Source organism: Bos indicus, chromosome 11 (assembly GCF_029378745.1).
Source record: "Bos indicus isolate NIAB-ARS_2022 breed Sahiwal x Tharparkar chromosome 11, NIAB-ARS_B.indTharparkar_mat_pri_1.0, whole genome shotgun sequence".
Lineage (NCBI taxonomy): Eukaryota > Metazoa > Chordata > Mammalia > Artiodactyla > Bovidae > Bos > Bos indicus.
In genome coordinates, this window is record NC_091770.1 from 14,077,086 (window position 1) to 14,221,264 (window position 144,179).

Genomic DNA, 144,179 nt, shown 5'->3' on the forward strand with positions numbered 1-144,179 from the left:
GGTGAAGAGTCTGGAGAGGGAGAATATCCGGAAGATGCAGGTAGCGGGGCGGGAGCCGACCCGGGGTTGGGGGGAGCGAGTACGGTGCGGGATTTTCTTCCCCTTGCCGCAGCCGCCTCAGGATCCTTACTCACTACTGCCTCCCAGCCTGCAGACCCGGGTCGGGGTGTCCCTGGGGTCGTCGCTGCGTCCTTGGAAGCACTGTTCACTCTTAGAACTGGGGCTTCGGCTGAGCGAATGAAATCTGAGCGCCCTCGGCACGCGCAAGGCCGTTTGCCCGCCCCCCACCCCCCAGGCCAGGCGGGGTAGGGGGTGTCCCCTCGCCAGGGTTGAGAAGCCCCCTGGAGTAAGGTTTCAGCCTCCCCCACCTTCCCGTCTTGTGCGGCCGCTTCGCAAGTGAGCAGCCAGAGCCCGCCCCAAGAGCACCGCCAAGGTGAAAGACGGTGCTCGGCCTCCTCAATGGCCTGGTCATACTCGGCTCACGCAGCGATGCCATATGCTGTTCCGCTTTGATCCCCAGAATGTTGTGCGGCTGTTGATCCCACGCTTGTCAAGGTGTCCCTGGAGTCAGTGGACCAGTTGCCCCTTGGTGGATGGTTACTAGATCGCTGACCTCTGAACCCTGTGGTTTAGGCACCTGGTTTTCAGAACTTGGCCCAGTCTCATCCTCCACCACCCTCCCCGTCCATCCAGCCTTCGGTTCAACAACTGTCAGTGAGCTAGCGGCAATGAAACACTCTGCTAGGCACCGAGGATAATATTTCCATTCGTGGTTTTAAGCTCTTGGTGTCTGTTCTAAGGAGAGGTGCAGGTGCGACGCGCCCCCTAGCCTCTGCTGCACTCGGTGGTGGTCATCTCTGCACGAAGGCTTTCCTGCCTCACCCGTCTCTGCCCTCCCCCCACAGGGCCTTATGTTCCGGTGCAGCGCTGCCTGTTGTGAGGAAAGCCAGGCGTCCATGCAGCAAGTGCACCAGTGCATTGAGCGCTGCCATGCACCTCTGGCTCAAGCTCAGGCCCTGGTGACCAGCGAGTTGGAGAAGTTCCAGGTGAGGAATACCCCAGCCAGACCACTCCAGCCCTAGATGTTGCTCTTTTGCAGATGACAAGCGTTGGTTCAGAATTCTTGGCTTTAGTGTCTTGTTTTTGTGTTAACATCTGTGACAGTCCTATGTCCGGCTAGTCTTTACAGGGTTTAAAATTCTGGAAAAGGTCCTAGAGGTTGAGTGCTGTAAGAATTTCCCATAGAAACAATGCAAAAGGGAGTTCATGACCAAGAGCCTTATGCTTTTTTTTTTCATAGACATCAAATATATGTCTACTGTACTGTATGAAGCTTTGTAAAATATGTTAGTTCATTCTTACAATAGCAGAATCCCCAGGAAAGTGGAATAAGCCAGTCTTTAAAAGGTACAGATTAGAGCAAGATCCTACCATCATTTCGTGGGTTTTCCCACCCAGGATGCCCCTACTTACTGTACCCAGAGGGCAGCTCCTGTGTCACTAAAGAGCAGTCATTTACATGAAGCATTATTTTGGTTGACTTATTGATGCCTGACTCATAAGCCTCTCTGAGGTCACTAAGAGCCTCCTCTCCCCCTGCCCTGCCCCATATTTCTTTCTGGAGCAGCAAAGGGTGTCCCCAGCTTCCTTTTACTCCCTTCCTCTGGGTATACTTTCCTGAAACTTGGGTGGAAGAGGGCCCACTTCTGAATCAGTATTTCATAGCCTGGGATTCTTTTCATGTGGACAAATTTATATCCAATGTGAAACATTTTTATATTCTATGTAAAATTCTTCACAATGACTGGCACTGTAAAAGGATAACTTCTCCAAGGTCATGAAACTCCAAAGGGTTTCTCTGTGTTTGACACTTTATTTTACAAGTCTTTCCAAGTTTGCTTCTTGAATTACTGTACAACGTTCTCTTCCATTCACTGTTCAGTCCTGCAATCAGACTTACTTTTCCATTGCACCAGAACCACTCTTTCCACTCCCTTCCATGGGGCTAAATCCAATGGTCATTTCTCATTCCTCATCTTACTCAGTCTGCCTGCATCATTGACACAGTGGATCACTCTCCCCCTTGTTTAAAAATCTTTATTCATTTGGCCACCAGGATAGGATAGCTCACTGTCCTGGTCACTCCCTGCCCCGCCCCTGCTCCTTTCTTGTTCTCATTTACTGTCTTTTTTACTCTCTCCAATCTCTGAAGAGCATTGGAGTGCCCAGGGTTATGCTTGGACCTCAATCTAGTTCTGTAGTCTCATAGCAAATATCTATATACTGACAACTCCTGCATTCATATCTTTAGACCAGCTTCACTCCTTATCCAGATTCATATATCCAGCTGTTTCCCCAACGTCTTCACTTACTTGTTTGTCCATCTCCCTCCACTGGAGTATCAGTTCAGTGAAAGAAAGAGTTTTATCTGTTTTACTCATCGCTGTATTCCCCAACAATAGGGTCCCTAGCACCTAGTAGAAGCTCAATAAATATTTGCTGAATTGAGTATTTTTCTGTAGTGATGCCAGACCTTATAAAATCAGGGTGTTTGAAAGTCTGTAGTTGAGTAACAGTAGCCTCTAGTTCCTTCTTACTTCCTGGAAGGCACTTCTTACAACTTATTCGGTCATTCAGCTGCTTTCTAGGAATGCTTTGTCTGGGCCCTCATGGTGCCACCGTCTGTTTTAATCAGGACAGTCTTGGTCAGTTCCACTATAGTGTCCCTTTAATTGATCAAGATAATACACGTCAAGCCAAAACACGTAGTATAGAACGTGGCACAGGATCAGCACTTGGTAAATGAAGGTCAGCCTTTCCGCTTCTCTACCCTTTCCCTTCTTGCCGCAGGACCGCCTGGCCCGGTGCACCATGTACTGCAATGACAAGGCCAAAGATTCAATAGACGCAGGGAGTAAGGAGCTTCATGTGAAGCGGCAGCTGGAGACCTGCGTGACCAAGTGTGTGGATGACCACATGAACCTCATCCCAACCATGACCAGGAAGATGAAGGAGTCTCTCTCTTCCATTGGGAAGTAGCTGTCTGCTAGTGGCCATCAGGGCTGAGGGCAGGAATCAGTTTAAAAAGACGAATGGGGATTTGGGTCTCCTTAATAAGGAGAGTTGATGAATGAGGAAATTAAGAATGGCAGCAAGTCTAAGGCCTGTGTTTCTTTCCTCTGGATGCTGGTTCCTTTGTGTTTCAATCCTAGAAAGTGAAATGGAGAAAGAGCGGTGCTAAAATTTGGGTCACAGATAGCACAGGAGGTTTGTTGTGAGCCTGAATTTCATGCGGCAAGTACTTCTCCTACCAATAGGGAGTCTCCCTTGTACCAAACCAGGGCCCTCCAAGGTACCAGATCCTCTTACTGCACAGATACCAAGAGGCTGGCAGGTTCACGTAACCAGCTTATGGTCTAATGGAGTGTGAAAGGTGTTCTATTTGGTGTCCACCTGCTGTTTACCAGAAGGATCACGACAACATTTTCCACAAACTAATAAAATCCATGCAATCACTAATGTAGAAGGGGGCAGGGGGCTTCCGGGGGTTGGTTTTGCTTGTTTTTCTTTTATAGACAAGGGCATGACATTAAAATGTAAAGTTGGGAGAGGCAGTTTGGATAAAAACTTTGAAAGGGTCCCTGCAGGTACTCATTTCTGACCATCAAGATGTGGATGTATGTTTCTTAAAATTCTCACACATTACATCATTCAGCCGGGAGACCCTGCAAAAATGTAAGAGACCTCACACTGGTAAGGGAAGCAGGTGCTCTCCCTCTCCCTGGCAGCCGTGGCGGGCCCTGAGGCTGCCTGCGGCAGAGTCAGCCAAGCAGCCAGACAATCTTACAGTGACACACAGCCTTGAGGGGAACGGGATTTTGACAGTATAATATGCTCATATTCAGGAATGAACAGTGAAAGAGGAACTATTAGCTGCTTAATTAAGAGGGCTGTGAAGGACGGGCTTTGGAAAAATCTGTCATGAAACAGGATGAAAGCCTAAGCCCAGTGTTGCTTACTTTGCCTCCTGAAATAACAGAGCTTTGTTGAGACAATCCCCTGGCAACAAAAAAAGTCGAGGGAGGAAAAGTAAGCAACTCAGGGATGAACTGTGGCCCTTTTAGAGCGATAAAGGGACCGCCCTCCATCACCAAATACCACTTTTGCCAGGGCCTTGGCTACATGCGTTCTTGCCCCAGTTCTGGCCCCTTATCATTTTGATAAGGACCTTGTCTTTTTACCAACTTACTTGAAATGACAATATTGTCTGCTGTTTCAACACTGTGATATATTTTCCTAGTGGTTTGGTTTTCGAAATAAATAAAGACTTAATTTTCTTCCACTATTGTGTTTTTTCCCTTATATCTGGACAGTGAATATATAACTTTGTCAGGATACTTCTCTTTGTAATGTGTGAAATAAATTTAAGATGTCCCAGGGAGTGAAAAGTAGTTACGTGTTTTAGTCCGGGTGCTTATAAATGAGAACTTTGAGGACATAACTCGAGCACTGTGAATGTTAGTCTGTTAATGTAAAAAGACAAACTGGAAGGCTGAAGAATTCAGTATCCACATCAGGTCTCTAGCTTCCACCGTGGAACTAGGCAGGCGGCCCTGCGCTTCCCACACCCCTCCGTCAGTTGTCTGTGTTTGCCTTGTTCTCATTCAGAGGCTGTTACTTGACCCAAGAGCTCGCACACATATCCTACCGTTCAGAAGACATGGTTACACCCCAGGAGAAAGGCTGGCTCCTTGCAGGTCGTCTCTGGCCTCCAAGGTTCATCCTTTCCATTTCCTCTGCCTGAAGAGCCCTCTGGCCAGGCCCAGCATATGTAACTTCTACCCATCAGAGGCAGGCAGGATAAGAGCTCTCCAAAGATGTGCTCGTCCTAATCCCTGGATCCTGTAAATACACTCCCTTGCAAGGCACAAGGGACTTCGCAGATGTTAGTTAGGTTACAGACCTGAAAATGGGTTGATGAGCCTGGATTACCTAAGTGGGCCTGATCCAATCAGTTTCCCTAGCTGAGGTCAGAAGAGATGAGGCAGAAGAAGTTCCAAAGCATGAGAGGATTCAACCCCCACTGCTGGGGGGTGGATATGGGGCACATGGAAAGTGTGAGGAGGGATGGGAGTGGCTGCTAGGAGCAAAAACTCCCAGCTTCCAGCCGGCAAGGAATCAGGACCTCAGTCCTGCCACAACAAGGAACTGAATCCAGCTGACAACTTGAATAAACTTGGAAGCAGATGCATTTAAAGAGCCTCCAGAAAGGAACACAGCCCCACCAACACCTTAACTGTGACCCCGTGCAACTAAGCAAAGGACCCTGCAGTGCCACAGACTTACAGAGCTGTGTGATCACAGTGCTCTTGGCAACTCCAGTATGTGGTACAGTATGATTAACTATTGTCACCACGCTGTACATTACCAAGTGTAGTTTTAACACACTAAATTTGTGGTAATTTGTTATGGAAGCAGTAGGAAACTAACATACCATCCTTTAGCACCATCATTCAGTACAAATGCCACCCCATGAAGCCTCTGGTTTCTCCATCTATTGGTGTGTCCCCTGTTAAGTCTCAAAGCATTCTGCCCCCAAGCCTCTTCAGCCATTGCCATGGTCCACCTGGGTTATATAATTACAGTTATTGACATACATCATATTTCTCCTACTAGATGATGTGATACTCAGGGCAGTCACTTCAGTCCTGTCCGACTCCTTGTGACTCTATGGATGACCCCGCCAGGTTCTGCCCATGGGATTCTCCAGGCAAGAATACTGGAGTGGGTTGCCATGCCTTCCTCCAGGGGATCTTCCCAACCCAGGGATTGAACCCACATCTTTTACGTCTCTGGCATTGACAGGTGGGTTCTTTACCACCAGTGCCACCTGTGAAGCCCACTCAGGGCAGCATCTGAGCCTTATTCATCTTTTATTTTCCTTGCAGGGCGTAGCACATATATGTAGACTGCTAAATTTTTCCTGGAAGGATGTTTCACAGCTTGTATGGCTGGTTATTGTTTAATAAGATGAATTGCTGTGACAATGAAGAATTGAAAAATGGACCTAGAAATATTTGTGACTATATAAAGGAAGGGCTGATTGATGATGGAGACTGACATCATAAGAAAATTAGAAGGGACAACAGTCAGGTAGACGAATCTGGGGATGGGGATGACAGAGGAGGAGACTGTTAGATGGCATCACCAAGTCAATGGACATGAGTTTGAGTAAATTCCAGGAGTTGGTGATGGACAAGGAGGCCTGGCATGCTGCATTCCATGGGGTTGCAAAGAGTCAGACATGACTAAGTGACTGAACTGAACTGAATCAGCATGAACAAGCAGAAAGTTATGTCACTGATGAAGGACAAGATAAAGCCCCAGAAAAACAACTGAAGTGGAGATAGGCAGCCTTCTAGAAAAAGAACTCAGAATACTGATAGTGAAGATGATTCAGTATCTTGGAAAAAGAACGGAGGCAAAGATTGAGAAGATGCAAGAAATATTGACCAAAGACCTAGAAGAACTAAAGAACAGAGATACGCTAGAAGGAATCAATAGCAGAATAACTGAGGCAGAAGAACGGACAAATGACATGGAGAACAGAATGGTGGAAATCACTGCCACAGAACAGAATATAGAAAAAAAAAGGAACAGAAATGGAAGACAACCTAAGAGCCTCTGGGACATTAAATGCATCAACATCTGCATCATAGGGGTCCCAGAAGGAGAAGAGAGAAAGGACCTGAGGACATATTCGAAGAGATAATAGCTGTAAACTTCCCTAACTGGGAAAGGAAATAGTCAACCAAGTCCAGGAAGCACAGAGAGTCCCAGGCAGGGTAAACCCAAGGAGGAACACACTGAAACACATAGTAAGTAAACTGACAAAAATTAAAGACAGAAATAAAATATTTAAAAGCAACAAGGGAAAAATGACAATATTCAAGGGAACTCCCATCAGGCTATCAGCTGATTTCTCAACAGAAACTCTACAAGCCGAACGGCATGATATATTTAAAGTGATGAAAGGGAAGAACCTACAACCAAGAATACCCTACCCAACAAGACTCATTCAGATTTGATGGAGCAATCAAAAGCTTTCCAGACAAGCTAAAGTTAAGAGAATTTAGCACCACCAAACCAGCTGTACAACAAATGCTAAAGGAACTTCTCTAGGCAGGAAACGAGAAGGAAAAGAGCTACCTACAGAAAATCCAGAACAATTAAGAAAACAGTAATAAGATCATATATATCTGTAATCACCTTAAATGTAAATGGTTAAATGCACCAACCAAAGGACATAGACCAGCTGAGCAGGTGAAAACGTGTGCATGTATGTACTTCCACTCGTCACATCAGTCTGCTTGACCCCCCAAACTGTATGTAATTATTTTATATTGTTAGGATAATCATGTTCCCACTATGGCGTGAAACTATAATTATCTTTTACTTTTTGTCTGGCTATTGATTGTGAAAACTGATAAACATCTTTTACTATTGTGATTATATAGCTATTACTCACTTAAAACCATTGTATCACGATTGGTCAACAGAAAAATAATAGAATTCTATATCACCAAAACTACCATTTAACAGAAAAACCTGTAATCACTTTTTAAAATCCAAATGCAAATCAGAATTATCTTGGAATTTTTTGAAAAATACTGATGCCCAGGTGTTGCTTTTTTTCTCCGGAGCTCCAGAGATGTTTCTAATGAGCAGCTCTCTTTAAAAACAACTGGCCCATGTGAGGGTTGTTTACTTTTATCTACTTTGCATCACTTCTGTCTCACATTCAGTGCTCCTATTTCATGTTTTCCAATTTCTTCGTATCTTCTTTTTTTTTTTTTTTGATGTTCTTTCTCATGTCTTTATCAAGCATAGTAGAAAAGCTCTTGTATACATATGTAAATAATATGTATAATATATATATTTTAGAAAACATGACTTTTTGCCTAACTAAAAAATTTATGACATTTTGATTCCACTTGTTTGACTTAGTGTGAATAGGATGCAAGATTTCTAATTTAAAAATAATTTCAAAAATAACATATGGTGTATGTATAACTAAATCACACAAAAAAATTATACTTTTTGAAATTTAGTGAGAGTCCCTTGGACTGCAAGGAGATCCAACCAGTCCATTCTGAAGGAGATGAGCACTGGGATTTCTTTGGAAGGAATGATGCTAAAGCTGAAACTTCAGTACTTTGGCCACCTCATGCGAAGAGTTGACTCATTGGAAAAAACTCTGATGCTGGGAGGGATTGGGGGCAGGAGAATAAGGGGACGACAGAGGATGAGATGGCTGGATGGCATCACTGACTCGATGGACGTGAGTTTGAGTGAACTCCGGGAGATGGTGATAGACAGGGAGGCCTGGCATGCTGCGATTCATGGGGTCGCAAAAAGTCAGACACGACTGAGCGACTGAACTGAACTGAATGTTTATATTATTTCCAGTTTTTCTAAATGTCCTATGGACATCTGATAATAACATATGAGATACAAAACTTTATATTTAGGTAGGATGTAAGATTAATATAAATTAATCTAAGTAGAAATATATTAATTTAAACTATTAATGCATCATTCAAGATGCTCCTATTATTTTCTATACACTTGATAAAATATTCTCAGAGAAATGTTAATATGTCTCACTATGATTGTATTTTTTTCTTTCTTCTGATTTTTGCTTTATGTATCTCTGTTTCTTTGTTGTTAGGTGTCAAATGGTTTTATGATTTCTATATTCTTTGTGAATTGTACCTTTTATCATTAAAAATATTCATCTTTGCCTCACTTAAAAATAAATTTAATTTTTGAAAAAGAGGCAAATAGTAATAGAATGGAGCACACGTCCATCTCCTCCTCCAGCCCTACAGTCGCCCTCTACTGCCCTCTACTGGCAGACTGTAGCAGAGGGAGCAGACAGAGCAAGAATGCCTTACACGGTTTCGCCCCAGCTTTATTGAGCAGATAGAAGAGATATTGTGGAGCCGAAGGAGTTGCTTAATAACTGGAACAAATATAAAGTAATGGGAATATCTATATTTAAATAAATAAGAGAACCATCTTAAATTTCAAATATCTGTTATGGGAAAAGAGTTTCACAGGCAGATAGATAACCAAATACTTATTTTAAATAGAAACCATTTTATTCTTCTTGAATAAGGGAACAAATGAATGGCTAAATGAGTGGATGAAGCGGGGTGGATGAATAATAGACAAAGCCCTCCTTGAGGTTTCCATCAGCCCATCATAGGAACTTATTTTCACAGAGTTTACACATAGAGTTTGTCTTGGTAAGATGTTAATGATAAATCTAGATTCTCAAATGCTTTAATCACCACAAGTAATTTCTATACACAGTATTTAGTTCTGGTTGCAGTCATGGAAAAGAAGAGCTATTTCATGAAAAGTGTTTTGGATATATCTGTGTTTTTCTCACAGAATCATAGGATGATACCTTGGTCTGGTCTATTAGTCATGTTTCGAGGGTTGTGTTTTTAATCAGATACACTTTTGTGTAATTGTCTCAATACATAGAAATGCTTTAAGAAACTATAGCATGAGATAATTATATTGGTTTGATAAAGGACTGGAAGCAGGTATTAAAGTTGAGTACCTTTTGGCAAAACTAATGCAATTATGTAAAGTTTAAAAATAAAACTTAAAAAAAAAAAAGAAAGAGCTTAAAATTATTAAAAAAAAAAAAAAAGTTGAGTACCTTCATTTATAATTTTGTTGCAGGAAGGGCAATTTCCCATGCTGAGATAGATACCTCATGGGTGTCCATTTGGAAACAATAATTTCTTGCAGGAGTGGTATGATTATCCAAGCTTATTTTACAGATGAAAAGATGAAGGTTCAGAGGAGCTAACTGGCCCGCCCACCCTCAATTCCTAAACAGCCAAGTGCTGCCTCAGGCATGTTGGTGCCACTGCCCAGGACAGGTGCTCAGTCCAGCCTCCCCCCAGCACAGCACACAGCTAGGAGGACCCCAGGGAATACACATCTCATGTGAAGAACACTGGGCACACGCATGGGTCAGTTCAATGCTGTTGATGACTAAAACAACTGGCTGCACAGAGGAAGGGCCCTGGTCTCCACTCCAGCTAGGCTCTGATGGGGGAGGCAGGGGGAGAGGGCAGCAAGCCACAGGCTGCCCGGATTTTCAGAAACACACTCTGTGCTCCTAGGCTGATGTTCTGAGCACATCAGAGTAAGCAGAGAAGCCTGCACACTGCTGCCCCTAAGCCTCCTCCCCCAACATTCAGGGCTCACTCTCAGGGAAGATTTCTGAGTGAGAGATTCCAGATATCGGGTGCCAGCCATCACAGAGGCACAGTGGAGAGCCCTGCCACGTTCTCCCTGGTGAAAGATCTGGGTGGGGAGTGAGGAGTGTGGTAGTGGAGGTCAGGCTGGAACAGAGGAGGCAGGCAGGGATGTGTAAGCATTTCTCATAGCCACTGGAGCAAGTTGATTCTGGGCATAAAATGGTCCCTCCCTCTGTTGGGATTACATCTCCCCATCCAGGCAGTCCTCACGGGTGGCTCCCTCCAGTGTGGCCACAACTGGTATTCTTGCCCGAACACTGGAGGATGTGTAACTCGCTCTCACCCCCTTCTTCTTGCTGCTCTGTGCCTCGGGCTGATCCAACCACAGCCACTCAAGCAGCTCTCAGGATTGGGTCTCTGAGTGTACCCCGTGAAGCTCCCCTCTCCTGGCCGAGTGAGGGGAAACCCTGCCTCATACACAATCTTCCTCTCTTTCCTCCTTCTTCCCTCCTTCCCTTCTCTTCAACAGAGAGGACATACATCTTGCCCTCTTCAAAGATCCTCAGACATCCTCTCCCTCCAGTCTCTCAAACTCTCTATTTCTTTATTCCCTGAGGTAGGTCATGAGCTAAAAGCGGCAAAGTCAGTTTCAGCTGTCCCTCCTGCAAGTCTCACATGGGTGACTTAGCCCTCATTTGGAACAAGGGGATGTTTCACAGTTACTGTTTGGTCTCACCTGAAGGGCTTCAGAAGGATTCCCATTGCAGCATCCTATCCTAGAGCACAGATGAGTGAGGTATTCCTCGGCTCCAAGCTCGCCCTATCTTCTTCCCACCCACATGACTAGATTTCTAGCATGTCCCCCACAATCTGAGGTTGCCTAAGAGAAGGCTCGCTCCACCAGTGGGTGTACAATTTAGTTTAAAGCACCTGGACCAGGATTCAGGCAGTCTTGTCATAAGCCTGTCTCTCTCACTAAAGGGCTGTGGACCCTAGACAAGTTAGTTACCCTCTCAGGGTTTATGATTCTCGGCTCTTAAACAAAAAGTTTGAGTCTGACAGTTCCCAGGGCCTTTCCAGTTCTAGGATGAAAATCAGTCTAGAGGACTATGCAGGGTCAGGGCCAGGCCTGTTCTAGGACAGAGACGAGGCCCAAACCCTCTGGGTAGTTCCTGACATTTCCATTCCCTCTGGTGGGCTGCTTTGTATCAGGTGACACGATTGTCCCGGGATCTGTCTCCTGCCTTGGGATCATGCTCTCCCGCAGTCCAGAACAGAGACAAGGGCAAGTCCCTGAGCCTGGGGGGCCCCAAGGTGACTTCAAGCCTCAGCAGATCAAGGAAGCTGTGTGTTCCAAAGAGCTTTGTCCCAGGACCTAAAACAGGCAGCAGTAGGAATGGTCTAGGATCCCCCTCCGCTAAAGATAAAAACATCATGGGCTCACGGATGTTCCCAGTTGTAAATCAATCAGCTAGGACGATTTCTGCCCTTATCCCTTGCCCGGAGTTCCTCCTACAACCTCCATCCATCCTGTCCTCCTGTCCTGGCTTCCCAGCCACCTTAACTGGAGTAGAAGGAAGTTTTCAGCTGCCTCTGACAACAGTCCACAACTTGGCCAAGTCATTGTGAGAATCCTAAGCTGCCCAAAGCGCAGGCGAATAGATAGGCATTCAGGGGCCTCCACCAACCTCTGGGGGCCAGGGTAGCATGGGTGCACTCCGACAAGCAGACCGACACCGTATTCGCCAGGTTCCCCACCCGCATGGCCCAGTCGCAGCCTGTTTTCCAGGAGTCAATGCCCATGAGTAATCCCTCTGCACAGCTATGGATAGGATTTCTTTCTCATGTTGTTACAGAGATGAAAGTGCTACCTCCTAAGGCCACTGGGATGATTAAATGAGATTTCATTAGTAAAAGGGCTTCCCAGGTGGTTCAGAGGTAAAGAATCCACCTACCAATTCAGAAGGTGCAGGAGACTCAGGTTCAATCCTGGGTCCAGATGATCCCCTGTTGCAGGAAATGGCAATCCACTCCAGTACTCTTGCCTGGAAAATCCCACGCAGAGAGGAGCCTGCGGTCCACGGGGTCACAAAGAATCAGACACAACTGAGCACACACATACAAGTAAAATGTGAAAACTGGCACCGCACAAGCTGCAGATACTAAGAAAGTAAGACCTGCCTTCCCCCGCCAGCTGTTTACCTGAAGCTCAGACTCCCACAGCTGATCCCCGTCTTCTGAGCTCCTTTGAGATTTTTGTCAGTCTGAAACCCTAAGTCAGCTTCAAATCCGGCTCTTGAAGAGAACTTTGAAGGTGTCGGGTCTACAAACTCCGAGACACTAAATAAGCTGCCTAGAATCTAACCCATAGCAGATGGCCATGCTGCTGGGCCCGCTGCAGAGGACGGTCTCACGTCTGGGCTTCCACCGCCCCCTGCCGGCTTCAGTGTGATACTGCAGGCAATGCTGGCATCCCAAGCCCAAGGACCCTCAAGTTGAAGCAGGCTACAGAGGAAGACAGCAAGCCAAGGCCAGGTGTCTGAGAAGGGCAACAGCTTGGAACTGCACAGTGACTTATGGCTCACAGAGCACTTGCCTGTTGGATTTTCACGACCACCCTGCCTTGCCTCTGTTCCTAAGCTCAGAAGGGAATTCACAGTCATTGTTCAGCCCTGATAGCCTCACTATTAACAGCTGACCTGTCTCAGCTTCAGGCCATGTCCTATACCCTAACCATACCCTAATAGAATATTCCAGAAAACCAATGAAACAGACCTGTGCAGATCTCAATGCAAATACTGGTGTTATTTCTAAAGCGCTTCAGTTTTAACCATGCTGTAAACAATCCAGAATATTCTGAGGAAAGGAATTTTGTAGGGAAATGCATCTGTGTATGTGTGTGCACCTGTGAGTTTGGTGTGTGGATTCCCTAGCAATGCAGACTGGTTAATATATGGTAGATGTCAGCATTTGTCATGATTATGATGATTAATAAGCATTTCTCACGTGCCAACCAGCTGACCGTTTCATTTATTAGTAACATCAAGAACCGGGGTCAAATGCATGGTTTCCACAGTCCTTCTGGGCCAGAACCGTGGACCCCATCCAGTAGAATTTGGATATTTACACAGTGAAGGCACATGACCTGGCGACACTGTCCACCAGCACCAGATAGTGATGAGATCTCCCGTCAGAGCCAGCAGAGGGAATACCTGCCTTTCTCCTGTTCTCTTTTCAACTGGGGGGAATCTAAACCCAGACAGCACGTCATAATAAAGGAGTCATGTCTTTGAGCCCTGCAGATCTCTTAAATAACTGGAGTTTTCAGGTCATATATTTATAGACTTTCAGATCCAAAGAAGACCTTAAGAGAGTATTCCAGTCCCATCCTTTCATTTTGCAGTACAATGAATCACAGAATAGGGAAGTGACAGTCTAAGGTCACAGAGAAACAGCTGGGATGAGAACTCAGGGTCCTTGGCCGTTTTTTCTCCAGCTGACCTTAATTCGAGTAGCCTCATTTCTAGATGGGAACTACTGGCTTCAATTGAAGATTTTTAAGCCCGATCTTTTCTTAATGCACAGAGGAAGAGGAAGAAACTGGCACATTGTAGGTACTGAGTAATTGGGTTCGTTGGCTTTTGCTTTTATGGATTAATCTTACTTCATGCAACTTAAGAAGGTTAAACTCATGGGACTTCCCTGGTAGTCCAGTGGCTAAGACTGCACTCTCAATGCAGGGAACCTGGGTTCGATCCCCAGTCAGGGAACTAGAGCCCACACACAGCAACTAAAAGATCCTGTGTATCACAACTAAGACTCGGCGCAGCCAAATAAGTAAATTAAAAAAAAAAAAATTTTTTTAAAGAAGACAATTCAAGTAATGAATTTCTCTCTTTATTCTCTCCAATGAAGTGATCAGAGGTTTGAATTGCACCCCACTGTCCCATTGCAAATCTAAGTGTGCATCTGAGGTTATAATATGATGTTTATTGAATCAAAGGAAAGGCTTTTTGAGGAAGACACCCAGGCTTAGAGTAACTCTGTTTTAAGCTTCTGGAGGCATGTTAGAATCTTCTTTGAAGGAGAGACGCTGTTAGCACTTGAGCGAATACAAGCTGTTTAGGGAGTTAGGACATAGCACGAATACTTCCTACACCTATTTCAAATACGTGATTAAAACAGACATGAAATGATACTAATTGCCTATTAGCCATTCAGGCCTAGTAGTTTTGAATTTGCTTATCATCATGATTATAAATCATATTTTTATCAAAATCTTCCAATCCATTCAATGTTCTTCCAACCATCATCCTGAAGAATAACACCTCTGTCATCCTGAAACTTTCAGAGATTCATGTTCTGCAGGGCAAGTTCCATCTTCCACGGAATCCCCAGGGTAGCATAAGAAGACTCCTATGGGGCTTCTTCTTCAGACCCTCAGAGACCAGGGTTTACAGTTTCCTGGTGCACCAGTGACACACTAGGAAGAACGACAGAGAACTGGTTGAAGGGTCTTCCTCCAGCTCAGGACGCTGCGCCACATCCCCGCACCGCCAACCACCACCCCCAGACCAAACACCACTCTGCAGTCCCAGCTGGGGGGATGCCTCCGGGGCAGGACCCCATCCCATCCTGGCCATTCGTTAATTTTCACTGTGCATGCCCCATGTGTCAAGCACTGCGGCAGACTCTGGAGATACTGGGATGACCAGATACAGAAGTGGTCCTTTCTCACATGGCGCTCACAGCTTTTCAAAAGCCCAGCTGGCTCATGGATCAGCTGCTCATGAAAATCCATAGCAGGGATTTTTAAATCACTTCTGTGTTGCAGCATAGCCAAGGCACTTGGGTTAGAATCTCTGCTTGAGTCCGGGGACTCAGAGGGAGGGGCTCATCAGATGACTGACTTCTGCATTAGATCACTGACTTCTGCATCAGACGGTTTGCACGGAGCTAATTTTACAATCTCTGTGAGCTTTACTGGGAGCCAGGCAGCAGCTCTGCTCTCAGAGAAGGTGGGTTTGGATTACTGTCAGCCCTGAGGCCATGGTGGGAAGGTTCTGGGCTACAGCGAGGTTGCTGTACATTTGTAGGCATCCTTGCTGCCTGGGAGCCCTGCACATGGTCTGTGTGTGTTTCACCCTGAGGCTAAAGCTATTGCAAAACTTGAAGGGCCGCCTGACTGGAGACCCATCTGCCTCCCTCACCCTCTGTGCTGACTGCAGATCTGCCTGTCTCCAGGGCCTCTCCTGTACCTTCCCCCTCTGAAACCCAAAATGTCTATCAAATTTCCTATCAAATACCCAGGAGGAGATATGACTTGGGTATCAGGAAGAATCTGGTTCTGCTAACTCAAAAGAGGCTGCAACAGCCTTTGGAGAGTGAGTGCAAGGCCCACTCGGCCCAACTCAGAGACTGGGCTGCTTCTGAGGCTCCGACAGTGGACGAATCTGTCCTGGCATGGTCTCCTTTCACCAGGCATTGTTCCCCACAAGTATCACACAGGGACTTCCCCAAATGATTCCAGAGACCATGGAGTTCTCTGCTACACACACCTCCAAGGCAGTAACCAGTCACCACACAGGGCAATCAACTGGTGTCTGAAAAGGTTGCGATGCCTTCCAGGGCACCTACACATCCCCGGAATCAGCATGGCACAGGGTGACCACAGGACAAATGTGCTCTGTCTCACAGATTCATTTTTTTCCCTGTCTCCTTAGTACCGCACACAGTGTCTTTAACAAAGAAGGGTCTCAAAAATGCCACTGCTGGACACTAAAGATCAGGCTCTTCTGGAGTTTTATCCATTACCCTCATCTTTATGCAAATAATGGAATCAGTGGGTGATAAGGGCATCACACAGCCCTCCTTCCTCTCAGGAGACCCAGCCCAAGCTGCAGCTTTAAGGGGATTCTTGTTATCTTCCTGCACGTTGGAGGCGGTGCCTCATGGCAGAAGGCGGTGTGGACCCATGGCTTCCCAGCCAAAAATACAGGAAGGCTGAGAGACAGCCTAACATCTCAGCCCTCCCTCTGCAGCAGAACTTTCCCCAGCCTGTGGCCCCACCTCCCTGGACTGCGGGGCCCTCGTACCAGAGTGGTGAACTTGTCCACGCAGGCATTGCGGATCTTCTCCGGGGTGGCAGGGCTATCTAGCCGGAAGAGCTCCTTCGTGTTATTATTTGTGTGCTGAGCTCGAGCCGCGCGGATGGCATCCTTGATGGCAAAGAAGACGGAGGCGCCCAGGAAGAGGGGCGGCTCCCCGACCGCCTGAGTAGACAAGAGCAGAGCACAGACAGGGAATCAGGGCCAACCTCCACAGCTGCAGGGCTGGAGACCCCAGGGACCCCAGAGCAAGGCAGGAGCTCAAAACTAAACAGGGGCCGAGAACAAGCAGTCTAATAAATGATTCCTCCTTGTGGGCACATGTCTTTTAAATTTCACTGTGTGATTTTCTCTGATGACACCATGCGAATATAATGGACCACTAAAAGTTGTATGAAGCATTATATTTTACAGACAAAAAAAAAAAAATCTGATCCTTTCCTCATAGCAATAAACCTCAGGGAATAATCTACCTGCAACTCTGTCACCAATATTTACAGTCACCATAATTATACTTACAAGTTGCTGAAACAGAGGTATCATGACCAACAGGATGGAAACTATTTTCTAGCAAAGGCCGTTTCATCCCCCAAAGCATAGATCAGAGACTGCGCATAACAGAGTCAGCAGGGAGACTTGTTAAAAATGCAGGCCTGGGCTTCCCTCGTGGTCCAGTGGTTAAGAATCCACCCACCAATGCAGGGGACATGGGTTCCATCCCTGATCTGGGAAGATCACATATGCTGTGGGGCAACTAAGCCCAGGCAACATAGTCACTGAGCCTGTCCTCTAGAGCCCGGGCACTGCAGGTAGAGAGCAGCCCCCATTCTCTGCAAAGAGAGAAAGCCCATGCAGAAACGAAGACCCAGGGAAGCCAAATATAAATAAATATATTTTTTTTAAATGCAGGTTTAAGGACCCTACCCCACACCTACTGAATCAAAATTTCTAAGGGTGAGTCCCATGGAGCTACCTTTTTACCCTGAGCCCCCAGTGACCCGACGCACGCTAAAGTGTGAGAGCCGACGGCAAGGACCACAGTGTTCCAGGCCCTCCCAACTGGAAAGTAAACTGAGATGTGTTTCATTGACGACAAGTAATTATCTGTCTTCCTTCTTAGACCAACAACTGTGTCAATCAGTTTAATGAATTTTATTAACTGTTTTTCATACTTATTGGGGACACGGAGGAAACCGAGGGTAGTTATAACCATCCAGGCATGCTGATCAAGCCTCAAGGTCTAGTGGCGGTCATTGAAGGAGGTGAAAGTGTGTGCACAGGGGAATGGGCTGATTCTCAAGAGACGACAGGGGTGCAGGACCTGCGACAGCATCTCTGGGACCAAGCCTCAAGGATGCACACCTGAGACGTGGGTGTAGGTCAGGACTTGACCTATAAGACTGACCTAAGGAATCCCTCTGAGTACACCCCAAAAGCTGGCTTAAATGACAGGGAGGTGGTGTCATCCTCAACCCAGTGCCCTGTGCTCCCAGGCAGGTCTGCTCACCGCCCCCCTCACCCCACCTCCAGCCCTGCCCGCCCATCATCTGCCCCAGGCCCTTCTCTCTCTCTTCCATGCGAGCTCCCTGCAGACCCCCATGGCGGGTGGTTTCCCACAATGCAGACCGGAAGGCAGCACAGACCGAGGGCAATAGTACCTTGGAGGCATAGATGGCCTTCTTGTTGGGGCAGTCGCGAAGCAGGGACACCCTGAACTCTGTGGGGATGCTGCCAAACGCGGGGATCTTGTAGGTGCTGGGGCCGCGGGTGTGCAGGCTCCCCTCAGGGGAATAGTGTAGCTCCTCCAGGGTGAAGAGGCCCAGGCCCTGGACAAACGCCCCTTCCACCTGCAGGACAGACAGAAACCATGGCTACCCTGCCTCCCACCCCTCATCCAAAGACAGGTGCTGCTTTCCACAGCAGGCACCAAGCCCCACCTGCCCAGGCGAACCGGAGAGAAGCTGGAAACAGCCCCCTACTGCTTCCTTCCCCGGCTCCTGCCCCAGCCTGGGATAACCGATCTGGGCCTTTGCCAGCATTGGTGTAGGCAGAGCAAAGGCAGGGACACTGAAATCGGTTTCAGAACTTGTCAGCGGTTCCAGGAGCGGGACAGGCAGTGGTAGGCGTAATTTCCTATGAAACCTACTTCAGGGCCGATGCAGATGTTCCTTCCATGATGCCACAGGAGAAACGGCACCCCCGAGCTGAGAAGTGAGCTCGTGGGGTGATGGTGGCTGAGGGTGTCCCTCAGGGGACCACTACCCGCCGTGTACTGAGAGGGACCGTGCACTTTGGGGCAGTCCCACAAGACAGGCTCCATCTCTGGGTTGCGAAGATCCCCTGGGGGAGGCCATGGCAACTCATTCCAGTGTTCTTGTCTAGAGAATCCCCATGGACAGAGGAGCCTGGCGGGCTACAGTCCACAGGGCTGCACAGAGGGGGACACAAATGAGCGACTAAGCACGCAGCACAAGACAGGACTTTCGTGGTTAGTAGATTCCAGGCTTTTTGAACTCCCAGTCCTGCCTGCCCTCTGGGAGAAGACGGCCCCTGCTGCAGCTCACAGATCTCTTGAAGGGCACACGCCATGCTCTGCTGGCCCACGTGTCTGCTCTCCCAGCCTCACTGCTCAGAATCATGGTATGTGGCACCATCACGGCTAAACAAGTGTGTTCAGAGGGAGACCAGACGCTGAGCATCTCTGTGTCTGCTATGCCAAGCTCAGTGCCTGCCCATAGGAGGGGCTCCCCACACCGCTGTTCAATGACTTAAGAAACAGTTTTATGACTAAGTTTCTATATACTCAGTGATTGTCCAGTTTTGGGAAATACAACGAACCTTTTCTACCGCATGTTCGATACGTCGGTTCTTGATTTCTCCCCCTGACTCTGTTCTACCTGCTCTGCTCAATATTCTCATATTTTCCCAAAGTGACTTTCTTCCAGCCATCCCTTTATTCCTCTTGCTGGAACCTGGGGTGGACTCTCCACAACCTCAGGCTTGGTAGCATTTACTTGCTAGAGTACAACAGCCATCATCAGTGGAAGAGGAATAAAGAGGGAGAAGATGCCTCTGCCCTGAGACCCCACTGCCTGCACACTGAACTCAAACTCGATCTTCACTCCCCTCGGTGCCACGTGTGTGTCTGAATATTCAGTGTTCCCACTGCCCATCATCTTGCTTTCTGCCGTGTGAATGCCCTTTTCAAGTTTATCCATGTGGATCTGTCTTCTGCCTCAGGAATTGGGTGGACTCTCATCCACTAAATCCCACTCTCAGGGGGACTCACTTGGCACCATGCTCAGACCTCCTTAAAAATAACAGCGGGGGAGACACTGTGGCCAGGGATCCTAGGAGGCAGTGGGGCACATCGGTGGCCAAGTCCCTCACCACCCTGATCCCCCTGGAGCCTTACCTGTCCAATATCGATGGCAGGGTTCAGACTGGAGCCAACATCCATGACAATGTCTGTACGGAGGTTCTAGAATGGATAGCACAACAAAAGCAGTTTGAGAAGAAAGGGATGTATGGAATAACAGATGGGTCAGAGCAACCCTTAGGTTATTAAGAGCAATAGGAATAGTTCTTTCCCAAGCAGAGAGCTCCAGGCACCCTCAGACAGCAGTGTGAGTAGGAGGGGCAGGCACCCAGCTTCCTGGGGCTTTGAACCTGAGTCCAGGTCAGTCATGTAAGAAAGGCAGTGACAAATACATCCTATGGGCTGAAAGCAGCCCGTCCTCTGCTTCTGTGGAACTTGTGAGCTAATAATGGTTTTCATGGTTTTAAATGACTGACAAAAATAATAAGAATATGTTGTGACATGAAAACGATATGAAAATCACATTCCAGGTGCATAAATTACATTTTGTGGGAACACATTCACGCTCATCTCTTTGCATACATTCATATCTATTTTCCTACTACAAGACAGAGTGGAATAACTGAGGCAGAGTCTCAGAAAATCTAAAATATTTAGTTTTGGGTTCTTTTCAGGAAGTTTGCCAAGCCACGACTTGGCACACTGTTTTCCCAACCAGGAAGCTCATTCCTCCGCTCTTTGTATTACAGTTTTAGAGTTTCTCTTTTCCCCTTTCATTCTAACGTTTTGCAAACTTCTCACCTTATGATCCCCTGTCAAACAGTCAATTTCCACTTCTGAGCAAGCCACCCCGTAGGTGAAATAGTGGAAGGCATTCCCTGAGTTGGTCTCAAAGCTGTAGCCAAGGTTGGGTGTCCTGGGGAGAAGAGAAAATATCGCATATGAATAAGATGGACATGTCCCCCCTCCCAACTCATACACATACAAAGAGTTTGTCCCATAAAATCTTAAGACCCTAAAGGCTTTATTTTTTATTCAGCTGTTCTTTAAAAAGTCTGTGAGTTCTGAGCACTTTGAACCTGTCTGTGAAACCCCTGCACGGCTGAGCATCTTGCCCCTTGTCTCTGCTCCATTTTGCCAATGGCCTTCATATGAATCACTCTGCAGAGCTGAGCGGTGCAGGGTCCCAGCACGCCGGCCTCTATGTGGTAGAAACAGAGGTGACAAGTTTGCCTGAGCTCATGGAGGACGTGCAAGTCATGCTCCAAAGGATCTACTGAATTAGAATTCAAGAGCTCAGAACCAAAGGTTCCTTCTGGGCTGGCTCCTGGGCTGTTCATACAAGCTCACCCGGGGCTGCTCACCTTTCTCAAGGTGAAAGGTAACAAGATCAGTAACCCGTGCCAACACGGGTGCAGCCACCTGGTATTACTCTTCATCTACGGACCCCTCCTAAGTTTCAACAGATGATTTGAGCAAAGCGCTGTTAAAAAAAAGCAGATTTTCTTTTTTACATTTTTTCTTTTTTTTCTATTCCTTTTTAAAAATTTATTAGCAAGTTTATTCTAGCATTTGGTGTTAGGTTTTAGACTTGGTTCATTTCTTTTTTTTTTTTAATTTCTGTATTTTGATTGAAGGATAATTGCTTTACAGAATTTTGTTCTCTGCCAAATATCAACATGACTTTTTTTTTTTTCAATCCTGACTATCTTATATTATGATTCCAATTTTGCATGAGCTACATTAGTTGTGTGTATGTATTCTCTGTTTATAGCACTCTGTACCTGAGCTATTCTATACCTTACACAGAAAGAATAATGTGAGCTGATGTGATAAGAATTTGCATGAAAACAAAACCAATACAGGGCTGAGGGAAAAGTCTTTTCCCAAGAGATGGCCATGTTCTTTGACCTCTAACCTTATCAAGTTCATCTGGGTGTTCCCTGATAAAACTCCAGTTCTATCAACTCTAACAATGAAATAGGAACTTATAAGAAAATCTTCATTAGTTTGTGTTTGTGTAAGTCAAATATTACATAACCAGGGAGCACTGGCAAAACATTGCTTTGCCCTAAAAAATACATATGTATATTTATTTTACGTATATAGTGTATATATTTATAAATTTTCACACAAGACCTTTTAAAGTAAACATCCAACTATTTTGCACATCCACTGATCCGTGGAAGAAAAGGTCTTAGTTAGATTTCCCAGAGAAAGCTAAAACATTATGGCTAACAGTAAATACGATCATTTCTTTTCACAGCTTCTAGATCAGACAGGCAAGGCCTCTGCTGAAACAGGGTCTCACTGAATTTTCAAGTTTCAGAAGATGCTTTTTTCTAAATCCCATTTTATGTTCCACTCTACATTTTGTAACAAGACCACGTGCTCTAGATCCTCCTCTCATTCTTTTGCAGGAGAGCCTGCTTAAAGCAATCTGACGCAAAGCACAAATAACACACACGGGTGACCCTCAGAACACCAGACGCCCCTGGTTCTTACAGGAGAATGCTGAGGGGCATGGCTGGTGACTGACCCATTATGTCATAAAAAAGGAGACAGGTTGAGAGAGGGACCAGTGACCCCCCAATGGAATGGTACACTTTAAGACCAGAACTAGAACAGAGGTCTTTCGATACGATAGCTCATGCTTTTGGCACATAGTTTGGTAAGCTCACGTATTTCAGGGCCCCTTCAATACACTGAAGTTAGTGGCAGTCCATTGGAGAGAGAAGCATTTTGGTGGACCTGCTCTCTCCTGACCAAAGGCTGATAGAGTGCAGCGCTGGAGGGGCCTGCAGAGGTTAGGATGACAACTCATTGTGAGAGGGGTAAGGTCAGCACCTTACTTACCTGTAAAACCCAGTGGTAGATAAGCTCACTCTATCCTGGTAGGCAGCCATGACCTGAGGAGAGGGAATGGCATCAGGAAGGGGGAAGCATGGCTTCCAGAAACCCTGGCCCGGCACCAAGCTTTCATGAGCTCCTCCTCCTCACCTGGAAGCTGATCAGCTTTTTTTCAATAGTGACTCTCGCTTCCACATGGCACCTCCTGCTCTTCACCACCACCCCCTGCACTAGGCCCTGGTCATCTGAAGCCTGGAGCACCACAGTAGCCTCTTAACTGGTCTTCCAGCCTCAAGTCGCCTCCCGCCCTGCCATGTAGCCCAGTCCAGTCAGAGGGATCATCTTAACACACCACACAGTCCTTGTCACTTACCTACTCTAGAGCTTTCCATGATTCTGCATTGTGTACAGAGCCACTGAGCAAATGCCTGACAGTAAGGATTCCAGTCTTCTCTATGGCTTCCAGTAATCCACACAGCATTGCTACTCAAATCAAAACTCCAGCGTTAACTCTCTCCCAATCCTTCTCATCCCTACACTTCTGCACCTTCATTTATGTGGTTCCTCTGCTGTATCTGTCAAAATCCTTTGCTTCATCAACAATCAGCTCAAGCTTGCCTCTTCATTCACCTCTCCTGTGATGACTCCCTACTCTGGCCATTACAACAGCAACTCTGTACAATGCTCATTCCTTACTTAACATATTAGACTTGTGTTCTATTAATAAAGTTGTCCACCTCTCCACCCATTCTGTCTCTTTAGTCACTGCAGACAGTGACTTCAGCCATGAAATTAAAAGATGCTTGCCCCTTGGAAGAAAGCTATGACAAACCTAGACAGTGTATCAAAAGGCAGAGACATTACTCTGCCGACAAAGGTGTGTATAGTCAAAGCTATGGTTTTTCCAGTAGTTGTGTACAGATGTGAGAGGCCATAAAGAAGGCTGAGCATTGAAGAATTGATGCTTCTGAACTGGGTGCTGGAGAAGACTCTCACCGAGAGTCCCTTGGACTGCAAGGAGCTCAAACCAGTCACTTCTAAAGGAAATCAATCCTGAACATTCACTGGAAGGACTGATGCTGAAACTGAACTTCAATACTTTGGCCACTTGATGTAAAGAGCTGACTCACTGGAAAAGACCCTGATGCTGGGAAAGATTGAGGGCAGAAGGAGAAGGGGATAATAGAGGATGAGATAATTGGATGGCATCACTGACTCAATGGACATGAGTTTGAGCAAACTCCAGGAGACGGTGAAGGCCAGGGAAGCCTGGTGTGCTGCAGTTCATGGGGTTGCAAAGAGTCAGACACGACTTAGCAACCGAACAACAACTACATAATAAATTTTTATTTTATTCTTCCTTCCTTTCTTCATTCCTTCTCTCTCTTTCAATATTCACAGTTCTAAATTTAATTTGTTGTTGATGTAGCTTGCATCATGATCATTGTCAACTTCCAAGGACTTTACTATATAAAAGATGCTATTGAGTCCTTTGCAGACACTGCCTTACTTAGTGTTCAGTACAACCCTATAAGATCAGTACTATTATTACATTCATTTTACAGATGAGAAAACTAAAGTTTACAGAAAGAATTTCTCTAGGGTCTTTGCTATATGACATCAGATATATACATAGATAGTAGTGGTGGCAGTAATAGCTTGCCTTTTTCAATACAGTACAGACACTAAAAAGCTTTGATGCCTGTCATGTCCCAATCACACTCTTCTGATAAAACCCTTTTGGAGGGTTACCTGCTTATAAGGAACACTGGACTACATGGCCAGTAGATGAAGACAAAGCCCAGGTCAACAGATTGTAGAGACTGTCGTTGAAAACGTTGACATTGTCTTACAAATCCATGCTAAAACCCACACTACCAAAATCAACCCACATTCACGTGGTATCTGTGAGTGTGGACAGGGAAGGACAGGTTGTGTGAGGCACAGTAAGATGAGTAGGTCTAGGAGAAACAGCTTATTTTCTTTGACTGTTTTGAGGGAGACTTGCACAATCTGAGTTGGTTCATGTGTGGTCACATTTTATGGGTTACTATTGTATCCAGTCCTTTCATTGGAACATGAGGGGAAGGTCAAGTGGGGCCACCATCGCATGTTTGCTTGTGGGCGGAGCTGAGTCTCCCATCGGAGAGACACTTCCTGGCAGCTTCCCTCTGAGGGTTTCTGACATGCAGGCTTCTAAACCAGAAATCAGAGAACTGGGCTCATTCCTCTCATGAGTGCTCGTATCACTCCTAAAATCACAGGCATGATATAAATTTGTGGGGAACATCTTTTGGAGTTTCCCAGGTGGCTCAGTGGTAAAGAATCTTCCTCCCAAGCAGGAAACACGGGTTCAATCCCTGGGTCAAGAAGATCCCCTGGAGGAGAGCGTGGCAACACACTCCAGTAGTCTTGCCTGGGAAATCCCACACAGAGGCGCCTGGCGGGCTATAGTCCACGGGGTCCCCAAGAGTCGGACACAACTGAAGTGACTGAGCATGGACACAATGTCTTTTTCCCTGTTCCCTCACAGACAAGAGTCTCTGTGGACCCAGACTCCAGAGCTGGGTAATGCAGGAGGCTCCTGGGGCAGCCCTCTCAGAAATGGAGGTTTGAAGAAATTGAGACTCTTTAAGACTGCAGATGAATGGGACATGGGATGACCTCTGAGAGAAGTCTCAGTAAGGCAGGAGTAGCAGTCACCCCCATCTTATGATGCTCAGGGCAGGTGAACCCCCAATTCCCTCAGGGCTGTCAAGATCTTGGATCAAAAATTCTCAAGTGACTTCCCTCAACTATGAACGCTGTAGAGAAGGGGGCCAGCAAGGCTGAACATTTGCTTCTCCAGTGAAAGCATACAGACACCTCAACTTCTCTTTGCCTTTGTGACTAGATCCTGACCTCCTCTTCCTGCCCAGGGTCGGGGACACAACTCTGCTCTTAATTTCTCTTTTGTCTGCAAACTTACCCAGTCTTCCCAGGAGCCATCAGGATTCTTTTTTTTGAAGGGTTCCAACCTTTTCAGGATGGTCTGGCAAGCTTCCTAAAGAAGACAGCCCACATGGCAGACACATCAGTCCTCTGCATTCCCCAACTCAAGCAAAATCCTGAGGTTCTCCAAGCAGTGCTGTGCCCAGAGTGCCACTCAGACAGCCATGCCACCCTCTCAGGAATGTTCCAGGCCCTGGGTAGGAGCCACTGGCCCTTGTGCAGAGAGCACTTCACGACTCAGTCCTGAAGTTGACACGAGGGGGAAATGCTGAAGGATCCCTAAGGAGGTGCCTTCTCCCTTCAAACTCCTTTGTTTGATGACATTACCCACCTTGAGGTGGGGGAAGCACGGGGATGACCTGGCTGACCCCCAATCAAGGTTCAATTTTGATCCATTGTCTCCTGCTCAGTTCTACCACCAGGGTGTGTGTCCTCCCAGAATCCCCTGCATTCCTCCAACTCCCCTCCCCCTCTACGCTCATCCTTCCAGGCCTTGATGGAAGTGGTAATGGTTCCTGGGCCCCTCTTTTAGCCTGGTGTCCTCCTGGTGAAGAGAACCAGAGGCACGGCCATCGCCACAAGCCCGCAAGGGAGCCATTGCAGCTCCTATCTGGGGACTCTCCCGAACCCCTGCCTTGGGCTGGCCCTCAGCTCGGCAGCCCCCGAGGCTCCTTACATAGACGGCCTGTCCATAGATGTCGGTACTGACGGAGGCGGCCGTGGGAGAGGAGTTGGGCACCGTGTTAGTGCTCGTCTCGCTGATATAGATCTTAGAGATGGGGATCTTCAGAGCTTTGCTGGCCACCTGCGAACAAAGAGGACACTACCTTCTAGAGAAGGCCCTGGCAGGGCTTGGCTGCCTTCTCCCCAAGGTGGGATTCAGATTCACTCTTAACAGGCAAGAAAATAATTTCATAAACCACAATTCTACTGAGGCTGGGATGTTCTCACATCAGTCTGAATCTGAAGTAACACTTTATGGAGTGGTTTGGTTGGATTCAAAATATTCAGAAACCTGATGGTGATGAACAATGCCTTTTTAAAACTAACCCTGGCTTTAAAAAAGATTCAGCTTGGCCAGTGCCCACAAGCCAAGCAGGTGTGACAACTCTAATCCAGCTCCACTGAGAGGAGTCTCATATGTGTGAGGGAAGCCAGTTACCTTTAACACACACCTTACACACGGGCACAGAGCCCTTAAGTGCTGGTGATGGAAGTGGCCCGAATCATCACCAACACCTTTGCATAGATGGGGAAACTGAGGCCAAGAGGAGGAGCAGGCTTGCCCAAGGTCACATGTAAATAAGCAGCTGGGCAAGGGCCAGAACCTGGGCCTGCCTCTGCTTCTGGGATGTGGCACTGCTCACTTTTTCACAGCATCATACTTCCCCCAGACATCACGGTGCTGGGGAGGATGGACACTGTCTCCAGACTGCTCACCTGCACCATCTTGGTGTGAAGGCCTTGGCCCATCTCTGTGCCCCCGTGGCTCACCAGCACGGAGCCATCTGTGTATACGTGGATCAGGGCTCCTGCCTAAGAGAAGAGAAGAATGCCAAACACAAAATTCAGCAAATCCTAACTCAGTTTAAGGCCCGGGACCAAAAGTACTGGAGCCCAGGAAAAAGAAAACCAGCAGTAGCATTTTGAATAGAAACCTCAGACAAAAATATCAAAGTAGTATACATCTCATGATTTAATAATGTAGACCTTCAGTAGTTTGCAAAACTTTAAAAAAAAATCTCTCTCTCTGTCACCCATCCTCAGAGGGAGGGCAGTCATATATGTTTGTCCCGCTTCTCTAGACAAAGAGATGGGATTAGAAAGGCAGAGCAGCTGTCCATAGTCCAATAGTCAGGAAAATAATAACTAGGCATTGACCCCAGGTCCAATAGGGAGGTACAGATTAAACAGCAGAGAGTTCCTCTGGTCAGCCCTGCTCCCATGACAATATGTTCTTGTTGTGTCGTGCTCAGTCATATCTGACTCTTTGCAACCCCATGGACTGTAGCCTGCCAGGCTCCTCTGTCCATGGAATCTTCCAGACAAGAACACTGGAGTGGGTTGCCATTTCCTACGACAGGGGATCTTCCCTGATCCAAGGATCAAATCTGCATCGCTTGTGTCTCCTGCATTGGCAGGCAGATCATTATTACCACTGTGCCACTTGGGAAGTCTTGGAACAGTGCAAACAAGGGGAATGGGACCCCAGGGCAGTGAAGATGGACAAAATTATGCAAAGCAATTACCTGATTTAGAAAAGGAACTGTGAAGCTTATTCCAAATTTGGTAGGAATTATGCACAATCCTCTCTTTTTCCAACAATTCTCCCTAGAGGAAAGAAAAAAAATCTCATAGTAACTTCTCCACCATATTCATGTCAGATTGGACATGTTTCATGCAATATCTTTGTAAAATTGGAACAAGGTGTCCTTGGAAGTGCCCACTCAGTCTTGGTCATAACTGAATTGTGCTTCGATTGGGCAGACAAAGTAAGAACAGTGGGCATTTGGGTTCTGGATCCTCCAGTGGAGCTGGAACAAGGTCCACCCTTGAAAGTCTCGACCTTAAAGAGTCATCACTCTGCTTCCCTGAGAGGGATCAGGATTGGGTCAGAGCGCTCTGGTGGTCTTGGACTGTGACGATGCCAGGAAAGAACTGTGGCTTGTTGCTGATAATACTTCCTCTGTGCTGTATATTTGCTTATCCAAGTAACTCTGTGAGAGAGAGGCCAGCACAATTATCCCTACTCTCCAGATAATGAAGCTGAGACCCAAGGAGATGGAGTGACTACCAAGGTCACATTTATAGATTGGTGTCAGAGGCAGGCACATAATTATGGTGTTCTTAGTCCTGGGCCAAAGCATCGTCTGCCCAGAAGGCAGACAAAAGTGCGAAAATGTACCACACTGCTATGATCCTGAGTGCTGTGACCCGGGGTCCCCTGGGCTGCAGAACATATCAGGATCTCAAAGAGATGGCCATGGATGAGTCAGCAAACACAGCAGCCTTCTCCGTTATCTGTTGCTGCTGCTGCTAAGTCGCTTCAGTCGTGCCCGACTCTGTGCGACCCCAGAGACTGCAGCCCACCAGGCTCCCCCGTCCCCGGGATTCTCCAGGCAAGAACACTGGAGTGGGTTGCCATTTCCTTCTCCAATGCATGAAAGGGAAAAGTGAAAGTGAAGTTGCTCAGTCGTGTCCGACTCCTAGCGACCCCGTGGACTGCAGCCTACCAGGCTCCTCTATCCATGGGATTTTCCAGGCAAGAGTACTGGAGTGGGGTGCCATTGCCTTCTCCGTCTCAGTTATCTACTAAGTTATTATTCTTATTTTGAGTTCAGCGAAAGGGCTATAAAATCTGAAACCCTAGAGAACCCCAGAACGTCAGGCTCCTCCCCGACGGCGCTTACTTGTTGAACTTGTCGACCTCACTCTTCCGAGCGTAATACTGAGAGCTCTTCAGGCACTCATCCCAGCACCTGGGCACGCTGAACCCCTCAAGCCTCTGGTTGAAGTGGGTCAGGTCCCCTTCTTTGTACATGTTCTTCCACCGCACCTTCCCAAGCAGAGAGACGCTGAGGCCATGGCCGTGGCAAGAGACCAGCGGGGCGTAACCGGAAGTGGAGTTTCCCGCCCCTCCCAGGCGCCTGCCCATCGTCTACCCCGACGGAGATGTCCAAAATCCAAAGTAGGCTAAGCCCCTCTGACTTGTTCCTCCAAATTCCCAGCTTACTTCCTCTGCAGGCAGCCCACAGGTCACTGCAACTTCGCTCATCCAGTTCTCGGCAATGAACAGAGCCTGGGGCCCCCCAAAGCCCCGGAAGGCCGTGTTGGAGGACAGGTTGGTCTTGCACAGCCGCCCAGTGCCCCGGATGTTGGGGATTTTATAGCAGTTGTCCATGTGGAATAGAGCTCGTTCCATTATCTGAAGTACACACAAGAAACCAGATTGGGAGAGAACAGTGCATGTATCTCATTGGCTCCTCAGAAAAGGAGGCGAGCTTTCAACGTCTGCAGCCATCCCTGCCTTTGCCAGCCCCACAGTTAAACGCTCTTCTTTGGGCCCACAGTATTGTTTTCCTGGGATATCACAACACTTTCCTTAGTGCACTCCTGGCCTGCGTCTCTTCCCTCTAATCTATGCTTCATACTAAAAGGTAAGATCATAGCATGTCAAGCACTTGCTTCAGAGTGCCACTTGTTAACACCAGAATAAAGTCTGTATATCTTTAAGTGTGGAATTCAGGACACTTTCTGACCTTTCCCCAGTATATCTTTTATCCTCTTTTCTGATAGCCTGTTACTCTCACCTTAACGCCCCTCCCCACCATATCCACCTGCTAAAATCCCCATTACGGCTCCCACATGAGGAAGCCCCTCCCAGATCCTCTAGTTGGAATTGATCATTTGCCTCTTTTAAAAAAGTTGGTGAGTTTATTCCATTAAACTTGTACTACAAATAGTTCTAAGAATCTAATACTTCCGTAAGTCATGTAATGCAAACCAGCAGCCCCTCCTTCCACTCCCCAGAAGCAACCACTTACTCTGCCAGTCGTTTACATTGTCTTCCACGTCTCTAAATAATGTATTTACATTTCCATTTCTTGTTCACTTTTAGACTTTTATACTGTTTTCCCATCATGGGAAAGGAGGATTTAGTCCTCTCTCTCCCACCCCCACCCCAACCCTCTTTCTCTTTGTACACACCGGCCTCCTGTCTCCCAACATCCCTATATAGTTATATATTGATCTGATTAACCGTCCATGTAATAATTCTGTAAACATCACTTACAGTTGAACCCTGGAGTTATGCTAGAATTACTTCTCTCTTTATTGATAATATTTCCCACTTGGAGCTAATAATTATCTTTACTTTTTACCTTGGCTTTGTTTTCTATGCACATATTTCTAAAAAACTGTTTTCAATATGTTCAAACATATTTGATTTTCTATCAAGTCTCATCTTTTTTAAAACATTGTTTCTGGAGCCTTCTGACCAACTTTCATTTAAATTGGCTGCCCCAGGCGTCTGTGGTGGTGCTTCCCTGGTGGCTCAGATGGTAAAGAGTCTGCCTGCAGTGCAGGAGACCCAGGTTTGATCCCTGGATTGGGAAGATCCCCTGGAGAAGGAAATGGCAACCCACTCCAGTATTCTTGCCTCGAGAACTCCATGGACAAGAACCTGGTATGCTACAGTCTGACGCATCTGTTCAGCTGTCACTCACGGGTTTTCCCCTCAAATTCATCCCAATGATTCCTTCTGCCTCTCTCCACATTGCATTTCCTCTTTCTAGATTCCATGTCTTCCCCTTTCTTAGTTTTACACCTTCATATTATTGGAGTACAACCTTCAATCTTTCCAAAAAGAGTATATAGAGAGGTGCCTTTTTGAGAACTTGCATGTCTGAAATGTCTTTATTCTGCTTTCAGTTTTAATTCATGATTTGGCTGTATATAGAATTCCAGGTTGGAAATAAATTTCTCATTTACCCTCAGCATTTTGAAATCATTAGCTCACCAGTACTGAGAAATCTTATCAATACCTTTTCAATTCTTGAAATGAGTCCTGGTTTTGTCCTCTCTGAAAATTGTGAAATCTCCTTTGTCCCCAGGTTTTTGAAATTTCACAATAATGTAAATTAGCATAAGTCTATTTTCTTTTTTTTAATTTTTAAAAATATTTAAAAATTTTATTTATTTACTCTATTGGAGGATAATTACTTTACAATATTGTGAAGGCTTTTGCCATACATCAACATGCATCGGTCAAACTGATGCAACCACTATGGAGAACAGTATGAAGATTCCTTAAAAAACTAGGAAAAGAACTACCATAAGTCTATTTTCCTTTATTGTGCTGGTTCCTGGATGGGCTCTTTTAATCTCAAAATGTATGCCCACCAGTTTGGGGAAATTTCTTGAATTCCTTCTTAACAGTTTTCCTCCTCGCTGTTCTTTCTATTCTTTCTTTCTGAAGCTTCTATTATTTGGCTCTCCTGGATGGGTCCTCAGATTTTCTTGTATTTTCTCTACTATTTTCTGCATTGTTTCCTCCTTTTTAAGAGTGTGTCTTCAGTTTCTTTCAACGCTTTCACTTTCACAGTTTTAATTCACAAGACTTCATTTTTATTCTTGGACTGCTCAATTTTAATAGCATTCTGTTCTTTCTTTCTTTTTTTTTTTTTTTAATTGAGGGACTTCCCTGGTGGCCCAGAGGTTAAGACTCCTTGCTTCCAAGGCAGGAGGCTCAGGTTCAATCCTTGGTTAGGGAACTAAGATCTGTTCTTTCTTTAAAGTGTAATGTCTCATCTCTTTGATGAGCTAAGTGATAGCTTTTATTTGTTTGTTTCATTTTGACTTTAGTTTACTTCCCCATTTGTAGTCTCTTTCCCACAGGTTACTTTTCAGTCTTAGTCATCTTAGATGATTTTCATGTGTCTCAATTCCATTTTTTGCTTTCCTTAGTACTTTCAATTGTACTTCTATTTCATTTTGTCTTTTATTATCTGTCTCCACCATATTGTAACCTTCTTGAGGGTGGAAACAATGTCATATTCTTTATGTCACCACCCTAGGGGTTCAATAAATATTTGCTGGATTGAATTTTAACACTTGTAAAATCTTTGGGAATAAGCCCTGTATCTTTCTCAACCTGATTTTCCTATAACATCAAGAAGCAAGCTTTATAGTTAGTAAGACTACTAGAAATGTTTTCTTTTCTGAACAGTTTCTTACCCTAGATCTGAAGTATAAAGCTTCCAAATTGAGCCAATTAGAGAAGCCCTTAGCATGTCCAAAGTGGGAATAATAGAGAACTTCTGTTTTTCTGAAATTTCTTTTTTACAGGAATCTATAAAATCCCATGGACGGAGGAGCCTGGTAGGCTGCAGTCCATGGGGTCATGAAGAGTCGGACGTGACTGCGACTTCACTTTCACTTTTCACTTTCATGCATTGGAGAAAGAAATGGCAACCCACTCCAGTGTTCTTGCCTGGAGAATCCCAGGGACAGGGACGCCTGGTGGGCTGCCATCTATGGTGTCGTACAGAGTCGGACACGATGAAGCAACTTAGCAGCAGCAGCAGCATACATATATAACTAATATAGTCATAAAGTTAAGATTTAAAAATCTTAAAGATAGTACCATCAAAGTAACTTTGTTAGTTTTTAAAATGACAAAAATCTGTGTCATATGGGAAGATTCAAAGCAGCATTGTCCATAAAAACTAAAGAGTTGAAACAGCCCAATTGTCCATCTAGTGATGAATGGGAAACAAAATATGGTCCTTTCATACAATGGAATATTCTTCATCAATAAAAAGGAATGAAGGAACGATCCATGCTATAACATGGACCTCCCAGTCACCCCAGGATGCAGGGGCAGGTCTGACATACACTGTGAGAGAGGTCCCGGCTGTTCCCGGCATTGCTGTAGTGATCCACCTCTAGAGCCACAATCGTCCCTGTCTTCATGAAGCCAACCTGGTAAAAAGGAGAGTGAGCTCTCAATAATTCCCTTCCTTTGTCTGTCTCTAACCATCTCCTCCCACTTAAGCTACCTGGAAAAAAACAGAAAGAATAAGACAGCACACCATGAAATAAAGGAGAACTTAAGAGATCTGCAGACTTCACAGGTAAAGAAGAAAGGAACTAACATCTCCCACTGATGGACCCTTCTCCCTGTACTTGTCATTTTTCCTCTCTGCTCCTGGCTTCTGTTCTACCAGCAGATGTGAGGAGGTAGAAAAGAGACCATTGGTCATGACAGGTCAGGGAGGGAAATGTTGGGAAGAGAAACTAGGAGAGGAACCAGAGACCCCCCCCTCATAGCTTTTGGGCAGCAGATAGCAGAAGTTACACTTTGCACAAGCATGAATATGCTTTCACTTCCCCAACCTCTTGTGAACTAGACACACAAACCCTGACAGGCCATTTCTTGAGCAAGGAGCCTGAAACCTCCAAAGACCAAGTTACTTGCTTGGAGCCCATAAGAATTTGGGAATGAGCAAAACAGTTTCTTTTGGTAAGTTAAGTCATGGAATGAAGTCAGAAGAGGCCAAAGAGGAGGGCTCCCAGGATTATAGCAAATTAACATTAGACCACTTTGCAGAATGGATTTACCCCAGGTCTGCTGATAAATTGTGTTTGAGCCTGAGTGGACAAAGACCAGGCTTGGACCACAGCAATTTCACAGAAGTTGTGCATAACAACCTGGGGCATCTCCTGGGAGCTGGCCTGCATTACCCTCCTATGTTGCTGTTGGCTTATTTGAATTTCTCTCCTTGCTATTTCTTCTTTGAAATTCATTGGTTATCATGACAAAAGTCAGAGTGTATCCCAGGATCCCTGAATCTTCATCCCCAGTTTCCTAAGCAGATGACACTGCCCACCCGGCACAACCCGACATCTATAACCTTGTATCTGGCCAAGAAGGGGTGTCTGCCGCCAGTTATCAGCATATCCTCATTACGATCCAGCATGCAGCGCACCGGGTGTCCAGTCCTGAGGGAGACACCAGAGGGTGAGAAATCTCTACAACAACCGAGCCTGGTGAGTCTCAGGGATAAAAACTGCAAGGAAGCCTTCTTTCTCCACCAGGACACTATGCTGGACAAGGTAGAGATATATGGGTGTGGGTTATGGGATGTGGGCTGTGTCCTTGCCATCAAGGTACTCACAGCCAGATAGAGGAGATAAGACATGGACACAATGAGCCAGGGGATATTGCCTTCACCCCTATATTCAAGAGTTCTATAAACAGAGGGCTGTGCAAATTCCAAGCAAAAGGTATCTACTTTCCAACAAAGGAAACCCAGGAAGTCTTCCCAGCAGAGGCAGCCTTATTTTTCTCCCCAGAGCCCATTGGAACTCACTTGTATGCAGCCAGGGCCACAGCCACAGACACCAGGGTGCTCCGGGTCTCCTTCCCTCCAAAGCCTCCTCCCATTCTCTTCACTCGGACCAAAATCCGGTTTACTGGAACCCCCAACATTTTTGCAACAAAGGACTGTGGGCAAAAGAACAAAATACTCCCAGTGAATGCATCACAGGACTTTCTTCATGCTTGACCCAGAGCCTACCTGACACACAGAAGCCTAATTATTGCTGTGAATTCTGAAATTCCTTGATTCAAGAATCCCCTTCCTGTCCCAGGGCACCCCTTGGGTAGTGGTGCCAGGGTCCGGCACACATCAGTTACTGCACACTGAGTTCACATACTTGTTTAGTTGTTTTATTCAGAGGGGTAAGCAGCTGTTCACAGCATACTATCAGGGTCAAAACCCATTCCATTTAGCCAAGAACTGGTGGGTCATGAGGGTAAGACCAGTTGCCAAAAACACTGGCAACCACTGTCATGTTACACACAATAGAGAAATGAGGACTAGCTGAGCCACTGCAGATCATCTCGTGGTCCCCATGGCTCTCATTAAGCTCAACTCCTTCATTTAACAGATGAGGAAACTGAGGTCAGATATGATCTGACCAAAGCAATACAGCATTGGAATGACAACAGCTAACACTTTCTAGGCTCTATCCAAGTTTTAAAACTCATCTAACCATTACAACATCCATGCCAGGCCCTATTTTATAGATGAAAAAGGTTATATAACAAGTTCAGTCATACCAACTTGTTGGAGACAGGGCCTGGCTTCAGACTACAACCCTCACGTCCCCTCCTGGACCAGCCCACATCTCCCTCTCCCCTGGCCCCTTGTTGACCTGCTGGATTCCTACCTGGGTTTTCATGGCATTCTGTGTGGACACAAAGAGCTCCATCTCCCCTTCCTCGCCTTTCGGGATAGCAATGGTGCAGTGAGTCTCCAGGTAGAAGTGGTCTTGGCCACCAATGTACAGCTCACCTGGGGAAGCAACAACACTGCCCACAGTGAACCCAATGCTGCAGAGGTTGTGAGTTTGCTTAAGGACAGAATGTACTTGTCCAGGGCCCTGGGCAGTACCAACGGTCCACAAGGAACCTTTCAGTTCCCTAACCAGGGTGGGCAAGAGTCTCAAAGTCTAATCCATCTGGCAGCCAAACCCCAACAAAGAAACCAGGACAACACTGAAATACGTCGGATGTGAAGCTTTCTTCTCATTGCAGCCAATGGAAATCAAAGATTTTTAAACTACCATTGTGAAGTGAAGTGAAGTCGCTCAGTCATGTCCGACTCTTTTCGTCTCCATGGACTGTAGCCTACTATGCTCCTGTCCATGGGATTTTCCAGGCAAGAGTACTGGAGTGGGTTGCCATTTCCTTCTCCAGAGGATCTTCCTGACCCAGGGATCGAATCCAGGTCTCCCGCACTGTAGGCAGATGCTTTACCATCTGAGCCACCAGGGAAGTCCTTTTGTAAACCTTTTAAACCATTGTAAACCTTTTTAAAAAATAGAAAAAGAGTTAATGAATGTGACTGAGAAGAAAATAAACTGCATCTTCCAGAGCTGAGGTTGTCAGGCCAATTGGAGAGTTGGCTTATTAGTTACAGCAATGCACAGAAACTGATGTAAAAAACAAACCCCAAAGGGGTCTGATCAGTAGCCTTGCCCTAGGATGTGAGCTCTAGACCTAATTGCACAGTGGGAGGAGGAGGAGGTGGGGAGAGGAGAGAGCACTAGCTGTCAATGGGTGAGGACTGCCTTCATGCAGATGGGGAGGACAAGGATTCTGTGCAGCTTGGAGCCTGGTGGACCCAAGGCTGGCTAGACATCTGTGATTCTTATCTTCTCTAGGCAGTCTTCCAAATCCAACATGCCTAGAATCACTTAGGTGTGTCTGGTCTAGAGACAGGAGAGTGGAGACTAATGCTAACGTTCCATCTTTCCCAGCCACCTGTCTAGTATTTTTTACAAACATCAGAGAGACTCTTTTGTTAAGAAATGTCAGGAAATCACTTCCTTGCTGCAGGGCTCAGGTACATCTCTTAAATTTCACTCAGAAACCAGGGCCACCCCATTCCTACCGTTGCATGGTGCAGCCATACCTGAAACCACATTATCTGCTTCTGAAAACCCCTTCTTGAGGTCTCCTTTCTCAATCTTCAGCTCAGATCCATAAAAGGAATTATTTTTTATAGCATCCTGAGGATTAAAAAGAAGTTTCAATGACTTGACTTTAAAGGATGGAAGGTGAGTTTAAGGGGCTGGGGAAAAGAAGCTCCTGAATGATTACTTCTTTCTCCTCGCATAAATCACACAGGCATCTCTATCAGTATTTTAAGCAGACTAAAAGTAAGCTCAGTTGTAACCCAGGGTGTCTTGTTTCTCTGTTTCCTCAGATATAGACACACAACCCTGGTTCTTGGGGAAAAGCAAAGAACCTCTCAAGAAACCAGTTGAAATTGAAATTGTAAAGGAAGAACTCAGTTTGGCCATTAGTGGACTGAGTCTAGGATCACGATGGGGGAGGATTCACAGGATCACATAATCACAGGACTGGAGAGATTTAAAAGCCTATCTGGGAAAATCCCACCCACACCTCACATCTCCTCTAGAGTATCTTAATAAAGGTGCCTCCAGGAACAGAAAGCATTCCCCTCTCCAAGCCAGCCCATCATCCCCCAGTTACCTCAATTGTGATAATGGCAGGAAGATCCTCATAGGTGACTTTCACTACATGGGCAGCTCTCTCTGCATGTTCTGGGGTGTCAGCGACCACAGCACCAATGATGTGACCAACACAAGTCACCTAGGAGCAGAGTCAGACCGTTAAAGAACATAACACATTCCTCATGAAGCAAATTATTTTGGATTGTTCAAAACAACAAAGGAAGTCCCGCCCCCGTAGTTTTCTAAGGTACATTTAAGGAATGTCCTGGGACCGTTTCATGTTCTTATCTTACTACTGGGGCTTATGTGCTTCTTCCTAAGTGTTTTGAATTAGCAGAATTGGAGTAGGACTTGGAGATAACTAGTCTCAGAATAGCAAACTTGATTCATCCCTAGGGCCAATTCTGAGTGCAACCTGTTGAGAAGCTGCTCAGGATAAAGTGTGGTGATTGATTAGTGATTTTGCCATGAGCAGCAGAAGGAAAGCATGGCACCGTGAAGTGTATCTGTCCACTCAGAGCCACACAACACCCTTGTTCTTCATATGAAGAGATGGAAACCAAGACAGAAAGATCTAAATTGGCTTATTTCTGGACCATAACTAAATCTTAATCCCTGACTTGTAGTATTATTTTCTTTCTACCACTCCACTCTTTTTTATCTTCTCTTTCTCAGATTTATACCAAAAGTTTCTCAAAGGCAGCAATCATGTCCCATAGTTCATCTAGATGCCCCAACGCGGTAGTTCTCAAATACTGGTTCTTAGTCATGATAGTCTACAAGTCAGTTTTTTTGGTTATTAGACTTATAAACTAATTAATAATTATTATTTTCTCTTCATTGAATGAACTCAGTTTCTATTTTAAAAACTTTATGTATCTCCTTCAGGGATGTTTTCCAACATCATCCCCAACAACAAAAATTGTCCAGCTCATCACTTTGGAACATAATATTTTTTGACAATAGGAACCAATATTTAACATGTCTGTCTCTCATAATTACCTCTTTAGGACTCAATTAAGCTCTTGACTTAGCTGGTTAGCATAGAGGATTTCCAACCTGGACAACTCTCACTAACCATAATTATGATCTTAGAGGCTCTTGAAGTTCGTAAAGCAATTTGTCTTCTATCAAATGCTCTCCTTTAGTTCTAATGACTCAGGGTTGTAGTTTTGAATTCTCTCCTTCATGTTTACATCAGTAGTAAGTTGAATTTGTCCTTAAGCAACACCTACTCACTGTCAACTTGCAATATTTGATCTGTACTGGAATTATAAAATGACTATCTGAGAACTATCCTATAAGTATACAGGTTTTTGTAGCACCTGCCTTGAATGCTTAAATTTTTTTTTTTTTGGCAGAACTCCATATATGGTTGAACTCAATAGTTAAACGCTCATGTAAGTGAATTATCAGTTCACATAGTAGTGGTAGTATAATTATTTTTATTCTGTTTACTTTCTGCTTAATGTATAGATTAATGTATGTAATACATTCTGCTTAATGTACTTTTATTTCCTTTTAATAAAGGAGCTTAATATTGTACCCTAAGAACCTGATTTTTAGTTAAAATACAGTCACCAGCCTTTTTTTTAATACCACTCTGGCATGGAGTCATCCTACCATGTCTGATACTCAAAGCAGCAGCCATCAATTAAATAAGTAAGTACATCTTAAGTTAACAGTGCTGCCAGGCATATTTCTCCCTTTACTGATTGTCCCAAATACTGCCCAGTTGGATGATGGCCACAGTATGTGCAAATGCATAATCTTTTCAAGATTAGGGGTTTGAAGAAATGAACACAAATTAAAGCTTAGATACTCATTCCACTGACTTCATATTTAAAAAAAAAAATCCAAGATATACCGTATCCTTCGCAAAGACTGTCTCATCATTAAAGAGTCCGGTTTCATTACTCCCGGGAATATCATCAGCAGAGAGAAAGCAAACAAATCCTGGCACTTTCTGAGCTTCTGAAACATCAATGGACCTGCAAGAAGGAGTGTGAGGAGTCAGGAAGGAAAACTGAAGCGGAAGACCTGTCACCTGATAAAGTGCCAAACTACGCCACACCTCAACCTTGTGTATCAGTCATTTTTTCCCCAAAGATTGTATAGTAGAGAAAGTCTCTGAAATACCTTCAACTGTATTTTGATACCTTATAAGTCTTGCTCTTTGTAGTTCCCCATCCAATACCATCCATCCCTTTGCAGGAAGAACAGATACTATCATTTAGAAAAGAGATCTATATCCTCGAGGGGTCCACTGATAGAATTCAAGGATCCATGAAGTTAAATGGCAAAACATTTTCCTTTTAAAAAAAAGATGACCCATTAACCAATCAGATAACCTTATCTTCTTTTCGACAGGCTTTCCTTCACCCTAATTCTTCCTCTTGCTCCCTCCTATCCTATCCTATTTGGCAAATGCTGCTTAGATACTTACCATGTGGAGGCCATGAGCTGAGTGCTGGGGGGATATAAGATGAATAGGACAAGTCTGTCCCCATAGGCCCTGTTCTGGTCTCCACATACAAGGGAACCAAACAGCATTTACTCTGGAGAGCTCCAACTAACACCCACATCATAGTTAATAACCATCCAGAATCAGCACGTTAGGGCTCTTGCTGTACCACTCAGTTTCCTTACCTGGAACATGGGGATAATAATAAGACCTGCCTATAGGGCTGTGGAGAGGAATAGATTAAACATTATGTATAAAATGCTTAAACCAGGCTGCAGCAAACATTAAGTGTGATATGAGTATCTATTCTTTATTATCATCATCGTCTTAGAGGTGGCAATTCTTGCCATTTGGGCTTTCAAAATTTAATAAACAAGTACAAGTGACTGTTCTCTACTGAGTCCTTTGTGGACACTATCATTTTAAATATGCTATTATACATGGGGAAAATGAGAGCTTAAGCACAAGGTCAAGGTCAACTTGCTAGGCACTGGAACAGGAAGTCAATGCCAGCTATGCTAAGGCCTCCTTCTTCCCTTTAGTGCTGACTCAAGTTTTCTGAAGATTTGTACTGAAGTTTAGCCTATTATGCGGAAGGCAATGGCACCCCACTCCAGTACTCTTGCCTGGAAAATCCCATGGACGAAGGAGCCTGGTAGGCTGCAGTCCATGGGGTCTCGAAGAATCGGACACGACTGAGCGACTTCACTTTCACTTTTCACTTTTCATGCATTGGAGAAGGAAATGGCAGCCCACTCCAGTGTTCTTGCCTGGAGAATCCCAGGGGCAGGAGAGCCTGGTGGGCTGACGTCTGTGGGGTCACACAGAGTCGGACACGACTGAAGCAACTTAGCAGTAGCAGCAGTTAGCCCATTATCCACAGTGCAGATCTAAGAAAGGTCTTTCAGCAGCTCCTCATCACTTTTTGGGCCAAGTGTAACATCCCTGGTCAGCACCCCTAAGGCTTTCCTGATCTGGGCCCTGACTATGTCTCCATTATCATCACCCCACCCTCCCAGGCACCACTGAGCCCCTCTTGTATCCTGCTCCTCTCCTGTCTGGGTTTAACACAAGTCACTGTGCTCCTCTCTGGACCAGGAGGCCCTGGAGAAGGCTCATTGTTGTGGCATCTCCAGTGCCTGGCAGATGCTCCCGGCGCCCTCCTCCCCAAGTGTTTTCACTGCACGCACTTGATCTTGGCGTGGGCCCGGGTGCTGGTGACCAGCCGGAGGAACAGCTCATTCTCGTAGCGAGGGATGTCGTCACAGTATACGGCCTCCCCAGAGGCTTGCATGGCCGCGGCCAGGTGGGGCAGGGGCCGGCCCACTGTGTCCTCCTTGGACTGACCATTGGGCACCTCCTGGAACAACATGGTCACAGGTTTCAGAGGACACTGTTCCTCTATAGGCCCTGGGGAACCGTGGAGAGCTTCAGGCCAAGGCAAATGTGAGGAGTGAGAATGGAGGAGGCAGGAGAGCACAGGGGCAAGGAAACAGTAGGCAGGTAAGAAGTCACTTGAAGAGTGGTCACAGTATCACTGTACAGTCATCAGCAGTGTCTGTGGGGGACTGGGTCCAGGTCACCCCCCGGAGAGCAAATCTACAGGTGCTCAAGTCCCTTCTATAAAGTGGTGTGGTCCAGCCGGCCCTCTGTATCCATGGATTCCACATACACAGATGAGGGCTAACTGTATACAGGAACAAACAAAACAAGGAGCCTAAAGGTCCATTTGTTGAAGGTTGGGTAAATAAACTAGGCTATGCTCACAGGATGGAAAATACACAATTGCTAAGAGATATTTTTGAAGAATTTTAATTAGAAGGAAATGCTCATGTTAAGTGTAAAAACAGGGCATACACTATTGTATGTGTACATGTAATGATTCAAATTCTGTGGGAAAAACATGGTAAAATGCAAATATGTCCATATACACATAGGAAAAAAATGGAGAGAAGTACACAAACATATGGGCTTCCCTGATAGTTCAGGTGGTAAAGAATCTGCCTGCAGTGTAGGAGACTCATATTCGATCCCTGGGTCAGGAAGATCCTCTAGAGAATGGCAACCCACTCCAGTATTCTTGCCCAGAGAATCCCATGGACAGAGGAGCCTGGTGGGCTACAGTTCATGGGGTCACAAAGCATTGGACACAACTGAGCAACTAACTCTCTCACTGTCTCACACAAACATAATAATAATTTTCTCTTGGAGGTAATAAGCTTCCCTGTTGGCTCAGAGGGTAAAGCATCTGCCTGCAAGGTAGAAGACCTGGGTTCTATCCCTGGGTCAGGAACATCCCCTGGAGAAGGAAATGGCAACACACTCCAGTACTGTTGCCTGGAAAATCCCATGGACAGAAGAGCCTGGTGCAGGCTACAAGTCCACGGGGTCACAAAGAGTCGGATATGACTGAGCGACTTCACTTTCACTTTAACTTGGAGGTAAGGTTTGGTGTGATTTCTATTTTCTTTTTTATGTTTTTCTATATTTTTCAAAATGTTCTAAAGTGTATTCAGTTTAAAATAAAATTCCGTTTTATGTGTTTTTTTTTTTCAAAGTAATAATAATGATGGCTAGTATTTATTTAGAGTTTACTATATACTGGAATTATCTGAGTTATTTACTTTTATTAACAAATTGAATCCTCAAAACTGTGCTGTGAAACAGGGACCCACCTTACCCACATCTGCAGCTGGGTATAATTATCTTGCCCAAGAGGCACAGAGAGAAAGTCACTTGTCCAGATGTACAGTTACATGATGGCAGAGTTTGGATTCAAGTCCTGGCAGTCAGGCCCAAAGTTCATGCTTTGGATTGTTACACTCAGGAGCAGAGGTCTTCAAATTGTGGACAATGGCCAAATCTGGCCCACTCTCCGCTTTTGTAAAGTTTCAGTAGTGCACAGTCACGCACATTCATTTATGTATTGCCTCTGGCCCCTTTTGTGTTACAATGACCAAGTTGAGGAATTGTAGCAGAACCTATGTGGCCCACAAAATCCGAAAAGTTGATCCTTTACCTAGTGCCTCTCAAAAAATTGCTGTTAATAGAAATTTTTTAAAAAAATTTTGTTTACTTGGTATGCTCAAGAGAATGCCTAGCTTTGCACATTAGCCCATGGAGGAACCAGAAAAAAAACAAAATGGAAAAAAAAAAATTTAAGAAACAGATGAAGGTGAGAGTAAGCCCAAGAGAGAAATGAGGTGAGCAAGAGGGGAAATAGCTTCATTCACATTGATATAATTCCTGTTTCCCTCACTAGACATTTATGCACAATGGTAAGGAGATTTAGGCACTGACATACAATGTAAATCAGCCACTCACCAATGGTCAGCATCTCTGAAGTGAAGTCACTCAGTCGTGTCCGATTCTTTGTGACCCCATGGACTATAGCCTACCAGGCTCCTCAGTCCGTGGAATTTTCCAGGCAAGAATACTGGAGTGGGTTACCATTTCCTTCTCCAGGGGATCTTCCCGACCCAGGGACTGAACCCGGGTCTCCCACATTGCAGGCAGACACTTTATCATTTCAGCCACCAGGGAAGTTCCAGGGCCCCTGATAATAGCCACATAAAGTATGTACTCACTTGGAAGAGCTGGATGTTGGCTGGAGGGTCTTTCTGAAAGAGTAAAGTGGCGCTGGTGTAGGTGGGGTCCAGTTTACCACACTTCTGTGGAGACAAGGTGACAGGTGATCATGACCATTTCTATCATTGGTCCCAACCTTGGTTGCTCCCAAGTGGTAAAAGTAACAGCTTTCTCATCTCCTCATCTGCACTCCTTCTGATACTGGCTGGATCTATCTCAACATTTTAACGTGGGCTCTGTCAGCGTCTCTTCTCCCATCCCTGCACCCTATTTCCTCTGACATGCCCAACCAAGTTTTCCCTGCTTCCTGCACTGATGTGTGCTGCTCTGTTGGGAATATCTTTCTCCCCCAGCCTTCCTGGAAAAGTCATTATTTTCCCCCTCAATTTTGTGGGAAATATTTAATATAGGGGAATTATTCATAATATAATCTCAACAAAATTCAGTGGCATGTGAAACTCTGTATGCAGCATGATACCAAATCTGTTTAGAAAATAATATATCCAGATCAAAAGACAGGAAGATGATAGGTTTCTAGGTAGACAGATGGAAGGGAGACAGAAAGACAGGGCAGACAAAAAGGATTACACACAGATTGGACAGATAGACATGGGGAAAAGATCAGAGGAATAAGCAAAATACTAGCAGTGGTTTTATCTAAGATCTGAGAGTAATTTTAAATTTTTCTTTATACATTTTTGTATTTCTAAAGTTTTCCACAAGTTTTTTACTTCCATAATCAGAAAAATTATTATAAATGTTTATAAAAGAGGTATCTCTGCTGTCCCCACAGATGTGAAGCCTTTTCTCCTTGGTGTTCCCCCCTCCCAACTCCCTCGCCTCAGTAGTCACACCAGGCTGGCCTTTATTGATCCTATTCTCTCCCACACTTAGCCACCCACCATGTGCAGTACAATCTTATGACATAAAAAGTACGAAATAAATGCTTGCTGGCAAACCCACCTCAGGAGCTGGGCTCCACTTCAACTAACACCCTGTTCTGAATGCACAACAATCCCACCCACCCTGGCTGCAGCAGCCCCACCTCACATTCTTATCACACTACACTCCCATTCAAAGTACATAATCACAGTTGTATCAGCTACGCTGCAGAAGGCTCATCAGGTCTACCCACCCCCAGATTTTACAGCTAATGCTTAGCAAGAGTGGTGACCTATTCAAGTTCTCATCTGAGGTAATGACACAGCCAGGACAAGAACCCACATCCCTGACTCCCAGCCCAGTGCTCTGTCTCTCAACCACCAAGTTGGCTCATTTCCATGTGACTCTCTAGGCTGGGTCCCTGGTCCCTACTCCTCTGTCCTTAGACATCCAGAGGAGAGGAGCATTTGCCACCTTGTCCACAGCCCGTTCCTACCTCAGTCAGCTTCCCAGATCCCAAAACACAAGTGTTCCAGGAGCACACAAGTGCTTGGCCTCGCCAGGCTCCACACTCACATCTTTCGAGTCCTTGCCCAGTTTCTTCAGTACTGTCAGGTAGAACTTGAAGAAGAAGCTGAGGGTGAGGGTGCGTCGGAATTCAATCATGCCTCCAGGGGCGTCTGGGGATAAGGACAGTTCTTCCGCCAGGCCTGCACACACGTCCTGTAGCAGCTTCTCATTCCAGAACCTGCCAGAGAGCAGGTCATGGGAGAGTGTTCCCAACCAGCTCTCAGAATCACTTGTGTGAGTGGAGTCATGAACCTCAGCTCAAAAATGTGACTCAGATACTTATAGTTATGTGACTTTACCTAGTGCTTCAGATAGTAAAGAATCTGTCTGCAATGCAGAGACCTGAATCTGATCCCTGAGTCAGGAAGATCTCCTGGAGAAGGCAATGGCAACCCACTCCAATATTCTTGCCTAGGAAATTCCATGGACAGAGGAGCCTGGGGGGCTACAGTCCATGGGGTCGCAAAGAGTCAGACTCGGCTGAGCAACTTTCACTTTCACTTCACACAAGTTACTTAACCTCCTTAAGGCTCCATTTCCTCTTCTTTAAGATTAAATACAAATTTTAAAAGACCACACAAAAAAATAATAGTTAAATCTATTGAGTTCCTACCACACACTGAGCAATGTCCTAAGTGCTTCATACATTACTTTTAATGTAAATTAAAAGGTACAGTAGGGAAAATTGTTATACTCACTTTACCGTGAGAAAACTGAGATATGGGAGAATTAAGTAACTTGACTTATATTACCCATCTGTTAAGTGTTCAAGCCAGGAATTGGAACCAAGGAGCCTAACTCCAAAGTTAAGCTTTATCAAGACATATGGTTATTGTAAGGATTACATAGAACAGTGCCAGCAAAGTGCTTGCTACAATTGCTACCATATGATAGCCTTAGTAATAGCAGTTGCTGTACTAATAGTGTAGCAGCAGTAACAGTAGCAGTAACAACAGCAATAGTAGTAGCAGCAGTACTAGTACTAGTGACAGAAGCATTAATAGTAGTAGTGGAAGCAATAGTAATAGCAGTAGAAGCAGAAGTAATAGTAGAAATAAGAGAAGCACCAGTAGTAATAGCAACAGTACAAGCAATAGTACTAGTAGGAGAAGTAACAGCACCAGCAATAGGGATACTTCTATTAGCAGTAATAGTGGCAGCAGCAGTGCTAGCTGCAACAGTAATAGTTATTGTAGCTGTAAAGTAGTAGTAATAGCATTAATAATAGCTTCTGTAACAGAAACATCAGTAGCGGTAACACTAGGAGTAGCAACAACAATAGTATTAGCAGCAGAAGAGACAGCACAGTAGTAGCAACTGTAAGAGTAGCAGTAGCCACAATAGTAGTATTAGTCATAGTAGTGATAGCAGTAGGAATAGCAGTAATGATAATAGTAGAACAATAGTAACAGTAGTAGAAGAAATGAGATGAGTAGCACCAGCAGTAGTAATTGGAGTAATAAAAGCAGCAGCAGCAGTAGTAATAGTAGTTGTGGCTGTAGAAATAAGTAGTAATAGTACTAATAGTAGCAGCAGCAGTAGTAATGCTAACAGTAGTACAGCAGCAGCAATACTACTAATAGTAATACCACTAGTGGCAGCTGTAATCATAGTAGTGGTAGCAGCTCTGGTAGTAGCAGTAGTAATAGCAATAGTTGCAGCAATGGTAGCACTACTGGTAATCACAGTAGCAGGAGCAGCAGGAGCTTTGTTACAGTTTCAGCTCTTACTTTGACAGCTGCTTCTGCGTGGTCTTGAGGGCTGAGATGGTTCTGTCCGCCATTCCGCCATAGCAGAGGGCTAGCTCCTTTACCTGCATGCTTCCTGGCTGGAACAGGACTCTCATGCCGCAGGTCACCTTGGCTATGTCATCTTCTCTCCGGCTTGCCTGCTTGAATGCTGAGAAAAACTCATCCTAAAAATAACAGAAAAATACCTCTTTCCCACCTTGCTTTGCAAAGGCTGCAAACAATGAGTCTGAAGCAGGAAGGGTGCGGTGAAGTCAGAAGACCATCACAGAGCAGCCAGGAGCTGGTGGTAGGGGTCAAAGATAAGGACATAACTACCGCCTTTCCCAGAGGATTTCCAGGTAACATTCCCAGAAACTGGGAAAGGGTCAGGATTTCTGACCATTGGTCAGGAAAACAGGAAGTCCAGGGACACAGCCAGGCGCTGTGCCAAAGCCTCTATCAACATGACTGCCTCTCAAGCAGATACAATGAGATGCCAAAGGGTGTTGAGACCCAGTGTCAGCTTGGGGCCTCCATAGATGCTCTCCCTGACTTGTCTCTCCCACCAGTCTACTGGCTTCAGTTAGAATTCTCTTTTCCTGAAAGGAAGACTCACACTATGAAACAGTAGCTTTCTTTGTGTTTTGAGCATACATTTCCCCTGGGTCCAAGCCAGGCTCTTTCTTTGGAGATGGGAGGAGAGTGTGAGTAGTTTCTAGGTAAAGACCCATCTGTGTCAGGTTCTGCACAAGGTTTGAACTGTCCCTGGCACCAAGTTTTGATGAACATCAGTGGTGGGAGGTTTAAGGGAAAGTGTATTGGAGAAACACTGTTGAGGTTCAAAATGACCCCGGGCTTTTGCTGAAGAAGCCAAGGAGAGCCCTCCTGATGAGATTTCTGATGTCTAACATAGCACTGGGGCTATGAGCCCAGAGCTGAACTTGATTCTGGAACACAGGTTCCAACCACTTCCAGGACTGTGCTAGCCCAAAGCAACATTTTCCCCAGGGTTCATGCAGGGTCAGAGTCAGGCCATCGGCTGTTCTTTCTTGAGAAAGACTTCCAAATTCTTGGTGTGAAAATCTTTCATTTATGAAATGTTTTTTGTTTATGTCTCTACCCAGGAGAATACAAACTGGACCGTTTCCTCCTTCTTTCCCCATCTCATAAGTTTTTTTTAAAAAAATCTATTGATCTGTGAAATACAAAAACTCTGGGAATCACTGTTCAAAATAGCCCATAAAGACAAGCTGGAAAATCATTAAGAAACACCACAGGGACATAACTGCTTTAATTTAATCAGCATTCTCATTAAGGAGGTCAAAATCAGCAAGGGCAAGCATGCTGTAACACTTGCTAGAGCACCAGCTCTGTAAACCCTTAATGCTCTCCTTTACTGCTGGTGCCCGGCCTTTCCCAGATCACTCTTCTAAACGCCCATGGAATGTGTAGGACAAAACCACGCCAGGTCAGGATACCACAGGCCCCAAGGAACACAAGCAAGGTGGCCAGAGGATCCCAGACCTGCTGCACCAGACCAGAAAACCCTCCCATGAAGCAGAAACCCATCCAAGGGAACCCAGGGCATGATCGGTGAAAAAGCACCTGGTCGAGCCCAAGTTTAACAGATGAGGACCTGACTCACATTGGAGGTGCCACTCCATCTGGCACGCACATCGCATGCCTCATCATATGAAAACTGGGGCAGAGATTTACCACAGCTGGGTATATTCTTGGAATTGTGTCGCTAGCACCAGCTGCTGATCCCCACCGACTCCCAGACACCCGCCAGGAACCTTATGAATCCTTTCTTTCCGGTCCTCGCAATAATCTGCACAGTCAGTAAATGTGGGCCCGTTTTACAGATGAGGATTTGGGGCTCAGAAAGATGAATGACTTGTTCAGAACCATACATCTACCTGTCTGGTTTCCTTGTCTGTGCCCTGTGCCCAATACCCTGAAACTCCTCATTTTCCAGAAAGGAATATGGTTTGTTAATAAAGGCCAGGCTCAGAGACAAGAACATCAGTGTTAAAGTGGAGAGATGCTAAGCGTGGTCCTTGAGGCAGACTCTGATCTCTTCGTCTGGAGCCTGGCAGGAGCAGGGCTGATTTGGGTTGTTCTGACAGCATCTCACCTCCCTGCTGTAGGGGATCTCAATGGAGAGCAGTATCTCCTCTGGACCCAGCAGGGTCTTTCTGTAGCTGGGGAAGAAGGTGTGGTCCATTGGAACTGTTCTTCTGGTGCCTGTACAGAGGCAAGACAGAGAGGGACCGGTGTGAGAAAGCACGGGACAGATCACCAGGGGAATTCTCCTTCCTGGCCCCTGATGCCCATAGTCAGAGGGAGTGGCTGGCATGGCAGGGACCCAGGTGCTCCATCCGAAACCCTTAAGCATTGATGTGCTGGTGACAGTTTAACAATCAGTTCTTTAAGAAAAAGCCCTGACTCAGCATTCACAAGCTTCTGTGGTATAAATACTTCTACAACGGCCAATGTCAAGCTACCAGAGCAGCATAGCTCAGTGTGAAGTTGAAAAGAGGGTAGCAAAGAGTTGACACAGCAGGCCTACCACCCTCTGAGAGGTCTGCTTACAAGGCTGGCCACTGGCTGTCCTCTGGGACCTTAGCTTTCAGGAGAGTTCCCACCATTCCCTGATAAGAACAGTTCACAATGCCTAAAATGTTTGTATAAATCATATGGTTTATGGTCAACACCTGACTTTCCTTCTGGAAGTCTGGACTTCTGGTACATGCCAGGCAGAGCTACATGACCAGCCCCACTAAAAGCCCAGGGTGCTGAGTCTCTAATGAGCGTTCCCAGTAGACAATCCTTCATGTGTGTTGTCACAGCTCAAATTATTCCTGGGGAGAATGAGAGTGTCCTGTGTGACTCCCCTGGGAGGAGGCCCTGGAAGCTTGTGCCTGGTTTCTTCTGCCCCATGCTTCTTTTCCCTTTGCTGATTTTGCTCTCTATTCTCCTTCTGTAATAAGTCATAGCCATGAGCGGACTCAACACTGAGTCCTGTGAGTCTTCCTTGTCCTCCTGAAAGTCATTATACCTAGAGGTGGTCTTGGGGAAACCCTTGAGCAAGGAAAGAGGCACAGGAGTAAACTATTACATAGCATTTCTAGTCTACAAATGGAATAAATGGAAATAACCTCAAAGATATAGACAGCTGTAACATGAAGGAAAATAATGAGGAAATGGTGAATTTTGAGTATTTATTACCTTTGTTTTTAATATAATTTATTTCATTGTGAGGGTATATAGTTTACTGTTTAATAATAGCCATGCTTAACAAATGCTCAGACTCCCTGAAAACCCAGCCATCAGCTATGCTGAGTGGCATACTCTGGCCCCAGCACACACCACTGAGTATGGCTCAGTGGTGTGACCTGGGTGACAGGTCCTATTGTGAATTCTTAATAAAGTGATGGTCCAGCCCTCCTGGCCCCCAGCCTGGGTGCATCTCCTTAAAAGGAGTTTCCAGGGATCCAAGCTTTAGGAAAGCTGCATTATTGAACTTTGGGTTCTGCTTCTGCATTAAGTGACTTATCCTGTGAGACTCCACTCCAGCCCTGGCCCTCTTTCCTGACCTCTGCATGAGGCAGCTCACCTCTGGACACGATGGTCAGCTTGGTCCCACTGGCCATGAACACAGGGTTGAGGTCAGAGATGGGGCTGGCTGTGATGATGTTCCCTCCAAGGGACTAGGACAAGCAAGGAGAACGTGTGAGAGCCCACCCCAGGAAAGTCCAGCTCACACATCTGGCTCCCAAATGCGGAAGGTGGGGGACATCTGCTGAAGGGAGAGCTCTGAGATCCTCCACCCACTGTAGACACCAGACCAGCACAGTAAGAACCCGGGCATTTGGGCAACATGCAAAACTTGAGATTCCAATGCCTGGGGTTGGGTCCCAGCTCTGAAGTTTACCTATATGTAAACCAGGATCAGCTCCTTTACATTTGTTTGTTTGATTGATTTCACCCAACCTTTTTCTGAAAGGGCTGAGACGGTTTATCACTGAGGCTGTAGAGAGTTAGTGAAAGAGAAATAAAAGACAAAGATCAAGGAAAGAGAATAGGAAGCCTTAAGGATGAACGATGTGTTCTAACTGAGCCTCCTTGGCAAAGAATATAAGGAGAATCAGACACAGAGTTCCCATTATTAGAAAAAGGGAAGAAAACCAGTTGCTCCAGGGAGGAAAAAAAAATCCTTCCCACAAACAGATTTCATCTGAACTGGGGAACTTAGAGTTTTCCGGGTTTGCGTCTCCTTATCTGTAATTGGAAGAGGTGCTTGAGGTAGGGCGAGGGGAATGGGAGTAGGTTGTTTTGCTTTGTTTTTTGTTCTAATTAAAACAACAGCTACAACAGTAGAATGGAAGGGTCAGCTTTCCTCCCAACCCCATCAACAGTTGTGAGACTCAAATGGCGCCAAGTGTGAGAACGCCGTCTGCAAACCCTGGATTTGGGGGCTCGTCTGAAGGCTGATTGCAGTCAACGCATGGGCCCCTCTCTCCTCTCAAGGGGCTTTACCTCTGGTTCTACCCCTGACTCTGAAAGGCAGTCCGCCTTCCTGTTTTGGCTTCTCCCTAACTTATCTCTCATCCACCTGCTGGCAGCCTCGGCTAAGTTCAGAAATAGATGGGCAGGCGGCCCCATCTCTCCAGCCTCAGGGGTGAAGATGGAGTCACAGCACGCGTGCCCCCAGGGTGGCCCTCGGGTCACATCAGAAGCACCCGTGGGGCTCGTTAAAGCCTGACCCCTGCGCCCCAACCCAGATCTGCAGTCAGGTTCTCTGAGAGCGGGGTCCAGGAGTCTGCATTTTCAACAAGCCCCCAGGAAATCCTAAACACAAGTTTGAGGCCTATTTGGGCTGTAATAGAACCCAGACTGGCCCCCTCGCCTTGTGGGGAAAGTGCCCATCCTGGGCCCCTAACTAGGGACTCACCGCCACAGACTTGACCTGCTTCCCAGCGAACCAGCGCAGCTGCTCCAGGACTCCTCTGAACACCTCCGTTTTCTGGGTGGGAAGCTTGGCAACGGCCTCGAGCAGGGTCTTTTCCACAGAGCTAAGGGCACAAGCAGCTCCAAAGGAGATCCCTGGGAACACATGCTCGGAATGACAGCCATCCACCTCACAGCTCAAGAAGCACTTCCACACACAGCTCCTAGGAAGCTTCATAGCAACTGAGTAAGGATGAACCAGGATGCACGTCCTTATATGGGTGAAGAAATTAAGGCCCAGAGAGGTCTGGTGACCTGCCCAATGCCACACAGTTAATAAAAGAGCCAGGACTCAAGCCCAGGCCTAAAACCAGAGTGCTTTTCTCTCTAAACCAGTGACTCGCAATAAAATCAGATCTCTGAGGGTGAACTCTTGGCATTTCTTTCTAACAAAGCACCCCAACCCCCCTCCCCACCTACCCCCTATTCTCATGAATGAGTCTGTGTGCAGCCAGGATTGAGAATGATCACTGAAAATATCAAGCCCCGAGCCCATTGGTACCCGACCATGGATGCTCAGTGGAGGAGAGCAGTGAGGGTGTCCGCTTCCCCCGTGCAGGGTGACTCTTGAAAAAGCAGGTGCAGCAGGATCGCCACCATCCTCTGCACAACCCACCCCCAGGATGCCAGCCCCTCTGTGGGCTCAGGCAGGCCCCCCCTTACCCTCAGGTCCGTGCTCCACTGCATTCAGCTCAGGGATCCAGGCTGGGCAGATGATCATAGGAAATAGCTGATTCTTAAACTTCATCTCAATGCCTCGAGAGAAATGAAAAGCCCCAAGTTGCAGGGCTCCCACCTCTGCAGACAGCACGGATTTCACATGCTCTGTGGGTGTCTCGGGACTTGGAGGTGCAATGGACAAGACATGGGATAAAGTGCAGTTTCCACATGATCAGCCAGGAAGCTATGTCTTTTTCTCTCTCATCAGAACTCAAATAAGATGAACTTGACTTCATGTGTGTCTATGTGCATGTGTGTTTATTCACAATATTAGAAAAAGGGCATGAAAATAAGTCAGAAACCCTTCTAAACACTTTACATAACTCATTTAATCCTCATAATAACCCTATGAAATACTGTGATTTTCTCTGTTCATAGGTAAGAAGGGTTTCCTGGTGGCTCAACGGTAAAGAATCTGCATGCAATTCAGAAGACATGGGTTTGATCCCTGGGTCGGGAACATCCCCTGGAGAAGGAAATGTCAACCCACTCTAGTATTCTTGTCTGGAAAACCCCATGGACAGAGGAGCCTGGTGGGCTACTGTCCGTGGGGTCGCCAAGAGTCAGACACGACTGAGCCACTAAACAACAATAGATAGGAAACTGGAGCACAAGGAGGTTAAGTTTCTTTCCTAAATTATACAGCTAAGAATGGGCACATTTCAGTACCAGGGCAATTATTAGAGTTGGGATATAATAGTAATATACTGTGAAGGTCTAACTTTCAGACAAAAAGGAAAAATGACTGAGAGAAAAATTCAAATCAACTCCTAGTTCCCAATATCTGTCTGAGTTCTTACGGTGCATGGCTTGATGAGACCGAATGTTTGTGTTTGATTTCTGTCCTTCCAGTGAACCAAGAAACCTCTCTGAACAGACCTGCCTCTATTCCTCAGACCCAGTCAGCACAGCACCCCTCCCAGCCCCACCCACAGGGTTGCAAATAGAAAAGGTTAAAAAGGAAATATCTGTGCATTGTCCGCATTGTGCTGCGAAGGGTCTCTGAAGGGTGGAGCAGGCTTTGAGAAGCCTGGTCTGTTTGAATATCAGCTCATAGAATAAAGAAGGGAGAGGGCAATAAGTGGTTCATCTTGATAAGGTTTTCTCGATGCCCAGCTTCCCCCAACATCACGGCAGTAGATGGTTACACTGGGGGAGGTAGGGTGTGGGAGGGAGGAGGAGTAGAGCTATGGAGTGATCTTAGGCAATTCTTTCTAATTTGGAGCTTGTAGTATCTTTGTGAATACATTTCCTCTTAGAATCTAACTAAGTCCAAGACATTGTGTGATTCTTGGTAAGGAATATGCCATACCTCCAAGGGCCCCAAAGATTCTTCCAGCCAGTCATTCTCCACCTTAGGTCTTGTGACCCCGGGCCCTCGGGTCATGGCCGCACAGGCCGTCACGATCCTATCCCCTGAAGCACGTCTCACCCTGCCATCCAGTGAGTCCCGGTGTTGCAGCGGGGGACTCCATATGGCACGTGTGCTCACAAGCATGGCTCAGTTCTGCACTTCGCCAGTACACACCTGAGCCGGGCCCTCCTCTCTGCAGCTGCAGAACCAACCAGAACCCAGGGCTTGGGGTGGGGGCGTTCTTCCAGAGCCAGAGATAGGAGCCCCGACAGGCTAGAATGGGCTGCTCTGAGACGGCCCTGGCCTCTGAGGGTCCTCTGAGACCATCCTGACCTGTGCCTCCATCCTCTCCCCGGATCCTCACTGGGCTTGGGGACCCAGCCAAGGGGAAACGGGCCACACCAGGTGTAGGAATGGACTGAGCCTAGCAGGGGCTGGGGCATCTCTGCTCCTGAGTCTTCAAGCACCGGGGCTGAGAACGGCACCTCTGGAGCCTCCTTGGCCTGTTTACATTCTGTGAGGCTCACGTCTGGGGGTGGCACCACAGGGCAGGTGGCCACAGACATGGGCAACACAGCAAGCACACTTGGGCCTTTCCTCTCCCTTGCCTTACCACATCACCTCCAGAAAAAGGGGGCAGGAGAGTGACATTCATGGAACCCCTAGGGTCTGTCAGGTACTGGCCCAGACGCTTGACTCATGTTGCTCCCTTACCCTCAGACTGGGAGACTCTCAAGGGAAGGAGTCTGGTCTAGGTGATCTGGGTACCCCTGGCTCCCCCAGAATACCTGGCATAGGGCCAGGTCTCTGTCAATGTTTATGGAGAACAATCAGCGAGGATCTCAGTTAATACTCAGAGCAACCCTTGAAAAGTGAGTGTTAGTCGCTCAATTGTGTCCAACTCTTGGTGACCCCATGGACTGTGGCCCACCAGGCACCACTGTCCATGGAATTCTAAAAGCAAGAATATTGGAGTGGGAAGCCATTCCCTTCTCCAGGGGATCTTTCCGACTCAGGGATCAAACCCAGGTCTCCCACACTGCAGGCAGATTCTTTCCTGTCTGAGCCACCAGGGAAGCCCCTTAGAGGAGGCTCTATCACCTCCACCTATGAAGTGGGGAAATGAAGGCAGAGTAGGACACACAGAGCCACAAGGGGCTGAACTGGACAGACTGCCCAGAGCTGCCCCACACCCTTACCGATCTCTGTGTTCCCCACCACCAGCTTGGCCTCGGGATGCTGAGCTTTGAGGTCCAGCAACTCCTTCAAGGTGGAGGCTTGGATCCAGGTCACACGCTCCCCTTCAAAACGCAGCTGCTTCGGTGGAACGTCTTTCAGCCTCTGGAAAATGCCATTTTCTTACCGTGTGGCCTCCTCCTCCCCGCTGTGATTCCCAGGGCCATTGCTTTCAGTTTGCAAGAGGATCAACTATGGATTTGCTTCGTACTTAATTCAGAGGGAAAGTGCATGTCAGGGAAGAAGTGAGGGGAAACACTTGGTACTGAGGCAGGACTTGGGTCGCGGCTCTTTCACATACGTTATTTCATTTAGTCTTTAGAAGAGCTCGGGGAAGAAGGTGCTGTTAGTCTCTTCTTTTGCAGGAAAGGAGAAGCCTGAGGATCAAGTTTACGGGACCTGTTGAAGGTCGCCGCCACAAGGTGACTTCAACTGTCCCACATTGTCTCCAGGAGGTGAGAGGCGGGGACGGGGTGGCAGGAGCAGGGCTATCAGAAGGGAACGTAATGGAAGGCCACTTCTAGTGCGTGAGGGGCGATGCAGAGTCAGGAGGGAAAATCCCCGAATCAAACTGATGGTTTTTTAAAGTTTCATGATCCAGAGAAATATATTCTGGTGGTCTGCTACAAAGCCATTCTTTCTGGCCCAGTGAACTCTTAAAGTCATCTTCATATGTTCACCACTCCTAGAAAAGTCTGCACCTGAGAATCTTTGAGAGTGGCTTGAGTTTTTTCTGTTTGCCGTAAACGTTGGTGTGGAGGAGCAAGATCATCAAGGTGAGAAAATGGGCATGAGAGGTCCTTAAGACAAGGCTGCAGATCATGGATTGTGTCCTTTGAACATGGCTTTTTTTTTTTTTTCCTTTGTTTGTTTTGTAAATAAATGGACAGCTTACAGAAAGGAAAATGCATTGCTTTGGGGCTTAGACAAAAGATTTAGGCAGAATGTAAGCAAACACTTCTGGAGCTCCTACTACTGTACGCGGCATGACAGACAGATCCACTTCTCACATGTGAGCAACACGTGTGAAGAGGAGAAGTGTGGGTCCCTGTGGGAACATGCAGCACAGGGACCTGGAGTAAGACAAACAAAGGAAAATTCAGGCTGAAACCCAGAGGAGAAAGAGGACACAAAGACCCCAGTGGGTGCTAGTGGGACTCAGCAGGTCTCCAGGGGCTCAGGGGGCATCACCTACCAGCAACTCTGGAGGGAAGATGGGTTCCTGGGTGGGATCCAGGGGCATGAACTCCTCTGGGTTGAATAAAGATGGTGAGAGAGTAACCTGCTAGAAAGGGGAGAAGATAAGGGATACACTGTCCCCTGCATTAAAATGCCCCATAGGGCTGGCCCAGCCCTCTGTCCAAGTGAGCTCATCCACAGGCCCCAGGCAGGCTGGTTGGGGTGGGGATTGGGTTGGGGGAGAGGTAGCTCCCAGGAAGCAGGGACAAAGAGGTTTTGCCAGAGGATCCAGGGCTAAGGTGTACATTCACCAACTTCACAGTTTGAACATAATGGTTTCCTCTTCCAGCTGCCACAGCCCAGAGTGTGGAGATAGCCCACTGGCTCCTTTGACCTGAGGTTGGCCCTCAGGCTTCCAGGCCAAAAAAGACCCACTTACCGTGTGGTCTTTCTTCTGGTTCATGCAGCAGTTTGGGTTGTTCCCATTTCCTCCACAGCATCCACCATTCTAGAGAGATGACCACAAATGTCACACAAATATATTTGCAGAGTTTTCACAGAAGCTAAAGAACCTAGATTATTCCTGTCAAATGAAACCTGGGTTTGAAGCCCACCCCAGCATCTAGAGGAGCAGCAGATACTGCACCCCCACAGCCCACTTGCCTCTGCCCATAGGGAGGGCCTCTGCTTTAGCTACTTTCTCTCATTTGATAAATATAGATTAAATAACTTGAGGATATGTAAACAGGATCTCTCCTGGAAGTAACAGAGAAATTTAATTTTAAGAAAATTTCTCCATAAAACCTAGGTCCTATTTTATCAAAACATCTTTTTGTGCTCACTTTCCTGCTTCAGTACTGCTTCCTGAGGAAGCCTCCCCGAGAGAAATTCCCATTGGTTCTCACAGCATTCATGCCTCTACTTCTAAACCATCAAGTCCTGGGCACCTCCCAGGCTGGAGTCTTTGTGGGGCTCCTGCCAAAGATGTCTAGCACCAGAACTGGGTCAGGGATGTGCCTGACAGCCTCTCACTCCTTATCAGGCACTTCTTGCCAGAAAGTTCACACTCTTTATTCCTCACCATGGACCTGTTCGGGAGGGTATGTACAGGTCTGCTGACTCAACACCTATGGACAGAGGACTTGTTCAAGACCTCTCAAGGTGCCAATGACGGAGCACAGACTATGGCCCAGATTGCTACATCCCCAAACCAATGCACTGAAGGTGGGAAAGGGAGTGTTTACCTGACTGATCTGCCCTAAGGAGGCAGAAGTCTCAGCTCAGGGCCCCAGAAGACACTATAGAATCGTGGAGTTCTACAAGAGTGGGGAAAACTCCCAGGCTCAGTCCTAGACACATTTCCAGAGCAGCCAGCTCCTACGGGAGTAGTCGGGAGGAACCTTTCTCTACATGAATCATGGAAGACAGCGTTCATGCCACCATTTACTAAACAATGAGTCGCAGCTCATCAGTGTCCCTGAAGAAGTTCTCAGAGGGCCACGGAGGCTGAAGGTCCTTTGGAAACCTGCAAGAATTCTCAGGCTTGCCTCAACCACCCTGCTGGCAGACCCCTCCTGTAGTCACTACTTTACCCCTGGATCTCAGAGCTGTCTATTTTCTACCCCCACCCCCACTACTCTTGAGAGTCCCTGCAAAGAGATCAAACCAGTCAATCCTAAAGGAAATCAACCCTGAACATTCATTAGAAGGACTGAGGCTGAAGCTCCAATACTTTGGACACTTGACATGAGGAGCCGGCTCACTGGAAAAGACCTGATGCTGGGAAAGATTGAGGGCAAGAGGAGAAGGGAGTGACAGAGGATGAGATGGTTGGATGGCATCAGTGACTCAATGGACATGAGTTTGAGCAAACGCCAGGAGATAGAGTGAAGGACAGGGAAGCCTGGTATGCTGCAGTCCATGGGGTCACAAAGAATCGAACATGACTTCGTGACTAAACAACACTTTGCCTTTCCCCTCTGTGTTTGGACGGAAAGAAGAGGGCCTCTTCTCATCTCTCTTTTTGGAGAAGGAGTAATGTAGGGGAATACTAGGCCCTGCATACAGTAAGACAATAGCCTCTCTCACCTGATCCCTGTTGGGGAGGATGTATTTCACAAAAGTATGTTTCACAAATAATTAAAGTACCAGCATATTCTTACTTAGATATTTTTTCTTAATAATTCACTGATTTTTTTTATGACATAATTTGTTGTGATGTACGATTATGTGTCACTGCCCTCAAGGTCTGCTGAGGTTGGATAAGATTAGGGTTTTTCCCCAGAGAGATTTCCCCTTTCTGGGTGTGTGCATGCTCAGTCTCTCAGTCACATCCGACTCTTTGCAACCCTATGGACTGTAACCCATCAGATTCCTCTATCCATGGACTTTTCTAGACAAGAATACTGGAATACGTTGCCATTTCTTCCTCCAGGGGATCTTCCCAACCCAGAGATCAAACATGCATCTCTTGCATGTCCTGCATTGGCAGGCAGATTCTTTACCACTGTGCCACCTGAGAAGTCCAGGCTAAAATGATTAGGCTCAAGATTATTTTTATGATTCCTCATTTCCTTCTTTGTTATCATTTCTTGCTGTGAACAGGCTGCCTTCCTATAGCATAGCTTCCTCACTCTTTTCCAGTGTGGCCATGTAAACTAGATACCTGAGTTTGTCAGAACTGTGTGTAAAACAAGAGTTAAAAGGCTCTGAAGAGGGCCTTGGGGGCTCCAGTGAGTAACATGCATGAGCTTCTGAGCACACTCTGTGTGCCGGTCACTTGGGCTACTTAAAGCACCGAGCTCTACTTGACTCTGCTCTACATGCCAGGCAGCAGGATTGAGGGAGGTATGGCTATAAAGGGGGCTTAGGAGACATTTCAACAATGATAAAACTCTGACTCTCAGAAGGAGGATACTTTCCAGCTACACCCAAAAGTCCTTCTCTTTTGAGAAACTAGGAGGACTGGTCAGATTATCTTTCTTTGAGAAGCCTCCTATGAAATAAATACATGGACAAGATTAACAATCCATGGTTCTCAGGGAAGCCTAAGCAGCACATGAAGATTAAATGTTGGGTAACGGGAAAAAATGTACCAGCATCATAATTTATATTGCCGTTTACTGAAAATGTAGGATCTGCCAGGCACTGTTCTAAGAGCTTTACAAGGAGTTCTTTCCACAAGCACTTTAAGGTAGGTATTATTATAATCCCTATTTTAGAAATGAGGAAATTTGCCCAATATCATGTATCAATTAAGTGATGGAATGGGATTTGAACCCAGGTCTGCAGACTGAATCTAAGCTTTCAATCACTTTCATTTAAATTCATACTTCCTGGTTCCTCAATATCAACAGCATTCACCAGGGTGTGCTGTTTCCCATCCTTAGAAGTCCCACCTCCACCCTTTTGGACTATTTGGACACAATACTCCTTTTTTTGCACTGTACCAACCCTAAGGTCAGTGAAAGACTCAGGAGTCTGTGACTCTCCCCTCAACCCAGAATCAAACTGAGATGAGACAGTTTGATAGGAGTTAGGATCAACTTGACCCATTTGGGGAATCAGGTGAAATCTGGGGAGATTAAGCAAAGAAAGGGGAAGCCAGCTCTCGGTCCTCCTTACCATATGGCAGGTGTGTGTGCTACATTTATGTAATCGGTGCCTGTTCATCCCAGCTGTGGTTTCTCACTCAGAGTTATATGAATACTGCAGGGCTTCACACACTATCTAGAGATCTAATCAGCAGTTTCGTAAATCCGGGAGAGTGCCAGCTGCAGAAAGCAGCCTGGATGGCAAGGGAGGAGGGACGCGAGTGCTGAATCAGGCTGGGTTGTTACTAAATGTCACATTCAGCACCTGCACCATGACTGAGCATGCCAGACACCAAGGCAGGATGCCAAGCCCGAACGCCCTGTAGGAAGTTTACTCTTAGGTGGCGTGTCTCTTTCAGGAGCCAGCTCTCCAGGCCTTTCCTGGAAGGAAAGTCTCTGGTCTATTGACGAGAACCACCACTTCCCCCCACACCCCAAAAAAGAATGGCAGAGCCCAGCGTCCTTGCCAGGTACCTACAGCAGAAGTTCCTGCCAGCTGGCCAACTTATCTTTTTTCTCTGTAACCCAGATGCCCTTGGCATCGCTCCCAACTGTGATTCCTGAGTGTTGCTGCTTCAGGAACTGGGCCACTGCTGTCCCAGAGCCCCCACTCACCTTGGCAAAGGTCCGGAAGCCCTGGAGGATGGGTCTGTAGCCTGTACAGCGGCATAAGTTTCCTGTGGGCGGAGGAAAAACCTGCAATGTCAGCACTGGCCCCAGGGCAGCTAAGGGGTCTGTGGCTTTGCTCCCAGCTCAGTTAAATGCTCTCTTTACATATTCTGTTTTCTTTACTTGGAATGATCCTCCTCTTACTTGTACCCCTGACTTCCAAACATCTACCACTTCTTCCAAGAAGCCTTTTTAGAATGCTTAGACTGAATTGAGTGCCCCCCCTAAGTCCTCCCATGGTGACTCCTAGTCAAAGCTTTATCAGTGAGCTTATCAAACTATAAACTCTCTTCCCCTTCTGAACATGGACTCCTTGAGGAGAGGGGCTATCTTCCATTCCTGTGTCCTTGTACCCTGTCTAGTGCCTGACATATGACCAGACTTCATATAACTGACTGGAATAAATGATGCACTGAAAGAAATTGAATGGATGGGAAGCCTTCTCTATTCAATTCAGAGGAAGACATAGCAGGTCCAGCCACCTGGGTCCATTCGCAGAAGGCAAAGTGGGGAGCCAGTCCCTGCCCGAGACTGAGAATCAGGGCCGCCTTCCTCATACATGGCCTTTGCCCCATGGAACCCTGCTCTGGGGAAGCGGCCAGGGCAGATGCCATGTCATTGGCTTCTGTGCAATTTCCCAGATGATCTCCTCCCATGCCAGCCACTCAAGGTCACCCTTCCCAGCACAGAGTGGGGTCAGGAAGACAGTGCAGGAAGATGGACACCAAGGCAGGAGAACCCAGAAGGTCTTCAAACCAACCAAGTGCTCTTCAAATTAAGATAGGGCCAATTTCCCAGTAAATCTTAGCTACCATGATGGAATAGCCTGAGCCTTTCCCTCAAAAGTTCCTGGAAATCCTAGTTCATTACTGGCTTGCACTCTGCCCCTGCCCTACCCTCCTCAGAAACCCACTTGCCCCTTTGCCTCCTGGGCCCTGCACAAGGCCCATACCTTGGAAAGCATCCTCGATTTCTTCAACAGTGGGCTCGGGCTGATTCCGAAGCAGTGTGTACATGCTCATGACGATGCCGGGGGTGCAGAACCCACACTGAGAGCCGTGACTTTTGGCGATTCTCTCCTAAAAGGGGCAGATGACATAGACATCTGTGTTGGCAGAACCCCTGCCAGGCTTCCTACGTGACTCAACTGAAGACAGCCCACGTTGACGGTCTGCACTGCCCAAAGTCAAACCCAAGTGTCCCCACTTACCAGGTTACCAAGCCTCCCTAAACCTTGTCCGTTTGTTTAGTGCTACCCTAGCACTTATCTCCAGAGCTGTGCTGAGAATTCAGTGAGATCATTCATGTAAAACGCTTAGCCATCACACCTAGCACAGAGTAGGGAGTCAACCAGTGGCAGTTATAAATAGAACACCCCCCTCAAAGAACAGCAGCAATTAGAACCACTCTCTTCACTAAAGACAGAGGAGGAAGATTTAAGAGATTTACGTATGTGTGTAAGATCGCACGTGGGGAATGCAAGAACTGTGTCAGGTTCTTTCAACTACACTACCCCGCAATCCAAAATCAACCAGATGAATGCATTTTATTCCAAATTAGAATGCCTCTGTATTCTTAAATGAAGGCAATTCTTGAAGTCCAATGGATGGAGATTTAAGAATTGGGGAATGTGTGCTATAGAATTCACTGAAAGCATTGAATGTCACAGAGTTTTCAGACCTGCCAGATCTTTATTACAATGGAATTCTCCTCATCTACATTAGTTTTTAATCTCTTGGAAATCTCTCTTGGAATGTACGTCAAGTAAAATTGCTAGAATGTTAGCACAGATAATCATTCATTTGAGAAGTATTTACTGAGAATCTATCATGTGCCAGGCATAGTATAGGCCCTGGGGATGGAGCATGTAGAAGAGAGATGAAGTCCCTGGTCTCATGAAGCTCACATCCTTGTGGGGGAAATACTGACAAAAACAAAGAAGAAAATTCGAGGTGAAGGTTGGTGCTGTATAGAGTATTAGTACAAGATGACATGACTCAGAGTGACTAGTGGCTATTTGGAGTGGTCAGAAGGGCCATTCTGATAAAGCGACCTTTAAGGTGAATTTGATTTGGAACAAGGAAGTAAGTTACCCAGGCAGAAGGAACAGTGAGTAAAAAGGCTCTGAGCACAGACAGTGTGAAAATCTGCTGAAAGGCCGGGACAGGTGGAACCCTGGGACGAGAGATGTCAGCTGGGGGAATAGGAAGCAGCCAGAGCTGCAGCTTTTCACAGCCAGGATTAGGGATCCTGACTGTGATTCTGGGTGTGATGACGGGAAGCCTTTAGGAGAATTTCAGCAGGGCTTGATATGATTGAATTTGTGTTTTTAAAGAATCACTCTAGCTGTTGAGTAGAGAATGGCTGTGGGGGCATGAGAAGACACAGGGGATCGTGACACTGACGTGGCCTAGGTGGGAGGGGATGTGACTTGGATGAAACAGTAGTAGGGGAGACAGAGAAACAAATGAAGAACCATTGTAAAGTCTGGAGGCAGAGTAGCTATTCCTTCTGGATGGACTGGGTGTGGGGAACGCAAACATCACAGGGGACTCCTAGATTTTTGTCGTGAGCAATTGGGTGGATGCTTTGCCATTGACTCAGACGGAGGAAGACCAGAGGAGAACGAAGTTGAGAGGAAATAGAGTTTTTGTTAAGTCTGAGATCAGACATCCATCTAGTGATTCAAGTAGGCAGCTGGAAATCGGAGTCTGATTTCTGAGGAGAGGTTGAACCTGAAGATATGGAGATGGCCTTAAACTCATGTCGGGAGAGTATGAAGGTGGAGAAGGGACTGGGCCCAGGCCAGAACCCAGGGCGCTGCAGCGGTCAGGGACTGAGCTGAGGAGGGGCTGCACATGGTTCCACCATGGAGGGAGGGGGAAATGTGGTGTCATAGAATCCCAGAGGAAAATGCAAACGGACCAGGGAAAGTGGAATCTAAGCTTATCTGGAGCCAAAAGAAGTGCATCGGGAATAAGGCTCTGTACCATTGGAAAGGGAGGGCTTTCCCCTGATTCTACGGATGTGATCCCTGTGTTTAAATAGTTCCTTCTTTCTTTTGTCTATTTGTTTCAAAGTAAATTACAAGCCCTCATTAACCCTCTCACCCCTGCTGCAAGTTGGAGAAGTTTAGTAACCTACCACTTTCCTGCCTAGGAAGCGAAGCCACACAGGTGACGTAATACCACCTCGCCCCACTCTGATGTAATACCACCTCACCCCACTATGACTGGTCCAAGATGCTCCATCTCGGGGTATAATTGGCTTGCTCAACTGGCAGCCCTGGCTCCAGGATTCATGTCAGGGATGCAAGGAAGACAAGATCTGAATGATATGGTACAGGGAATATTAAGAAAAGGGTCTAGCTCAGACACCTTCTGTGATTACACCCTCCCAAAGACCTCAGTTTAACATGAGCACTGGGAACAGCGGCCTTTCCTTCCACTGTGCTCTGTTCCCGTGTGGGCCCTCTTCCACCTAGTCTGTGAACATCCTTTCTCACTCCACAGAACCCTGACTACTGCCCACTCTTGTCCAAAGAGTTCCCAATCCCAACCCATCATCAGGTGCTCTATACCATCAGGGAGAAAGCCTTGGTCAGACACCCATGTGTCTCTGACTCAGCCCTTGCTAACCACCATTTTAATGAGCCTGTGTCTGGGTGATCTGTGGGAGGGAGGTGAGAGGTGCAATGGAATTCCTGTGGGAGGGAGCAGGGAGTAGGTGGGCTTTTGATCAAAGGCACACAGCATTTGGAATCTTCAATCCGAGAAGGCAGGGGGCTTCCTAAGCACACTTGGGCACAGAGAGGAAGGTCCTCTGCCCCTCCTCCCCCCAGCTCTGGTACAGCTAGACCTCCAGCCACCAGATCCAGTTGATCTCTTGATTCCCACGGGGCCATGCAATGTCACCAGCCACTCAAACACAGGAGAGAGCTTCAGGCTCGGGTGTCTCCTCTTGCCACCTCACAGCTAGCTCCTGACCTCCACAAGGAATTGAGGGGGGTGGCTGGCTAGAATGCCTCCTTGCCTCAGGCTGCAATCCTCATCCCAGCAATCCAGAGCAAGTCTGCAGCCTTGGGAAGAGCCTCTGGTTACCTGCACAGGATGCAGCCTCGTCTTGGTGCTTCCAATTCCTTCCACAGTCGTCACAGCCACGTGGTGCAAGGTGCAGATGGGAGCCAGGCAGGCATTGGCAGAGAAGTGGCTGGAACCCCAGATTAAGGTCATCCCATTGGCCATTTAGGCCATCAGAGCAGACCCGAGTGCAGGGTCTGGGAGATTTGTGGTGCTTGTGTCACTTCTCCTCACTCTACATCATGTTCTCTTTTCCACAGGTATCCTCATCTCTCCACCCAGGCCAGGGCCTGAGCCCCTCCAGTGTCCTGTGGGGTCACGCTGGTGCACCCTAGGCCTCTGGGCTGGAGCATGGAAGCCAGGGGCACTTTCAGCTGCCTCTTACTCAGGTAGATCCTGGAGGCTGAGCTAAGAGGAAGCCTCTGGGAGGTCCCTTTTTCTCTATGTGCTTAGTTGCTCAGTCATGTGATCCCATGGACTGTAGCCCGCCAGGCTACTCTGTCCACGGGGATTCTCCAGGCAAGAATACTGGAGTGGGCTGCCACGCCCTCTTCTAGGGAATCGTCCCAACCCAGGGATCTAACCCAAGTCTCCTGCATTGCAAGCAGATTCTTTACAGTCTGAGCCACCAGGGAAGCCTAAGAATATTAGAGTGGGTAGCCTATCCCTTTTCCAGGAGATCTTCCCAATCCAGGAATCAAACTGCATTGCAGGAAGATCCTTTACCAGCTGAGCTACTAGGGAGGCCCTTAGCCACTTCAATTTCAGAACCTCCTGTCACTTTTGCTTCTCTGCTTTCACTCACCTCCATTTCTCCCATTCAAAGAGGGAGGCAAAAATCCCCAGATGAATAGCCCTTAGAGCTTCCCCACCTCCATCCTTTTACTCATCTCTCACTCACTCATGCAACCAACATCAGTTACTGAAGACCAACCTTATACCAGGCACCCTGCTGAGGGCTGAGGAAATTAAGGTGAATCAGACAAAACCTCTGTCCTTTAATAGCTTGCCTTCAACTCAGGAAAGCAGAAACCAGCGTGAAGATGCAGTTTAAATATCTTATGGTAAAGGGTTGCAGGAGGGCTGTGCACGTGGCACCAAAGAACCAGCACAAAGGGCTCCCAACCCAGTCTTAGGAGGTCAAGGAAGTCTTCCTGGAGGAGGTGGTATTTTGCCCAGTCCTAAGGTGTTAATAAGAGTTAGTCAGGTAGAGAAGTCCTTGAAAAAAGGACATTCAAGATGGGAAACAGCTTGTGCAGAGACCAAGAAATGAGTGGACATGGAGCACTGGTAGTTCATATCTGTTTCTGCATGAGCGGAGTGCTGGACCCATGGAGAGAAAGAAAACTGGAGAGGAAAGGTGGGGCAAATTGAAAGACCTCACGTGTTGAGCAAAAAAATTGGACTTAGATTGGGGGCAATGGAGGCCTATTGAAGGATTTCATGGGATGTGAAATGAGTCTGAATTTTAGAAAGCTCATTTTATCAGCAGTGGAGAATCTTGTCCATATTTAAAAGCCAGGAAGATGCTCCCTAAGAAATCATTCTATTATATCCCTGGTCGTGATCAAAGCCTATTCAGGAACACAGGGATTTACCCACATGTGTGCATACACACACATACAGACACACACATGCACACAGATACACACAGATACACCATCATTCAAAAGCTGACCCCTGCATCCTAGTCCCCAAAGGCAACCAGCCAGCAAGCAAAGGATACATGATCTTGTCTTGGAGACGATCATACTTGGAAAGCATCACTGTACAAGCCCCACAGCCCCCTTCTCCACAGCCCAGCTTGGTTCCTCTCAGCCCCACTGGAAAGTCAAGGGTTAAGGAATATGAACTCAAAGAAAAAAGTCTTTGTTGGGCTGCTGGGAAATGCCTGGGCTGAGCTGCAAGTGAACAGTCATCCATCTGCACACGGCTCAGGGCCCTCAGCCCCGAGGCCCAAACAGCCTCCCACTCAGAGAGGCTGCCCTGCAGCCCGGGGAGGCAGGGATGGGGCCAGCTCCACTTGCAGAGGAGGAAAGGCCCTGGCCCACGTGTCATTCCCCTGGGACTGGAGCACCACTGCTCTCTATACCTGGAGATCTTCTTGGGATCACAGTCTTCTAGGTGTGGCCTTAACAGGCCCCCAAACTGGTCGGCTCACTGAGCAGGTGAATCAGGTGCCTCAAAGATGGAGCATGTGGGGCAACCCTCATCACCCCAGCTGAACATGCAGCGAAGCCACTCAGGCCAGTATAGGACTTGCTGAGTTTGGCTTCCCTCATTCCCTCGCCAAACCTCTTGGACTGATGAAGTCTGGGGACAAAAATTAGAGCTGCATTAAGGGCTTCTGAATATCCATCCCATAAGATATGTGAAAGGAAATTAAAATGAGGATATTTTTGGGGTCAAAAGCCAATATTGGAGACATCGCTTATGTCCTGGGAGAAATTAAGACTCTGATACTTTTTGAAGTTTGAAAAGTGCCTAACTAATAGGCTGCTTTGGAGAACAGTAATTATGGTGGCCTCTTTCCCATGGGACACACAAGCTGCACTGCTGCTTCTCCCTCAAGCCCCCAGGCCCCCAAGCCTTTCAGCTTCCTGCTGAAGATGGAGAGAGCTGGGTATCTTATCTCCTGGCTATTTCCCTAATTTTAAGATAAAGTTAATAACTAACAATGATAGAGCATCTTCTACTTGGAAAGCATTCATATCCATGTTTGATGTTCACAATAATTTGGTTAGTGAGTAGGGCAGGAACTGCTGTAAGAAACAGTGAAATGAAAGAAAGAAAGAAAGAAAGGAGGGAGGGAGGGAAGGAAGGAAAGAAGGAGGAAAGACTGAGACCCAAGACGTAATGTGAGCCCTGCAAGGTAACAGTCAGTTACTTTGAGTGTTAGGGCCCAAACACAGTCCTCTGATTCTGGATTTGGGGCCTCCTCCTTCACCATGCTGCTGCCTCTTTTAAGGTACAGCTGAAGAGGGCTTTCTAGATCTAGAGTTTTTCCTTTCACTAATCTGGACCTATGAGATTAGCAGTTGAGATCATTCTAGGGGCTCATGAGGATGAAAGGAAGCAGCCCAAAGTAGTCTAGAGGTCTTCTGCTAGCCTGGGGATCTTTCTGGAAGCCAAGGTAGAAGTCAAGTTTAGAGTCTTCTCTCTTGCCTGGAACTCTGACAAATAAACTCTTAACACAGGCAGCAACAAGCCACAAGGACTTCATATTTACATGAAACTATCTTTCAGGGTTGGATTTTATTTGAGATTCGGCATTTAAACCAACCAATGCTATGATCAGGAACTTGTGAGCCTGCTGGGTCTTTACAACCTTATTAGAAAACTAAAATTGATGCCAAGAATCTAAGAATGAGCCTCTCTTTCCAGGCTGCCTAGGTAGATGGGCTGGAAATGGAATTTCGTGCAGTTCCCTCATCCTGCTGAGTGACTCTGCCTCTACAAAAATACCATCAGGTCCATGTGCTGTGAACCTCCAGACCTGCCCCCTCCAGGTCAAAAATCCAGGACAAAGTACACTAGAGCCAGCCACTCTCTGATAGGAGGTGAAAGAACAAGAGGGAAGGCCATGGAGTCCAGGTTCGCTCCTGTGGGTGCGAACACCTTTTTCCTGTTCCAAAATACATCACTGGAAAGAGCCACAAGACACCCCCACCTCTGGGAGCTGTAAGGGTTTGTTGACAGAGGTCAGGATGGGCATCACTCTACAGCAGACCCCTAGAAAGTTTCCAGTGGTGGGTGGGAGGTTCAGACCTTGGCGCTGGGCTTCAGTCCAGCTCTCCCAGCATGTGTCCAGAAAACATGATGTGGGCGAGGCAGGTGCCTGAACACTCCCAGCCTCACTTCCTCCTCTATCAAAGGGATCGCTGTGGAGTCAGTGAGACAGCCTACACAAATCTCCTGCACTCTGCCTGTACATGAGCAGTGCCCATTAGATGTTATCTCCTATTGTCTTTACTGTTGGTTTTGTTCCAAGGTCTCAGAATCCTTTCCTACTATGAAAGAACAAAAGGGATGCGGGATCTTACAGAAGCCCTCCCCACACTGGGGGCGGAGCAACACCCCACCCCCCAGGAGTCCCCCACCCCATGCTTCCCGGCACCTGCCACTCCCACAGTGGATGGTGCCTCTTCACGATTCCTACCTCAGGCATCCCTTTCCCCCAGAATACCCCCTCCTCTGAGTTTCCCTTTCCTTTCGAAGAGCTTGAAAGCCTTCCTGGGAAGCGCATTCCTGCATTAACAAAGGTCCGCTGAGCCAGGCCCCACACCCATTCTTCCTGGTGGGGAGGAGAAAGGCCATGAAGCTGGTCAGGGCTAAGGATGGCCTTTTTGAACTGTTTGTTTTATAGGCCCAGGATTAAACCTCAGTGTTACTGGAGTCTTAAATGCAAGAGACCTTGAAGAATATCAAGGACAACATTCTTACTTGGCAGCTGAGAATTTCAGACCCACAGAGTTCAAATGACTTCCCGGGGTCAGAGAGCTGCCAAGTGACAGAGTTGTGGCTAAAATGCAGAGATCCAGAGCCCTGATCCAGCACTCTTTTCTCTGTACTCCATGGCCTCCAGACCAGTTACTAGCAAATGGCCTAGGGCCCAGAGAATGAGTTCCCAGTGGCCCCTCTCCCTCATCCTCACTCCAAAGTCAGGATACACTTTCTTCTCAGGTAGGCCAAAAGGGTTGTTTCTGGATCTGCATTTTTCTCCACCACCTATAAAAACAAACACAAAAGAAAACTATATTAAACACATACTTAGCCATTGTCTCACCCAAGAATTTGCAGAGGTAATGGAGGTGAGTTAAACATATCATGAAAATGAAGGTACTTTTCTTGACCATTCCATAAGATGAACATATTATCTGCAAGCCAAATTGTGTGCAAGCGGACACCCTGAAATTCTAAAATTCTGTATTCATGTTCGGCTCTGGACCCATGACAGACACGTAGGTGTGGCACCTGCCATGCTGGGCTGATCAAGGCAAAGTCCCCTTTAAGATAAGTATATCATTTCATTTCCAACTGCTGGATAACATCTGTGTACCCCAGGGACAGACCTCTGGCTTTGCCTCCTGGAGAGTAGACTCTTAGGCAGTAGATGGCCAGACTCGGTCGGCCTGTGATCATAGCAGAGTATATTTGAGTTGGGTTATCACAATCAACAGCACTAACACGGGTTAGAAATGGAGGAAAAGTCTCAAACCAAAGGCCCATGAACAGAATGTTCAATAAGATAGAAAGCTTGTCTTACAAAGTGCAGTGCCAGGTCCTGATGGAAATCATCGAAGGAAATTTGTAAAAACCTGTTTCACTTCTCCTCTTGCATCATCAAGCACAATAGGGTTTCGATGATTGGGGTGATTAAAGGGAGAGCACATGTCATAAGGGGCTTCCCAGGGGGCACTAGTGGTAAAGAACCTGCCTGCCAATGCAGGAGACATAAGAGATGAGGGTTCGATCCCTGGGTCAGGAAGATCCCCTGAAGGAGAGCATGGCAACCCACTCCAGTATTCTTGCCTGGAGAATCCCATGGACAGAGGAGTCTGGCTTGCTACAGCTCATAGGTTCACAAAGAATCAGACACAACTGAAGCCACTTAGCATACATACACACACAGAGAGACGTGTGATAAGAGTTTCTTTAGAGAAACCTGTACTAGGGGTCCCACATGTTCTTGAATTATAAGGAAAAGGTATCTGAAATTAAACGACACTTGCTCCTTGGAAGAAAAGCTATGATAAACCTAGACAGAGTATTACAAAGCAGAGACATCACTTTGCCGACAAAGGTCCGTATAGTCAAAGCTATGGCTTTTCCAGTGGTCATGTATAAATGTGAGAGTGGGACCATAAAGGAGGCTGAGTGCCAAAGAATTGATGCTTTTGAACTGTGGTGTTGGAGAAGACTCTTGAGAGTCCCTTGGACTGCAAGGAGATCAAACCAGTCAAGTTTAAAGGAAACCAACCCTGAATAGTCATTGGCAGGACTGATGCTGAAGCTGAAGCCCCAATACTTTGGCCACCTGATACAAAGTGCCAACCCATTGGAAAAGACCCTGATGCTGGGAAAGATTGAGGGCATGAGGAGAAGGGGGCAAATAAGATGAGACAGAGGTTGGACGGCATCATCAACTCAATGGACATGAACTTGAGCAAACTCTGGGACATAGTGGTGAACAGAGGAGCCTGGCATGCTGCAGTCCATAAGGTCACAAAGAGTCAGAGATGAGTTAGTGACTGAACAATAACAACAACAAAAACAGACTTGAGAACTAAGTGCAAGGCACGATCCTGGGTCCCGGGTTGTGGAGAGAAAGCTATAAATTACATTTTTAGGAAAATTGGAGTCATGCTGCATAAAGTCTATAGATTAGATAATAATGATATAGTAACACTAGATTTCTGGTTTTTATAAGTAGATTGTGGTTATGTAAGAATACTCTTATTCTTAGTTTAAGGGAGAAAGAAGTATGATATCTGAAATTTATCCTTAATGTTTCGTAAAGAAAATTTTATACTTTATATGTTCATCCCAATTAATTACATATTTAAATATATAAAATTATGTACTTATAGATCTACATATCTAGGTACCTAGATATCATTTTGTTGGCATTCATTTAGCAAGATTTCTTTGTATTCTTGCAACTTCCTTCTAAGTTTAACTTTTTTTTTAAGTTTAACTTTTAAAGTTCAAAGTTTGAAAAATAAATTTCTTTAGTAGAGGATTTCTCAGGGTTTTGATATCCATCCATTCATCCTTTCCACATTAATTGGGCACCTACTATGTGCCAACAAAATGGTCTAAGAATATCTAAGAAGAGCATCTTGTGGGGATTCTTGTCTTTGAAATACATTTTGGAATATGGTAATTTACCTGATCACAATCTACTCTGCCAACCCGTTCATTAGCTCCCAAATGGTAAATGCCCGGTCTTGGAGACTGTATTCCTCTCATGCCTGTGTGTCCCATAGGCTCAGGCCTGGGAGGAGCTTGTAAATGTTGATAACAAGGGGAGTAGGTGGGTAGGTGACTGAGTGTTGACTTATCACTGACTGCTGCTTCTCGTGGGTGTCACTCCTGGACACTTTCAGCTGTACCCTCCATGCAGAATTTTCTAGACTTCTCCAGGGGTCAACATCTTCACTAACCAGAGAGGGACTGTTTGAATAACAAGAATACAGCACTCCCTGCCCCCGCCCAACCCAACCCCGCCACAGCTAGGAACAGAGATGCAGACACAGAGAATGGACTGCAGAGAGGCAGACACAGAGAATGGACTGCAGAGAGGCAGACACAGAGAATGGACTACAGAGAGGCAGACACAGAGAATGGACGTGTGGACACAGTGGAGGAAGCAGAGGGCGGGACAAATTGAGACAGCAACACTGACATGTCTGCACTACCATGTGTGGGTAGATAGCTGGTGGGAAGCAGATGTATAGCACAGGGAGCTCAGCTCAGTGCTCTGTAACAACCTAGAGGGGTGGGATGGCGGTTGGGAGAGAGGCTCAAGAAGGAGGGGATATATGCACACTTATAGCTGATTCAGGTTGTCATACAGCAGAAACCAACACAACATTGTAAAGCAATTATCCTTCTATTAAAAATACATAAAAAAAAAAAAAAAGGATTCCAGCCAAAAGCATGGTCACTACAGTGATACCAAAATACTGGGCAACTCTTTCCCTTTGACTCTGACTTCAAATCAGAGAAAGTGGAAGCCATAGTCACCAAGGCCTGTCACCACCACAGAAGGCTCTGGAGGTATTTGATCATTTGTATCTTACACCCTCTCCAGGATCACAGTAAGTGAAGGCAAGAGTCCTAGACAGTGGTCTGAAACAGGAAGAGGAGGAAGTGCACATTTAAGAGTGAGTCAGCAGGTTCCATCAGCTTCTTTGGTAACCTCCTTGCACAGTGTCTGGTAAAGAGAGATCTAGACCACCTTGAGAATAGAATCGCGAAGAAACAGCCGCCTCTATTGACTGGGAATTCCTTGGTTGGTCCAGGTTTACAGCACTGTTTCCACCTCCTCTCTCCTCGCCTTGCCTCACCACCTTTCCAGTAGATTCTCAAAAGTCCGTGTTTACAAAATTAAATGTGCCAATATTCATCACAGAGACTGGAGGTAGTCGAAGTTTCAAGAGATGGTAGGGATTGATGCCATAAGAGCATCTAAAAAATTTTAAATTGCTTTCCTAAGGTGAAAATAAAATACACAGGGAAACAATTTTCAACAAACCAGACTGACCTTGAAATGCTGCTTTCTAGATTTGGTGCATCACAGCAACCATCCCTAAAGCAAGAACCTTGCACTGTCACACATGAATTGATGGCTTCATAAATCATCAAACCTTTGAGTTAAGTCGCTGAATCCAGCTGCTCACTCATTACAAAAATCACTTAGAAAAATGCCACGGAAGATGCCTCTGTGTAAGTAATATGTGAAGAAGACCTATTCAGCAACTGTTTCTTAATCTCTCCAATGTACCTGCTGCGTGTGACAGCATTGTTGGAATTCTTGGCTGCAGAAATCTTACAACCACCAACGTGGAAGCTTTGCCTTACCTCTTGGTTTGCTGTCAGAGGCCAACCCTGAAAGCAAGTCAACTCAGGGAAACCACTCTGCACCCGAAAGAGCGCGGGGGACCTCCTTCCCCAGGGCCACCCGCTGACACCACTGAAAGTGAGTGCGACCACCTTGGAAGGCCCTTACACTGCAGCAGCTCACAGCATTCCCCTGCTAGTCACCCAAACACACCCGACAATTTCAGCACTAGTTGCATTTTAATTCTTGAAAACTTCCTCCAAAGTCGCCTAGTTTCTCAACTTAAAATTGCCAATATTGCGAAACAAAACTGCTCTGACTCCTGGGTGTGGTCCTCGCTCATAAAATCCACATGGCCATTCACAATGTACAACCACAGCTACCCTTTTACTGTCCACTTCATTCCCAATCAGGGAGCTGAAGCAAGCACCTCAGCACAGGAGGAGGGAGGGCAAGTGGAGGACAAGGGAGACAATGCGATGTGTTTACAGCTCTCTCCAACTGCCTTAAAATTTGCAAAGATTCTTACCCTTCTGGTGCTGCGATGACTGGTACCCATGTCATAAGACCCTCCTCTGCCCCATTCCATCCCCACTTTTCCTAGGTCCCTATGCACACAGTGAAGTTGATCCAAGTGGGCAATTTTTATCAAAGTAAGAGGTTTGCAATATTTATACATATAACCAAGTGTGGGGTGGGGGACCCATGCCCTTCAGGAAACAAGAATTGTGACTTGCCACAAGATGTCAGTATATGTCCTCACGCAAGTGAGCTCTTACATTGATATGGATGAAATTTCAGAATCAAAGCTGTGTACACGTTATACCCTGAGATTAACAAGAAAACACATTCCTGTTGCTTTTCTCAGTAAATAAAGCAACAAAAGCCTTAGGGTACATTTGATTAAACACCAAAATAGAGGTGGGGTGGGTGACCTCCAATCTCACTGAGAACCCTGTCCACATTTCTGAGCTTGGTGCCAGCATCTCTACAGGCTGGGAGCCTGGAGGAGGGAAGTGCTCACATATACCCCTCTTCTCTCTTCCCTCCCCATCGCTCCTCTGCCCCATGAAGATCTTGACTGGGTTCTAGACCCGAGAAAGTCTTCTCTGCCCAGTGATACCCCAAATTCAGGAATAGCTTTGAAGGAAGAGAAAGAGAGAAGGCGAACAAGTGAGTGAGAACCCAAAATAGAGAGGACAAACATTCCTCCCATGGATCAGGGAAACCAGAGGAAAAGTCAGCTTCTGCTTACCTTTTTGCCATTCACAAAGAAAACCAATTCATCTGCTGTCATTGTCAACAGGTTGGGGGTCCCTGAACTCCAGGTACCTCACGCCCGAGAGGCACTGCCAGTTGCCTCACTGCCCGGCAACTTGACAAATACACCTCCCCCAAAAAGGAAATGAAGTCAGCCCAGGGGAGGGACCAACTTCAGAGCTTTGGGGAATGGAATGTTCTTGGCACAAGCCAGCAGTTTACATAATCAACGAAAATCCAAACAGCCATACACAGCTCATCACACCCCCAACACGTGTGTCCAAGAGCACAGAGGAAGACACGGTGGATACAGCCTTGGTGCTAGACGACCGAGAGTCTTAGGCCTCACCCACATGGCAACTGCTTCATCCCCCTACTTGAAGACAGAGAAGGGAGAGGGGCCATGGTCATGGTCACAGTCGGCAATAGAGATGAGTCACATCCTGCAAGTCCACACTTGCCATCTCGCCATTTAGTTATAGAGACCCAGACTCAGCACGTAACAGAGGGCTCACTCTCCCAGAGCTGGAGGAGTCTGGAGTCACCAGAGGCAGAGTCCAGTGCTTCAGATGCAAACTCTGGCATTTGACTCCAGCAGGTCTCTTCTCACTTTCAGAACTCATTGATTTTCATCTGTAAATGGGCAAATGAATGACATCAAGAGCAAAAGGCTGAGGGATAGATGATGTATTTGGGAAGTGCTTTGTAAATTGGCAAACAACCGAACTTTTTTTTTCTGTTGCAAATGTATTCTCAACAGCACAATAAAAATAATCCTTAAAACAAACCATTTATGAGATTTCCCTTTTGTTTCTCTCCATGAAACACCATAGATTAAACTGTCAGAATAACTCATAAACATATTTTAAAATACTGCACCAAATGAGATGTGCCTATCTCATAGTCATAGGCCAAATTAATACAGAGCTGGTATTATACCATCAACTCCTGTATAAACACACATGCATATCACCTACCTGACACCACCAATGGGCTCTAAAGTCCAGCCCCCCAATGCCCCTCCCAGCTCTCTGTCTCTGGCTCTGACACACGCACATATACACCAGCATTCTCTCTGGTTTCCTACTCTGCTAGCCTCTCTGAGGTAGGTCACTTTCCCTATACCCCTTGAAGGATACAAGGAGGGAGAAAAGCAGACGTGCTTGTACAGAAGTAACTTAGAGAAACCAAAGACTGGCAGGACAACCACCACGATATCAACCAATGCCCCTCTCACAACAGCCTCCACTTAAGCAGGAGATGAAATTCCACTTGTTGGGCGGCTGATCCTCCCAGTTTGCCTCAGATGTCTTGATTTTAGCACTAAAGCCTTGACGTATCTCAGTCCAGGGCAAACGAGGATGACTGGTCAACATAAAACAGTAGTTCTTACCCGGGAAGAGATGATGCCCATCCCAGGAGCCTTTTGGCAATGCCTGGAGATATGTCTTGGTGACAGCAATCATCAGTAATCAATCTATAATAATAATGACAACAATAACAATAATAAAAGAGAGTTTTATCTGAGCCAAACTGAGGCCTACAGTTCAGGAGGCAGTTTCTCCGGTAGTTCTGAAAAACAGTTCCAGAAAAGCATGGTTTGGGGAAGTTTTATATCTTGTCAGAAAAAAATAACAACATCTACCATGATAGGAGTACATTTCTTCATAGTTTCAAAAAAGACAGGTCAGCACACACATAGGGAGTCAGGAAAGCCCTGGTGCCTGGGAAAGAAGGCTTATCACCCAAGAAGCACCAGAACTGGTGTCTTAGGAAAGGAGGCATTTATCTTTAAAATGGACAGTTTCACTCTAGTCAATGCAGACCCAGTTTTTCTTACTGTTAAAGCAGATGTACAACATATGTTAATAGGTCACAAAACAGGCTGTCCTAGTTAGGATAAAGTTTAAGTTAATTCATGGATAAGCCAAAATGGCTTCCTCATGCCTCCATATGTGAATATTTCCACCATCCTTTCCCTTTTCTGATCAAACAAAATCTTTGAACAGAAAGCAGTGATGACCAGATTCTTTGTCCCTTGATGCCAGAGTAGTTGCTCCCTACCCACAGGTCTCTCAGGGCTAGGACTTCCTCTCTTTTTATTTTTTATAGGAAAAGAGTTGCCGAATTACTCTCATTGAAAGTGAAAGTCTCTCATTCATATCTGCAACTCCATGGACTGTAGCCTTCCAGGCTCCTCTGTCCATGGAATTCTCCAGACCAGAATACTGCAGTGGGTAGTCACTCCCTTCTCCAAGGGATCTTCCCAACCCAGGGATCGAACCTAGGTCTCCCACATTGCAGGTGCATTCCTTACCATCTGAGCCACCAGGGAAACCCAATCATTCTCATTACTGGGGAAGGTAATTGATTAATGGAACAAAGTAAACACAGAGGTATATGATGATGGGTAAACATTTTATAAGATATATTATCAATTATATCAAATTGTTGCTCCAACATTGTACATGTGCTTTTAGCAGTCAGCTTAGAGCAAAGAGCAGTACATATCACGTGTACCTTGACAGCTAGGAAAAGAATAACAACGCATACTATGACGATGATAATCCTCTGTAAAGCAAGCTGAAACAAATTGCCTATTACTGATGGACTGTAACCAGATTGTTTAAAGGATCTGTTTCCCATACATCTTTTAGCTTTTTTGCAATTTTTTTTCTAAATGTATAACTGACTTTTCCTCAGGTGTTGATATGAGTGCAACAAGAAATGTGAGCAATGGCACAAACATCTCTTTGTTTAGCCAGCAAAAAATCTAAGGCAGCCCTGTTATCCAGTACTACTTGGACTAAGTGGTTGAGGGATGTCTGTTGTGCTCTACTGTTGTTTGCACTGTCCTCTGCCAAGTTTTGTCCTTTTGTCCTTTGACCAAAAGTGACTGATAGATTTCTAATCATCTCTCTGTGTACATATACTCCTGCACTAAGAATCAAGATTCCCCAAAGACTTTGCCACCAGCTATCTTGGTATTCTGCTAAAATGGATCTCTTGACTCCATAATGAAAAGAGAAAGAAGGTTCATCTATTGCCTTCTACAGAGATGATGGGCTAGCATTATGTACCAGTCAACATAATTATTTTATTTACCATAAAGACATTTATGTGCCCATCTCTGAGAAGGTGGGTCAGTTCTAAAGCCACATGCAAAGATAAAACTCCAGGGAGCACAAACAATCTCACTGACAGCTTTGTTAACTGGAAGCTTTCTTAACAGTATTAAAGCATGGATTTTTTTTTTTTTTTTGCAGGTTTTCCAAAAGTTATCTGTATGACATTTAATATTTGAGAGTAGCTGGCATAATATACACACGTTATTCTCTTTAAGACGTTTGTTAATTAAAGCATACTTCATTTCAAGTATATTCCCAAATATGACATTTTCGTCAAAGCCATGGTAATATAGCCAATGTTTCCAGTTGTGTCTTGCTATTAATATAATATCAACAACTTCAGATATGCAGATGACACCACTTTAATGGCAGAAAGCAAAGAGGAGCTAAAGAGCCTCTTGATGAAGGTGAAAGAAGAGAGTGAAAAAACTGGCTTAAAACTTAACATTCAAAAAACGAAGATCATGGCCTCCAGTCACATCACTTCATAGGAAATAGATGGGGGAAAAGTGTAAACAATGACAAATATTATTTTCTTGGGCTCCAAAATCAGTGCAGATGGTGACTGCAGCCATGAAATTAAAAGCTGCTTTCTCCTTGGAAAGAAAGCTATGACAAATCTGCTGCTACTGCTAAGTCACTTCAGTCATGTCCAACTCTGTGCGACCCCATAGACGGCAGCCCACCAGGCTCCCCTGTCCCTGGGATTCTCCAGGCAAGAACACTGGAGTGGGTTACCATTTCCTTCTCCAATGCATGAAAGTGAAAAGTGAAACTGAAGTTGCTGAGTCCTGTCCGACTCTTAGCGACCCCATAGACTGCAGCCCACCAGGCTCCTCCATTCATGGGATTTTCCAGGCAAGAGTGCTGGAGTGGGGTGCCATTGCCGTCTCTGATGACAAATCTAGACAGTGTATTAAAAAGCAGAGACATCACTTTACCAACAAAGGTCTATACAGTCAAAGCTATGGTTTTTCCAGTAGAAGTGTCCAGATGTGAGAATTGGACCATAAAGAAGGCTGAGTGCCGAAAAACTAGCGCTTTAGAACTATGGTGCTGGAGAAGACTCATGAGAGTCCCTTGGACAGCAAGGAGATCTAACCAGTCAATCCTAAAGGAAATCAACCCTGAATATTCATTGGAAGGACTGGCGCTGAAGCTGAAGCTCCAATACTTTGGCCACCTGATGCAAAGACCGATTCATTGGTAAAGAGCCTGATGCTGGGAAAGATTGAGGGCAAGAGAAGAGGGTGACAGAGGAGGAGATAGTTGGGTGGCATCACTGACTAGTGGACATGAGTTAGAGCAAACTCCGGGAGAGAGTGAAGGACAGGGAAGGCTGACGTGGTGCCATCCATGGGTTCACAGAGAGTCAGACCTGGCGACTAAACAACAATAATCAATACAAGGAGAAAAAATTCTTATTAAACTCGTGCGAGTAACTATTATCATGAACTTAAGAATACTCCACATTCTGGTGGAAACAGGTAGAGAGGAAAGACAAAAGTTTTCATTCTGACTACAAAGGTTTAATTTACCAAATTGGTGTAAGTCATAATTAGCTTGGGCTTCTCTGATAGTTCAGTTGGTAAAGAATCTGCCTGCAATTCAGGAGACCTGGGGTTGATTCCTGAGTCAGGAAGATATGCTGGAGAAGGGAGAGGCTACCCACTCCATTACTCTTGGGCTTCCCTTGTGGCTCAGCTCGTATAGAATCTACTTGCAACGCGGGAGACCTGGGTTTGATCCCTGGGTTGGGATGACCCCCTGGAGAAGGGAAAGGCTACCCACTCAGTATTCTGGCCTGGAGAATTCCATGGATTGTATAATCCATGGGGTCGCAAAGAGTTGGACACGACTGAGTGACTTTCACTTTCATAATTAGCTTAGGGGAAATGTTTCCTTATATCTGAAAAAGAAAGATAAAAAGCCAGTAATATTTCAGATCACAAAGTCACTAAAATTATTATTCTATTTATCAGTTCATTCAACCCATAGAACTAATTCTTGTTTTGCTTAAACCCAATTTTTCCTTTAGTTTTATTACTCTTGCCTGATGATGGAAGGTGATAATGTCAGTGATCATCTCAAGAAGTTTGCAAGGTTTTTGTTAAGGCTCATAGAATTGGCCCAGGGAGACTGTGGATCATATACCCCAAGTAGAAAACACATTTATTTTCCAGTAGTTCCTTTGTGATTGTGAGGGCATCAGCCTTGCTGTAAGGGGAAGCTCTAACCCATCAAAAGAAAAGTGGAGTTTGCCAGGAATCCAGGAAGAGCCAAGCAGTCAACTTGAGTTTCCCAAGGCCCAACTATTTAATTTACAGCTATTCCTCACTCATCTTAATTCCTCTGATTTAGGAGCAGACATTTGCCATGTTACAAGGATGTCAGGATGGCAAAAGTCTGACAATGAGAAGTTAATTTCTGCTGCAGTAGCATGGACTTTATACATAACATAATCTTCAAGATTCTTTTGCTGTTGCCTTCACATGTGAGCAAACTGGGCACTTCCCTGAAGCTCGAGTTCAATCTCTGCGAAAATGAAAGTGGCTTCAGTCATGACTTTGGTCTTTGTGACCCCATGGACTGTAGCCCATCAGGCTCCTCTGTCCGTGGGATTCTCCAGGAAAGAATACTGGAGTGATTTGCCATTTCCTTATTTAGTATAGACTCAATTTTGATGACAGATAACATTTCATGTTAGGACATATACGACTTCCAGGAATTTCACATAAAAATTTCTGGGACATTTATTTTGCATATTTACTAACAACATAAAGAAGTAACAACATAAAGAAGGCTGAATGTTACTTTTTATTTGACAATGCTTCCCATGACAACATGCTGGATTAGTTTAGGAGAGAAAAATATTTCAAAGTTAGTTCTAAACCAAAGGACTTCAGTTATAATTTGAACATGGGAAATTTTTTCAAAATGTCAAAAAGGTTTTTTAAAACCTTTAGTCAAATAAGTCACCGTGGAAAAACATTTAGTCATTAATTTAAGCAAAGTGACAATAAAATATTTCAAAGGCAAATACAGAAAGACAACAGATTGCTATAATGTATTAAAAAAAAAAAAAAGACCTTTCACAATCCATTATCAAAACAGATCAATATTCTGAGAAAACTTTGTCCTCCTAACAGAGAAAACCAAACTCTAGTCCTGACCACTATCCTTTCTCAGGTCACCTCTTCCACAAACCTCCCACAACCTACCATATCTAAATTTGTCTATCTTCTTTCTCATTTAGAAATAACCAGATTCTGGACAAAATCACTTTCTTTTTACCTTAACAAAATGCATTTACATTCCTCATATCTTCTTTTATCAGAATCACATCCTACTTTCCTTGAATATTGAAATATTTTTCTTATTGTTTCTAGTAGGTTTAATTATATTACTATTGTTAACCCTTAAGAACCTTCAGTTCAGTTCAGTCACTCAGTCGTGTCCGACTCTTTGTAACCCCATGAATCGCAGCACAGCAAGCCTCCCTGTCCATCACCAACTCCCGGAGTTCACCCAGACTCATGTCTATCAAGTCAGTGATGCCATGCAGCCATCTCATCCTCTGTGGTTCCCTTCTCCTCCTGCCCCCAATCCCTCCCAGCATCAGGGTCTTTTCCAATGAGTCAACTCTTTGCATGAGGTGGCCAAAGTATTGGAGTTTCGGATTTAGCATCAGTCCTTCCAAAGAAATCCCAGGACTGATCTTTAGGATGGACTGGTTGGACCTCCTTGCAGTCCAACGAACTCTCAAGCGTCTTCTCCAACACCTCAGTTCAAAAGCATCAATTTTTCAGCACTCAGCTTTCTTCACAGTCCAATTCTCACATCCATACATGACCTCTGGAAAAACCATAGCCTTGACTAGACAGACCTTTGTTGGCAAAGTAATGTCTCTGCTTTTTAATATGCTATCTAGGTTGGTCATAACTTTCTTTCCAAGGAGTAATCACCTTTTAATTTCATGGCTGCAATCACCATCTGCAGTAATTTTGGAGCCCCCAAAAATGAAGTCTGACACTGTTTCCACTGTTTCCCCATCTATTTCCCATGAAGTGATGGGACCAGATGCCATGATCTTTGTTTTCTTAATGTTGAGCTTTAAGTCAACCTTTTCACTCTCCTCTTTCACTTTCATCAAGAGGCTTTTGAGTTCCTCTTCACTTTCTGCCATAAGGGTAGTGTCATCTCTAGCAAAAATCAAGAACCAATCATTGCAAGCTGTCTGTTTTATTAGCATTTCCTGATTGGCGTGTTTGCATACATATTCCATAACTTCTAGAAACATACATATTTTCACAACATAATTTCTCTCAATGTGGTATAAGATGTCTTTTCAATAAACCAAACATCTTCAGTTTTTCTCTAATAAAAGACAAAGGTAGGTAAACAGAGACTTGTTTAGCAATTAATGTTTCCACATTTATTAAAAACAATATAGACATTAAATGAATTCCCATCCTCAATTTAGCAAAACCCTAGTTTCAAGTAAAGATTTCAACAAAAATCTGGAGAAACTACTTTTTTTTGGATAAACTATTTTTAAGCAAATAGTGCCCCGAGGTCAGGGGCAGTGGCCAAGAGTACCAGACTGCGATGGCGCAGGAATGGCCAAGAGGAGCTACCCTGCGTCCCAGGTCAGGGGGGGCGGCTGAGAGGAAATACCCTGCGTCCGAGGTCAGGGGCTGCGACGAGAGGAGTTATCCCGTGTCTGAGGTCAGGGGCGGCGGCCGGGAGGGGATACCCCATGCCCCAAGCCTTAGGCCAGTGGTGGCGTGCGGGGGGAGCTACCCCACGCCCCTAAGCCCGAGGCCAAGGGCGGCAGCCAAGAGGAGCAACCCCAGTTCCAAGGAGCCGTGGCTGCGTGGGCGCAGGAGGGCCTAGAGGAGCTATCCCACGTTGAAGGTCAGGAAGGGCAGCGGTGAGGAGATACCCTTCATCCAAGGTAAGGAGCAATGGCTGTACTTTGCTGGAGCAGCCGTAAAGAGATACCCCACGCCCAAGGTAAAAGAAACCCAAGTAAGACCATAGGTGTTGCAAGAGGGCACCAGAGGGCAAAGACACTGAAACCATACTCACAGAAAACTAGTCAATCTAATCACATTAGGATCACAGCCTTGTCTAACTCAATGAAACTAAGCCATGCCCCTGGGGCAACCCAAGATGGGCGAGTCATAGTGGAGAGATCTGACAGAATGTGGTCCACTGAAGAAGGGAATGGCAAACCACTTCAGTATTCTTGCCTTGAGAACCCCATGAACAGTATGAAAAGGCAAAATGATAGGATACTGAAAGAGAAACTCCCTAGGTCAGTAGGTACCCAATATGCTACTGGAGATCAGTGGAGAAATAACTCCAGAAAGAATGAAGGGATGGAGCCAAAGCAAAAAAAAAAAAAAAAATACCCAGCTGTGGCTATGACTGGTGATAGAAGCAAGGTCTGATGCTGTAAAGAGCAATATTGCATAGGAACCTGGAATGTCAGGTCCATGAATCAAGGCAAATTGGAAGTGGTCAAACAAGAGATGGCAAGAATGAATGTCGACATTCTAGAAATCAGCAAACTGAAATGGACTGGAATGGGTGAATTTAACTCAGATGACCATTATATCTACTACTGTGGGCAAGAATCCCTTAGAAGAAATGGAGTAACTATCATGGTCAACAAAAGAGTCCGAAATGCAGTACTTGCATGCAATCTCAAAAACGACAGAATGATCTGTGTTCGTTTCCAAGGCAAACCATTCAATATCACAGTAATCCAAGTCTATGCCCCAACCAGTAACACTGAAGAAGCTGAAGTTGAACGGTTCTATGAAGACCTACAAGACCTTTTAGAACTAACACCCAAAAAGGATGTCCTTTTCATTATAGGGGACTGGAATGCAAAAGTAGGAAGTCAAGAAACACCTGGAGTAACAGGCAATTTTGACCTTGGAATACAGAATGAAGCAGGGCAAAGACTAATAGAGTTTTGCCAAGAAAATGCACTGGTCATAACAAACACCCTCTTCCAACAACACAAGAGAAGACACTATACATGGACATCACCAGATGGTCAACACCGAAATCAGATTGATTATATTCTTTGCAGCCAAAGATGGAGAAGCTCTATACAGTCAGCAAAAACAAGACCAGGAGCTGACGGTGGCTCAGACCATGAACTCCTTATTGCCAAATTCAGACTGTAATTGAAGAAAGTAGGGAAAACCACTAGACCATTCAGGTATGACCTAAATCAAATCCCTTATGATTATACAGTGGAAGTGAGAAATAGATTTAAGGGCCTAGATCTGATAGATAGAGTGTCTGATGAACTATGGAATGAGGTTTGTGACACTGTACAGGAGACAGGGATCAAGACCATCCCCATGGAAAAGAAATGCAAAAAAGCAAAATGGCTGTCTGGGGAGGCCTTACAAATAGCTGTGAAAAGAAGAGAAGTGAAAAGCAAAGGAGAAAAGGAAAGACAAACATCTGAATGCAGAGTTCCAAAGAATAGCAAGAAGAGATAAGAAAGCCTTCTTCAGCAATCAATGCAAAGAAATAGAGGAAAACAACAGAATGGGAAAGGCTAGGGATCTGTTCAAGAAAATCAGAGATACCAAAGGAACATTTCATGCAAAGATGGGCTCGATAAAGGACAGAAATTGTACGGACCTAACAGAAGCAGAAGATATTAAGAAGAGATGGCAAGAATACACAGAAGAACTGTACAAAAAATATCTTCACGACCCAGATAATGCCAGAAAATTTGGAAAACTCAGCAGTGGCCACAGGACTGGAAAAGGACAGTTTTCATTCCAATCCCAAAGAAAGGCAATGCCAAAGAATGCTCAAGCTACCGCACAATTGCACTCATCTCACATGCTAGTAAATAATGCTCAAAATTCTCCAAGCCAGGCTTCAGCAATATGTGAACCGTGAACTTCCAGATGTTCAAGCTGGTTTTAGAAAAGGCAGAGGAACCAGAGATCAAATTGCCAACATCCGCTGGATCATGGAAAAAGCAAGAGAGTTCCAGAAAAGCATCTATTTCTGCTTTATTGACTATGCCAAAGCCTTTGACTGTGTGGAGCACAATAAAGTGTGGAAAATTCTGAAAGAGATGGGAATACCAGACCACCTGACCTGCCTCTTGAGAAATTTGTATGCAGGTCAGGAAGCAACAGTTAGAACTGGACATGAAACAACAGACTCGTTCCAAATAGGAAAAGGAGAACGTCAAGGCTGTATATTGTCACCCTGCTTATTTAACTTATATGCAGAGTACATCATGAGAAACACTGGACTGGAAGAAACACAAGCTGGAATCAAGATTGCCGGGAGAAATATCAATAACCAGAGATATGCAGATGACACCACCCTTATGGCAGAAAGTGAAAAGGAACTCAAAAGCCTGTTGATGAAAGTGAAAGTGGAGAGTGAAAAAGTTGGCTTAAAGCTCAACATTCAGAAAACAAAGATCATGGCATCCGGTCCCATCACTTCATGGGAAATAGATGGGGAAACAGTGTCAGGCTTTATTTTTCTGGGCTCCAAAATCACTGCAGATGGTGACTGCAGCCATGAAATTAAAAGATGCTTACTCCTTGGAAGGAAAGTTATGACCAACCTAGATAGCATATTCAAAAGCAGAGACATTACTTTGCCAACAAAGGTTCGTCTAGTCAAGGCTATGGTTTTTCCTGTGGTCATGTATGGATGTGAGGGTTGGACTGTGAAAAAGGCTGAGCTCCGAAGAATTGATGCCTTTGAACTGTGGTGTTGGAGAAGACTCTTGAGAGTCCCTTGGACTGCAAGGAGATCCAACCAGTCCATTCTGAAGGAGATCAGCCCTGGGATTTCTTTGGAAGGAATGATACTAAAGCTGAAACTCCAGTACTTTGGCCACCTCATGTGAAGGGTTGACTCATTGGAAAAGACTTTGATGCTGGGAGGGATTGGGGGCAGGAGGAGAAGGGGACGACAGAGGATGAGATGGCTGGATGGCATCACGGACTCGATGGACGTGAGTCTGAGTGAACTCCGGGAGTTGGTGATGGACAGGGAGGCCTGGCGTGCTGTGATTCATGGGGTCGCAAAGAGTCGGACACGACTGAGCGACTGATCTGATCTGATCTGATTTTTAAGCAAACTTACCGCGACTGAACTGAACTGAACTGAAGCATGAAACATAATTAGTCTTAAAGAATCTACCTAACATCCATTTGTCTCTATCTGTTTTATTATTTATGAAAATATCATCATAGCAAGTTAATTTTCTCTTTGAAAATTTTTCTAACAGAGATGACATGAGTTTATTGACTTTCATAAACCCAGGTACAATTAAAGTATTATTCTATTGTTGATGACTTGTAAAGACATGTCTGTATTAATTATACCAATAACTTAAGCTAACTTTAATACTGAATATTTCCCACATCTCATGAACCCAAAATTCCTTTTAGTAAATTTCTATTATATTTCTGAGAATTTATATAAAAACTTACTTGTTTAAGCTATTTAAATACAGATCTTTTCAATTTAATTTTGATAATACCATCTGAAGGTAGGGACATATCACGTCTATAACATACACACAGACAAACATACATCCAGATACAGAGGGATCTCATAGTTTCTCTGCTGGAGTTTGAAAGGGCCTCTTTTCTCTTTTTTTTGTTTAGGTTTTAGGTTCTACTGGTTAAACCAAGGCCATAGTCTCAAGAGATGTAAGCTATGCTTACATTTCAAGGGCATGGTAAAACTTATAACTTTAAGCTTCCTCCTAGAAATAATTTTGTCCCCTCCAGGTCAGAATCTTGCACAGATGTTTTATCAAGCCAGCTTTATTTTCTAGCTACATATGTAAAAACCAGTCAGTTTCAGAATGTCAGAAGAACTCCCATATTTGTCATTTTAGGGCCAGATAAATACTTGATAGTAATGGTTCAGGACCATACATGAGCTCAGACAGAGTTCTAGTTGCTGCCCATCTAGCAGATGGTAGACTTTGGAAGTACTGTCTCCCTTTTACTCTCATTTTATTTAAAAGGTTTGAACAATTTCTAAAGACAGTGTAGTGAATCAGAAGTGTGCCGCTTGTGAGCTTAGCTCATCAAGGTGTTACCCTCGAGTCAGTTCAGCTCTTTTGAATTTCAGTTTCTTCTGCCAGCTGTCTAAAACCTCTACAGGGGCTCAAAGCACTTACTGACAAATTCTTATGTCCGTGTTCCCAGAAGAACCATAAATTAAATGAAGTGTCATCATGGAATTCCCTATGGGACCACTACTCATTATGATGATCAATTCTCAGACACTTTCTCTAGATTATCAGCTGCCTACGTATGCCTCAGAGAAGGCAATGGCACCCCACTCCAGTACTCTTGCCTGGAAAATCCCATGGACAGAGGAGCCTGGTAGGCTGCAGTCCATGGGGTCGCTAAGAGTCGGACACAACTGAGCGACTTCACTTTCACTTTTCACTTTCATGCATTGGAGAAGGAAAAGGCAACCCACTCCAGTGTTCTTGCCTGGAGAATCCCAGGGACGGGGGAGCCTGGTGGGCTGCTGTCTCTGGGTTTGCACAGAGTCGACACGACTGAAGCAACTTGGCAGCAGCAGCAGCAAGTACGCCTCTGGGCTTAAAGGAACTAGTATGCTTTCTCTTGAGAGCCCAAATGGACTCAGTCTCATATAGCCTCTTAAAAATATATACATACCAACCTTGCCAATTTAAGCCAAATTCGAAAAAGAGGTCAGCCAACACATTTCACTCTAAAGTTTTCTTGCCTAGGAATAGGTCCCTGAGTAAGAAATCACCTCTAGTTCCCCACCAAGGAAAGCATTTCAAAGTTTCTTCTTGTTTGTTAGTCACTCAGTCATATCTGACTCTTTGCAACCCCATGGACCGTAGCCCACCAGGCTCCTGTGTCCATGAAATTCTTCAGGCAAGAATATAGGAGTGGGTTGCCATTTCCTTCTCCAGGGCAACTTCCAGACCCAAGGATCGAACAAAGGTCTCCTGCATTATAGGCAGATTCTTTACCATCTGAGCCACCAGGGAAGCTTTAAATAATTTTATTATATTTATTTATTTTTTCATAAATTAATTGATAATTAATTAATTAAATCCCACACATGGCATGTGGGATCCTAGTACCCTGACCAGGGATTGAACCCATGCTCCCTGCATTAGAAGTATGCAGTCTCAAACCCTAGATCACCAGGGATGTCCCTAGGCTTATTGCTTGGAAATACCCCTCAAGTTCTTTTCACCTAGGAAATATAACAAAAATTTCTTCTAGTCTTTTCCTGCCTAGCAGTTCCTCCCAGGTCTTTCTTACCTAGGAAATGTACTGATACCACAATAAAAGTCCAATATTTAAGATGACAACTTGAATAAAAGTCACAGGAACATCAAACTTAGCATAAGGAGGTCCATATATCAGGAAGAACTCACCAAAGTATCAGAAAAATGCTGTAAAGTTGGGGTGGTGGGGGCTCAAGGGGTCTGTGCTTGATACTAAGTGCTAGTCCAAAGCAGGCTCCATTTAACCTCAAGTGGGTTTTTCTGATAGCGTACTGACTACACAAAGTGATGTCAAAGGAAGTCATCAATAGTCAACCTACAATATAAATAGAAAAGTTCTATTCAAGCCAAACTGAGGACTATAGTCTGGCAGGCAGCTTCTAGGACTGCGTGAGAAACTGATTCAAAGGAGCATGCTTTCAGCACAGTTTTATATAGGACTTGGTCACTTCCCACTCGGGCAATCATTAGCCTCCTTCTCTTATCTAGAGATAAAATTCCACTGTTATGAAACTCTGAATATGATTTTCAAAAAAGGCTTACCAGATTGTCATTCAGATTTTATTTCTATAAAAACTCGTTTCTATAAGACCAAGATTTAACAAAATATTCACACCCTTTGACTTAGGATGATTACTTTTAATTTAAAAAAATATATTTGTGACCATGTCTTTCTCTGCAGCTTTTCAAGATGCTATAAATTAGGGGCAAACAGTCTAAAATAAGCATTTGTTCCACAAGCCAAAGACCTTCTGTTTATGTTTCAACTTCGGGATGAATTCTCACATTTGGGCTGAATGATGGGATTCGTGGTCTTGAAATAGGCCAACTATAACTTACATTACATTAATTCCCTCCATTTTCCTAAGGACTGTGTGTTTAGGCACTCAGTCATGTCTGACTCTTTGTGACGTTGTGGACTATAGTCCTCCTGTCCATGGGATTCTCCAGGCAAGAACACTGGAGTGGGTTGCCATTTTCTCCTCCAGAGGATCTTCCCGACCCAGGGATTGAACCCATGTCTCCTGCATCTTCTGTACTGCAGGCAGATTCTTTATCACTGAGCCATCAAGGAAGACCCTTCTAAGAACTTCTTGATTTATAATATGCATTGCATTGGCATGTGAAGTCCCAAAGTCCACAGAAAAGTCAGATAAACTCTGAGCCCTCCTGGACACAAGCCTCTTCCTCTTGAACAACAATTTTAGGAAATCATAAGAGTGAAAGGAGATCCAACCAGTCCATCCTAAAGGAGATCAGTCCTGGGTGTTCATTGGAAGGACTGATGTTGAAGCTGAAACTCCAATACTTTGGCTACCTGATGCAAAGAGCTAACTCATTTGAAAAGACCTTGATGCTGGGAAAGATTGAGGGCAGGAGGAGAAGGGGACAACAGAGGATGAGATGGTTGGATGGCATCACCGACTCAATGGACATGGGTTTGGGTGGACTCCAGGTGTTGGTGATGGACAGGGAAGCCTGGCGTGCTGTGGTTCATGAGATCGCAAAAAGTCGGACACGACTGAGTGACTGAACTGAACTGAAATGAACTGAAGAGAGAAAATACTGCCAAGAGATAAATCATTATTTCTGGAAGCATGAGCTCCCTTGGGGCCAGGTGCTTCAGTGTTCTCTGAAGGTTTGGTCTTGGTTGGGTCGACAGTTGTAGAGTTTTGCTGGTTCTGAGTTGATTCTCTGGTAGCTTGTGTGCTGGCAGATCCCCAGATCCCTGGAGATGTCTCACTGCCAGCCCTTACCCTGTCTCTGCAGCAGGGCCTCTGGTCTGCTCACTCCCTCTCTTTGAATCCAGATGTGCATCTTCCCTGTGCCAACCAGGATCTCCATTCACTTTCTTCACTTACAACAAATTTTACTTGAAAAAAAAAAATCGGTTCCATTGTTTATATTATTTTTACTAAATTTTTGTGCATTATGTGTGTGTTTTGTTTTGTTTTGTTTTCTTTTCTTTTTACTAAGACTGATTTCCCTCATACATATGTCCATTCTAGATGAAAGATTTTGCTATATTCTCACAGCCTCACTGCCCGGCACCCAAGTCCTCCCTTGTTCTCCCAGATGTCTAGATTATTAATCAGTCCTAATAACAGTTCACCAGAATAGCATTTCTTTCCCATAACGTGATTTCTTTAGATCCTTATAAAAGTCCTCCAAGAAGAGCAGGGAAGTTATTATCTTCCCTTTCCAGGCAAAGAAAATAGAAGTCTGATAAGTTGAGTTGCCAGCTGTCTCATAGTAAGCAAGTACCAGTTTCAACACCTATCACCCACGACCCAGCAGAGAAATCCTCTCTGATGGTTCTTCGCTAACTAGGAAACATAAAGCTCAAAACTGTTAGCACAACACTCATGGGTCCTCTCTGTCCAACTGAAATCCAGCCTCCTGATTGGTGAAGTTTCTCATGCCTAGATGGTGAGCTCCTGAGATCAGAAGCAGAACCATCTCCTACTACATTCTTTGTGCCCAGCATAGGGTCAGACATATAAAAAGGACCAATAAATGCTCATATATTCATCATATCCACAATGCAAGGAATGAACTGAGGTTTCAGAAATGTCTAAGGCTCTACGTTTTGCCAAACATGGAACTTTCTCCCATCACTCCATACATTGTTAGAACCATTTAAAGTCCCTCACCAGCTTCTTTCCAACTAACCTTCTGTTGTTCATATTAGGTATCCAGCTAGTATTCCTCAGCATAAGGGCCACATTACTCTCTTACTATCGAGAAAAATCAACCCTTGATTTTTAATATGCATCTGGGAAGTAGATCCCTTTTAGAATCAACAAAGTGGTAGTATCTAAAAGTGGATACATAATCAAAACTAAAGGCCTCTAAACTTCAGCCTGGGTCAATATTGTCAACAAAAAGCTCAAAGAATAGAAAAGATCCAGAAGCAAATTTAAACGTACTTTATCTACTATGTTTTTTTGATAATGCCTTTCAATAAACTCTTTAATCTCATCACCATTGTGATGATGACAATGTGGTTTGTCTGGATACCAAGTAGGGTCTCTCTTTCCAGTCTGAGCTGCTCCAGCACAATTCAGGAAGGAGAGTTCTTACTTTTAAAGGGCCACCTCACATATGCTCTGTAGACAATATGGCCAAATGTGTACTACTGGGGAAACTATTTTCACAATTGTTTGCAGCTCCTTTCCTCTCTCCTAATTTATTTTCCTTTCATCATTTGAAATACTATGTAATATACTCAATTACATGTTGTTGTCTATCTCCCCACAGCTGCTGCTGCTACTGCTGCTAAGTAGCTTCAGTTGTATCCAACTCCGTGTGACCCCAGAGACCACAGCCCACCAGGCTCCCTCGTCCCTGGGATTCTCCCCACACTTAATAGAAGGTAAGTGTGGCAAGCATTCTACCTCCTCATTAAATATTCATGCCCTCCTTCTCTAATAGAGAGTTTCTGCTGGGAAACGGGTGCCAGCCAGAAATAACATTTCCCAGCTGCCTTACATGTGGATAAAGCTATATTATTGAGCTCTGATTAATGTAATATGGGTGAAAGTGATCCACAATGTCCTGATTGCCATCTTTTCTTCCATTATCTGATCACTGATGTCAATGCCCAGGGTAATCATGGAAACCTCACATGAACACAACAGAACTTCAAGCCAAAGTTCTTAAATAAATACAATGATCTGAGCATTCCTGTCCTCTACCTTTTGCTTATTTGGCTTTCTAGGAGCAGGAAATCAGCTTGTATTTACTCACTGAGATATCTGAGTTGTTTGTTTTAGCACCTAGGATTACATGCACTAATACTGAGTTGGCTAAAAAGTTCATTTGGGTTTTTCCGCACCATTTTACAGGAAAACTTGAACAAAACTTTTGGTCAACCCCATATCGTAAGATCCCCAAAGACAGAGATGTTCAAGCAAAACACTGCCTGGGCAGGGTAAGCAATATTTATTCAAGAAATACTTTAAATTTTTCTCTACGGAGTCTTTCATTAATCTTAAGAATGATCAAATTCTCTATAAATAAGCTCAAATCTGCCTCTCTCACATACATGGAATAATCAATTGGAAAGAAAGAAACTTCTTAGAATACTGAATGAATGAATGACTGAATGAGTGAATGACACAGTGCGAGGTTTAGTTAAAGGCAAGGAGCATGGCTCAGAGGGCTGGCTTGACCCGTGTGTAAATCATGGCCACTAAGGACTGTGGGCTTCTGAGCCAAAGACAATTTTGTTTCCTTCCAACATCCTCGGCCTTTAGTGTTCCCACCCTCGCACTGTTTTAAGGATGGGCTTCAGAGCAACTTCTACATAAGGCAACATTCACACACCCATTCATTGATCAAGTTTACTAGGACTCAGCCCTGTCTCAGACATGATGATGGGCACTGGTAGGGTCAAAGAGGCTCGAAGAACATTGTATTTTATAGACAATCTCTGATTTCTGGGCCAGCATTGCAGAAATTGAACATATAACACTACCGTCCCTCCTAATTATCACCACTCCCCAAAGCAAAGCTGCAGATTTCAGGCTTATATATGTTATCATCAGAGAACTTAAGAGTTTCCTTCAAACCTCCCAGGGCTGCCTCCCTAGTTTTATTACAGTGACCTCTGTGAAGTCAATTCAGGGTGCAAGAGTGTATAGGAAGATCACCTGCTGTTCCCATTCTAAATGTGTCCTTGAACCAGAACTGTCCACAGGAACATAGTGTTGTTAATGATGTTATTTGCTGTCTTTCTTCTAAAAAGGAAGGAACACCATCTCCCCTGCTTTAAAAAAAATCCATTAAACTACTGTTTATATCCCAGAGCATACAGCCCAAAAAGGGAACAGAGTCCCCAAAACAATCAGAGACAGAGAGCAAGCTGGCCATTTCAGACCTCTCTGTAGACCAAGTTCAGTTTTCCTGATGCTCAAGGAGAGAGAAAAGGAAGCTGAAAGGACTTTCTACATAGAGTCTACCTTTCTGCATGAGTCCCTCCTGGTGGTCTTATTCATGCCTGGCTGATGCTATCTTCAGAGTGTATCTTTCCTTCTGTCCTCTGTTGTACTTTTGGAAACAATCTACCCTTCTCTCCAGTGTCTTGAAGGATAGTTGGTCCTTGGAATGTGTGGGATAACATTGGAGATTTGGGAGCTTCCTGGTTGGTTCAGTGGTAAAGAATCCACCTGCCAATGAAGGAGATGAGGGTTTGATCTTTGGATAGGGAAGATCCCCTGGAGGAGGGCATGACAGCCCACTTCAGTATTCTTGCCTGGAAAAGCCAATGGACAGAGGGTTCTGGCAAACTATAGTCCATGGAGGAGTGCACACACATGCACATTTGAGATTTTAGCCATTTGTGAGTAATCCCAGAGTTTCATGACATATTTGCCATTTTTCTGAAACATGAATTTTAAACTCATGAGCTATAATGCTGCATCCACATCACAGAATGGTGGGCTATTCTCACTGAGGGATTTAAGGAGATTTCTTATACTGTCAGCTTTGTTTCAGTGCATTTTGTGATGACTGGAGAAATTAAGACATCTGTATCTCCCCACTGATCTACAAAGTAACCTTAAGCTCGTTTAGGAGCATCTTATAGTTCTTGATATAAATGCCCCAATGGCAGGCCTCTAGTCCCAAGGTTAGTCTACTGGTCAAAGTTTAACCAAAACGAAGATCATGGCATCCGGTCCCATCACTTCATGGGAAATAGATGGGGAAACAGTGGAAACGGTGTCAGACTTTATGTTTTTGGACTCCAAAATCACTGCAGATGGTGACTGCAGCCATGAAATTAAAAGATGCTTACTCCTTGGAAGGAAAGTTATGACCAACCTAGACAGCATATTCAAAAGCAGAGACATTACTTTGCCAACAAAGGTTCGTCTAGTCAAGGCTATGGTTTTTCCAGTGGTCATGTATGGATGTGAGAGTTGGACTGTGAAGAAGGCTGAGCGCTGAAGAATTGATGCCTTTGAACTGTGGTGTTGGAGAAGACTCTTGAGAGTCCCTTGGACTGCAAGGAGATCCAACCAGTCCATTCTGAAAGAGATCAGCCCTGGGATTTCTTTGGAGGGAATGATGCTAAAGCTGAAACTGCAGTACTTTGGCCACCTCATGCGAAGAGTTGACTTGTTGGAAAAGACTCTGATGCTGGGAGGGATTGGGGGCAAGAGGAGAAGGGGACGACAGAGGATGAGATGGCTGGATGGCATCACTGACTCGATGGACGTGAGTCTGAGTGAACTCCAGGAATTGGTGATGGACAGGGAGGCCTGGCGTGCTGTGATTCATGGGGTTGCAAAGAGTCGGACACGACTAAGCAACTGATCTGATCTGATTGGGAGACTATTTGAAGAGGACACAGATTTATGAAGCTGCTCTTATGTGCCAAGCCCTAAGTTAGGCATTTTATGTGGATCTCATTTACTTTCTACAATATCCCTATAAGATAGATACTATTTCTTATTTTCTATATGAAAAAACTGTCTGCCCTCAGAGAGGTTTAGTAATATACAAGGCTGGTAAGGGAGAAATAGGATTTGAATCCAAGTTTCTCTGATTCTAGAATCTTCTGAAAGCAATAGGGAGCAAAGACTAGGCTTTCCTAGTGTAACACCACCAATTATAGGGGCTAGAGACAGAGAAGAAACTGCTTCATTGATAAAGGTCTCACTTAACATTGAAGAGGTGTCAGTAGTGAAAAACTTTGATCTTGAGAGAACCAGAGGAGTAGAGCAGACTGAAACAGCAGGGAGAATGTTGTGCAGTGTAACAGAAGCAGGTTGAAGTCCTGCAGACCTGTCTTCTGAAAAAAACACACAGAAATAGTTTAGTCCCATAAAATACTTCATAAATAGGGATCACTCAGAGAACAGAAACTGGGTGTCAGACTCCAAGAATCTTAAGGAATTCTATATTCCCAAAAGAAATGTAAAGTGTCCAAAAGTTCCAGGAAGAGAGAAAAAGCAGACAGTGGGAAGTCAGTGCCATCTTAGCGGTCACCCATCTAACAACTGACTCCCAGGGGCCAAGCATAAAGGTGCAAGGTCCCAGGCTCACTCTACCAGGAGAAATAAATGAAGCAGAATGCGTGATGATTACCATCACTCCTCTAGAATTCCAGTCCAGGATGTGCAGAGGACAAAGGAGGGAGTATTCGTACAGAGTCTACCCAACATTTGGACTCAGTCCTTTTTGTTTTCCTAGGAGAACTAAGAATCTTCTGGAAAGCAGTGTCTGTGGGTGGATTAGTAGCTTCTTGGCACATGAAGGGAACATGAACCTCGATGGGAAAAGCTTTAACCTCCACAGAGGACACCTTTGGGCCTGAGCAGAGTACTGATAGATTTAGGACATAAGCATGCAAGAAGGAAGACGGAATACCCAAAAGAAGCAATAAAAGAGTGGTTCCCAAGGATGATGAGCAATGAATGGCAACTGAAGTTACCTCTGGGACCACTCCATGGCCTCTTAGTCAAATTTTCTACCCCTGTGATTTTTGGGTGTCTTCCAGAATCAGGTGAGTAGCCAGACCAGAATAATTAATAGTCCTCAGTGACCCAGCAACTATAATTTTTCAGTCTTGATCACTATCAGTGTTTTTTCTACATTAAATGCCCCCTATTCATCACCTCTATCTAATTATCACTATTATTCTGAGAATATCATCTGGAAGTAGGAACTAGGGTGACAAGGATCTTGTGAATGAATCTCACAGCCCAGTAGCCATGTCTGGGTGCCAGGAAAGTAGCAGCTCCCAGGAACTCCATGAGGCACCTTGCCTGGAGGCTAAATCAGAGTGCTTCAATGGTGGTCTATGAGTAGAGTTGGTGAACTTGTTTCAAATATATATATATGTACATTTATACATATATGTACATTTATATATATATATATATACATATATCTTGTTCCCAAGGCAAATTTTTCCAGCCTCCCGTTTCTTTGTTATGAAACAGAGCCCTCATTCAACTGATCTAGAGAATTTTGGCAACCAAATACTGAGTTGAGATGAAGCCATGGAAAAAGTCCCAGTCTAGAGGACAAGAGACTCAGGTGATAGCTAAGGATATGTTCCTCCTTGACACTTATGGCAAGACCCTTTCCTCTCTGGGAAACTCCACATATTCTTCCAGCCCTGACATTCTAGGGTATTATGTCCAGCACAGATCACTTTACCTCTGCATACAGGGCTGTGCTATCAGGACCCATCCAGACCCCACCCACTTTCTAGTCTCATTTTCAGCTTGCTCACCCGCACAACCCATCTTTCAGCTATATGGGGAATAAGCCTATTTCCCAATCCCTGAACTCACCACCAAGTCTCAAGTCCTTTCCTCAGGACCTCCCTCAGCTTAGAACTCCTCTTCCCCATTTCTCTCCCTAATGAAATCCTTAAAAGCTCAGCTTAAATGCAATCAGCCCATAGCCTCAGACTTCTGCACACAACCACACAAAGGAAAATTCATTGATCTCTCATCTGTTTCCATTGCACTTTACATCTACCTCTATTACAGAACACAGAGACCAGATCTGGTCAGCACCAGTTCTTCCAAGGGTTGATTTTCCTTAAGACTGACTGGTTTGATCTTCTTGCTGTCCAAGGGACTCTCAGGAGTCTCCACCGGTGCCACAGTTTGAAGACATCAATTCTTTGACGCTCTGTCTTCCTTATGGTCCAGCTCAATAAATATGTGCTTAGTGACCTCTGCTCAGCTATAGACAGCTGAGGAAAAGGCACTGATTCTTCTTACACAGCTTACCTAAGTCTGCTTCCCTCCTGCCCAAAGAGAAAGTCATCTTAATCTCATGTTTATTTTTACCATGATGCTTCCCCTTAATTGTCACCATGCACTTTGGTTTGTATAACACTACAGCTCTTTTATGGGCTTCCCTGGTGGCTCAGTGGTAAAGAATCTGCCTGCAATGCAGGAAACTCAGGTTTGATCCCTGCCTGGGTCACGAAGGTCCCCTGGAGAAGGAAATGGCAATCCACTCCAGTACTCTTGTCTGGAAAATTCCATGGACAAAGGAGCCTGGCAGGCTACAATCCATGAGACTGCAAAAGATTCAGATATTAGTTAGCCACTGAACAACAACAACAGTTCTTTTATATACATCAACTCATGGTATCCTCGCAAGTAATACATGGTGTTATAATCCCCATTTTCATCTATAGAAATAGGTCTGAGAGTGAGTGAGCAGCAGAGTGAACTTGAACCCCAGGTTTTAATCCCAGATTCAATGCTCCTTCCTGTAGACTTGATCTTTGAGATTATGACTTGAACACCCCCACTGTTTTCGTGACTGAGAAGCTCATGTTGACCTTGGTAACTGGCCAGGGCAGAGATCTCATCAACTCTGAATTTGGACATATCACGAAAAGTTAGGGAGGACACACTTAACATTTATAAACAAAGTTGCAACAACCAATACTGAAAATCTAGAGATCAGGAAGTGAGATTGGCTTAAATCCCAGTCAGCAGAAATGTTAGCTTAAGTAAAATAGCACTTCCCAGAAAAGAGCAGGTCAGATGGGAGTCACTCAAGGTTTGGAAATCTGTCATGGGCAATGCTGAGTGCTCTCTTGTGAGGAACATTTCAGAAGGGGTTTGGAAAGAATGTTGGCTAAAGGTATGGAAGCAGACCAGAAATGGATGCGTAAAGATTATAAGGAAAGTGAGAAAGGAACAGGTGGAGAAACTGGTTTGGGCAGAGGATGAGGAAGGAGACAAGGAAGTGGCTCAAAGAAAGCCAGCCCCAGCAGAGGGAAGATGAGCCAGTCAAAGCTGCCAACTCCCATGGCCTCATGGGCTCCAGGGGTGTGATGAAAATGTAATTGCATCCAACCAAGTAAGTCAGCTCTGACTGAAAGGGGCAGACTACATGCCTAACTGCCCCTACCCAACAAACGTCCCCAGAAAGCTCAGACAATCTTTTCTTACCTCCCTTCTGGAAAGGAACAGCTGTGACATCAGAGCCTCCCTTATCCTCCAGAAGGTCTTGCCAGGTTCCCTCTGTGCCCTCTCAAAAAGCAAAAGACTTCACATTCAGTCCCTTTCTATTTGGACATAGGGTAGGGCAGCTTTTATTTGGTTTTCTGTTGTGTAGCAAGCAGCATGGTGCTATACCAGACTTTGTAGAACGGGGTAAGGAAGAAGTTGAACACCAGCTCCTGTGGGTAAAGGTCAGTTTTCCTGCATGTAGGAATAGGGTATGTGATATCACTTACATGTAGAATCTAAAATATGACACAAATTAACCCATCCATGAAACAGAAACAGAACCAGGGACATAGAGAATTGATTGGTGGTTGCCAAGGAAGAGGGAGGTGGTGGGAGAGGGTTGGACTGTGAGTTGGGATCAGCAGGTGCAAACTGGTATATAGAGACTGGATAAACAGCAAGGTCCTATGTACAGCACAGGGAACTATATTCAATATAGGGAACTATATTCCTGTGATAAACCATAATGGAGAACAATATGAAAAAGAAGGTGTGTGTGTGTGTGTATACAGTCACTTTGCTGAGTCACTTTGCTGTACAGCAGTAATTAACACAACATTGTAATTCAGCTATACTTCGATAAAAAATAAATTTAAAACATAAAACTAAATTTTGTTTCAAATTAAAAAAGAATACAGCATGTAAGCAGATACAAACCCCAAGAAGCGGTAATTGACATGACCTAAATTAAAGAGCCCAACTTTGCATCCACTTTCACACACCTAGCACCTGTTCTTCTCCTTCAGTAAGGACCTGGAGGATCCAGCCCTTTCCTACCAGAGTCCACTAAAAGGAAAGGAAATGTGTGAAAGAGGGTAGGAAGACACAATTCTGTTTAAAGCTTAACATAACACAGACATGCCATTCTAATTCCCACCAGGAATTCCCTGAAGGCCCAAGTGGCCACTGGCCCTGAAACGCCCCCACAGAACCACCACCTGATAATTAGGCACCTTCAAGAGTCAGGAGAGCACCTTAAGGACAGGTATGACAGCAGCAGGTGGAGTGGTGGGTGGCATTGTCTGAGCTGTGGGTGCCTGGTACCGCCCCAGCAGATCCCCTTAATTATACTGTGCTTTCCAATTTAGGAAGCCCACAATCAGTTCTGAGCAGTGTCCTGGGGAGACAGACCCAGCAGCTGGTCTCTGCCTCTGGATTATCCCACTGTATTCAAGTGGACACTAGGTGCTGGCTCGGGTGTGTGAAGCAACCCTGAGAGGACTGTCTTGGCCAGTGGCTTCAACTGGGAGCTCTATGAGTCTCTGTCTCCTTCCATCAGCCCAGCACAGCTTGTACTGGAGTAACCAACGGGAAAGAAGTTTTCACTGTTTTGATTCCCAAGACTTGCCCCTCCAGGCTCTTCCATCAAACTTCTGTGAACTGATTTTTGTCAGAAAACAACAATTTCCAAGACATTGAAAAATATCCTTCAACACCAGGCCAGTAGGAAGAGATTTCAAGAGAAAGATCCCAGGTACGAGATCTAAAGAAGAGAATGCTATGCAATGAGTTGTACATTTAGTTGTATGCGCAACATCATTAATATATACTTAGACAGAGAGGAAGAGAGATTCAAATATTTGTGTTCAAATCTCTTGTTCTCCACTCACTAGCTCTGCACCCATGCATAAGATCCCTATGATCTCTAAACCAGCGTCCCCATCTGTCTAATGGAGATGATACTTTCCTTACCTGATGGTTTTAAGGTGTTCGTTAATTGCCAGAAATAGAGAAGGTACTCAGACAATGTTTCCTGAAGCAGTAGTTGGAGCTTGGCAGTATTTTATTCTGTCATTTAGCCACTCTCCCAAGTCAAATGCATCTGTCAGTAAACTGGTAATGTCACATAGGCACTTCCTAGGGGAGAGGTCCTGAGTCCCATAGTGGGATACATCAGCAACAAGCAGATGGGCAGAGGAGCATGAACCCCTCCCAAGAGCCTGCCTTAGGCCACGCTGCTACAGTAAGTGCACAATGTTCTGCACATGTGGGGAGCCAAGCAGAGATGGGATTGAGTCTCTGACATCCAGGACTTCAGAATCCTTAGGTCTGGTCCTATCCAAGAAAACACTTAGTGACCCAAAAGCAGTGTAAGGATTTGGATGGGAGAGTTAAGGCGTATTTACATTAAATGCAAAAGGTCTTCTGTACAATTTTATTCTCTCTTTCAGTTCAGTTCAGTTCAGTTCAGTTGCTCAGTCGTGTCCAACTCTTTGCGACCCCATGAATCGCAGCACACCAGGCCTCCCTGTCCACCACCAACTCCCGGAGTTCACTCAGACTCACGTCCATCGAGTCAGTGATACCATCCAGCCATCTCATCCTCTATCGTCCCCTTCTCCCCCTGCCTCCAATCCCTCCCAGCATCCGAGTCTTTTCCAATGAGTCAACTCTTCGCATGAGGTGGCCAAAGTATTGGAGTTTCAACTTTAGCATCATTCCTTCCAAAGAACACCCAGGACTGATCTCCTTTAGAATGGACTGGTTGGATCTCCTTGCAGTCCAAGGGACTCTCAAGAGTCTTCTCCAACACCACAGCTCAAAAGCATCAATTCTTTGGCACTCAGCCTTCTTCACAGTCCAACTCCCACATCCATACGTGACCACTGGAAAAACCATAGCCTTGACTAGACGAACTTTTGTTGGCAAAGTAATGTCTCTGCTTTTCAATATGCTATCTAGGTTGGTCATAACTTTCCTTTCAAGGAGTAAGTGTCTTTTAATTTCATGGCTGCAGTCACCATCTGCAGTGATTTTGGAGCCCAAAAACATAAAGTCTGACACTGTTTCCACTGTTTCCCCATCTATTTCCCATGAAGTGATGGGACCAGATGCCATGATCTTAGTTTTCTGAATGTTGAGCTTTAAGCCAACTTTTTCACTCTCCTCTTTCACTTTCATCAAGAGGCTTTTGAGTTCCTCTTCACTTTCTGCCATAAGGGTGGTGTCATCTGCATATCTGAGGTTATCAATATTTCTGCTGGCAATCATGATTCCAGCTTGTGCTTCCTCCAGCCCAGCATTTCTCATGATGTACTCTGCATGTAAGTTAAATAAGCAGGGTGACAATATACAGCCTTGACTTACTCCTTTTCCTATTTGGAACCAGTCTGTTGTTCCATGTCCAGTTCTAACTGTGGCTTCCTGACCTGCATACAGGTTTCTCAAGACGCAGGTCAAGTGGTCTGGTATTCCCATCTCTTTCAGAATTTTCCACAGTTTATTGTGATCCACACAGTCAAAGGCTTAGGCATAGTCAATAAAGCAGAAATAGATGTTTTTCTGGAACTCTCTTGCTTTTTCCATGATCCAGAGGATGTTGGCAATTTGATCTCTGGTTCCTCTGCCTTTTCTAAAACCAGCTTGAACATCTGGAAGTTCATGGTTCACATATTGCTGAAGCCTGGCTTGGAGAATTTTGAACATTACTTTATTAGCGTGTGAGGTGAATGCAATTGTGTGGTAGTTTGAGTATTCTTCGGCATTGCCTTTGGGATTGGAATGAAAACTGCCCTTTTCCAGTCCTGTGGCCACTGCTGAGTTTTCCAAATTTGCTGGCATATTGAGTGCAGCACTTTCACAGCATCATCTTTAAGGATTTGAAGTAGCTCAACTGGAATTCCATCACCTCCACTAGCTTTGTTCGTAGTGATGCTTTCTAAGACCCACTGGACTTCACATTCCATAAATATCTAATCTTCCCTACACTTCGTTCCTGATTCCTTACTGCCACACCACATTTGGACCCAGAAGTATGATTTCTGAAGCCTGGAAAGATATGACCAAGTGACTTTTGCTCACATTTTCTCGGCAGAACTAGTTACTTCAAGGAAATGCGTCTATCTCATTTCTACATTGGGTTAAACGATGGCAATGAGCAACCCCCCAAATCTCAATAATTTACAAGAACAGTGATTTATTTATTGTTCATGTGACATTAATAGCATCATAGAAGCAAATATAGAGGGCTATAAAATAAAAGCTTGTAGGAAGAAATGGTACATTCTGCCTATATTAGGGATTAAGGGAGTAGGGACAGTTACAGAAAAACAGACAATTGATCCTGGCCTTAGGTTGGAGAACTTATCATTATGTATGTTATATTCAACAGGAAATTCATTCAACACTTACTGAGTATCAACTATGGACCAGGAACTAATATACAGTGACAAACAAAATCAGCCTGCTCTCTACCATCACAGAAATTAAATATATTTAGGGGAAAAAAACTGACATTAAGCCAATAAACACCCAAATAAATATATATTTACAAATTGGGCTGTTACAATGGAAAACACTGGGCTGTCAGGTATAGGAAGGCAGAGAGACGTCCATGCTGAGGACATGATTTGAGGACCTAGCACTGACAGAGTTAGCCAGGCAAAGGATGTCAGAAAGAACATTCTAGGCAGAGCTTACCGGTTGCACAAACTTCCTGAGAGGGAAAAAAAGAGATTGGGTGCTCTAAGTACTGACAGAAGGAGGGATATCAATGTAGTGAGTGAGTGTAAAAGCAGTTCAAGGGTAAGTTAGTGAGGAGATAGATCATGCAAGGTCTTGAAATCACAGTGAGGGTTTTATTGTATTTTTAAATGAAATAAGCCATTGACAGTTTTCCATCATGAAGAGAGGTGCAATTTGTGTCCAAGTGTGAGATATTATCCTATACTCATTTATAAATCATTTTTACTGCTACCTGGAGAGAAGATTGATGGGAGGAAAGAGTTGACAAAGGAAAACCAGTTTGGAGGTTAGGCAGGAGTCAAACAAAAAGATGATGGTGGCTTGGGGTAAACTTCTGGAAATGGATATGGACATATCCATGATATTCCAAGACTACTGATTTAGAGATAGAATCAACAGGATTTTGTGATGAATTAGAATGTGTTGGGAGACAGGAAGCAGTGAATGAAGAAAAGGTAGCAAGAAAGATAGAGCTTCTTCTGCCTGAGAATTTCCTGGTGGTCCAGTTAGGACTCTGCCCTTCCACTGCAGGCGGCATGGGTTTGATGCATGATTGGGGAACTAAGATCCCTCATGCTGTACAGTGTGGCCAAAGACAGTTATTTCCACCTGAATGAAATTTACCCAGATGAAAAAGAATGATGAAATTGGAATGAAAAATTTCTTTGGTATATATTAATTTTGAGATTCCTATGAACCATCCAAGTTAGAAATATCAAACTAGTCATTACATACAGGAATCTGAGGCCCAGAAGAAACATCTGGATGATCAGTATTTATTTAAGGATCATCATATATGAAGCAATGTCAAAAGTCATGGAAATGGATGGGATGTGGATTTAATGGGAGAAGAGAAGAGTCTATGAATGGCTCCTTGAAGAGCATATAGCATTAGAGTTCAGATGATGGGAGGAAGAACAATGGTGTTGGTAAAGAAGTTTGAGAAGACTAAGGAGTTAGGAGAAAGCCAGGGTAATGTAGTGTCATGCCAAGAGAGGAAGCATTTATTACAAGAAAAGAGAAGTGGTCAACAGCCTAGAACGCCACAGAAAAGTCCAGCAAAACATAGACAAAGAAATCAGCATTGGCTTGGGCAGCATAAAGTGACCTAGCAAAATGGGTTTCTATGCAGTGGAGGGTGCAGAAACTGCCATTGAAAACACTGAAGAATTAGTAAGAGGTGAGGGCATGACACACACAGCTCTCAAAAGACGTGCAGTTAAGCAGGGAAACAGAAAACTGGGCCAATACTTGGAGGAGGTTAGAGTAACATGGTGGTGGTTTAGTTGCTAAGTCATGTCTGACTCTTGCCACCCCGTGGACTGTAGCCCGCCAGGCTCCTCTGTCCATAGGATTTTCCAGGCAAGAATATGGAAGTGGGTTGCCATTTCCTCCTCCAAGGGATCTTTCTGACCCAGGGATTGAACCTGGGTCTCATCCACTGCAGGCAACTTCTTTACTGACTGAGCTACCAGGGAAGCCCACGGGTGGTATACAAATGTTGAATATTTATTCGGTGGATCCAGTGGAGAGTGAAGAGTTGAAGAGAGTAGAGGCAGAATCCCTAATAAAGGAACCAACAGCCTTATGAGGCAAATAGGGCAGCGTGGGATCCGGACCAGTAATAGGGAACCTCACTTTGCAGAGAAGGGGAAGTCACACTTCTTCTCAGGCACAGAAGAAGAAGAAAGCTGGGCGGTAATGTCACCAGGGGTTTTGATTTAGCAGTGGGGAGAAACAGATAGAGCTTCTGTGTCATACACTGGTTTGGGGTTCTTAAAAAGTTCATACATGGGGGAGCTTGGCTAAGCCGGCAGAGTAGGAAGACTCTGAGCTCACCTCCTCCCAAAGTCACTCCAAAATCACAACTAATTACAAAGCAGCTATGAATGCAAATAACCAGAAGGCTAATACAAATACCTTCTACAACTAAAGATATGAAGAAGCGAAAGGTTGCAGCTATGAGCCCTGTGCCACACCAGGATTTGTGGCCTCTGGAGGAGAGATTCTATCCAGGTCCAGAGACAAGACAAGTCTTGATCACTTGAAGATTTTGTGTAATAAAGCTTTATTAAAGTAGAAAAGAGATAGTGAAAGCTTCTGACATAGACATCAGAAGGGGATAGAAAGAGTGCCCCCTTGCTAGTTTTTAGCAAGAAGTGATATACCTGTTTACCCCCTCCCTTTGTTCTGCAGGCACGGACCCGGAATGAAGGAGTTAGGCTTTATGATTCTGACTTGTTTTTTCCTTTCCTCCGCTGAGTTGACTGAAGAGAATATTAAGGTGCTTATTGTTTTTGAGAGGAGCATGAGAAGGCATAAAGCCTTCTGCTGCTGCTGCTGCTAAGTCGCTTCAGTCGTGTCCGACTCTGTGCGACCCCATGGATGGCAGCCCACCAGGCTCCCCCGTCCCTGGGATTCTCCAGGCAAGAACACTGGAGTGGGTTGCCATTTCCTTCTCCAATGCATGAAAGTGAAAAGTGGAAGTGAAGTCGCTCAATAGTGTCCAACTCTAGCAGCACCATGGACTGCAGCCCACCAGGCTCCTCCATCCATGGGATTTTCCAGGCAAAAGTACTGGAGTGGGGTGCCATTGCCTTCTCCGAAGGCTTCTGCAGCTGTGCTCAAAGAATAATTCATAAAGTTAATCATTGACATTTGCTCAAGGACTTTTACAAAAGACTGTTCCAGGATGAGCATGCAGGCTGCAGCTTGAGGCCATGGGAGGGATTGCTATCTGAAGCCCATTTGTGAGAAAAGTGTTTATGGCAAAGGAGTTTGCTGAATTTAGGGCTTAGGAATAATTAAAATAGTTAGAAGCTAAAGAGTTAAGGATTGCTGTAATGTTAGCATATTCTACTATAGCTTATAGAAATTAGGGACTTTAGAGATATTATTAGCTAGAAGCCCTTTCTAAGAAATGGTGAGCTTAGGATACTAGGGGCAAACAGAACTTAGAAAGACAAGAAATAAACTGAGGAATGTGGTCTGCAGCCCAGGCATTAGCATGAGTTACAGTGTATTCACAAGGACACATGTGAAAAAGTAGATAAGAGAATCGCTGAGGAAGGAACTCCTGTTGAGGGGCAACAATGATTTCTGGAGAAAAATAAATCTGGGTCAATGGGAACTAAAAATATCAAACCTCTGACCTAATGCTTTTGTAAAAGTATAAAAGAGAATCATAAGCTTGAAATAAACAGGCAGTCCAAGAAAAATGAGAGGCTGCCTCAGTTTCTCACCGACACCACTCACCCCTTCAGGTTGAATCCCTGGCTGCTGGAGCTGGGCTCCGGCAAGTGGCGCCTGAACAGGGGACATTGAAGGGTAGGTAATTTGAGATTGTAACGCGGGGCAGTTAGGATTGTGCCTGTGAGTGGCCGGCACCCTTCTGCAGTTTAGGCAGGGTGAGGATGGTACAGAATGAATAAGAATATTCTCTAGAAGAATGGGTTTCTCTGCATCTAAGAATAGACAAATGTTTATTGAAATATTACTTCACATGTTATCCCATAGAGGCATTAAAGAAAGCACAGGAAGACTGTCTAAATTTCTACGTTTGTCTTATACTTTGCATGGGCCAGAAAATGTTCCTGTAGATGCTTTTGCTCTGTGGAATATGATTAGAAATGTCCTGGACCCCCGTCACGAGGCTGTTAGACAGCCTATGGGGGAGGCTATAGCAGTGGGTGGTGGGTCTCCACCTTCTCTGCAGATCATATTTTCTGCCATTGACGAAGAAAAGGAGGGAGACTGTGCTCTACCTCCTGAGGAAGGAGAGGGCTTACAGGACGCTGTGGCCGGGCGCCCTGGCGAGCCCCCTCCCCCTCTACGCAAACCTTTAAAAACTTATCCACTACTTTCTGATTTAAGTCAATCGCTGTGGCCTCCGTTTGCGCCTCCCAGGGCCCAGGAGTTCCCCACTTTGCCCCCAAAGCCTCCCAAAGCATTGCCTAAGGCTGAGGAAGATAAAAAGTTTTTTGTGTGTGTGTGTGTGTGTGTGTGTAGTAAAGTTTTATTAAAGTATAAAGGAGATAGAGAAAGCTTCTGACATAGGCATCAGAAGGGGGCAGAAAGAGTACCCGCTTGCTAGTGTTAATAATGAGGTTATATAATCCAAAGAATGTCTGGAGGTTGTAAAGACCTCCTCCGACCTCCTCCCATAATTTAAGATAACACTGTCCTCAGGCAAGATACATCCTTGTAAAGACCAGGTATACTCCCATAATTAACATTTTAAAATAACAGAAGGTTGAATCCAAAGACTGTCCTTAGGCAGGATACATTATTGGTATATAATCCTAAGGAATGTGGAGAAAGAAAAAAAGTTTGTCCTTTTTTCCTTGAGAATTCCAGACCCCTCTCTCTTTGGGGACCCCTAGACTCCCTATCAACCTGCCTAGGAACTGACTCTCTCATTCCCCCCTTTTCTTTTAGGAGAATTATGTTGCCTAGGGAAAAGGGGCGTCGTTCTCGTTCCATAACTGCTTCCAAGCTGATAAGGGGCGCTGTCCCTAAATTGGTGAGGCAACATATTCTCCTAATCCTCATATTGAGGATATCTGATCCAGGGGCCCCAAATAGTAGCTGGAGGAAGCTACAGCAGTAGCAGGAGTTTGAGCAACCATTTGTAACTTAAAAGCTTTCATGCGGCTAGAAACAAATCCAGTTATACAATTACAGATGCAGGGAGCAAACAGCAAGAACAAAACAACCAGAATTATTGTAATTAAGATAGTTGTCCACCATGGGGAATTAGTTAACGTTTTCCAAAGTGAAGCAATTGAGGCTTCAGGAGTGTCCATAGCCCTAATCATCTTGTTCATGTGGTTAGTAAAATGAGTAACATTCGTGCTCATATCAGGTATATATGTACAGCACTGGGTATGAATAATGGCACAAGTTCCTCCTTGTGCAGCTGTCAGAATATCTAGAGCCAATCTGTTTTGTAAAACCACCTTTCTAATTTGTGCTTGTTCAGCATTAAGAGCTGAAATAGCCTTTTGAGAATCTTGTAATGCCTGTTGAGTAAAATTAGTCAAAGCATCCACTCGTAACATAACATCTGTAGTTCCCAAAGAGGGAACAAACGCTGCAGCCAAATAATCATACCAATAAAATACAGACCTTGCCCACCGAGTTCTAAGGTGGGGTAAATTAGCAGGCTTTTCTGGAAGCTCTGAAAATATAAAGCCATGAGTAAAGGCTAGACCCAGGGTGCATCTCCCTATCCAACCAGGGGGAAGCCATGCCCATAGGTAAGAGCCACATATCCAATAAGTCCCGTTTGGAGCAAGCCAGCGCGACTGAGATATCCAGTCCCAATTCGTGCCTGGCCAGACAAAGGGAGAACCTGAACTGGGATTGGAAAACACAGGAATGATTACATTGCATGTTTCCTGAGACAAATATCCCACTTGTTTCCAATCATTGTAATTAAGTTGTTGGCTAACTTTTGGGGACGGCTCTGTTTGTTCCCAGCATATAGAGGCAGTAGATATTAAACGTCCTTTTTCAGGAGTTAGCCATGTAACCTCATCCCATATTTGATAAACGTCAGGTAAAAAACCATTAGATCTAGACCTATTTACCTTATATGTAGCAAAATAGTCATTGAACCGAGACAATGTATAATCAAAATTAAAAGTCACATTATGTCCATAGTTAGAGTACAAAGTGTTGCACCAGTCCTAAAAAGTTTTTTTGAACAAAGGAGCTTTTAAAGCAGAAGCTTGCACAATCTGCAGAGCATGCTCCTAGGAGAAAACCCCCTTAGGGGGGGCCTCACCCAGGCTAGGAGAGAAGGGAATGATCAGGGGACTTGGCAACGATATTAACCCCTGACGTGCCGGTTACTCCGATTCCAAAGGGAGTGGTTGGCCCCCTAACTGAGGGCATTGTAGGACTTGTGCTGAGGCATAGCTCACTTTCTTTTCAAGGAATTTCGGTGGTGCCTGGTGTAGTAGATTCTGATTATATTGGGGAAATTAAAGTTTTGATCTCGCCACCTATCCAAACTGTGCAAATTAATAACAGTCAAAGAGTAACACAGCTTTTGCTTTTACCTTATTATCAGACAGAAAAAAAACTTCACTTCTCAAGCTAGGGGCCACGGAGCATTTGGATCTAATGATCTAGCCTTTTGGGTGCAGGAAATTACAGCTTCAAGGCCTTTGAAAGATCTTTTAATTCAAGGGAATAAAATGTCAGGGCTGTTAGATCCTGGAGCAGATGTCTCTTGCATTGCTGGAAAAGATTGGCCCTTGTCTTGGCCAACACGCTTGACCCGTGCCGGCCTGGTAGGAATAGGGTCAGTGCCCTCGGTTGCTAAGAGCTCACAAATTTTAACCTGGTCAGATGAGAAGGGGGCACAAGGCACCTTTTGTCGATATGTGATTCCTTCACTACCTTTTTATTTATGGGCGAGAGATATATTATCTCAGATGGGAATGCTTTTATATAGCCCAGATAAAAAGGTTCCTAATCAAATGCTGCAAATGAGGTATAATCCTGATAAGGGGCTTGGTGAAGATCAGCAGAAAATTGTGTCTCCATTAGAGGCGGTTCCTAACAAAAATACAGAAGGTCTAGGATGTTCAGATTTATCCTAGAGGCTGTTGCTCTTGCTGCCGACCCTATTACCTGGAAATCTGACTATCTGGTATGGGTGGAACAATGGCCCTTAACAGCTAAAAAGCTACAGGCAGCTGAGGATTTAGTTGTGGAACAACTGGCAGCCGGCCATATAGAGCCTTCTAATAGCCCCTGGAATACTCCTATTTTTGTTATTAAGAAGAAATCAAGAAAATGGAGAATTGTTACAAGATTTCAGAGCTATAAACGCAACTATGGAAGACATGGGGGCCCTCCAGCCAGGCCTCCCTTCCCCAGTGGCTGTGCCTTTTCAGATAGTTATAGATCTACAGGATTGTTGCTTTACCATTCCCCTGGCTGATCAAGATTGTAAGCAGTTTGCCTTCAGTCTCCCTTCAGCTAATTTTAAACAGCCCTAGAAGGTTTCTTGGAGAAGGCAATGGCACCCCACTCCAGTACTCTTGCCTTGAAAATGCCACGGACGGAGGAGCCTGGTAGGCTGCAGTCCATGGGGTCGCTGAGGGTCGGACACGACTGAGCGACTTGACTTTCACTTTTCACTTTGATGCATTGGAGAAGGAAATGGCAACCCACTCCAGTGTTCTTGCCTGGAGAGTCCCAGGGACGGGGAAGCCTGGTGGGCTGCCGTCTATGGGGCCGCACAGAGTTGGACAGGACTGAAGTGACTTAGCAGCAGCAGCATAGAAGGTTTCAGTGGAAGGTTTTGCCTCAGGGAATGAAAAATAGCCCCACCTTGTGTCAGAAATTTGTAGACCAAGCTGTGCAAAATGTTAGAAGAAAATATAAGAATTTATATTTGATACATTGTATGGATGATATTTTGGCAGCTCAAAAGGAGCTGTTGCAACAAATTTTATCTGAATTGATTGAGGCTTTGGAAAACTGGGGTTTAAAGATAGCTCCAGATAAGATACAAGTAAATCCTCCTTTTTCTTATTTAGGGAAGGTGTTAAATACCCATACTGCAGCCCCTTTGCAGCTGCAGAGAGATCGTTTACTAACTTTAAATGATTTCCAAAAATTATTAGGAGATATTAATTGGATACGCCCACATTTAAAACTGACTAGTGCAGATTTGAAGCCTTTGTTTGATTGCTTAAAAGGTGATCCTAATCCCAGTTCTAAGAGAGAATTGACTAGTGAGGCAGACTTGGCTCTTGTTAAAGTGGATGAGGCTTTAAATGATCAGTTAATTAGGGTTAATATTACCAGAGGATGGGATTTAATTATTCTCACCACGGAGCATACGCCTACAGGATGCTTGTGGCAAGAAACTCCATTGGAATGGCTCCATCTACCAGTGACCCCAAGAAAAATAGTTTTATCTTATCCCAGCTTGGTGGCACAATTAATTATAAAACGTAGAAAAAGAAGTGTGGAACTTTTTGGAAAAGAAGTAGCAAATATAGTGATTCCATTCAATAAGGATCAATTGCAATTTCTTTTACAAAATAGTGATGATTGGCAAGTTGTCCTGATAGATTCCTGGGGTCAAATTTTGTTTCATTTGCCCTTAAGCCCCCTTTTGCATTTTTTGAAAACTCATCCAGTGATTTTTCCGAAGAAATTTTCTATTCAACCTTTGGAAGGGGCAATTAGTTTTCACAGATGGTTCCTCTAACAGTAAAGCAGTCACAATTACTGATAGAAAATCCCATGTTCAGGTAACTGAAGAGACATCTGCCCAGAGGGCTGAGTTACAGCAGTTATTTGGGCTTTTCAACATTTAAGAGACCACATCTTCAATCTTTTGACTGACTCCCAATATATTGTAGGGTTGTTTCCTCATATAGAGACCGCTAATATTCCAGAAAATAAAACTACTGTCTTCTCCTTGTTATCTGATTTACAGAAAGAGATTAAGCATAGAGATAAGAAATATTTTGTGGGACATATTAGAGCCCATTCCAGCTTGCCCGGCCCTTTGCATGAAGGAAATGCTTTGGCAGATGCATTAACTAAAGTAATTGCTTTAAACTTACATAAAAAGATTGACAAGGCCAAAAATTCTCACAAAATTCACCATCAAAATGCAGCTGGTTTAAGGTATGAATTTCATATCCCTAGGGAAACAGCTAGACAAATAGTTATGTTCAAACTGCCCAACATTTAATCCATCTCCACCATTAGGAGTAAATCCTCGAGGCCTTAGGCCTAATGCTCTCTGGCAAATGGACGTAACTCATATCCCGGCCTTTGGAAAACTGTCCTTTGTGCATGTTACTGTGGATACCTTTTCTCATGTTATTATAGCCTCTGCTAGATCAGGTGAAGCAGCAAGAGATGTAATTCAGCACTTGTTTCAATGTTTTTCCCAAATAGGACTCCCTGAACAAATGAAAACAGATAACGCCCCGCCTTATACTTCTGCTGCTTTTAAGAGATTTTGTCAACAATTTTCCAGAGTACATTCAACAGGAATACCTTATAATCCCCAAGGTCAAGCCATAGTGGAAAGGGCGCACCAAACTTTAAAAAATCAGATAGCTGAATTAAAGCAGGGAGAATTTAAATATTCCTCTACACATCATGTTTTACACCATGCTTTGTAATTAATCATTTAAATGTAGACACACAGAGGCAGACTACAATGATGAGACACTGGATTCCTGAAGGGGCTATGACTCAGCCCCTGGTCAAGTGAAAAGACCTCCTTACCAGAGAGTGAAAAGGGCCAGATGTGTTGCTAACTTGTGGGAGAGGGTGTGCTTGTGTGTTTCTACAGGATTCCACTTCTCCTGTCCGGATTCCTGACAGACTGTCCAGCCCCATGAGACCTCCAGGATCACAAAGACCCCTGAGGTCACTGAGATCCCTGGGGCCCTGGAGTCCGGGACTGAAAAAACACGGGAAGACCAAAAGCTCGTTGAGTCCAGGCCTGAAGGAGCCAGGGAAAAGCCACAGGGCGAGTGACTCTTCACCTGAGGCTTCACCACTAGTACATCACTTCAGGCACCTGGCGCTTCAGGAGAGACATGCTGATCGACTTCAAAGGTATTCTGCTCCACCTTGTCGCTGTTATCATACTCAAGCAACCACCTCCAACACGGTACCAACTTGGGGCCAGCTGAAACGTCTCACTCAGCAGGCTGAAGAATTAATAAAAAGGGGGAGACATGAGGCCACTCCTATAGTAATGTTTGTGGCTATGCTTGCTGTGTTGGCTTGTCAGCCAAGGCCTTCTAGCGCAGAAAAGGTTCATTGGGCCTATTTGCCTAATCCACCTTCTTTCCAGTCTGTTGATTGGATGAATGAGCCCATTCGTATTTTTGTTAATGACACTCTTCTTTTGGGTGGGGCTTCTATCTATCCTGATAATGTTAAAACAGTGGTCAGCACTCCCTTTAATTTTTCAGGCGTGTCCATTTATCCATCTATTTGCTTTGCCATACCTTCCTCTTTATAAGGAGCAGCTCTCCAGTTTTGAATGGATGTGTTAGCACTTCCTTGAAAGGCATGCTTACTGATTCCCCAAGAAGCGATGGCAAGAGAGACTTTTGGTCTTTACAGCTGCTGATGCTGGGGGCACAAGAAAGACTATTTGATGCCTTAAAAAAGGCAGCCCCTCATTTAAAGGACTATCCGAGCTGTGCACTCCCCACTCCAGACTCTGATGAACAAGGACTGCAAGTCTGGGAAAGCATAGGCAGGACTTCAGGCTTTCCTCATTGGAGAAATTGCTTGTATGCCCTAAGGTCACCTATTCCCATTGTTGCCACCAGGCATTTTCTGATCAAATGGGGGTGCCCCTATCTTTCAAATCAATGATGGGGTTTGATTTATGTAGAACCTTATAGGTCCACATGGAATAATTCATTTCTCCCTATGCCTTTAGTCAATGGCATCCCACTCCAGTACTTTTGCCTGGAAAACCCCATAGATGGAGGAGCCTGGTGGGCTACAGTCCATGGGGTCGCTAGAGTCGGACACCACTGAACGCCTTCACTTTCACTTTTCACTTTCATGCATTGGAGAAGGAAATGGCAACCCACTCCAGTGTTCTTGCCTGGAGAAGCACAGGGACAGGGAAGCCTGGTGGGCTGCCGTCTCTGGGGTCGCACTGAGTCGGACACGACTGAAGCAACGCAGCAGCAGCAGCAGCAGCAGGTGACATGCTAATGGATGGGTTCCTCCTTTAGTGAGCTTCGATGGAACAGGTCCCATGCGGCCTGAGTTATGGAAAACATTGGTTGCTATGGCACCTGTGATTTTACACAGACCTTTAAAAGAACAAAGATACATTGTACGGGCCTGCGTACATTCTCCCTATGTCTTTTTGTTGGCCAGAAATCAGAGTGATTTGGAAGTTTCTGAAGGAGAAACTGTTTACAATGTTATATGTGTGAATTGTTTTATATCAAATTGTGTTGATGGGAATGATTATAATAATTATAAGGCTGAGATGATCATAAAGCAATCACCATATTTGATGGTTCCTGTAAAATTAGAGGGACAATGGTTGGATGATTATGCATTGAAAGTTTTACATGAACTTAATGGCTTAATTTCTCGACCTTAGGGATTCATTGCAGCTCTGGTTGTGGGAATAACTGCCTTGATTGCCATAATTGCATCAGTCATGGTTTCTACTGTTGCCCTGTCAAAAGAAGTGCATACGGCCTCGTTTGTCGATCAGCTGTCCAAAAATGTCTCCATAGCTCTTACTACGCAGGAAATTATAGATAAGAAAATAGAAAATAGGGTCAATGCTTTAGAAGTAGCAGTTCTGCTTATGGGGCAAGAAATTACAAACTTAAAAATTATATTATCTTTAAGGTGCCATGCTGAATTTAAAATGGATGTGCCTTACCCCTCTACAAGTGAATGAGTCCATGCATTCTTGGGAATGCATTAAGAATCATATTTTAGCCATCTGGAATCATTCAGATTTTAGTATTGATATCTCTAAATTACATCAGGATATTCAGGATATGAAGCAGGCAGAGTCTGACTTTTCCTCACAATGGCTTTCTAATTCCCTCTTTGAAAATCTGGAGGGGTATCCTTCCCATGGATCCTTTTCTACAATAATGATTAATGAGGCCATGTGCTTATGCCTGTTAGTTCTGATTTGTGTAATAGCCCCGTGCCTTTTCAGAATACTCAGCCGAAATGTTTCTGCTCTATCTACTGAGTTTCATACCTATGTTCTAAAAAATAAAAAAGTGGGAGATGTCAGGAGCCACGTTAGGCATTACTGACAAAATGGAGGCACGGCCCTAACCCCCTCCCTTTGTTCCGCAGGCACAGACCCGGAATGAAGGAGTTAGGCTTTGGGATTCTGACTTGTTTTTTCCTTTCCTCGGCTGAGTTGACTGAAGAGAATATTAAGGTGCTTATTGTTTTTGAGAGAAGTATGAGAAGGCATAAACCTTCTGCAGCTGTGCTCAAAGAATAATTCATAAAGTTAATCATTGACATTTGTTCAAGGACTTTTACAAAAGACTGTTCCAGGATGAGCATGCAGACTGCAGCTTGAGGCCATGGGAGGGATTGCTATCTGAAGCCTATTGGTGAGAAAAGTGCTTATGGCAAAGGAGTTTGCTGAATTTAGGGCTTAGGAATAATTAAAATAGTTAGAAGCTAAAGAGTTAAGGATTGCTGTAATGTTAGCATATTCTACTATAGCTTATAGAAATTAGGGACTTTAGAGATATTATTAGCTAGAAGCCCCTTCTAAGAAATAGTGAGCTTTGGATACTAGGGGCAAACAGAACTTAGAAAGACAAGAAATAAACTGAGGAATGTGGTCTGCAGCCCAGACATTAGCATGAGTTACAGTGTATTCACAAGGACACATGTGAAAAAGTAGATAAGAGAATCGCTGAGGAAGGAACTCCTGTTGAGGGGCAACAATGATTTTTGGAGAAAAATAAATCTGGGTCAATGGGAACTAAAAATATCAAACCTCTGACCTAATGCTTTTGTAAAAGTATAAAAGAGAATCATAAGCTTGAAATAAACAGGCAGTCCAAGAAAAATGAGAGGCTGCCTCAGTTTCTCACCAATACCGCTCACCCCTTCAGGTTGAATCCCTGGCTGCTAGAGCTGGACTCTGGCAAGAAAGGAAACTCCTCAAAACTGAGAGAGTTGCATCAGGCCCCTCATCACAACATGCATTTTGAGATAGCATTGGCACAAGGTGTTAGGGTTAGGGTTACGGCAGAGGAACCAGAGATCATATTACCAACATCTTCTGGATCATCAAAAAAGCAAGAGAATTCCAGAAAAACATCTATTTCTGCTTTATTGACTATGCCAAAGCCTTTGACTGTGTGGATCACAATAAACTGTGGAAAATTCTTCAAAAGATGGGAATACCAGACCACCTGACCTGCCTCTTGAGAAATCTGTATGCAGGTCAGGAGGCAACAGTTAGAACTGGACATGGAACAACAGACTGGTTCCAAATCAGAAAAGGAGTACATCAAGGCTGTATATTGTCACCCTGCTGATTTAACTTATATGTAGAGTACATCATAAGAAATGCCAGGCTAGATGTAGCACAGGCTGGAATCAGGATTGCTGAGAAAAATACCAATAACCTCAGATATGCCAATGACGCCACCCTTATGGCAGAAAGTGAAGAAGAACTAAAGAGCCTCTTGAGGAAAATGAAAGAGGAGAGTGAAAAACTTGGCTTAAAACTCAGCATTCAGAAAACTAAGATCAAGGCATCCAGTCTCATCACTTCATGGCAAATAGATGGAGAAACAGTGGAAACAGTGGCAGACTTTATGTTTTTGGGTTCCAAAATCATTGCAGATGGTGACTGCAGCCATGAAATTAAAAGACGTTTGCTCCTTGGAAGAAAAGCTATGGTAAACCTAGACAGAGTATTAAAAAGCAGAGACGTCACTTTGCCAACAAAGGTTTGTACAGTCAAAGGTATGGTTTTTCCAGTAGTCATGTATAAATGTGAGAGTGGTACCATAAAGGAGGCTGAGTGCCAAAGAATTGATGCTTTTGAGCTGTGGTGTTGGAGAAGACTCTTGAGAGTCCCTTGGACTGCAGTGAGATCAAACCAGTCAAGTCTAAAAAAACCAACCCTGAATAGTTATTGGCAGGACTGATGCTGAAGCTGAAGCTCCAATACTTTGGCCACCTGATACAAAGTGCCAACCCATTGGAAAAGACCCTGATGCTGGGAAAGATTGAGGGCATGAGGAGAAGGGGGCAACATAAGATGAGACAGTGGTTGGATGGCATCATCAACTCAATGGACATGAACTTGAGCAAACTCTGGGACATAGTGGTGAACAGAGGAGCCTGGCATGCTGCAGTCCATAAGGTCACAAAGAGTCAGAGATGAGTTAGTGACTGAACAATAACAACAACAAAAACAGACTTGAGAACTAAGTGCAAGGCATGATCCTGGGTCCCGGGTTGTGGAGAGAAAGCTATAAATTACATTTTTAGGAAAATTGGAGTCATGCTGCATAAAGTCTATAGATTAGATAATAATGATATAGTAACACTAGATTTCTGATTTTTATAAATAGATTGTGGTTATGTAAGAATACCCTTATTCTTAGTTTAAAGGAGAAAGAAGTATGATATATGAAATTTATCTTCAGTGGTTCATAAAGAAAATTTTATACTTTATCTGTTCATCCCAATTAATTACATATTTAAATATATAAAATTATGTACTTATAGATCTATATATCTAGGTACCTATATATCATTTTGTTGGCATTCATTTAGCAAGATTTCTTTGTATTCTTGCAACTTCCTTCTAAGTTTAACTTTTTTTTAAAGTTTAACTTTTAAAGTTCAAAGTTTGAAAAATAAATTTCTTTAGTAGAGGATTTCTCAGGGTTTTGATATCCATCCATTCATCCTTTCCACATTAATTGGGCACCTACTATGTGCCAACAAAATGGTCTAAGAATATCTAAGAAGAGCATCTTGTGGGGATTCTTGTCTTTGAAATACATTTTGGAATATGGTAATTTACCTGATCACAGTCTACTCTGCCAACCTGTTCATTAGCTCCCAAATGGTAAATGCCCGGTCTTGGAGACTGTATTCCTCTCATGCCTGTGTGTCCCATAGGCTCAGGCCTGGGAGGAGCTTGTAAATGTTGATAACAAGGGGAGTAGGTGGGTAGGTGACTGAGTGTTGACTTATCACTGACTGCTGCTTCTCGTGGGCGTCACTCCTGGACACTTTCAGCTGTACCCTCCATGCAGAATTTTCTAGACTTCTCCAGGGGTCAACATCTTCACTAACCAGAGAGGGATTGTTTGAATAACAAGAATCCAGTGCCCTCACCTCACCCCGACCGACCCACCGCCAGGAGCAGAGATGCAGACATAGAGAATGGACTGCAGAGAGGCAGATATAGAGAATGGACGTGTGGACACAGTGGAGGAAGCAGAGGGCGGGACAAATTGAGACAGCAACACTGACATGTCTGCACTACCATGTGTGGGTAGATAGCTGGTGGGAAGCAGATGTATAGCACAGGGAGCTCAGCTCAGTGCACTGTAACGACCTAGAGGGGTGGGATGGCGGTTGGGAGAGAGGCTCAAGAAGGAGGGGATATATGCACACTTATAGCTGATTCACGTTGTCATACAGCAGAAACCAACACAACATTGTAAAGCAATTATCCTCCTATTAAAAATACATTAAAAAAAAAAGGATTCCAGCCAAAAGCATGGTCACTACAGTGATACCAAAATACTGGGCAACTCTTTCCCTTTGACTCTGACTTCAAATCAGAGGAAGTGGAAGCCATAGTCACCAAGGCCTGTCACCACCACAGAAGGCTCTGGAGGTATTTGATCATTTGTATCTTACACCCTCTCCAGGATCACAGCGAGTGAAGACAAGAGTCCTAGACAGTGGTCTGAAACAGTAAGAGGAGGAAGTGCACATTTAAGAGTGAGTCAGCAGGTTCCATCAGCTTCTTTGGTAACCTCCTTGCACAGTGTCTGGTAAAGAGAGATCTAGACCACCTTGAGAATAGAATTTCGAAGAAACAGCCGCCTCTATTGACTGGGAATTCCTTGGTTGGTCCAGGTTTACAGCACTGTTTCCACCTCCTCTCTCCTCGCCTTGCCTCACCACCTTTCCAGTAGATTCTCAAAAGTCCGTGTTTACAAAATTAAATGTGCCAATATTCATCACAGAGACTGGAGGTGGTCGAAGTTTCAAGAGATGATAGGGTTTGATGCCATAAGACCATCTAAAATTTTTTAAATTGCTTTCCTAAGGTGAAAACAAAATACACAGGGAAACAATTTTCAACAAACCAGACTGACCTTGAAATGCTGCTTTCTAGATTTGGTGCATCACAGCAACCATCCCTAAAGCAAGAACCTTGCACTGTCACACATGAATTGATGGCTTCATAAATCATCGAACCTTTGAGTTAAGTCACTGAATCCAGCTGCTCACCCATTACAAAAATCACTTAGAAAAATGCCATGGAAGATGCCTCTGTGTAAGTAATATGTGAAGAAGACCTATTCAGCAACTGTTTCTTAATCTCTCCAATGTACCTGCTGCGTGTGACACCATTGTTGGAATTCTTGGCTGCAGAAATCTTACAACCACCAACGTGGAAGCTTTGCCTTACCTCTTGGTTTGCTGTCAGAGGCCAACCCTGAAAGCAAGTCAACACAGGGAAACCACTCTGCACCCGAAAGAGCGAGGGGGACCTCCTTCCCCAGGGCCACCCGCTGATACCATTGAAAGTGAATGCGACCACCTTGGAAGCCCCTTACACTGCAGCAGCTCACAGCATTCCCCTGCTAGTCACCCAAACACACCCGACAATTTCAGCACTAGTTGCATTTTAATTCTTGAAAACTTCCTCCAAAGTCGCCTAGTTTCTCAACTTAAAATTGCCAATATTGCGAAACAAAACTGCTCTGACTTCTGGGTGTGGTCCTCGCTCATAAAATCCACATGGCCATTCTCAATCTGCAACCACAGCTACCCTTTTACTGTCCACTTCGTTCCCAATCAGGGAGCTGAAGCAAGCACCTCAGCACAGGAGGAGGGAGGGCAAGTGGAGGACAAGGGAGACAATGCGATGTGTTTACAGCTCTCTCCAACTGCCTTAAAATTTGCAAAGATCTTACCCTTCGGGTGCTGCAAGGACTGGTACCCATGTCATAAGACCCTCCTCTGCCCCATTCCATCCCCACTTTTCCTAGGTCCCTATGCACACAGTGAAGTTGATCCAAGTGGGCAATTTTTATCAAAATAAGAGGTTTGCAATATTTATACATATAACCAAGCGTGGGGTGGGGGAACCCATGCCCTTCAGGAAACAAGAATTGTGACTTGCCACAAGATGTCAGTATATGTCCTCACGCAAGTTAGCTGTTACAATGATATGGATGAAATTTCAGAATCAAAGCTGTGTACACGTTATACCCTGAGATTAACAAGAAAACACATTCCTGTTGCTTTTCTCAGTAAAGAAAGCAACAAAAGCCTTAGGGTACATTTGATTAAACACCAAAATAGAGGTGGGGTGGGTGACCTCCAATCTCACTGAGAACCCTGTCCACATTTCTGAGCTTGGTGCCAGCATCTCTACAGGCTGGCAGCCTGGAGGAGGGAAGTGCTCACATATACCCCTCTTCTCTCTTCCCTCCCCATCGCTCCTCTGCCCCATGAAGATCTTGACTGGGTTCTAGACCCGAGAAAGTCTTCTCTCCCCAGTGATACCCCAAATTCAGGAATAGCTTTGAAGGAAGAGAAAGAGAGAAGGTGAACAAGTGAGTGAGAACCCAAAATAGAGAGGACAAACATTCCTCCCAGGGATCAGGGAAACCAGAGGAAAAGTCAGCTTCTGCTTACCTTTTTGCCATTCACAAAGAAAACCAATTCATCTGCTGTCATTGTCAACAGGTTGGGGGTCCCTGAACTCCAGGTACCTCACGCCCGAGAGGCACTGCCAGTTGCCTCACTGCCCGGCAACTTGACAAATACACCTCCCCCAAAAAGGAAATGAAGTCAGCCCAGGGGAGGGACCAAGCTCAGAGCTTTGGGACACAGAGAGTTCTTGGCACAAGCCACCAGTTTACATAATCAACGAAAATCCAAACAGCCATACACAGCTCATCACACCCCCAACACGTGTGTCCAAGAGCACAGAGGAAGACACGGTAGATACAGCCTTGGTGCTAGACGACCGAGAGTCTTAGGCCTCACCCACATGGCAACTGCTTCATCCCCCTACTTGAAGACAGAGAAGGGAGAGGGGCCATGGTCATGGTCACAGTCGGCAATAGAGATGAGTCGCATCCTGCAAGTCCACACTTGCCATCTCGTCATTCAGTTATAGAGGCCCAGACTCAGCACGTAACAGAGGGCTCACTCTCCCAGAGCTGGAGGAGTCTGGAGTCACCAGAGGCAGAGTCCAGTGCTTCAGATGCAAACTCTGGCATTTGACTCCAGCAGGTCTCTTCTCACTTTCAGAACTCATTGATTTTCATCTGTAAATGGGCAAATGAATGACATCAAGAGCAAAAGGCTGAGGGATAGATGATGTATTTGGGAAGTGCTTTGTAAATTGGCAAACAACCGAACTTTTTTTTTCTGTTGCAAATGTATTCTCAACAGCACAATAAAAATAATCCTTATAATAAACCATTTATGAGATTTCCCTTTTGTTTCTCTCTGTGAAACACCATAGATTAAACTGTCAGAATAACTCATAAACATATTTTAAAGTACTGCACCAAATAAAATATGCCTATCTTATAGTATAGGCCAAATTAATACAGAGCTGAAAACCTTCCCCATCCAGTTTCCATCAACTCCTGTATAAACACACATGCATATCACCTACCTGACACCACCAATGGGCTCTAAAGTCCAGCCCCCCAATGCCCCTCACAGCTCTCTGTCTCTGTCTCTGACACACGCACATACACACCAGCATTCTCTCTGGTCTCCTACTCCGCTAGCCTCTCTGAGGTGGGTCACTTTCCTTATACCCCTTGAAGGACACAAGGAGGGAGAAAAGCAGACGTGCTTGTACAGAAGTAACTTAGAGAAACCAAAGACTGGCAGGACAACCACCACGATATCAACCAATGCCCCTCTCACAACAGCCTCCACTTAAGCAGGAGATGAAATTCCACTTGTTGGGCGGCTGATCCTCCCAGTTTGCCTCCAGATGTCTTGATTTTAGCACTAAAGCCTTGACGTATCTCAGTCCAGGGCAAACGAGGATGACTGGTCAACATAAAACAGTAGTTCTTACCCAGGAAGAGATGATGCCCATCCCAGGAGCCTTTTGGCAATGCCTGGAGATATGTCTTGGTGACAGCAATCATCAGTAATCAATCTATAATAATAATCCCAACAATAACAATAATAAAAGAGAGTTTTATCTGAGCCAAACTGAGGCCTACAGTTCAGGAGGCATTCTCTCCGATAGTTTTGAAAAACCGTTCCAGAAAACATGGTTTGGGGAAGTTTTATATCTTGTCAGAAAAAAATTAAAACATCTACCATGATAAGAGTACATTTCTTCATAGTTTCAAAAAAAGACAGGTCAGCACACACACAGGGAGTCAGGAAAGCGCTGGTACCAGGAAAGGAGGCTTATCACCCAAGGAGCACCAGAACTGGTGTCCTAGAAGGGAGGCATTTATTTTTTAAATGGACAGTTTCACTCTGGTCAATGCAGACCATTTTTTCTTTATTGTTAAAGCAGATGTACAACATATATTTAATAGGTCACAAAACAGGCTGTCCTAGTTAGGATAAAGTTTAAGTTAATTCATGGATAAGCCAGAATGACTTCCTCATGCCTCCATATGTGAATATTTCCACCATCATTTCCCTCTTCTGATCAAACAAAATCTTTGAAAAGAAAGCAGTGATGACCAGAATCTTTGTCCCTTGATGCCAGAATGGTTGCTCCCTACCCACAGGTCTCTCAAGGCTAGGACTTCCTCTCTTTTTATTTTTTATAGGAAAAGAGTTCCCCAATTATTCTCTTTGAAAGTGAAAGTCTCTCATTCGTATCTGCAACTCCATGGACTGTAGCCTTCCAGGATCCTCTGTCCATGGAATTCTCCAGGTCAGAATACTGCAGTGGGTAGTCATTCCCTTCTTCAAGGGATCTTCCCAACCCAGGGATCAAACCCATGTCCCCTGCATTGCAGGCAGACGCTTTAACCTCCAGCTACCAGGGAAGGCTAAATTGATTAATGGAACAAAGTAAACACAGAGGTATATGATGATGGGTAAACATTTTATAAGATATATTATCAATTATATCAAATTGTTGCTCCAACATTGTACATGTGCTTTTAGCAGTCAGCTTAGAGCAAAGAGCAGTACATATCACATGTACCTTGACAGCTAGGAAAAGAATAATAACGCATACTATGACGATGATAATCCTCTGTAAAGCAAGCTGAAGAAAATTGCCTATTACTGATGGACTGTAACCAGATTATTTAAAGGATCTGTTTCCCATACATCTTTTAGCTTTTTTGCAATTTTTTTTCTAAATGTATAACCTACTTTTCCTCAGGTGTTGATATGAATGCAACAAGAAATGTGAGCAATGGCACAAACATCTCGTTTATCCAGCAAAAAATCTAAGGCAGCCCTGTTATCCAGTACTACCTGGACTAAGCGGTTAAGAGATGTCTGTTGTGCTCTAACGCTGTTTGCACTGTCCTCTGTCAAAAGTTTTGTCCTTTTGTCCTTTGACCAAAAGTGACTGATAGATTCCTAATCATCTCTCTGTGGACATATACTCCTGCACTAAGAATCAAGATTCCCCAAAGACTTTGCCACCAGCTATCTTGGTATTCTGCTAAAATGGATCTCTTGACTCCATAATGAAAAGAGAAAGAAGGTTCATCTATTGCCTTCTACAGAGACGATGGGCTAATTATTTTATTTACCATAATTATTTTATTTACCATAAAGACATTATGTGCCCATCTCTGAGAAGGTGGATCAGTTCTAATGCCACATGCAAAGATAAAACTCCAGGGAGCACAAGCAATCTCACTGACAGCTTTGTTAACTGGAAGCTTTCTTAACACAGTATTAAAGCATGGATTTATTTTTTATTTTTTTTTTGCAGCTTTTCCAAAAGTTATCTGTATGACATTTAATATTTGAGAGTAGCTGGCATAATATACACACGTTATTCTCTTTGAGACGTTTGTTAATTAAGGCATACTTTATTTCACGTATATTCCCAAATATGACATTTCCATCAAAGCCATAGTAATATTGCCAATGTTTCCAGTTGTGTCTTGCTATTAATATAATATCAACAACTTCAGATATGCAGATAATACCACTTTAATGGCAGAAAGCAAAGAGGAGCTAAAGAGCCTCTTGATGAAGGTGAAAGAAGAGAGTGAAAAAACTGGCTTAAAACTTAACATTCAAAAAATGAAGATCACGGCCTCCAGTCACATCACTTCATAGAAAATAGGTGGGGAAAAAGTGTAAACAATGACAAGTATTATTTTCTTGGACTCCAAAATCACTGCAGATGGTGACTGCAGCCATGAAATTAAAAGATGCTTTCTCCTTGGAAAGAAAGCTATGACAAATCTAGACAAATCTAAAAGCAGAGACATCACTTTACAAACAAAGGTCAAAGCTATGGTTTTTCCAGTAGACATGTCCAGATGTGAGAATTGGACCATAAAGAAGGCTGAGTGCCGAAAAACTAACGCTTTAGAACTATGGTGCTGGAGAAGACTCTTGAGAGTCCCTTGGACTGCTAGGAGATCCAACCAGTCAATCCTAAAGGAAATCAACCCTGAATATTCATTGGAAGGACTGGCGCTGAAGCTGAAGCTCCAATACTTTGGCCACTGATACAAAGACCGATTCATTGGTAAAGAGCCTGATGCTGGGAAAGATTGAGGGCAAGAGGAGAAGAGGGTGACAGAGGAGGAGATAGTTGGGTGGCATCACTGACTAGTGGACATGAGTTAGAGCAAACTCCGGGAGATAGTGAATGACAGGGAAGGCTGACGTGGTGCCATCCATGGGTTCACAGAGAGTCAGACCTGGCGACTAAACAACAACAATCAATACAAGGAGAAAAAATTCTTATTAAACTCGTGTGAGTAACTATTATCATGAACTTAAGAATACTCCACATTCTGGTGGAAACAGGTAGAGAGGAAAGACAAAAGTTTTCATTCTGACTACAAAGGTTTAATTTACCAAATTGGTGTAAGTCATAATTAGCTTGGGCTTCTCTGGTAGTTCAGTTGGTAAAGAATCTGCCTGCAATTCAGGAGACCTGGGGTTGATTCCTGAGTCAGGAAGATATGCTGGAGAAGGGAGAGGCTACCCACTCCATTACTCTTGGGCTTCCCTTGTGGCTCAGCTCGTATAGAATCTACTTGCAACGCGGGAGACCTGGGTTTGATCCCTGGGTTGGGATGATCCCCTGGAGAAGGGAAAGGCTACCCACTCCAGTATTCTGGCCTGGAGAATTCCATGGATTGTATAGTCTATGGGGTCGCAAAGAGCTGGACACGACTGAGCGACTTTCACTTTCATAATTAGCTTAGGGGAAATGTTTCCTTATATCTGAAAAAGAAAGATAAAAAGCCAGTAATATTTCAGATCACAAAGTCACTAAAATCATTATTCTATTTATCAGTTCATTCAACCCATAGAACTAATTCTTGTTTTGCTTAAACCCAATTTTTCCTTTAGTTTTATTACTCTTGCCTGATGATGGAAGGTGATAATGTCAGTGATCATCTCAAGAAGTTTGCAAGGTTTTTGTTAAGGCTCATAGAATGGGCCCAGGGAGACTGTGGACGATATACCCCAAGTAGAAAACATTTATTTTCCAGTAGTTCCTTTGTCATTGTGAGGGCATCAGCCTTGCTGTAAGGGGAAGCTCTAACCCATCAAAAGAAAAGTGGAGTTTGCCAGGAATCCAGGAAGAGCCAAGCAGTCAACTTGAGTTTCCCACGGCCCAACTATTTAATTTACAGCTATTCCTCACTCATCTTAATTCCTCTGATTTAGGAGCAGATATTTGCCATGTTACAAGGATGTCAGGATGGCAAAATCTGACAATGAGAAGTTAATTTCCGCTGCAGTAGCATGGACTTTATCTATACATAACATAATCTCCGGAGAAGGCAATGGCACCCCACTCCAGTACTCTTGCCTGGAAAATCCCATGGACGGAGGAGCCTGGTAGGCTGCAGTCCATGGGGTCGCTAAGAGTCGGACACGACTGAGCGACTTCACTTTCACTTTTCACTTTCATGCACTGGAGGAGGAAATGGCAACCTACTCCAGTGTTTTTGCCTGGAGAATCCCAGGGACAAGGGAGCCTGGTGGGCTGCCGTCTATGGGGTCACATAGAGTCGGACATGACTGAAGTGACTTAGCAGCAACATAATCTTCACAGATTCTTTTGCTGTTGCCTTCACATGTGAGCAAACTGGGCATTTCCCTGATGCTCAAGTTCAGTCTCTGTGAAAATGAAAGTCGCTTCAGTCATGACTTCAGTCTTTGTGACCCCATGGACTGTAGCCTGTCAGGCTCCTCTGTCCATGGGATTCTCCTGGAAAGAATACTGGAGTGGGTTGCCATTTCCTTATTTAGTGTAGACTCAATTTTGATGAAAGATAACATTTCATGTCAGGACATATAAGACTTCCAGGAATTTCACATAAAAATTTCTGGGACACTTATTTTGCATATTTACTAACAACATAAAGAAGTAACAACATAAAGAAGGCTGAATGTTACTTTTTCTTTGACAATGCTTCCCATGACAACATGCTGGATTAGTTTAGGAGAGAAAAATATTTCAAAGTTAGTTCTAAACCAAAGGACTTCAGTTATAATTTGAACATGGGAAATTTTTTCAAAATGTCAAAAAGGTTTTTTAAAACCTTTAGTCAAATAATTCACCATGGAAAAACATTTAGTCATTAATTTAAGCAAAGTGACAATAAAATATTTCAAAGGCAAATACAGAAAGACAACAGATTGCTATAATGTATTAAAAAAAAAAAAAAAAGACCTTTCACAATCCATTATCAAAACAGATCAATATTCTGGAAAACTTTGTCCTCCTAACAGAGAAAACCAAATTCTAGTCCTGACCACTATCTTTTCTCAGGTCACCTCTTCCACAAACTACCCACAATCTACCATATCTAAATTTGTCTATCTTCTTTCTCATTTAGAAATAACCAGATTCTGGACGAAATCACTTTCTTTTAACCTTAACAAAATGCATTTACATTCCTCATATCTTCTTTTACTGGAATCATATCCTACTTGCCTTGGATATTGAAATATTTTTCTTATTGTTTCTAGTAGGTTTAATTATATTACTATTTTTAACCCTTAAGAACCTTCAGTTCAGTTCAGTTCAGTTCAGTCACTCAGTCGTGTCCGACTCTTTGCGACCCCATGAATCGCAGCACACCAGGCCTCTCTGTCCATCACCAACTCCCGGAGTTCACTGAGACTCACGTCCATCGAGTCAGTGATGCCATCCAGCCATCTCATCCTCTGTCGTCCCCTTCTCCTCTTGCCCCCAATCCCTCTCAGCATCAGAGTCTTTTCCAATGAGTCAACTCTTCGCATGAGGTGGCCAAAAGTACTGGAGTTTCAGCTTTAGCATCATTCCCTCCAAAGAAATCCCAGGGCTGATCTCTTTCAGAATGGATTGGTTGGATCTCCTTGCAGTCCAAGGGACTCTCAAGAGACTTCTCCAACACCACAGTTCAAAAGCATCAATTCTTCGGCACTCAGCTTTCTTCACTGTCCAACTCTCGCATCCATACATGACCACTGGAAAAACCATAGCCTTGTTAGCAAGCTGCTAATTAGAGAAAGGAAACTCCTCAAAACTGAGAGAGTTGCATCAGGCCCCTCACCCACAACATGCATTTTGAGATAGCATTGGCACAAGGTGTTAGGTTTAGGGTTAAGGCAGAGGAAGCAGAGATCAAATTGCCAACATCTGCTGGATCATCAAAAAAGTAAGAGAATTCCAGAAAAACATCTATTTCTGCTTTATTAACTATGCCAAAGCCTTTGACTGTGTGGATCACAATAAACTGTGGAAAATTCTTCAAAAGATGGGAATACCAGACCATTTGCCCTGCCTCTTGAGAAATCTGTATGCAGGTCAGGAGGCAACAGTTAGAACTGGACATGGAACAACAGACTGGTTCCAAATCGGAAAAGGAGTACGTCAAGGCTGTATATTGTCACCCTGCTGATTTAACTTATATGAAGAGTACATCATAAGAAATGCCGGGCTGGATGTAGCACAAGCTGGAATCAGGATTGCTGAGAAAAATATCAATAACCTCAGATATGTAGATGACACCACCCTTATGGCAGAAAGTGAAGAAGAACTAAAGAGCCTCTTGATGAAAATGAAAGAGGAGAGTGAAAAACTTGGCTTAAAACTCAGCATTCAGAAAACTAAGATCAAGGCATCCAGTCTCATCACTTCATGGCAAATAGATGGAGAAACAGTGGAAACAGTGGCAGACTTTATGTTTTTGGGTTCCAAAATCACTGCAGATGGTGACTGCAGCCATGAAATTAAAAGATGTTTGCTCCTTGGAAGGAAAGTTATGACCAACCTAGACAGCTTATTAAATAGCAGAGACATAACTTTGCAACAAAGGCCCATCTAGGCTACAGTTTTCCAGTAGTCAAGTATGAATGTGAGAGTTGGACTATAAAGAAATTTGAGAGCCAAAGAATTGATGCTTTTGAACTGTGGTATTGGAGAAGACTTCTGAGAGTCCCTTGGACAACAAGGAGATCCAATCAGTCCGTCCTAAAGGAAATCAGTCCTAAATATTCATTGGAAGTTTTAGGTAGTTAGAATAGGAAAAAGGAGTCCAGAATGGCGGTGGCTGAAAGACACGGAAGGGAAAAGCCCTCGAAAATAGAACAAAGGAAAGTCTGAGAACCAGAGTGAGGACCTCAGGAAGAGCAAACAGCACCCCCGGCTAGCCCAATTTACACAGGGCAGGCCCAGGGGGAGGAAAAAACATAAAAAGAGGAGCCAAAGAGCTGGGGGTGTCTCTCCCCTGCGTGCACGCACTCTCTCTCTCTCTCTCACTCTTCTTTTCATGTCTTTTGGGTGCACGCACTCTCTCTCTCTCTCTCACTCTTCTTTTCATGTCTTTTGGGTCAGCATACCCTCACACCTCGAGGATCTATTTTCCTTTATTTTCTAAATAAAACTGAGCAGTAACATGGAGCTGTAACACTGTCCGAGATTTGTGACACGCCGAGGGCTTTAACGTCTGTCGCTTCAAATTTTTGTTGTGACGAGACAGAACCAAAGAAATTATACACTCCCCTGAGAGAAGGACTGATGCTGAAGCTGAAGCTCCAACAGGACACGTGATGCAAAGAACCGACTCATTTGAAGAGATCCTGATGCTGGGAAAGACTGAAGGTGGGAGGAGAAGGGGACGACAGAGGATGAGACAGTTGGATGGCATCACCGACTCGATGGACATGAATTTGAGTAAGCTTCGGGAGTTGGTGATGGACAGGGAGGCCTGGTGTGCTGCAGTCCATGCAGTCGCAAAGAGTCAGACACGACTGAGCGACTGAACTGAATTGGCACAAGGTGAGTCATGCCCGGCCATAAAACAATTGACATGGATCTTAAAGAAAGGCAGATTTCCAAGCAAATACATAGTTCATTAACATAGCTTAAGAAAATATTTCCATAAGAAAAACACATTGGTTAGCTCAAGGTTTGAGATGGAGTTAAGTTCGGGCAGAACCAGGTGTCACCATGACAACACAGGATTAGAAGAGAAATTTTTAAAAAAGCATCTGCCACTTGCAGTTTATTTCTTCCTGCCGCTTGGGGACCTCTGGCCTCAAGTGTCCGACACTATTAACACTCTCGGATGGAACCATAACAAGAGGGTGGGAGTGAGGGGACATGCGGTATAGTCAAGACCCACACTCCTTGATGTATGACCCACAAATGGGAGGATAATCAATTGCAAAGGTTCTCCCCAAGGAGTGAGGAGTCAGAGTCTCCCATTGGGCTCCCCAGCCCAGGGCTTCTGCTCTGGGAATATGAGCTCCCAAAATGTTTGGCTTTGAAGGCCAAAGGGGCTGGCTTTGGGAAAACTCAGAGAGCTATGGGAAACAGAGCCTGTACTCTCAAAGGATGCACAGAAAATTTCACACACTCTGAGACTCAGGGCAGAAGTATTAATTTGAAAGAAACCTAGGTCAGACTTGCTTGCTGATCTTGAAGAATCTCCCAGAGAGGAGAGGTGGGAGCAACTGGGACTGACCCAGGGTACACAGAGCCTGGAAGCAGACATTCTGGGGGAGCTCATTCTACCAGGAGGACACCAGTGCTGCTGAGCACCATTTTGGAATTGTTATAGTAGCCACAACCCAAACATTGAGAATAGACACACACGGACAAAGAAGGGGATCCAAACACAACACTAAAGACAGTCATAAATCACAAGGGAAGAGAGCAAAAGAAGAGAAAAGGAACAGGAAAGAATTATAAAACAACCTCAAAACAATTAACAGAATGCAATATTGCATACCTATCAATAATTAAATATAGGTGGACTAAATGCTCCAGTCAAAGACATGGAATGACTGAAAGGATATAAAAAGAAGACTCATGTACATGCTGCCTACAAGAGACTCACTTCAGATTTAAAGACACACAGAAACTGAAAGTGAGGAGATGGAAAAATTATTTCATGCAAATAAAAATGAAATGAAATCTTCAGTAGCAATATTTGCATCAGACAAACTAGACACTAAGACAAAGACTGTGACGAAATACAAAGACGTTTTTGTTTGTCTGAAATAAAGAGTTTTAATTACTCACCTCTATTATTTATACTATCATTTCTCTTTTTTTAATTTTTGCCTTATTAACCTGGTTATTATCTCCAGACCAATGATATATAGAAGTGATGAGTAGATATCCTTGCCTTTTTCCTGACCTTAGAGAGACCAATATTTTTTATCTGTCATTTCTCCTAACTAAACAGTGAGATGGGAGCTTCCCAGGTGGCTCAGGGGTGAAAAATCCACCTGTCAACGCAGGAGATGCAGGAGACGCAGGTTGGCTCCCTCTATCAGGAAGCTCCCCTGGAGGAGGAAATGGCAACCCGCTCCAGCATTCTTGTCAGGAAAATCCCATGGACAGAGGGGCCTGGTGAGTTTCAGACCATGGGGCTGCAAAGAGTCAGACACAACTGAGCACACGCACACACACACAGTGAGATTCTCCAGAGTAGGAATTACGCCTTATTCATGTTTGCGCTCTCTGTTATGCCTGACACAGAAAGTGCCTGTCATTTAAGAAGAATTTAGTAAATGTTTATTGATATATTAAATAAATGACAGCAGAAATGCACTGGGCCATAGTCCGTTGTGAATCCTCAACACATTTGGAAGTGGTCTCTTAAAATGAAATGGCAGCTAGTAAACAGGCAATGACTAACAAGGACATTTTTTAAAGAGTTAATGGTTTCAGGGAACTTCCCTGGTGATCCAGTGGTTAAGACTTTGAGATTCCACTGCAGTGGGCACAGGTTTGAGCCCTAGTCAAACTAGGGAAACTATGCTACAAGGTGAGGCCAAAAAAAAGAAAAAAAGTTGGTGGTTTCAGATTCTGAGTTTTATGCAAATATCACATTAAACTGTCTAGACATGTCCAGGAGAAAGTGAGCATTTTGACCAGGATGCTAAGAAAGACACATTGCATTACCCTGACTCTGAAATTCTAAGCGCACTAAGAACTGCCAATAGTAACCAAAACATTCAATTTTGCCAGCTGTGGACCTCAAATATGCAAAACTATAAAGTTGGCTAAAAATGATAAAAAACTGAAAAACTAGGACTTGTGGAAAAATAGATTCATCCATCTGATATTCATCCACAAAGTACCATGGCTTTCAACCAGACTGTTATTGAAACTTTATCATCAGGTTCAGCAGCAACTGCTGATCCGGAGCTTTTTGAAAAATAACAAATAATAGTAAGTACCATCAATGATTGAGAACTTATGTTAAGCATTGTGCTAAGAGTTTCAAATACTTTATGTCTTATCACCCACCTACACTTGGAGAGGTGCACTGCATCCCATTTTATAAATAAAATATAATGCAGATTAACACACATATGTTAAATTTAGAAAAATGGTACTCGGGGGCAGGGAAGAAGAGGGGGACAAATTGAGACACTAGCATCGACATATATACACCACCATGTGTAAAATAGATGGCTAGTGGGAAGCTGCTGTGCAGCACAGGGAGCTCGGCTCAGTGCTCTGTGATAACCTAGAGGGGTGGGATGGGAGATGGGGAGGAAGGCAGGTTCACAAGGGAAGGGATATATGTATACATTCAGCGGATTCACATTGCTGTATAGCAGAAACTAATACAGCCTTGTAAAGCAATTATATTCCAATAAAAAATATTATGTGGAGATCACATTATTCCTAAAGATGACTTTTACCTTAAAGTCCATTTTATCTAAAATTATTATCTTGTTACCAGCTGTCTTTTGTTTAGGATTTATGTGTTTCATCTTTTTCCACCCTTTTCATTTTTAACCTTCCCATGTTTCTAAGTTTCTGGTACATCTTTTGTAAAAGCACATGGTTGAATTTTGAATACCGTTCTCAAAATCATTCTAAAGTCTATTTTAACTAATATACTTACATCATTTGCATTTTATTGATTACACATTTGGGCGTGTTTCTACCATTTTTCTTTGTGTTTTCTTTTGTAGAATTTTTTTTCTCTTTCCTTTTTTTTTTAAAAAAAAAATATTGAGTTCCTGGCATATTTACTTTTTTATTACATTTTTTTCTCTTTTCTAGCTTGGAAGTTTCACCCTGCATTTCAGTTCTTATAATGGTTGTCCTTGAATGTTTATAATTTATAGGTGTTTTTAAAACTGCTTTGGTTCACTTTAAATGTTCTATTATTTTCTAAACCAGCCATAGTTTCAAGCCTTGAACCTTTTCTAAGACTAATCGGTCAAAAACTTAGCAATAAAAGTGCCAGAAGAACAACAGAACTGTTAAGAAAAGTGTCTGGTAGGTATGAAATATAAAAAATATTGTATGCAAATTGCAAATGCTTATAAAACTGGAAGCATACAGACCTCAAAATCTTCATAAGGTAAAGGCAGAAATGTTGACTTGCAAGAAAAGGGAAAATGACTCCTTTTATCTGAAAAAAAGTGATTTTTTTTTTTAAGGTGGAAGGAACTTTTGCAATCTAATCCAAGCGCTTTGTTTTAGAGATGAGGAATATGAAATCCAGAAGGTGGAAATAATTTGCCCAAAATGTTGATCTGTGGGCACAAGATACACCATGAGATAATGTCTTTTTCTGCAGCTGTTCCGGATGGAGAGGTAGGTCAAAATCCAAGCATGAAATAATAACTGTGAAAACAAGGTCATTTTACATTAGTGTTTCCATCCATGTAGGCCTAAGAGCCCACTTATACCAATCAAGGAAAAGGGGAGCCTTTGGGCAGATTAAAAATAAAAGCCAGTTGTGGACAGTTATGGTCAACTGACTGATTTTTATTTGCCAATCACATGCCCATGATCCAGGTAGCTGCCACCAGGGTGATGGAATTTGCCTCCATTATTGGCAAAATTCAAACTAATTTTCCAGTACTTGGGTCAGAGTACCTCTCCACACACTGAAAGCTTTTTATTTACCATCTCTTTACCAAACTAATAAAGCCTAACAAATTAATCTCTAACTGTTGATCACAAGTTCACTAGGTGTATCTACAAAGAATGGAGCTTCCATAGAAAATCACCCATTACTTTCCAAACACATCTCTTATGCAGTTTGGAAGAAGACTTAAATAGTTCTTTCCAAGCTGATGTTTTGCAGAATACCAGTTCTAACAGGTGTTTAAGGGATCTCTGGAAAAGGTGTTCTAGAGTCAAACACATAGAAAAGCTGGATCAAACAAAGCTTTAAAATGGTCAGTGCAAGTCTTATCAGACACTTTTTTGTACTTAATGCTTTGTGTATGGAGAGTTCCCCAGCTGATTCAAACAAGAGAATCTTATTCTCATAAATGCTTTCACAGAGTATATGTGGGAAAATATGATCAAAAGAAATACAAATTTTGCCAACAGCATAGTATCTTTCTCACTAAGCTTTTTTTTTTTTTTTTTTTTTTACTGTTGTGGAATATATATAACATAAAATTTATTATTTTTTACCATTGCCACCAGTTTTAACTGTACAGTTCAGTGGCATTAAGTATACTCACAGTGTTGTGCAACCATTACCAACATCCCTCTCCAGATCTATTTTCATCTCTTCACACTGAAACTCTGCACTCATTAGACAGTAACTCCTCATTCTCCACCCCCTAGACCCTGGCCACCACCATTCTACTTTATGTCTCTGTGAATTTGACGCCTCTCGGTTCCTCACATAAGTGGAATCACGTAGCATGCTTGTGACTGGTTTATTTCACTTAGCATAATACCTTCAAAGGTCATCCACATTGTAGTGTGTATCAGAGTCTCCTTCCTTTTAAAGCCAAATGATATTCCACTGTATATATATATATACTACATTTGTTTATCCATGCATCTATCGATGGACACTTGGGTTGCTCCCATCTTTCGGCTACTGTGAATAATGCTGAAATTATTTATTAACCTTTATTTACTGCAAATTTCACTCTGGTTCTATTCTTGAAGTTGAAAAAACTTTGTCCAGAACATTCCTTTCACCCACAAAATCCTTTCTGATGAGTAAGGATTTCTGGCCCTGATTAAGGTTCTTAAAAGCATTAGATGGCCTGGTGTTGAAACTTCCCACAGATACTCTGTTTCACTGTTTCAGGGGAAGCATTTGGCTAGGTTTTGGAAGCATTTGAAAGGTTCCCCTAGAACCGTCCAAAGAACACATGTAGCTGTCTGACTATTCCTACTCCTCCACCCAGCCCTGTCCCTTTCCATAATAAGAAAGTCCTTTATACAACATGACTTCAGATCCAGATGGGAAATCTTTAGAAGCCTCCTGTGGGCAACAGGCAGCGAGATGTGTGACTTATCCTTGAGGATCCGTTTTTTTCTAATTGGATAAAGCTATTATCCTCTCAAAGGAAAACCCTTTCATCAAGTATTAAAAACCTGCAGTTAACTTATTGGGTTGGCCAAAAAATTCATTTGGGTTTTTCCATTAAGCTGTTACCGGAAAACCCAAACAAACATTGTGGCCAACCCAATATTTACTGGGATAGAATTTTATTGATCTCCATCAAAGATCTTGAAAGCCTTAAAGAACAAAGAGGAGGTCCTGTGAGGTACTTTGTGCTTTTTAAAGCCAGCAAAGCATGAGTCAGTATCCTCTCCTGTTGTGTAAAATGGGAAGAAAGTACAGAGATGCTTTTAGAAATAAGCAGAAGACCACTTTGGCCAGTCAAACAATAGTACAGGAGGAAACAAGGCTAGGAAATACTAGAAAAAAAGCTTTCCTCCCTGGCTTCTGGAAAGTTAAGTTATTAACATCTTCCAAGAAGATAATGGGAATATTAAGAAGTTGAATTATCTGTTCCAATGGCAGGACGCAAGGGTCTACCTATGGTGTTTTGTACTTGATACCTTCCTCTTCTTTAAACCAAACCTTGTAGCTCCTGACTGTGCTGATTCTGGGTGCCCTAATGCTCTTGAGCCCATCCAGATGACCAGTACTTTGAGATTTAAATAAAAGTTGGGTTGGACTTGATCCTGCACATATGAGCACACATACTCCTTTCATTACAATTCACTGGGAATTTTCAGAAGCTTGTATATTCCAGTCATTGTGATTCTGAGTTGGACACCGTGGGGCTCCTGGGCAAATAGCTTTTTTGTGTCCCTCATTTCTTGATTACAGGAAATAGACTTCATTCAACCTCCACAACCTTCCCTGAGTTCCATGGGGCAGGTTCAAACAGTTGCTAATTAGGGAAATGAAGTGCTGAAGAGATGAGGAAGGAATAGTCAAAAGAAACAACCGGAATCCTTGGGTCAGAGTTCTGATTCCCCCTCAAGGGATGTACATGACAATATCTTTAAGTTGTTTTGCAAATACTGAAACCCCCACCAGTGGGAGAAATTAAAGGTATGCTGCCCACAAACACAGAGACCCGGGACCAGTTGGAACCTAAATGTTGGTGATGCTGCATCCCACTTACCTCACCACCAACCAATTAGAAAAATGTCCATAAGCTGAACAAGTCCAGTACTATAAAACTCCTCACTAGCCCCTTCAGGTTGGGACACACAGTTTTGAGGGCATTAGCCCGCTGTGGCGCCCTTTGCCTGGCAAAGCAGGCTATTCTTTTCTATTTCATCCAAAACTCTGTCTCCAAGATATAATTCAGTGTTGCAGTACAGAGGCTTGATTTGACTTCAATTGCTTGATTCATCCTATCCTTTGATAGAATTCTCCTACTCTCTGTCATCTTCCCTCCTGCAACGTTTTTTTTTTTTCTCCAACTTGTAGCAACCCAAAGCTGGTGCTCAGTCTCTTTTCCTTGTTTTTCCAAAGCACTACCACATAGGCACTTATGAAGAGAAGGGTTTTATTAAGAATCTTGAGACACAGACAGGGAGATCACAGCCCCTACAAATTCCCTAAGCTTGGATACAGGATCTCTGCCTATCTCTGCTCAGCTGTGTGCATCTCAGTAAGTCCTCTCCCCAACACCCACTCTCCCTTTCCCTTAGAAAATTCCTTGTCCCTTTGGTGAAAGGAGGAAAATAAAGGAGATAGGGGCTGCCTCACCTTGCCCCTGGGCTTTCAAAATTCTGCTTCCATCATTTTTGCAGAAATGGTTTTTTCTTCTTTGATTGATGCCAGCCAATCCAGAAAATTTTTTGAGGGATACTCTTTCATGTCAAAACATAGTTATCAAGATATTTTGTTAAATGCAATTTGTTCTCTAAGAGTCAGAGTTTACTCTTCACTAATCAGTATTAAACCTCTTCCTGATGACAGCTGACCTTTGCTCAGATCTTGCACATTTTTCTAAAGATACTGGGGGCTAGACAGAAATTAGGGCAAAATCCTGGTTGAGTCTTTTGCTGGCAGAATGTCTAGAAAGGTGCAATCTACATTCACATTGCAGTTTCCCCCTTGCCGGCCTGAACTCCATGCCCAATTGTAACTGCTGCTAAGTCACTTCAGTTGTGTCCAACTCTGTGCGACCCCATAGACGGCAGCCCACCAGGCTCCCCCCTCCCTGGGATTCTCCAGGCAAGAACAATGGAGTGGGTTGCCATTTCCTTCTCCAATGCATGAAAGTGAAAAGTGAAAGTGAAGTCTCTCAGTCGTGTCCGACTGTTTGCGACCCCATGGGCTGCAGCCTACCAGGCTCCTCCGTCCATGGGATTTTCCAGGCAAGAGTACTGGAGTGGGGTGCCATCGCCTTCTCTGAATTGCAACTGAGCAGGATGCTATGGGGCGTTCCTGGGACAAGACCTTTACCCATTCCTCTCTGCTTTAGCTCCTGTCTGAAATATCTAAATAACAGTATTTGATGCACATTTCCTGAGTCACAGATACGAAGAGTTACAGATATGAACCCCACCACCGCCACCACCTCCAAATGAAAGACTTCACTACTTGATACAATGAGCCCATAGCCTCAGACGTCCTAGAGCCTGGGGACTGATTATGTTAACCCCTGTGACACCACCCTGTTTCCTCACCATCAACCAAAGACTTGTGCACAAGCTGATCACAAACTCCCTTAGCTGGCTCTTAAAATGCCTTGCCCAAACTCTTTGGTGAGCTCAGGGCTTTTTAGGGTACTGATAAAAAAAAAAAAAAAAAAAAAAAGATGTACCACGTGAGAGTGCAAGCTAAGTTTTATTTGGGGCAAAATGAGGACTGCAGCCTGGAAGAGAGTACCTCAGACAGCTCTGAGAAACTGCTCCAAAGAGGTATTAGGGCAAGGTCAGTATATATGATTTTCATGAAGGGGAAGTTCAGTGTAATCAAGTACTTATTTTACAAAAGGTTTTCTGCTAGTCACAAGAAGCTGATATCACCATGAAGGGATTTAGTGCTTTTCTAGATATGAGGAGATACAAGGATTGGGATCATGAAATCAGTTCCTGACATTATCTATCTGCAGACCTGTTTCACCAGTTTTCCTGGAGCACAGAATGCCTCCCTCTCCACCCCGAACCCCTTTCAGGGCATGTCAAAGGTCAACAGCTACAGCAGCACAAGATGCAATCAACACAGAGAAAGTTGGCAAATGTCCTTGGCAATCACCAATTTGGAGCTGACAAAGGCATGAGCCACTGGACTCCTTGCATGGCCCTGCAACAGAAATTTTTCTGCTCCAAACTCTGACATTTCGGTTTGTTTGGCCTTGCTGTGCATCAAGCACACAAACTTGCTCTAAGAGCATCTCTGTGTCAACACTTCCCAGCTCTGTCTTGGAAGTCCAGTTACATTTTCTCATTGAGCATGGACTTCTAAGGTTTGCTGGTTGAGGACCTTCACCTCTGTACCTAAGGCAAGATTAAGATACCAGAAAAAGTGCTAATATTCATATCTTCAAAATACATAAGAGTGACTTGAAAAAGAGGTGCAGTGCTAAAAACCAAGTCTAGAAATTACAGAGAATTTTTACTCTTTTGGTGGAGGCTGCAGGATTAAAATTCCACAAGGTAATTTCCAAAAGAATTTTCTTACTGACTCATCTGGGCTCCTCTCCCTGCTTTCTGCAGTTCTTTCATATTTACAGTAAATTCCACCTTGATTGGCAGGCAGTCTGTATCAGCAGAGAGAAAACATCCTCTGCTCCAACAGGACTACAGCTATACTTGTTAGCACTAGCCTCTTGATTTCAAAATCCTTTTGAAGTTAGAATCTGATCCTAACTTACAACATCTGCCCATCCTTCCCTGTATTCATACTATCTAGAGCTCCCAAGGGCTTCCTGGGTAAAGAATCTGCCTGCCAACACAGGAGTCAAGGGTTTGATCCCTAGATCTGGAAGATCCCCTGGAGTAGGGAATGGCAACCAACTCCAGTATTCTTGCCTGAAAATGTCATGTACAGAAGAGCCTGGCAGACTACAGCCCATGGGCTCACAGCAAGTCAGTCGTGACTGAGCATGCACACATACAGAGCTCCCAAACTTGCTGCTTGTTCTCAACCTAGAACTTTTCTCATCTGCCTAGAACCCATAGGCAATGCCTAAATGCTCATCCAGTGTTTTGACAGTTCTTTTTTTGGCTGTGTTGGGTCTTCGTTGCTGCGCAGGCTCTTCTCTAGTTGTGGTGCACAGGCTCACAGGATTTGTTGCTCCAGGGTATGTGGGATTTTCCCCCATCTGGGATGGAACCCATGTTTCCTGCATCGGCAGGCAGATTCTTTACCACTGAGCCACCAGAGAACCCTGACAGTTCTTATCTAATATGCAGTTCTGACTAGATTTAGTACCTGATTTGTAACACATTAGAATTAGATTTGGAGAAGGCAATGGCACCCCACTCCAGTACTCTTGCCTGGAAAATCCCATGGATGGAGAAACCTGGTAGGCTGCAGCCCATGGGGTCGCAAACAGTCGGACACGACTGAGAGACTTCACTTTCACTTTTCACTTTCATGCATTGGAGAAGGAAATGGCAACCCACTCCATTGTTCTTGCCTGGAGAATCCCAGGGAGGGGGGAGCCTGGTGGGCTGCCGTCTATGGGGTCACACAGAGTCGGACATGACTGAAGCAACTTAGCAGCAGCAGCAGCAGAATTAGATTATAGTAGGTTGTGATTTGACCATGAAAAGTGAAGAGAAACGAAAGAGCCTTTTGATGAGGGTGAAAGAGGAGAGAGAAAAAGCTGGCTTAAAACTCAGTATTAAAAAAACTAAGATCGTGGCATCTAGTCCCATCACTTCATGGCAAATAGAGGGGTGGGGTGGAGAAAAGTGGAAGCAGTGACAGATTTCCTCTTCTTGGGCTCTAAAATCACTGCAGATGGTGACTGCAGCCATGAAATTAGAAGATGACTGAGTCTTGGAAGGGAAGCTATGACAAATCTAGACAGCGTATTAAAAAGCAAAGACATCACTTTGCTGACAAAGGTCCACATAGTCAAAGCTATGGTCTTTCCAGTAGTCATGTATGGATGTGAGAATTGGACCATAATGAAGGCAGAGCACTGAAGATTGGTAAGACACCCCATAAGTGTGTGGGAGATAGTCAAGACAGTGGAGGACAGAGGAGCCTGGCGTGCTGCAGTCCATGGGGTCACAAAGGGTCAGACACAACTTAGGGACAGGACAACAAGTAAGTGAGTCTTCGCCCTCTGATGTCTTCTCTGCACCCTGCTTCTGAGACTTAACATGTAGAGGTGTTCTCAACCATCTCACTGCCTGCAAGCTCCCTGCAGCCTCTGTGAAGTTCACAAACTGATTTCAGCTCAAGCCTCTGGATGTGTGTTATTTCCCTACCCCTGCTTAGAATGGCTGGCCTTCCGTGCTCATGAGAATCTGATTGGCCCCCCTTTTGCCCTGTGTGCATGTGTGCGTGCTAAGTCACTTCAGTCGTGCCTGACTCTTTGGGACCTATGAACTGTAGCCTGCCAGACCCTTCTGTCCATGGGATTCTCCAGGTAAAAATACTGGAGTGGGACACCGTGCCCTCTCCAGGGAATCTTCCCGACCCAGGGATCGAGCCCATGTCTCTTTTGTCTAACCTACATTGGTAGACAGGTTCTTTACCACTAGCGCCACCTGGAAGCCCCTTTTCTCTGTTTGAGGGTCACCTACTAGCTAGGATAATATCAATAGTATCTAATAAATGAGATCAGAGATAGGCAGAGGCCAGATTTATCTACTCTGTGGGCCATGGTAAGAAGTTATATTTTATTGTAAAATAAATTCCGTGTGTGTGTTCATGGGGATGTGAAAATTAAAATATGGAAACCAGTTAAAAAGCTATTGCACTGATCCTGGTAAGAAATAACTGTGCATAATGTGGGTTGAATGGTCTTCTCCAACACCACAGTTCAAAAGCATCAATTCTTCGGCACTCAGACCTCTTTTTAGTCCAACTCTCACATCCATACATGACCACTGGAAAAACCATAGCTTTGACTAGACGGACCTTTGTTGGCAAAGTAATGTCTCTGCTTTTCAATATGCTATCTAGGTTGGTCATAACTTTTCTTTCAAGGAGTAAGCATCTTTTAATTTCATGGCTGCAGTCACCATCTGCAATGATTTTGGAGCCCAAGAAAATAAAGTCTGTCACTGTTTCCATTGTTTCCCCATCTATTTGCCATGAAGTGATGGGACCAGATGCCATGATCTTAGTTTTCTGAATGTTGAGCTTTAAGCCAACTTTTTCACTCTCCTCTTTCACTTTCATCAAGAGGTTCTTTAGTTCTTCTTCACTTTCTGCCATAACGGTGGTGTCATCTGCATATCTGAAGTTATTGATATTTCTCCTGGCAATCTTGATTCCAGCTTGTGCTTCATCTGGCCCCACGTTTCTCATGATGTACTCTGCATATAAGTTAAATAAGCAGGGTGACAATATATAGCTTTGACGTACTCCTTTTCCTATTTGGAACCAGTCTGTTGTTCCATGTCCAGTTCTAACTGTTGCTTCCTGACCTGCATACAGATTTCTCAGGAGGCAGGTCAGGTGGTCTGGTATTCCCATCTCTTTCAGAATTTTCCACAGCTTATTGTGATTCACACAGTCAAAGGCTTTGGCATAGTCAATAAAGCAGAAGTAGATGTTTTTCTAGGACTCTCTTGCTTTTTCAATGATCCAGCAGATGTTGGCAATTTGATCTCTGGTTCCTCTGCCTTTTCTAAATCCAGCTTGAACATCTGGAAGTTCATGGTTCACCTACTGTTGAAGCCTGGCTTGAAGAATTTTGAGCATTACTTTTCTAGTGTGTGCTGCTGCTGCTGCTAAGTCGCTTCAATTGTGTCCGACTCTGTGCAACCCCATAGACGGCAGCCCACCAGGCTCCCCTGTCCCTGGGATTCTCCAGGCAAGAATACTGGAGTGGGTTGCCATTTCCTCCTCCAATGCATGAAAGTGAAAAGTGAAAGTGAAGTCATTCAGTCATGTCCGACTCGTACTGACCCCATGGACTGAAGCTCACCAGGCTCCTCCGTCCATGGGATTTTCCAGGCAAGAGTACTGGAGTGGGGTGCCATTGCCTTCTCTGTGTTAGTGTGTGAGATGAGTGCAATTGTGTGGTAGTGTGCATACTTTGGCATTGCCTTTCTTTGGGATTGAAATGAAAACTGACCTTTTCCAGTCCTGTGGCCACTGCTGAGTTTTCCAAATTTGCTGGCACATGTTTTATCAGAACTCTCCACCATGGCCCGTCCGTCTTGGGTGGCCCCACACGGCATGGCTCATAGTTTCATTGAATTAGACTCGGCTGCATAAGTTATTTTGTGACAGAAGGTCCTGGTCGGGAACATAGGATTAACAAGCCACCACCAACCAGAAGAATTCGGGAAAGTTCAAAAGGAGACACCGTATTTCCTACCACCTCCTAGAATCCTTTTTGGCTTCCTTCTTGGCTGAGTAATGCATGTGCCACCAGGAAGGACCCTGAGTCAGAGTAATTGGCCAGAGACAATCTGGAAACTAATGCAATCACCACAAAACCTGAGACTTCGAGCCACATAGCAGAACAGTTCTCCTGGGTTCCCTTACCCTACTGATCTCTACTTGGGTGCCCCTTTCCCAATAAAGTCTCTTGCTTTGTCAGCACATGTGTCTCCTCAGACAATTCATTTCCAAGTGTTAGACAAGAGCCCCCTTTCAGGCCCTGGAAGGGGTCCCCCTTCATGCAACAAAATCTGCAAGCACTTTGATCTTGGGCTTGCCAGCCTCCAGAACTAATTGTTTGCTGGTTACTCCAACCAGTCTATGGTATTTTTTTGTTATAGCAGCTTGAATGCACAGACAGAGTATAAATGATATTTTAAATTATTTCATTATTTGAGATCACCTGTTAAATGAGCAGGAAAACAATCTTAAGGTTGAACACTGGGGAATTTCAGGACTTAAGGTTAGAATCAGCAGAAGCCAGACAGGAGATCAAGAAGGAGTGGCTGGAAACATAGAAGAGAAACCAGTAGAGCGTGGTATCCCAGAAGCAAGTGGAGACAGGGTTTTGAGAAGGATTAGTGAAAACCTATTTCAAATATTGTTGAGAATCTGAGTCAGATAAGGAAAGAGAACCGAATATTGGCAAAACAAGACGAAAGTCTCTGTTGGCCTTCAGAGGAGTGGTTTCAGTGGAGGGATGGACTGGAGATGGATGAGGAGAGAATGGGAGGAGAAAAATAGAGAAAAGTCTTTCAAGGAGTGCTGATACAAGAGGTCGGTAGCTGAAGCTGGTGTGGGACCATGGAGGGTTTTTTGAAAGAGGAGTCTTAGAAGCAAGAGTTGTTTACACACAGCCATAGAAGGGAGAGTATTTTCTCACTGAATTAAGAGGTAATGTCATAAGTGGATGAAGAGCAGGGGCTTGGGGGTTGAAAGTTCACAGAAGGGAGGAAATTTGGACAAGCTGACTCAAGTAAAAGACCAATTGATGAGGGAAATATGGTTAAGATGACCAAGGATCCATTTGTAATGTGTGCTCATCAATTTAGAGCGAGACCAGGCTGCAGGCTGGTGTGGAGGCCCAGATAAAGCTGAGAGATTTCCCCAGAATTGGGGTTTGCCAGATATATAATGGGCTGGGGAGAGGGCATAGCAAGAGAATCACTGGTATGAGTAAGGAGCTAGTTATTGTATTAATGACAATCAGTGGAACCAGGTGGGATATGGAGGGAAGTAAGGCTATGAGGGGGGATGAGAGAAAGTAAAAAGTGGTAGAGTCCATGGTTCTTAATATGGTTGAAGAATTGTTCTAATGGGACTTCCGAGGTAGGTCAGAAGTAAGATTTTGGAAGAAATGAGTTCTTGTGATGACAGAATATGTTTGACTGAAGATACTCTAGAACAATGGTCAGCAAACCATGGCATTTGTCCAAGGGAGTGAAATATTGAAGTTCTATAAAAATCTAAGTTTTTTTGCAGGACACCACCAAAATGGTGAAGATCTATGTAAGAGTGAAAGCGTCCAAGAGAATAAGACATTAAAGACTCTGTGTTGGCTGAGATTTCATCTTTTAGAATCAGCTGGAACTGGCTTGGGCAGATAGAAAGGAAGCTCATGCTACACATCTAAGTGCTTAATTACTCTGATTCATTGACCAAGAAACCCACGAGTTTGCCAGATTATTCAGCCAAAAGCAAGAGAAGCCTCTGAAATTAGTCCAATTAATGAAAGCTCCTGGCCACCTGGGCCTTGTAACTCAGAAGATCCTGTGGTGAGCAGTGTCTGCAGCAGATAAGGATACTATACAGAATTTCTGTCCAGCCCCAGAATCATCCAGAACCCAAAGGTATTGGAGCAAAGTTGTGTTCTTCTCATCGTCTATTTTCCTATAAGAAACAGTATCTGGCCAACTAATGAGCCCTAGCTGAGACTGAATGCCTGACCATGGAACCCAAGGTAAAATTTCATCATGGCTGTTCACTAAGAGCTGAGGATTATCTGAATCCGAGTTTACAGCATTAGGCATGCACAACACCATGCTGTAATTGAGCTGAAATGGTTCTAAAACGTAAGCAAGTTGGAAAAACAGGTGGCTCAGTCTTCCATGGCACCCACTCCAGCTATATTGCCACTACAATTGGAATCACATCTGATTAACTTTCCAAAACCCCACAGTCATTCTCCAAGACCCATCTGCCTTATGGCTAGACCAACAGACGAATTAAGTGAGAATATGGAAGGAATAGCCATTTCTGTGTCTTTCAAGCCTTCAATGGTGGTACCAACTATTGCAGTTCACCCAGGGATTGGTAGGGAAAAGAAGTCCCAGGGTCTTCTGCTTGGATCTCCCTACTTTATTAGCCTTCAGTCCGCAAGTGAAGGTGGTGATTCTGCCAGTTACCAGTGGGCCTATTTCAATCGTGCATTCAAGAACTTAGGGGGAACTGAGATTGGGGTAGAAAAACTGTCATATCTAGTGGTTATTCAAGTGAAATTATTGGGAAGACAGGTGAACGTACAAGTTTGAAGACACTGTATATGATTTGGATATCAGGGCTGGAGGTATGTACAGAAACGTGGCATTGTTTTTCAGTTGCTAAGTCATGTCCGACCCTTTGCAACCCCGTGGACTGCCGCACACCAGGCTTCCCTGTCCTTCACTATCTCCCATAGTTTGCTCAAATTCATGTCGAGTCCGTGATGCCATTTAACCATCTCATCCTCTGCTCTCTTCTGCTTTTGCCTTCAGTCTTTCCCAGTATCAGGGTCTTTACAACTGAGGCAAATTCAGAGACTTAGGTCCACTGTGAGGTTGATTTAGACTAAAATTTTGCTTATCACCCAGCCTCCATGGCCCCCACTCTGGCAGGCTATGGATACATTTTAGGTTCACAGGGATTAACATTTTCTGCTCCTTCTATAATCCTTTGGGAAACACACCCAATCTTACAAATTTAAATGCCGTACATTTCTGTATGTATGACAAACCTAGACAGGGTATTAAAAAGCAAAGACCTCACTTTGCTGATAAAGGTCCATA

At 44.5% G+C, this 144,179-nt stretch overlaps 2 protein-coding genes and 1 long non-coding RNA gene across 7 annotated transcripts in view; 1 reads left to right on the top strand and 2 right to left on the bottom strand.

Annotated features, from left to right (window-relative positions):
* FAM136A (family with sequence similarity 136 member A) overlaps positions 1–4,342 on the top strand; it is a 4,460-nt gene extending 118 nt beyond the window's left edge. The window contains exons 1-3 of one of the 2 annotated variants that reach the window (XM_019969963.2): positions 1–40; positions 906–1,046; positions 2,851–4,342. The exon at positions 1–40 is cut by the window's left edge and continues 118 nt beyond it. In XM_019969963.2, coding sequence (XP_019825522.2) covers positions 1–40; positions 906–1,046; positions 2,851–3,039 — 370 coding nt within the window. In that variant the 3' untranslated portion in view covers positions 3,040–4,342. Of the gene's footprint in view, positions 41–308; positions 812–905; positions 1,047–2,850 lie in introns of those variants that run through there. The other variant, XM_070798464.1, reaches the window with a different exon arrangement.
* Positions 4,343–14,167: 9,825 nt separating this feature from the next.
* On the bottom strand, positions 14,168–75,432 carry XDH (xanthine dehydrogenase). Of its 4 annotated transcripts, none has more exons than XM_070798467.1 (36): positions 75,397–75,432; positions 68,848–68,905; positions 65,904–66,000; positions 64,199–64,307; positions 61,051–61,177; positions 60,045–60,106; positions 56,276–56,344; positions 55,853–55,942; positions 54,621–54,762; positions 52,011–52,103; positions 51,292–51,443; positions 49,954–50,047; positions 48,472–48,581; positions 46,335–46,519; positions 44,611–44,782; positions 43,152–43,235; positions 40,755–40,924; positions 38,968–39,091; positions 37,120–37,239; positions 36,536–36,632; positions 35,289–35,413; positions 34,427–34,560; positions 33,968–34,055; positions 32,949–33,035; positions 29,287–29,478; positions 28,964–29,109; positions 27,803–27,884; positions 26,994–27,089; positions 26,230–26,358; positions 25,531–25,605; positions 22,569–22,621; positions 20,514–20,628; positions 19,809–19,874; positions 18,052–18,240; positions 16,382–16,558; positions 14,168–14,769 (listed from the first exon to the last, which is right to left on the bottom strand). In XM_070798467.1, exons 1-36 carry the CDS (start codon positions 75,415–75,417, stop codon positions 14,719–14,721), a joined length of 3,981 nt encoding a protein of 1,326 aa, XP_070654568.1. In that variant the 5' UTR covers positions 75,418–75,432; the 3' UTR covers positions 14,168–14,718. The 4 variants fall into 4 exon arrangements, with proteins under 4 accessions (XP_070654568.1, XP_019825524.2, XP_070654567.1 ...); XM_019969965.2 differs by lacking the exon at positions 75,397–75,432 and adding an exon at positions 73,999–74,151 and having other exon boundaries at positions 55,853–55,939; XM_070798466.1 differs by lacking the exon at positions 75,397–75,432 and adding an exon at positions 73,999–74,151 and having other exon boundaries at positions 43,152–43,232.
* A 34,646-nt stretch (positions 75,433–110,078) lies between these two features.
* Positions 110,079–119,524, bottom strand: LOC139185737 (uncharacterized). The gene is made up of 2 exons (XR_011569213.1): positions 119,339–119,524; positions 110,079–112,683 (listed from the first exon to the last, which is right to left on the bottom strand). It is a non-coding gene; the product is annotated as an uncharacterized lncRNA (long non-coding RNA).
* Between the last annotated feature and the right edge of the window lie 24,655 nt (positions 119,525–144,179).

Coding starts and splice junctions, on each gene's coding strand:
- XDH (XM_019969964.2), bottom strand. CDS start 74,040: ATGACAGCAGATGAATTGGTTTTCTTTGTGAATGGCAAAAAG. Junction 29,479..32,948: donor GCCGGGACCTCTCTCACAGT/GTATGTCAGACC, acceptor TGTGTACTTCAG/ATAATGGAACGAGCTCTATT. Junction 25,606..26,229: donor TCTATGGACAGGCCGTCTAT/GTAAGGAGCCTC, acceptor TGTCTTCTTTAG/GAAGCTTGCCAGACCATCCT.